The sequence below is a fragment of the Carya illinoinensis genome, chromosome 11, assembly GCF_018687715.1.
Source record: "Carya illinoinensis cultivar Pawnee chromosome 11, C.illinoinensisPawnee_v1, whole genome shotgun sequence".
NCBI lineage: Eukaryota > Viridiplantae > Streptophyta > Magnoliopsida > Fagales > Juglandaceae > Carya > Carya illinoinensis.
Window position 1 is genome coordinate 39392468 of NC_056762.1, and position 130772 is coordinate 39523239.

The following is a 130772-nucleotide window of genomic DNA, read 5'->3' on the forward strand; positions in this document are numbered from 1 at the left end:
TTAAAACTTGTCATGTCAACGACATAGAGACTGTGCTTTACACACCCACTTATATATAGAATTATATATAATGTGGCACGTATATAATAAGCTTTAATAGTGTTTTTTTTCCTTTCCATTGTTCTTCCTAAAATTGTACTATACGGTTGGTAGATCGAATATCAACCACATCTAAACGTTATTTCAATCACCATGATCCAATATTATCGATATCATCGAATCATTATCATCATTGTTGCTTTGATCAATGTAATTATGATATATATATATATATATATATATGTCATAATAATTAATACATGACTCATTGTTAAATAGAATCATCAAAACAATATTAGAAACTCAAATTGATGGGATTGAAATATAAATAAACAAACAAACTATTCACTAAAAACGTCCATATATCATATCCTATTGCATGTACAACCTCGTAGAAGTAAGAAGTTTTAGTTCTAAAGAAAAAAGCAAAAAATGAAATGAGCAGAGTGAGGGAATGAGGAATCAGAAAATCAAATCGTGGGGGACTAATATTTATCTGTGGTTGAGATATCCTTTAATTCCCACCATGCAGGTGAATATCAAGATGGTACATTAAAGCTTTCAGGTCCATCATGATGCATATTGCTTTACCCTCTTATAAGCTATCTATGTGTACCTTTCACTAGACGTAACCCTAACTTCATACCAATTTTTTTTTTTCTTTCTTTTCACATTTGAATAATTAAATGAAAAAAATAGATCATCTAATGATACAAATTTGGTTTATTGCCAAAAACTATTTTAATATTTGGATGGACAGATCAAAGATATATTGATGATCATAGATTATGGCAGAAACATGATAATCTGCATGAGGGTAACATAAATAAAAATGAGCTTCAGCACATGATCACATACATTACAGGTTTTATTATAATGAGACCCCTCTCTATACAAACGACAAATAACCTTTTAAAATTGTTATCATTCAATGTGTTCACCTTAATTTTACGTACCCTAATTAGATATAAAAATGAATTGTCAAATCATGTAACATTGTGACCCTTTTCCTTCATGGAATTAATTTTGGGAATATCATTATTGATGAAATTAATGGAAGAGCTACTTTCAAAATATAATAAAGATTATAATTTCTTCATAAATGGTATAATATTTTTTCATCTTTCAAGTACTCTTATATTAATGGACCCATCAAATGATGAATAATACATTGGTTACATTAATTTTAGAGTTTTTGTTCGATTTTTAGGATTTAATTAGAATGAGAACGATAGGCTCATAAGAAAAATTAATAAATGTTTTGTAACCTATTTTACGTGCAATATCTCTCTCATTCTATGTTTTAAAATTCGTATAAAAATCCTAAGAAATGTTGATCCCATTATATATATTCGATATGAGGTATACAATATTGAACGCATGCACCTACGTATACGAATTAGCTCACCTTAATATTTGCCTTTTGTGATTGACTTATGACATAAGATACAAAAATAATGAAAGATTGGTATTTAAGATACAAAAATAATGAAAGATTGAATTATTATATAGTGCGCGTTTTGAATAAATTCTATTGTAACATCAATTGCGATTTGAGCATTTCATTGACATTGGTGATCATGTATACGTGGAACTAATTAAGATAAATACGATAAAAAGTGCTCCACTGACATACTTAAAAAGTAGAGAAATGCTTTAACTACAAATAGATCGTATAAAAATAAACACACAAACTAATGTGTATCTAAGACAAGACCTTTAGAAGAATCAAGATCATTAATTCAAGGATGGTTGTTTTATACTTTATTATTGGAAGAAAGGATGACATATTTATAGTTATTTTCCTCTGAAAATGATAAATGAGTTGAAGTCAAATGCTAATAGTGCAATCTTCTGAAATTATTATAATCTAGCTAATTCAAAGTCTTGTATTGTTATTTACCTCTCAAAGTCTTGTATTCTACTTATAAATTATTACTCAATAAAAATGACACACTATTCATTTTGTTGAGATGTGTTTAGTTGAGACCTATCTACAAATCTTAAAAATTTATTTTTAATTTTTTAAGGGATGTCAATATCCTTATACCCATATATAAACTTGACTTATCATTGTTATTTATTATGATTTCTTAAATTTATTTGACATGATTATATGATAATGAACAGTGAAAATGTCTTGATTAATTTTTAAAAAATATTTATTCACAAAAACGTTTTCATAATATAAAATTCGACGTGACTTAATGTGGTGTATTATAATGTATAACTATTATTATTATAAAGTAGATCTAACAATTCACTTCAATTTATAAACTTTATTTTGTAAATTATTTTTGTGAACATAGTAAAACTATTAATTTTTAGAATTTGATAAATTAGAATTTCATCAGATCCATTAAATACTCAAAGAGGCTAAAAGATATTGGTTGTGCTTAGGGGTGTTCAACCGGGTACCGGACCGGACACTCGGGCATACCTGGCCCGGAACATGGGTTCCAAATCCGGACCAGGTTCCGATCTAGACATACTTAGGTTATGACCCAGGTCGGAACCTGGAATAATTCGGGTTTTTACAATCCGGAAATCTGGGTTCTAGATTATACTCAATTTTTTTTTTAAGCCCATTTTTCAGTTTAGTCACTTAAATTTTTTTTTTAAATGCCTATATTATATTAAAGACTTTTTAAGAAAAATCCATGTTGAAGAGTATAATTATAACACCCTTTATGTAAAAGTCTTTATTTATTAAAAAAAAAATGTTGAAAATCATGATTTTTTATAAAAGCCTATATTTTATGAAAAAAATTTCTAGGTCAAGTTAAAAAGCATAATACTAACACTGTCCAGAATAATAAAACTATATAAAAATGAAAAACTAAAATGCATGCAACCCACTACATATTACATTATTTGTTATTTATACATTAAATTACAAAATACAATATTACATTACAAAATACAAAATCATTAGTATGGTCTTCCATCAATGATTTAATCTCACATCCAGTAGCAACTTCAAGTAATCTGACTGACTGAAAGAGATTCTACAAAAAAATAAAAATTTTGAATATTTAGAAAAACTATGTAGTCTTTAATCTCACACCAAAATTGTAATGCCAAAATTGTTGATGAGATCAAAACTCACCTTGAGATAAATTTCAATTCTTCTCTTTATGGAATAGCAAGATAAATTACATTTCCAAGCTATGTTCCTCTCATTTCATAACAAAAAGAATGACAAGTGAACAAAACATGTCCCAACACTTCATCAGAAACACTAGGTAACAAACACTAGGTAACAAAAGGAAGACACTCAAATAATAAACTAAAGATGTCAAATCCAAAGCTTTTGGGAAGAAAAATGCTACCACCAAACAATACATTTGATCTCTCACAGCATGCTTAAAAAGGAAATCCATGTTTATGCCAGGTAAACAAAATTTCCCTTCAAGTTCAAGGTGTTGTTGCATTCCATATCATATAAAGAAAACAATAGAAAGTAAGACCCATGATACTGAAGTAAAGAAAACCGAATCATGTTTACCACTAACTAGAACAAGAAGAGGCTAATGTTAGCTGAAAAATAGTGACAATTCACATAAGGGAAAATGTCACAATTCAAACCCATGACACTGAAAAGACTTGTGGGATACAAACCTTCCCACCCAACAAACTGAGCTATGATGAGGCAATGCAAAATTGAACCAAAAAAGAAAATTAATTAGTTACTAAATGTGGCAGCATAATAATGGCTCCTCAATAATGCATATTAGTGAGAAAGGAGGCTCAATGCATCACATAACAGACCAGACTAACTCACTAATAATGTTTCCAATCTTTGTAATCAATAGATGCCTTTATTCACCCTAATAGTCCTCCAAAATTAGTATACATAGATTAGGAGAAAATAAAACAAATAGCAAAATTTTTCAAAAATTGGTACACAATAGTACCAATAGCTCTGCGTGTATTCCTCAATTGATGTCATGTCAAGCCTCTTAAGTCAAAATAATAACCTAGAAAAGTTGGGTTGCCTGACCAAAATGCAACTTGATTATAAGTGTGCTTAGAAAATCAAACTTATAAAAGGAAAAAAAAAAAGAAGAAGAAGAAGAAGAAGAAGTTCTCTTCTATCTAATAACAACTACCAAAGCTTTCCTTTACACTAGATTATTATGATAAGAAAGAAAGAAAAAGAAATCATAATTAAAGAACAAAAATTAACATTTAAAAGAAACTAGAGAAGAACCACAAGTAACTGGGAAATCTACATTTTGATCAAGTTCCCAATTCAAAAAGAATGTGTGATATAGCACTAGTCAGGGTCATGAAGTCACCAGTAGTCAGAAAGCAGAATCCTTGAAACTTTCCACTCAAGCCGCCATTCTCATTACTACCTCTACAATAAAGAATGGAAGGAGTTAAGTTCACCAAATTCAATGAAGTTGATTGAAGAAAGGTAAATGAATTCAAAATCCATCGCTAAATGGAGCCCCTAGACGGTTGAAATTAGCTCAAAAGAGATGAAAACCCATATCATGTGAGAACTGAGAAGAATGGAAACATAGATCCAACTATAATATGAGAAGAATATAAACATAGATCCAACCAAAAATTAAAAACACACACACACACACACACACACACACACACACACATACAGAGACATATTTTTTATGAACAAAATCTTACCCGAAAGCTGAGCTGCGGGAGGCTAGGGTCTCCCCATTCTATATATGGATTCTGCATTTATTTTTCCATAACTCTTATTAAGCTCTATTTGTTTGGATAGAAAAATAAAAGAAAAATGAATGAAAAAGAAAATACATAATATACTGACCATGCCTTGTCGCCCTCTAGCACACTAGCCATTGGGGATCTTCAAAGACTGAACACCATACCACTCTGTAAGACTAGCTTTCTCTAAAATCAAGGCCTTGGCCTTCTCAAGTGGTCAATCACGCCGGTGTCCCCATGACCCCAGGTACTTTGGATCCCAGCAGTGCGTACAACCCAGCCATGCTGTTAAAGGCTGTCGAAGCTTGAACAATAGTTTCTCTTCAAAACTTGAATGGGGCTTGGGGTAGAGAGAGAGAGAGAGAGAGAGAGAGAGTTGTGAAAATGATGGGTATTTCAGAAAGATAGGGTTTCTCAACGTAGGATTTTGTTTTGTCAATCCGGGTATCAGGTTTTAAACCTGGTACCCGGACTGGATAGGTCCGGGTTTTGTAATCCAAATTTCAGTCTGGATTTGATCTGGGCCAGAATCCATAACCAGAATCCTGTTTATCCGGATTCTAGTCAGGGCCAAGTAAAACTAGGCCCCTATGAACAGCCCTAGTTGTGTTACTGTGCCGCCCAATTTTTTTCATTAGAGCTGCTAGGTACAGTCCATATAGGTAGTCCCCACATACACTACTATTTGTCATTTGTCCATATCAGTTTAGGTTGAATGACCAAATTGACTTCCTCCTAAAATGACCAAAATCAATTACTTTCAGCCTTTCACGAAGAGAACTGCGGAATTCAAAAAGAGAAATCGTTTTGCCGCTATCTAGCCCCACATGACCTATAATTTTTTGTCTCCTTCACCACCAGCATCGTGCTCATCTCTTCTACTACCAGCGTCATTCCCAACTCCTCCACCACCAGTCGGTAACGTTGACATAAATCAAACTAGAAAAATCTGGACCTTTGCCACCCCCGATACGAGATCTTTGCGGCTTTGCCTGCCACTTGAAATCATCTCCTCCACCACCATCGTCACGGTCAGCTCCTCCACCACCATCAGCTGGTAATGTTGACCCAAATCAAATGAGAAAAATTTTCGCCTCTGCCACTCCTAATTCTTTGAAGATACAGAAATTGTTGCTTGACACTTAACTTGTAAACATGCTGAAGTGATACACAACAAATTTTAAAGAGGCAAGAGACAAAGTAGTTATAGTTGCATAAGTAAAACTCTTCTAATCGAAAGTAATGCTGGTTCTGATAGAATTCTTATCTCTGTTTTATGCTATTCCTTTTATCCTAGTGGTGGTCTAGATGTTAGTGGTGCACCAGAACATTCAAAAGAATGTTACTAAACCCCAATCCCCCCATACCTAGAAGCCCAAAGCAAAGAATAATAATAAATCTTGATGAGGTTAATTATAAACAAAGCATGATTTCTAATGTATTAAACGAGAAAAATGATTCCTAAGCATCTCCAACATCAAGGCTTTGAAAAATACTTACCTCAAATTTCAATCACCAATAATCTTGGCAAGAGCACAAACCTGTCACTTAGGGCTCAGATGGAAGAGGATTATCAATTAAGGGGATGAAGTTAGGGCTCAGTAGGACCATCCGAAGATTAGGAGGAAGGGAATGAACTCAAGAGGAAGAGATAGGGGATAGGGGATAGGGGATAGGGGACTCAGGAGGAATGGAGGGAGGAAGGGGAAATCGAATTCGAGTTTGAAGGGAAGGAGAGAAGGGGCTCGTGATTTTAGATCCCCTTAGTTCTTGACGACATGATGTAACTTCCCTTAATGAAATGATTCGAAGGGTTAGGGAATGCACGACTCGAGAGAAATGGAGGGAGGAAAGAAAAATCAAAATCAAATTCAATCGAATGGAAGGAGAGAGTTCTCGACGATGTCATGCAGATTCCCATAGTGAAGCGATTCATTTTTGCCACATATGGCATTCGCATACAGTCTCCAATGGAGACTATAAATATAATTTCTCTTTTAATATTGAGTTTGACTGTAAATTCATTTTAATTTTTTATACATTTTAAATATTTAAAAAAAAAACTCAAAGTTATTAATGATAATTTTTTTAAAAATTAAAATAAAATACGATCAAATTCACAGCACAATAGCATTTTCTTTTAAAAATATTAGGTTAAAGTTTGATTATAAAATCTTCCTATAATTTTATAAAGAATTAGAAATACAGCAAAAAGAAAAGAAAGTTTGATTAAATATCAAGTGGATAACAAAGAGAACACGAGACGATACTTGAAAAGTTACTACAAGTTCTCTCTCATTCTCTCTCTCCCTCTCTCTCTCTCTCTCTCGCTCGTTCGTTTATTTAACTTTAAGGTGTGTGCGGCTCTCAAAATCTCCGATTTGTCCCAAAGCAGGGTTTCCAATTCGAAGTTCTCGGTTGAGTTCGAGATAATTTGTTGTTGGTGGGGATGAGGTCTTTTTCTTTATGGTGAATTTGGGGAGGATAGGGTGTCGGATCTGTGATTTGAGTTGTGGGGATCGAGATTTGGATGAGAATTTGGTGTTGTATGCGTGCCACGAAGGGTTTGGAACGAAAACTGACTAGGGATTGTCGTCTCGTGATCCGGAGTAGGTCTCGCTGGGGCAAATGCGGTTAGATTTTCTCTGAATTCTTGGAGTTTCAGTTTGATCTGAAAGAAAAAGGCAAGCAAGCAAGAAGAGTATGCAGCACAATCAGCCGAAAAAGGTCTCTGTCCCTCTCTCTCTATCGCTTGATTTAAGGCTGTGTTCTATTTGGTTGATGAGATACTTAGGGAAAAAGGGAAAGAAAGTGAAATTGTGGGATTTGGGTATTATTTTCTTCGATCTTTTGGTGTTTTGAGGATGAATTTGTCGTTGGAACCTGCAATCTAAGTTCGTGAATAAACGTGGCCAACCCTGCGTCTAAATTGATGAAACCTAAGTTCAAGAAAACTAGAGAAAAACTAGAAGGTTAAATTATTTGCGAAACATAAACTGGGCCGCTATAACTATTCATTTTCTTGCTTTTTATTTTATTTTATTAAGTACTATTCCCTTTGTTGAATCTTTGAATTATTTTTCTTTTTTCGTTTTAGAATTTTGGAAAAACATAGAACCACAGAACGCATGCAATTTTATTTTCCCGCTTTTGTTCGCCTGTTGCTCTTGGGAATTTACCCGTATGGTCTTATAGGCAACTATGAATTATGAATAAACATGTAAGATTTTAATTGATGTGCGTTGGATATAATTTTATAGTTTACCCGTATAGTCTAATAGGGAACTATGAATTACAAATGAGTATGTTCGGTTTTAATTGATGTGCGTTAGATTTAGTTTTATTTGGTTTCGATGTTTTTAAATTGTTTAGCTGATAAACGATTTAGTGGTTACTGATCCTAACAACAAAAAGCTACAAGCATATGCAGATTCTTTCTTTATGTTGATTTATTCGCAGTTTTTTTAAAAGTATGACCCTGCTGTCATTGAATTCCAAGAAAGGAATCTGGGCTCATATATTGTTGCAAATTGTTAGCTTTGTCTCTAGTGCCAGATTCTATTCCCAAATAATGTATTTGTCAGGATAATTTATTGTGAATTTTATTGTAATGTTGTATTTTTTTTTCTTTAATTTAGTGTCTTATGGTTCAGTAAAAGTTGTCCATTTTGGCTTTATAATTGACTGATGAGCTCAGAAACTTGGACCTGTGACAAGGGTCGGGAAACACTGATTGAAACTGTTGTTTAGGACAGTGTTGAGCGTTTTATTGATCTGAGGCTATACTCGTGTGGGTATCTTTTGTTTGGGTATCTGTGGTCTGCCGTTATATTTTGGATACGTTACACTTCTTTTTCGTTATACGGTTAGGCTGAAGAAATTAATTCCAGGCTTATGCATTGTGTACTGTTGATTCTTTGTAGTTATCAGTTGTCTGCCGTGTACTAACCACCTGAATTAGATCTAAATGACAAATTTGAATTTTCTTTTGTCAGGTCATGAAAGAAATGGATTTTTTCACAGATTATGGTGATGCAAATAGGTATAGAATTCTTGAAGTTATAGGTAAGGGAAGCTATGGAGTTGTTTGTGCAGCAATTGACACACATACCGGGGAAAAAGTAGCTATAAAAAAAATACATGATGTTTTTGAGCATATCTCTGATTCTATAAGGATCCTACGTGAAATCAAGTTACTCAGGCTTTTACGGCATCCTGATATTGTTGAAATTAAGCGCATCATGTTGCCACCATCGAAGAGGGAGTTTAAAGACATCTATGTTGTTTTTGAGCTTATGGAATCTGATCTTCACCAAGTGATTAAAGCTAATGATGACTTGACGCATGAACACCATCAGTTTTTTCTTTATCAGATGCTACGGGCATTAAAATTTATGCATACAGGTAATTGTTTGTGTTCATGCTTGTCCGATGTTTATGAAGATTGCTTCTTTTTGTGGTGTTACTTCTGCAATTAGATTTCTTTTTAATAGTGGCAGCAGTTTTTATTGTCTTTGTTTGTGGCACATTCTCATCTTTATTTTAATCTATTTCTTTTATGAGTATTTTAAAATTGGGTATAAGACCCACCATAGAAGGTGGGAAGCTTTAACTGTATACGGTAGCAGGTAAGCCCGAAGGCTTTTCCCTTCCCTACCAGGGGATCCTTATTTTAATCTCTTATAAATGAACTTTTCTTCAGTGAGGAGTTAGGGGTAAGTCTTGGACTAGCTGTAACCATTGACATGATCTAAGTTGATTTGTTGCAGCAAATGTGTATCATCGAGACCTTAAGCCAAAGAATATATTGGCAAATGCAAATTGCAAACTCAAAGTTTGCGACTTTGGACTAGCTAGAGTTGCATTCAGTGATATGCCGACTGCAATATTTTGGACGGTATGTTCTTTTGTTACACTTGCAATTGGCTTTACAGTGTTGACTCAGTTAATGATTCTTTTCCCCCCTGTAGTGAGTGAATCATCATCTTTTAGGGTTTTTTTTTTTTTCCTGATATACCTGGCAGGACTATGTGGCTACAAGATGGTATAGGGCTCCAGAATTGTGTGGATCATTCTTTGCTAAGGTATATGGCTTGCATCTATTTACAACTAGTTGTTATTTTCATCCAGTGACAATATTATAGGAGTATGGCCCACGGCTTCCTAGACTTAAAAAACTGGTCCAAATTGGTGCAGTTATGCTCTTTTGTCTTTGCTCTAGCTGCCTCTATGTTAGCTGGATGGATCCACATGCCATTCCTCCAATTTGTATGACTTAAGTTGATGGATTTAATTTATTATGCGTGCAACTTTGTTTATGTTTTCATACTTCTTTTGTTTCTTCATCTCTTTCCTTCTGTCAGATTCAATACTTCATTGTCGTGTTTTGATTGTTTCTGTTAATTTATTTTGCATACATCTGTCTTTACTACTTAACATTCTTTAATGAAGTATTTTACACGGGCATCTAGAATAGTCTTCTCTCCCTTTTAGCTACTCTAGGTCGTTTGTTCTCTAGCCAGAACAAAGTGGGTACCACATTGAAAATTATGCATTTTTTGGAATATCTCCTGAGCACTTATAGTAAGCAGTAATACCTAGACTATAATAATTCTTGTTCAGGGAGGACTATTGAACTGTCCTGGAAGTTGAAATATCTGTCATTCAGGTAACTGTGTCAGGTTACGTCTGTTTCTCTGAAGCAGTTCAATTGCGCTTGCTTTCTTATGTTGGTAAATATAAGTTGTCTGACTTGTTTTATCAATTTTTTGCAGTATACTCCTGCAATTGATATATGGAGTATTGGCTGCATCTTTGCCGAGGTACTGACAGGAAAACCATTATTTCCTGGCAAAAGTATTATTCATCAATTAGATTTGATCACTGATCTTCTTGGGACACCTTCACCCGAGACCATTTCAGCAGTAAGATACATCTCTCTCTCTCTCTCTCTCTCTCTCTCTCTCTCACACACAATTCTGATTGCGCTAGTGATATTATTGCTTTTTTGAGCTCAAGATATTTTAATGTGATGAACATATTATTACAGATAAAAGAAAAATGTATTGAACATATGCAGGTTCGAAATGAGAGAGCTCGAAAATATCTGACAGAAATGAGAAAAAAACCTCTTGTGCCCTTTCAACAGAAATTTCCAAATGCAGATCCTCTTGCACTCGGTATATTGCAAAGGCTGTTAGCATTTGATCCAAAGGATCGGCCAACTGCTGAAGAGGTTTGTGCTCTTTCATATTCTTGGGATTTTGAATACTATCCTTGAGATTCTTTTAGCCAATAAATCTCTCCAGTATCTTTATGATTTATTTTCCTTTCTCCCCTGATATAATGTCTGAAACAGTTTGTTTTCTCTTCCTGCCCTGCCCCCACCCGTCTCTCCTTTCTTTAGGCACTGGCTGATCCTTACTTTAAGGGACTTTCTAAAGTTGAGAGAGAACCTTCTGCTCAGCCAATCTCAAAGTTGGAGTTTGAGTTTGAGAGGCGAAGGGTGATGAAGGAGGACATCAGAGAACTGATTTATCGAGAGATTCTAGAATACCATCCTCAACTGCTTAAAGACTATGTGAATGGAACTGAAGGCACAAATTTCCTATATCCTAGGTTTTAACGGTGCTTCTTACCGAGCGCAGTTACATAATTTTCCCCTTTTAAGTGCATTATGTTTTATACCTTTTGATCATTTATTGCCTATCACTTCAATGCAGTGGTATAGGCCAGTTCAGAAAGCAATTTGCATATCTTGAGGAAAATGGTGGTAAAAGCTCACCGGTTGTTCCTTTAGAGAGGAAGCATGTCTCTCTCCCCCGGTAAAGATTGTTTGCAAGATCAATAATTCCCAACTTATTGTGTGTGTAATGACTAGACTCCCACTTATTATGGGAAAGTATGGAAGTCAAACCTTCAAAAACTGTAATCATCCACATCCTAGTTGGTGTAGGTGTTGTGCGCACATTTTCTGGGTTTGCACACATTGTGGCAACGTATGCTATCAGAGAGCAGAACTACAAACTACACTAATTGTTAAGTTAATGGTGAAACGGTTTAAATGTTGAATAATTTTACTGCTAGAGAGCATAATGTGGTTTAAGTTGATGATGAAGCTTCACTATGGCTATAGCAAACCGTGACGAGTGTAGTTTACCAATACAAACCCTTTTTTTCCAGGTCTACTGTTCACTCAAATGCAATTCCTCCTAGTACAAGGCAAAATTTGAATTTGTATGAGAACCGGCAAATTGCAGAGCAGACTTCAACAAATTTTAGGGCAGCGGATGCAAGTTCTGGAAATGCTTCTAAGGTTTCACGGCCTCCACCAAGAGTTCCAACAGGCATGGCATTCTGTAGTTTTGTTTAACTCTGCCCCTTTCTTTGTCAAGAATACTTTTTCCTTGGAAAAAATGTAATTGAACTTTTTGGCTTCTGTAAGTATATGCCATATGTGAATTTGCTAGCAAAAATTGGGAATTGTTCACCCTTCCAGTTCCATAAGTTTCATGTTGTTAAATTTGGAAGATTGTAAGATAAATCTGATTGATACCCATATTTGTATTAACATGTAGTTTGGTTCCCATACTACATTTAAAGGAGTTCAAATTTATTATTATATTCTCAGATTCTGTACTCATGGTGATGCTTTTTTCTCTGCACAGCAAAACCAGGGAGAGTTGTGGGACCAGTTCTACCTTATGAGGATAGCAGAAACATCAAAGATGAATATGGTTCGAGGGCCTTTGATAGGAATGCAGTACTTACTCCTCAGGCGGGCACTCCACAATGGTTCTTCAAGAGTCGCACTGTAAATCCAGAGAAATCTGGGTTAGAGGCAGACAGTGATTTGTCACAAGCCAAACCACAAACCCAATGCCACATATCCGGCAACCCAACCTCAGGCATGGTCGTGGATGTAAACACCAATCCACATGCCAAGGCAGATCAATTAATGGACCGAATTACTATCGATGCAAAACTGCTACAGGCACAGTCAAAGTTTGGTGCCGCTGGTGCTGCTGCTGTAGCTGTAGCTGCTCACAGGAACGCTGGAGCTTTTCAGTATGGACTATAAGTGGGGTTCTTTGGATCTGCAAGAGCTGTTCAGGTGACAATCTACGCGTGGGTTTGGAGCTGAAGGTGGTGATAGTTAGGATCTCTTTCTTGAAAGAGGTGTTTCTACGTTTTTCTTTTTCTGTTTCTGATTATGTACATGTTAAATATGTCCCATCATTGAAATTGGTAATAAAAAGTAAGCTGTTCTTTAACACTTTCAGAGATCAGATCTTGGTATTCAGTTGTATGACCTATCTGTGCTTTTGTGTTTGGGAGGGGAGGAATCGTTTGATTATGTTGTGCGCTCAATCAGTTAAGGGATGCAATAATTTGCTCCCATAATTAGGGGACACTATTCCAATCTCTTGATCACCTTGTTTGCTGCTGTTTTTTCCTTTGTTTAAGCCTGCCCTACTCCTACCCCAACAGTCAAATCTATGATCTCGTGTACCGATTCCCGGAAGAAAAAGTAACTTTATTTTTCAATGGACCTCATGATTGGCAGGTGTATTGAAAGAAACTGTCGGGTTATCATGTGGGGGGGAAAATGGGGGAAAGAAAAGATTCCATGAAGACAAAGAAATAGGAAGAAAATTGTATTTTAATATCCATACAGTGAAAAAGCCAACAAGGGCAGTATACACAACTTGTACTTTTATAGAGTACCAGCATATTACGTGCCTTGCTCTGTTCATTATTTCCTTTATTTCCTTTTTCTATGTACTTCATTAATTTATTCGTTACATTAATTGGACAAAGGACTACCCCCTTTTAATTTTATATGGGGACTTTATAAATCTCTAAGCCCTCTCAAATGCAACAGGAAACACTGAACCATCCAAGGCCAACAACCTCTACCCGTTCTCGACCAAACTATCAGCAGTCCCAAAGATGAACTTGCAAAAATTGCAGGCTTCAGTCGGACACCACACGATATTGTAGATATTATCCCTAGCTCCAATCCTTTGAATTTTAAAGAAATTGCCTGTTCTTCTCCAACTTTCGGTTTCGATGATTTCTCCTTAGACAATTAATCTCCTTTCACTCTCTGCGTCTCTCACACACAACTTCCATGTAGTTGATTGTAAATAGGTTGTGGCTGCTAAGAATAGTGTCCCTGCTCTCCCTAATTAAAGTTTCTCCCTCAACAAAAGGTGTAAAGATGACAGGGAAGCCATCCGAACCCAAAACATTTTCCTGACCAACGTATAGAGGGCAAGAGCCATTTCGGTCAATCAAGGTAAAACGACCACCATTATCAGTAATGGGAGGCTTAATGTAGTATTCTATGTCCCGTTTAAGAGCCAGTCCAGTGGTGTCAAGCACTGGAGGAGAAGAGTCATCATTGGACAGTTGGGCTGCCACAGATATGACCATCATGACTAGGAATATGCAGCAGCTCAAGCTTCCAACCAATCGCGTCAACTCCATTTTGATGATTCTGATAAAACAGCATATGAAATTGATCTACATATATTGCAGGGTTATGTAACTTTATATGTATGTTTTCTTAATTTGGCTGTGGCATGCAAGGTTTATATATATAGGCTTTGGAGTAGTAAACAAATTAAGATTGCCTCGTCCTTGACATATTGATGGAAGCCTTACTCTCGCTCACTTGTAATTGTCGTGTTGGGTGATTAGATCTACGGTTATTTTTTTGCTTGTTGGTTGGCTAGATCTAGGGTTACCTCAAGGCAACATAAAGATCCAATTAGGTTTGATGATGAAATTAAGACTAACTCAGGCTAGCATTTAACTCTCAAAGGTATTGAAGAGAAAACTCTTATTCATTGAAAATAATATAACATAATTCTTGAAATAAAAATGCAAAGCAACAAATAAATAGAGGATCTCCCTATAGTTGGTGCCACCTTGCCTTCCCCTCTCTTCCTAATCTTAGATCTAGATCTAGATCTCACTCTTGATCCACTCCTTAGTTCTAGGAATCCTATCTTTAGAAAAGCAACATCAAATAACTAAAATAAAGGAAATTAACTAGGAAATAAACTAGGAATTTAAAATAGGAAATAACAAAATATATTAAAATGAAATAAATATCTAAATATAAGGATCATGATCGTCTACCACCATGATTAGTGCCTCCACCCCTATTTTTTTTTAGATCTTGTCATCTTCTCATGCAACCTTCTTGTGCTCTTGCCATCCAACTCCTAAAATCAAGAAATTAGCCACACATGAAACTCCTCTAGTTGCACTTTCCTTGGACGCCCAACGCCTCACCACCCGAGCCATGCATGCTACCCAATACAACCCTTCTAGCCTCGGCACACTTAACCCTCCTAGTGGCATTGCGAATAGCCCTTCTCAGATCTCCATCAATCCTCCCCCATTCAAGACCAACCTTATCCTTAAGGTCCAAATCTGGAAATTTCTTTAAGAAACCGAACACTCTCCCATGTAGCATCCTCGATTGGAAGCCCCTTCCATTGAACCAAAGCTTTGGTTCTCACTTGACCACCCTTCCTCACCAGCCATGAGATATGAAAAATAGGTTGAATGTGAACCTTGACCGGTAGATCTAGCTTATATGTGAACTGTCCGCACTTCTCCAACACTTGCTCAATGTTGTTTCGGATAGTGCCTTGTCAATGTGCTTCTTCATTTGGTCTTAAGCACATGCCATATTCTTCTTGAGGTCCTTCAAGACTTCATCCTTCTCTCACCTCCATATCCATCAAAGCATTTGGTGAACTCCCCACTTCATAGGCTACAAGCACCCCATCATAACCATTTGAGAGTGGCAACCTCTCCACAATAGTGAGTAGGGATTGGTAAGGGTTGCATCAACCCTTTGGGTTTGCTACTCTCACTCTTCACCCTTTGGCAAATGTCACATCTTCTCACATACTCCCTCAAATCAAGAGGCACTTTGGCCCCTAACTTCCTCTCGAAGCCGCCATCCTCCACTTCATAGTCATCATTCAAGTCCCTCGATTGGGAGGCCAATGTGATAGCAAAACATTGCCCCATTGCCTCAAGATCTTCTCCCTCTCACTAGGACCCACGGCCTTGCATCCTCCTCTTCCACTCATTCTCATGCTCACCCATTTACCCCCCATCATAAACTCCATAGTCATCTTTTTATAACCCGACACTATCTTCCCTAACTCCTCTAACCATTGTACACCCAACACCACATCCAACCCAACAATTGGTAAAGAATATAAATCTACCACAATCTTAAAATCTTGTGTTTTCAAACACACCTTTTTATATACTTCTCTACACATCATCATCTCCCCACTAGCTACATTGACCTCAAATGGAGTAATAGAAGTTAGAGGCAACCCCAAGCCCTCGGCCACCTTTGAATTGATGAAGTTCAAAGATGAAACATTATTAATAAGAACCGTTACCTCCATCTTGTCGATGTGTGCTTGTGTTTTCATCTAGGCCCGACAACACCCACCAAAGCATGAATAGAGATTTGAGGGTCTTCCCCATGGCCTCATGTTGATCTTGCTCATTTTGCCCTTGCTCTTCCTTCACTACACCTTGCTCTTCCTCGGACTCCACCTCTATGAGATAGATTTTTTTGGTTTTGCATTTGTGGCCCATAGTGAATCTCTCATTGCAATTGAAACAAAGGTCATTCTCTCTTCTTCGTTGCATCTCTTCCTAAGATAGCCTCTTCACCCCCGCGGGTAAAGGTTTGGATCTGCTTGATGCACCTCCACTAGGACCTCCCGGTGAGAAGTCCTTGCCAAAAGTCATGTTTGCATCACTCTTGGAAACCATTGGGGGTGGTTTCCTCACTTCAAATTGGCTACACTTCTTTAGATCTTGGAGTTAATCTTCCTTGACTTGTGCAACCTCCAAAGCTTGCATCAAGGTCTTTGATTTCTTAAGCTTCACTTCTGTCGCCAACTCGCCCTTCAATCCGCCCACAAAGGTTTCAATAAGGGCCTTCTCCCATGTGCTCTAGTGGACAAATACTCGAACTCTTTTTGGTAATCTATTAAAGATCCAGTTTGCTTTATCTTTGAGAGAGTCTCATGATAATCCATATACTCAGTTAGCCCGAATCTCCTCAAAAACTCCTTGATGAACTTCCTCCACTTCAAATCTATCCTTTGAGCCCCATACGTCTTCCTCATCCATTGCCACCATTGGTTGGTCTCCCCCTCAAGGAAGTAAATGGCATAGGACATTTTTGCATGGCCATTCATGTGATTGTGCTCAAAGTATTGCTCGGCTCTACTAATCCACGTGCTCAGGTCATCACCATTGAACTTTGAAAAGTCCATCTTTGGCTTGAGAATTTCTCCCCTACGTGCTCCTCTCCTCACTTCTCTTCACGGTTCCCTTCTTCTCCTTCACTTTCCCTGGTTGATTTCTCATGAGTGCTTGAGGAATCTTGAGAAGATGAATATGAATCATCCACCCTCTCACGACGTTGGCTTCTTCTAGATCCAATGGAACCCTCAGGACTATGGGCTCGTCTTCTATGTCATCTTCTCTCTCCATTCCTCATTCGATCTACCAATTGGTGGAGCAGCTCCTCAATCCTTCCAAACTTTTCATTGGTGGCGGTTTGTTGAGCCTCCAAAGCGGCTTCAATATTCTCAATACACTCTATATGAGTTATTTGTCGATTGGCCATGGCTTCCTCTCTTGGGTTGGATCTCTCTCAGTGAAAGCATCAATTGATGGAAGTCTCACTCTCACTTACTTGAAATTGGCGTGTTGGGTGATTAGATCTAGGATTTTTTTTTTCTTATTGGTTGGTTAGATCTAAGGTTATCTCAAGACAACACAAAGATCCAATTAGGTTTGATGGCGAAAATTAAGACTAACTCAAGTTAGCACTGAATTCTCAAAGGTATTGAAGAGAAAACTCTCATTCATTGAAAGTAACATAACATAATTCCTGAAATAACACTGCAAAGCAACATAAAAGTAGAGGATCCCCCTAGGGTTATCCACCTTGCCTTCCCATATTTTCCCTTATATTAGATCTAGATCTAGATCTCACTCTTGATCCACTCCTTAGTTCTAGAAATCCTATCTTTAGAGAAACAACATCAAATAACTAAAATAAATAAAATAAACTAGGGATTTAAAATAGGAAATAAAAAAATATATTAAAATGAAATAAATTCCTAAATATAAGAATCATGATTGGTCACCCCCATGATTGGTGCCTCCACCCCTATTTTTTTGGATCTTGTCATCTTCTCATGCAATCTTCTTGTCTTCTTATTATCCAACTTCTAAAATCAAGAAATTGGCCACACATGAAACTTCTGATCTAGTTGCACTTGCCTTGGACTTCCAATACCTCACTACCCGAGCCATGCATGCTACCTAATGCAACCCTTTTAGTCTCGATGCGCCTAACTCTCCTAGTGACATTGTGAACAGCTCTTCTCATATCTCCATCACATAGTCATGGAAAACTGGCCGGTTCGTAGAGGTCCAAAGATCTTATCTTTTCAGGAATTGCTTGTACCATAAAGGTGTGATACTGCTGGTACAGCAGTATGTTAGGCTTTTACAATCAGTTAAATTCGACATTGATTGCATATATGAACGCGCGCATGCACGCACGGTCGCATACGTACAGCGAAGGATATTGTTGAACAATAAAACATGACATTTCAATGCCCATCCATACAAAGTTCGGAGCTTTAATTTGAATTTTCATGAAGGTCTAAAGCCGCCATGCACATTTATTTGCTAAATCCAACCCCATAAATTGCTGGCAGCCTACACATCTGAGATCGGGAATAGTCGATCTCAGAAGAATCCAATAACTTGCACGGTGGAAATTAATGGAATATTGATGTTTCAAAGAGACCAACTGAATGAATCTGAACGTCGGAATTAGGAAAAGTAAAGCATGTCAAGAAAGATGTACTTTGTCCTTTAGGCTGTCATGATTGGTTATTGAATCAAATTCATGAACTCATCTTAAACAAATGGACCAACTATTTTTTTAATTTCTCTTAAAAAAAATTTAAACTCATCTCAATATATTTCATATATTTCAACTTAAGAAGTTAACTCCAATTCAATCTAAATAGAATCTACAAAATATTACCATTCACAACTCAATTTAACTCATTCTAACATCTAAACGTAATCTAATTAATTAACTTAGCTCGCCTGGTTTGTTTAGTGAAATTATCTCATTTAATTACAACTTTTTAAAATAAAGTATAATAAATAATTTAACTTTTTTAAATTTTAAAACAAAAATTATATTAAAAAAATTATATTTTAATAATATTTTATTCAATTTTTATACCGTCTCAACTCACTAATATCCAGACCAGTTGCTATACGCATGACCGCAGGATATTATATATTTGGATTGAAAAATTTTAATGAAATTATGCAATTTAATAACGCACAATTCTTCATTTAGTACTAGTACTATTACTTGTCTAGCTAGTACGTGAGCATAGTTTGATGCATCTTTTGTTTGGAGTATTCTGGCATGCAGTAACCGTGTGCGCGCATGGCGGTGGCGCTCATGTACAGGTCATCTAATATAAAAAATTACTTTTTATATATATCACTTAAATTATTCGCAAAAAATATAAAATATGTTGCTATTGATGCAAAACTCATCACAAAATACGTCGTTATTGTTGGCAACATGTTTTGAACGTTTTCTGACTAATTTAGGTGGTATAAAAAGTTATTTTTTTTTAAGTACTGTACTGGTGGTAATGTACAGATCATCTAGTACTGTATTGTATTAATATTTCCAAACTGATCATCATGCATGCCCGAGTAAAGTGAGTTGTTTAATGTTATTTATTAAGTATGTAATGATTTTGAAATTTATATTGATAATATAAATATTATAGTATTTATTCCATCTCTCTCTCTAGATCTCTGCTAACTATATAAACTGGAAGGTATCTTTTAAGCGCATGCACTTGTTTCATACAATTAGCGGTCGTTCCATCGGGTAATGCATGCATGACATGATCGATCCATACACGATTATAAATTAACAGAAACTATCGGTGCATGCGGATCATATGAGTTGAATTCGTTTATACAATGATCTAGTTGTATATATACATACATAGATATATATATATATATATATATATATATATATATATATATATATGAAATTCAATACTCACATGCTTGGCACTATCCTAACCACAGGTCCACAAGGACTGAAATGCCGCTCAAACAACTCATCATCTTCGCCCTTAAAACTAAAACATGTATTATATCATGTGTGTATATATATATATGTTCCTCATGATTCCAAGAAATGCAGGCACATCATCCCATTCACGAGGGAGGGAGAGAGAGAGAGAGATTAGAGATGATAACATTTTCGATCTTTCAGTTTCGAAAAATATATATATATGTATTACAACGTCTTTTTCAATTAAAGAAGTTACAAAACATACATGTCTAAGCTTTATTTATTATTGCAAGGAACCAGCTAGCTCCATTTATTGAATATTAATTTCAGTGCTGGTCAATATTACACAAGCGAGAGGGACAGAGCCTCAGCCGGTTGATAAGGAGCAGTACTTAAGCGTTCCTCTCAAACGTAACAGGAAGGACGCTACCATCCAAGGCCAACAACCTCTTCCCATTCTCAACCAAACCACCAGCAGTTCCACAGTTAAACTTACACGTGGGACAAACATCGGTAGGACACCATGAAATCTCGTAGATATTATCTCCGACTGCAGCTTTCACTATCCTGAAGTAATTTCTGGTACTTAACTCACTTTGATCTTGTCCGATTACAATCAATCTCCTTTCAGTCTCGGGGTCTGTTTCGCCCACCATCCATGCATTTGACTGCACACAGATTGTGAATGCAGAAAATGCAATTCTGAAGTCCTTATTCTCCCTGATCACTGTATCTTCCTCAGCGAAAGGTGTGAAGATAACAGGGAAGCCTTCCGGACCTGAAACGTTCTCTTGGCCAACGTAAAACGGGCACGAGTTATTGCGATTAATCAAGGTGAAACGGCCGCCATTGTCAGTAATAGCAGGATTGATGTAGTATTCTACACCACGTTCAAGAGGACGTCCCTCACTGTCAAGCACAGGAGAGGGAGAGGATGATGGTTGGGCTACTACTGCAGAAATGGCCAAGACTAGCCAAATGGAGCCAAGACTGCCAATCAATCCGATCATCTTCATTTTGAGTATTCTCGCACGTACAACAAATGAATTTGCGAAGGAACAATTTCTGGGCTTTTTAAGAATATAACTTGTATTGGTATATATTTGGTGTGTGTCTTGGCCAATGGCCATGGCGCCGTATTTATAGATCGATTTGGTGCGTGTATTTTTGCATGCATGCCAATTATGAGATGAGTCGTGGAAGAGTGGGGAATAAAAGTCTGAGATTCTTATCTTCTTTAATCATAATTACGTGTACCAAGCGATCGAGGTGACAACCAATACTTCTGCAATCTGCACGTGTGAGAGCCAAGGTGGTCGTTTATGTACAATACAGGTCTGAGTAACAAAATTGTCTACGCAGTTTGAGGCCAGACATGACAACAATGGAAGGTTTTACAAGTTTTCATTAAGAGAATATCTTCCCACAGGTGTCTCCGTTATTCTCCAAACAACGGCAACCAACGATAGCCTGCCACGTAGAGCCCACATCTTTCCAATAGTAGACTGCATTGCAAAGAAAAAATAAATTGCCTAGATCAATGCGGAAGCTTCTCTGTTGAAACCCAGTCCCTCTCTCCTTCCCACATTCACGAAGCTCTCTGTGTCTAACCCTAGCCTCTCTCTCTCTCTCTCTCTCTCTCTCTCTCTCTCTCTCTCTCTCTCCCCCCCCCCCCCCCCCCCAAGATCTCGACCCTTTTCTCTCTCTTTTCTCTCTAGCAACTTCAATTAATCAATTTTCTCTGGATTTGAAGACTTTATGTCAACTTAATTTGCTGAGTTGTTTTGTGTTTCAGCTTTTGTTTGGTTGCCTGTGAGACCAATGCAGTTGCAGGGTTAAGTGAGTCCATCGTCATTTCCTGTTTGGTTTCTTTTCCTTCAATTTTCTACACCATTTGGTAATTTCCACCATAATAAATTAAAAATCTTTAATGGTTCATAAAGTGGCTTGAACAACAAATTTCAGCACTACTACTTCTCTGCAAGTTTTCCATTAGTCTTGTTTACAAGAAAACCAAAGGCTTGAAATAAAAATCCCATAAAAAATGCACAGAGCAAGAAAATAGTAACAGTGGTATCTCTGGTTGGTGCTTTGAACGTTGCTTCATGTCTTTGAAGATATAAAGACTGGTGATTAGACAATATAAAAAAAAAAAAAAAAAACAAAGAAAGAAGCAGCAGATGAATACTGAATTAATGAAGCGTGAGAGAGAGAGAGAGAGAGAGAGAGAGAGAGAGAGAGAGAGAGAGAGAGAGAGAGAGAGGCAACAAATGAAGAAGAAGAAGAAGCGGCAACAAATTCTGTTCATTGAAGCAATTCTTTCTTCGTTCGGTAAAAGTGTGATTTGGCCGTTGCTATGGTGCAGCCAGGTTCAGGCTGAGATCATGTGCTCAGCTTAGGTGTCATTTTTCTATTGGTCTCCGATAATTCCTCCTTATAGGACATACCGTTCCAAAGAGGAACTCTTTCATTAAATATACATTAACTGTGAAGATAATATCAATATATATACATAGCTTCGGACTTTGGACAATTAACTCAGCTGAGCTGGGCCACTTATTTTGAAGCTTGGATTGTCCCCATGTTAGCAGCTAGCTAGCCAAATATTCACACAAAATAATAAGATTACACATGAAGCCTATCTATCTCTTTCATGGCTGCAGGGTGCAGGCTGGTGGTGCCTAACGAAAGGCAATCTTGAAAGCAGTGGAAAAAACTGCATCTTTTGCTCCCAATATTTCAAACTTGGTAACTACCGGGCCGGGATGTCTAAGAGCAATATTAATGGAATTGATTTTGTCAAAGCTATATCTAAAATTTGATAAAAAGTTATTCATAAATTTAAACCTTTTTTAGTCATAATTTCACATTGGATTAGTCAAAATAATAATATAATACTATTTTTTTAATAATAATAATTTTTTTTTTATATTTTATAATTATACTAACCATATGTTAATTAATAATTTAAGTAAATAAAATAATGGTAATAGAGATGAACATGGAGTCTTCAAAGTTGGAGATGAACTTTAATATATTGTAGCTCAAAGTTGGAGATTTATGTGTGTGTATATACCAAATACAATACAGTGATTTTAAAGAGTAACCCTTCAAATTTGGATAAAAAGCAGCGTTTGAAGAGGCTGATGCCAGTGCTCCATGAATTCAATTTTCATTTAAGAATCGCATATATATATATATATATATATATATGGTATCCGCAAAACATTGCTGATGATCTATAGCCCGGCCAGCTTCCACATGCGAATACGCATATATAGGAAGTACACATTTTATAATGATCTTTTATGAACCCTAATTTGCAAAAATCCTATCTAGCTAGTTCAGTTGGTGCATGCAATTAAAGGTTACAATCTCATATATGTTTTCAATTTTGTATCTTAATTAAGTAATATCAAAATTAATACAATATTGTAATTAATTAGTTCGTTTTAATTATTTGTAAGATCGATTATATTCTGTCTATATATCTTTAATTATGCTTTTGGTTGATTAATCTAAATGCTGTTCTTTTTATTGAAGATAAGTTTGGTGATCACTTATAATTATTGTTTCGATATATATATAAAGAAAAATGTAATCCGTACATGATAGTAAACCGATTAATTTTTATGACTGTCGTATTACAATATTTGCGCCCTTTAATTAAGGTTAATCTTCCATTAATTATATTCTCTAGTGGCATTTTGGTTACTTAATTTAATATCACCATATGTGTAATATCTTCAAGGCTCAGAAAATCGTAATCTGGTAAAGAATGATTCAACGATCTGAATAATTTGGAGTTAAATCGGTTATTTCAATGTTGATAAAAAGTATAAAAAAAAAAAAGGCAATTTAAACATTTAACATCATATATAAAATAGTATAAAATACAAATTCATTAACTAATTTCAATAAAAATATTATATGAATTTAAATAGTTTTAATAAATACGTAATTCATCATGTATTTAGCCTAAATTGTCTACATATTTTTGCCTCATTTATGAAGAAGATAAAGATCATTAAGTCATAAACACAAGGCAAAGGTATTTTATGCACAGCATGAAATTTAATATAAAATACTCATTTATCTCTCTTTTTTTTCATAAATAAAATAAAGAACTACAGGTTTAGGTTTTGATTTTCTACGATTTTCGTTGGATAAAATGATGAAAAAGTTAATATATGTTTAGTTTTATCATATTTTTGTATAAAAAATTTAGAATAAAATAAACTCAGTTATAACTTATAAGAAAATTTTTAAAATAACTATAGTTTTGGATCAATTTGAATCAATTGGAATCGATTTAAAATCAGCTAGAATTGGCTGATTGAAGTAGTTCGATGAACAATTCAAAAAGTTTACTAAAATCGATTTGATTTCTTATTAATCCAAATTGAATTGGTTGAATCGAACTGTCTTTTGAAATTCTTTCTAATGTTGTATGGTGTAAGCTTTTAGTACGAGTAATATTGGTTTAAAACTTTAACTACTATTTTTTTTTTTTCCTTTTAAGTAGAGTACCGTTCTTTCTTTTTAAAAAAAAAACAAAGAAGAATGTCATATTCTTCTGACCAAGCATTTCTTTTGAGAATTTATTTTGCGTATTTTTTGCACATTCTATTAATATAATTAGTCAAAATAGTTATTTATATTTAAAAAAAGTGATACAATCAATCACATTAATGGAATATACAAAGAATATGTAAAAGTGACCGTATGAAGCATAACTCTTTCAGAAATTTTCCATTTTTATTAGGGTTGGTATCTCAACTCATCTCATCAAAATATATTATAACTTTCTTAAATTTTTAAATAAAATACAATAAATAATTTAACATTTTCAAATCTTAAAATAAAAATAATATTCTAACAATATTTTAATCAACTTTCAACTCATCTCAATTTACTATCCAAACTTCCCCTTAATAAGCACAAGTTCCTTATTAAGTTATAGATAATAATTAGTTCGAGCACGAATCAATTTCGTACCATAAAAAATGAAAACTAAAACATGGGATTAAGATTAATTACAATTACATGTATAATATTATAGCATGCATGGTATGATGTAAAATTTAACAAAAGAAAATCCAATTTTGTTAACAACGTACGTTATGTGGAAAGATAGATAGCCAAATCCAAAAAGAAGATTTATGTTTTGTACTAACGTCGTGTTTCGTATACCTTTGTGCTAGACTCTCACCAATTTATACACAGATAAAATACAGAGATTCAGGGGCTTTGATGAAGTCCAGGGAGTCCCTAATGTTTTAAGTCAGTATCCTCCTTATATTTCGAACAAATGAGTAGAGAGTTCATAGAGACTTCTTCATACTTGGAGATTGGCTTATATACCTACGGGCGAGACTCGAACCATTTAATTGGACTAGAAAAATTGATTGGACCGGACCCAGGACAAGAAAAATCAACCATTTTTGTACCAGACTAGATCAGACCCAATTTGGTTCGGTATGGTCTGGTCCCGGTCCAAGGGTTTTTCACCCCAAACTAGACCGAATAAAAAATAAAAAATATACATTATTTATATAAATAATTGTATAAATTAATTATATAATTATTAACTAATACTAATATTTATAATTATATACTAAGACTAATATTTATACTAATACTAATAGTCTAATATGGTAAAATAATAATAATAATACTAAAAGTCTAATATAGACTATAGTTCTAGTTATACTAATATAGTTATTCTAAATCACTATAAGCAATACTAATATATAGTTATACTAGTAGTCTACTATTAATACTATTATACAGTTATATTAATCACTATAATTAATACTAATATATAACTATACAATATACTTGTGCAATTGTACTGATACTATTAGTCTATTATATAGTCTAAATTTTAATATAGACGATATAGCTATAACTAATAGTAATATTTATATTAATCCTAATACTCTATTTTCTAAAATAGTAATGTAGAATATAGTTATACTAAAACACTAATTCACCATAACTAATATTACTAATATATAGCTATACCAATAGTCTAATACTAATATTATTATATAGTTATACTAATCATAATAACTAAATCTAAGTCTATAACTATATATATTTAATATCAATGTATTATTATATTCTTTAATGTATAACTATAATATATAGTACTTGTATATATTAATATATTAACATATTATAAGAGTTATAATATAAATTATAATATATGTATAAATTTATAATAGTATTAGTATAGTTAACTTAATATGTTAGTATTAAATCACTATAACTATATAGATTATTAGTAATAAGAGTATAATTATTATTTAATATAGTATTTCCAGTTTATCACTAACATATAGTATTTTAGTAATACTACTAATATAGTTATTAGTTAATATAGTTATAGTATTAGTACTAGTGTAATATTGTAGTATTAATTTATTAGTTATAGTAAATAAGTTAATAACTATTACTATATACTAATAGACTAATAGTATTATATTTATACTAATATATAGAGTATACATATTATTAGTATATATATACACTATATATATTATTAATATATATCATAGTATACTATATGTATAGATATTAAATTATTTAATAGATCACAATATAATTATATAAGTATTAAAAAAAATGCTCATTATGCATTAAGTATCATAATACATTGATATACTCTAAGTTAGTAACAAAGTAGCAATTAAATCAATATAATTTTAATAAGTTATTTTTTAATGAGGTAATTAAATAATCCACGTTAAATAGTTTATTTTTCCTTCAACTTCTTTTTTGGTATTTTTGGCTTAAAGTTGGGTAAACTATTAGTGGGCTTTCACTGCTAAAAAATATGGGATATAAAAATTGGCACTACAAAAAAAATCAAATTTGCCGGCGTTGGTTATACGCCGGCAACTATCCAAAAAAATGCCGCTAATTAATTCGCGGCGTTTCTCTACCGGCGTAACCGTCCGCCGTTACTGGAGGGTCGCTATTTCCCATGTTCCGGCGTTTGCGCAACCGCCGGTATTGGTAAATCTCATTAGCGGCGTTTGTATACAATTTAGTGGCATTTCGTAAAACGCCGCCACATTATCTACATTAACAGCGTTTCTCGAAACGCCGCTACTTTATCGTTGCCATTACCTTGCATATAATAGTGGCGTTACCATAAACGCTACTGCTATTACATTGACGACGCATAATATAAATTGGCGGCATTTATTTAAATGCCACTAATGATATATTGGTGGCGGCACCTTGAATTTTTTAACGGCATTTTTCTAACCGTCGCCACTTTTTAAAATAGCAGCGTTACGATAAATGCCGTTACTAATAATTTGCCGACGCATCATATAAATTGGTGGCATTTATTTAAATGCCACTAATAGTACATTGGCGGCAGCACCTTAAATAATTTAATGACGTTTATCTAAACGTCGCTAATAACCTAATTTAATGGCGATTAGATAAACGCCGCCACTAGTACGATGCCGACTCATCATACAATTTGGCGGCATTTATTTAAATGCCACTAATAGTATTTTGGCAAAGTTATTAACGACGTTTATTTAAACGACGGTATTTTTTAAAAAAAAGCGACGTTAACATAAACGCCACCACATTATGTTGCCAGCACATCATACAAATTAGCGGCTTTTATTTAAATGTCACTAATAGTACATTAGCAACACCTTGAATTTATTAATGACGTTTATCTAAACGTCACCATGAGTTTGTTTTTTTCTGCATTGCAGCTAATTGTAAACACTACTACTAATTTGTTGCTAGCATATTTTTTTAAATTAACAATATTAATATAAACACCACAATAAATATATTACTGGCGCATTGTATTAATTAATGGTATTTATTAACGCACCAATAATATGATATCCCACAATAAAATGATATAATATATCAATTAATAATAAATATGATATAATGGGTCATTATTCATATAATAAAAAAAAATTACAAATCAAAACACATAAACGTTCTTCATGATTAATTCTTCGTCTTCACATTGTGTTGGTCATTAGCTTTAAGACCATTTCTTTCATGGGTACTTCTTCTTCACATTTATCCAATAATTTTTTGGAAAATGTTATGCAATCATTGAGCCTGGAAAAGATCAAAAAAATTATACTAAATTAATAGAGAGTAACCATAAATCAATAGCTGAAACTTCTAATCGATAACCAAAAAAGTTATGCAATCGTTGAGCTTGCAAAATGTTTCTTTGGGTCATATTCAATATCATACAATCCTCAAGCTGGAGAGCTTCTAATCTAGTAGCTGAAAGCATAATGGTTCAGATTCAAACAATGGGTAAGATGAAAATGATCTGCTCATTTATATATCCTACTCAAAATACCAAAAAACAGAGTATACCTTGGGCACGACATTTGAAAAATGATCTACACGGCATCTGAAAAATGTAAATCTTGTAAGTACATAGAATTATATCAACTTTTCATATATTTCAGAAACATAGAGATTAAAAATGTAAACTATTTTGTAAATGCAAGAGACCTCTAATGCAAATGCAAAAACATAGAGATTGAAAATCTAGTTAATTACAAGGGACCTCTAATGCAAATGCAAAAACATATATAATCAATGAAATCTAATAATAAATAAAATAATGATAGTCTTACCACTATTCTACCACCACTTTATCACTTTTTTTAATTTTTTAATATTTTTTAAAATTTTCTTTTACTTTACCACTTTACCACTTTTTTCTTTTACTTAAGTAAAATTTTCTTTTACTTAATGATTAAGTATTTTAAAAAAAATACTTAAAAGAAAATAAAGAAAAAATAAATACATTACAAGTGGTAAAGTGGTGGTAGAATAGTCGTAACTCTATCATTACCGTAATAAATATACATAGGATTTGTTTTATGAACTCAAGCTATTCTACAAGGCTCTTCAACCCCCACCCCATCCCCTTCTTCTCCCCCACTTGCATTATTATCCCTCTCAATAAACATATTGTTGGGTTTGTGGCAAGCGCGGCTTCTCTTTTTTTTTTTTTTGGATGATGTGAAACCTCACCAAGGCAGGGCCTTTAATTTGAACTCACCCTTAGGGAGTGAAGCTTGAATACACGCCCCCCCCCCCCCAAAAAAAAATCATGTATTACATAATCTACAGGAATTAAACCCAGGATGTTTCTCACTACCCTGATTTTGGTTCCTCAGGAATGACTCCACAACGCCGTTGGTCCTCATCAGCTACTTTATTTGGGAGGATGACACAAGTAAGTAGAAGTTTTTTTTGTTCTTCTTGGGCAAGAAACTATAATTTTCTTGCTATATCAACTTCTATCCAGGAAAAACTTCATTTTTCAGTTAATTCTTTTCTCAATTATTTTCATTTAGAGTTTCCGTGGTGCTCCACAAGGAGTCAACCTTTCTTTAATCAATGGTAACATAAATGGTGGAGTGGAAACCTTACAGCAAGTTGAAGCCAAGTACGTACCCAACCTTGCTTTTTAAACAACAGCTTACCGCATATGTAGAAAAGATCTATGGAATGATTCGAGATAATCTGAAGAAAGAAATTTCTCCCTTGCTGGGATTGTGCATCCAGGTTTATCAATTTGGCTTTTTAGTAACTTTGTTAACGATACGAGTTCATGTTTTTCACTAAAGTTATCAACCTTTTATTCCTTACAACTAACTTAAACTGAGACTTTGCTATATAATTATGATGTAACAGGCACCAAGAACATCCAGCTAGAGCAAGCTTAGTTAAGGGGTCATCACGTTCGGTTGCAAACAGTGATGCGCAACGAGCTTTGATTGCTCACTTGCAAGGGATAGTAAAAAGCCTTGGAAGCTTCTTAAACACTTTGAAAGCAAATCATGTGAGTGGAATTTCTTTTAGCTCTATTCCTATTTTTTTTTCTACGCTATACGATAGAAACATTTTGTTTTTCAATGATACTATAAGTTCCTCACTACCCTGATTTTAGTCGTTTAAAGGCTCAATACGCATTCACCAATATATCATTAATTTCTTATAATTAACCAATAAGTTTTGAGATTAAAACTTAGAAACAGTTCAAGAAAATAGTGACATTTAGTAGCTTAGAAATCCAAATCACAAAAAAATTGAACTTGAGACAGACACACACACAGACAAAGAGTTGAGATAAGAATATACCACAGCTATGTTATGGGTCAAAGAAGCCTGAGCGGATTCCTCACTTTTAAACACAATGTAAGCATGGACACTGCAATGAAGCTCTTTCATCAGAAAATATGAAACTGATTGAAGAAGGACACGAAAAAAAAGTTTAAAGTAGCATAAACAACACAACATTGCAAGCATAGACCAATTATAAATTAAACAATACAACGTTAAAAGACTTCCACCAAACGGGAAAGATGAAAAATTCATCATAGCAAAGCGAAGTATCAAAAAAAAAAAACTATACAACCGATTAACCAAGCCAAAATAACTAGACAACACAGATGGCCTTGCCTTTCTCGGCTTTTTGGTCTGAAAAAAAAAAAAGATCATTGGCATAAATCACAACTAAGTTAAATTTAACAAAATAAACATCTATTTCTTGTAATTATAAATAGACCGACAACACAGATGAATACCAAACTAGTAAAAAAGCTTACGGATCCTGACAGATTATAGAAAAATAACTGCAAAACAGCGGCCACGGTAAGCATAGCAAAACAGATTTACATTGGACTGGATTGCTCTGTTTTTTGCATAGAAAAACAGAGTTACGTTGCTGGCTTTACGTTGGTTTTGAAATAATTTTCTGCACGTGCTCGTTTTCCCTATTGTTGGGATCATCCTCCTCGTCATCTGCTAACAATATCTCCCATCTGACAAAGTAGATAGCAGGACTCGAGAGTCAACTACTAACCACATCGGCGGATTGGATCCTCCTAGATCAGAATGTTTAACCATTTTGAAAAATTTTTAAAAAACATATAAAAAGAAAAATGAAAAGTTCAGAAAATTGATGATGGAGCTAGCATCGAGAAGGATGCGAAGAAATATAGCATACCAATTTCATATACAACCGGGACCACCGGTGATCCAGAGAACCAGAGGATCATCCTTGGGACTCCTTTCAGACTCGATGAAGTAGTAAAATAGCTGCACTCTCCAACTCCAATGTTCCTTTAAATCGTTGGTTTTACGTTGGTTGGGCTATTTCCATGGTTTTTCTGACTTGAGGAATTAAGCTCCAGCTTGACAGAAACTTATTAAAATGAGAATGAAGAGAGAACGTGAGGAATTGCAACTCCGGCCTGACGTGAGGAATTAAGCTCTGGCTTGACAGAACGCTTAAGTTTATGGGAGGGATGGACGAGTTGCAGCGGGTTAGGGTTAATTAGAAATGAGAGGGAAATTCAAGTTTGGATTGAAAATTTGACAAAAGTTTGAAGTTGGCGCCGCTCAGGACCCGTTTTTGTTGTGGAAAAATTTTGAGGGAACTCAGCTATATACACGTACACATGACACGCGACCCACGTTTATTAGACTTTTCTTTCCTTATTTGGCCTCTTTCCTTCTCTGAAGACTTTCCACTTGAAAGGTACTCCGGTGCTATAGCCTATATGTCCAATTGTGCCATGTATAGCAGTAGTGACATGAGTATCTTTGTAATCCATCAGTTTAGCCAACCCAAATTCTCCAACAACTACTTCAAACTCTCCATCCAAAACTGAAAACGCATTGCATTAGGATCTGGCAAATCTGCAAGGGGGCTTGCTTATTTGCATGATCATTGTGATCCTAAAATCATTCACCGTAATGTAATAGTTGGCCTCTTTCCTTCTAATAAATATTTCATCCAAATATTTCAATTCTTTTTATAATTAAAATATATAATATAATATTTTTTATATTATATATAATTATAATATATAATATATATAATATTATTTTATTATATATATTACATATAAGATAATGTTATTATAATTTTATATCTATATAAAATATATATAATAATGGTATTACACCCCAAACATGATAATAATGTTATCATATTTATTTGATCATATGCTTTAAATATAATATATACATTAATAACATTTTAAAACTCAATAAATTCCCAAAATATTCCTTTTGATAATTATATTAGAAAATTAGTAATACTAATTATTAGTATTAATGTATATTAATTATAATTTATACTTTATGGTCTTATAATAACACTCTAATACTATTAGTAATATACTTTCAGTTTATATATAAATTATTACAGAAATCACTATAGTATTAGTTATACTATACTATATATATATCACAATCGTCGCAGCAACTAACAACCGCCGGAATAGGTCGGTATTCCAAGCAATACACCAAATCGATAAAAAATCATAGGATGTTTTGTAATTAGTGCTATTTGTGCCCAAAATTCAACCCTGGCTAAAAATAAAAATTCATCAAATACTAGTCTTATATATTATAGTGGGCAGCTTGGGTTGATATGACTAAATAAAATGTTCAGAATTAGCTAGCTTGGTTCTATTGTGCATATGTTTAATTAAGTTTTTAGGATAAATGGAAATTGCACATGTTTATATAACTGTGATTCTAAATTTGAACTTTGATTCTACACTTCATCGGTAATTGATCAATGGAATATTTTTCGTGTGGAGCTGGCTTATTGAGAAGGAGTCTGGTGCACTCGTGAGGGGATTAGTATAAAGTGACTCTACACTTTACCATTTTCAATTAAATATGTCACGTGTTGAGGCTGTTAATTGAGGGGGTCTGACGCACAAATTATAATATAATTAAAATTTATACATTTAAAAAAATATAAACTTATTAGAGCTGTATTTTGGATTAACTTGAATTTAACGAAAAAGTTTTTAACAAATTTTATATATCTATATTCAACCCCGCCCCGCGCGCCCCCCTCTCAACCTAATGTCTAAAATCTTTTTAGACTCAAATTATAATATAATTAAAATTTATGCATTTAAAAAAATATAAACTTAGTAGAGTTGTATTTTGGATTAACTTGAATTCAACGGAAAAGTTTTTAACAAATTTTATATATCTATATTCAACTCCACCCCGCGCGCCCCCCTCTCAACCTAATGTCTAAAATCTTTGTAGACCCAAATTATAATATAATTAAAATTTATACATTTAAAAAAATATAAACTTATTAGAGTTGTATTTTGGATTAACTTGAATTCAACGAAAAAGTTTTTAACAAATTTTATATATCTATATTCAACCCCGCCCTGCGCGCCCCCCGCTCAACCCAATGTCTAAAATCTTTTTAGACCCAAATTATAATATAATTAAAATTATAAATTAAAATGTTAATTATAATATAATTAAAATTTGTTAATTATAATATAATTAAAATTTTATATATCTATATATCTATATTTGTTTTCATCACTTTATTTTCACGGTTGCACAAGTTCACACACAACCCCCATAGACTCCACGCACGCTTATATCTCTTTCGTCCCTAGGGTTTTAATTTTTTGCTTCCTACATACACTACGGAAGAAACCTCAAGCCGGCGCAATAGACCTCTACACGGAAGAAACCTTTTACACTATGGGGCAGGATAATAGCTATATAATATATTAGATTATATAATAGTATTAATATTAGACTATTAGTATAGCTATATCTTATTGTATTAGAATATATGTGATTAGAATATTAATATTAGTATATATGTGATTATTTAGTATAGTGATTTATATTCTAATTTATAAATAGATTTAAAGTATAGTACCAATAATAATATAGTATTACACTGTTAGTGTCATTATAAATATTAGTATTTATTATAGACTATAATGACTAGAATAATTATATATTAGTATTTGTTAATTGTTAATTGTTAAAATAAACTTGAATCCGGTTTTGAGACCCTGTTATCCATAACCGGATCCTCTTTTTTTTTTTTTAATCCCAGTTATAATTCTTTTAAAAAATTTTAAAGTCTTTAAAAAAAAACCGAGATTAAATCCGGTTATAATTCGGATATCCAGGTTTTAAGTCAAAATTAAAAAAAAAAAAATCCAAATATCCGGATTGAATCCGGTTATCCATCCGAATTGAAATCCCAATTAATTCAAAGTAGAGAACCGCCCAGTTTTTATAATCTGGATCTGGTTGCACACTCCTATTGCAAACACTCTTTCTCTCTTCCCTCAACTCTGCCTTCTCTCCAACCAATTGGATTTACATATATATGCCAATTTAGACTTTTTTGTTGTTCTTAATTTTTAAAAAATTAAAAATAAAAAATTATCTCTTCCAATTGGATTTACAGCTTTAAAAGATCTTTTGAGACAAAATTTAAATTTCATTTCAAAAAATATTATGATTCAAAATTTCATACAAAAAACTATTTTATTGTGCGAAAAGTAATTTTAAAAGACGAAATTTCCGTCCTTAATAAACTTTGCTGTGGAAAAAATGCGGGAATCATTCCCTCTAAATGCATTTATTTTATTGTATTTCCCCACCCTACCCGTGGCTTCTCTTCTCTCATTCTTTCCCGCGTTCCACTTCTCTCCCGCACGACTCCTTCCCTCTTCTCCTTCTCTTCGTTAAAAGCTTCTTTTCTCCAGTCCCAATCGATAAAAACCCACCCAGCACCGTGGCAGCTTTCACTCCTTCTCCTGGCAAGGTACTTCGGTTTTACTCATTTTCTCGCTCGTGCTCTCTTTTCCTCTGTTTTCAGCTTCATTTCTTATACTTTCTGGTCGACATTAACTGATGAGTTATGGTTTTTTTGTTTCTTTTTCTCGGTGGTTCAGTATAATTTTGAGGGGAGATTTGATTTGGTTCGGTTTATCAAGACGATTCAGAAAGCTGGGCTATACGTGCATCTTCGCATTGGACCTTATGTTTGTGCAGAGTGGAATTTTGGGTAAGAAAAACGTCCTTCTTTGGGTGACGAGGAGTTGCTGTTCTTCAAATTCAATTATTTCATCACCTTTTGTTTTTGTGTTTTATTTTTATTTTTTATTAGGGGGTTTCCTGTTTGGTTGAAGAATGTTCCAGGCATTAACTTTAGAATAGATAATGAGCCTTTCAAGGTCTCTCTCTCTCTCTCTTCTCAGTGTGTGTGTGTCTAAAATAAAAACAGGTGATCGATGAACTGCACATGTTTTCCGTTTGGCTAGATCTGTTTATGGTGAAGGGGTTTCATGTCTTAGAATTACACATTTTTAGATTTGGGTCTGTTTCAGTGAGTTTTTATTGTTGTGAGTTTTTGAGGATTTACATTTTGGTTCTTCTGTTTCTTAAGATCTGTTGTTAACAGCTATATAAATGAATTATCAGAGACCTGATCTTTGTTTGCCCAAAAATAGTAACTGAAATAAAGTCTTTGGCATGTAATGTTCTGCTTAATTTGGCAAAAATGTTTGGGTGAGATCAATGTATGAAAACATGAGATGTTTTGATCTGCATTCTTGCCCATAGAATGTTTTCTGTTGCTCATAAGGTTGAAGCATTTGTAACCTATGCTGTAAAGGCATAGGATAAGCTTGCTCTATAGAGGGTTGCAAATGAAAATCAAGTGCAATCCAACTACTATCATGGTGAGGACTATTTTTGTTTACTTGTTTATGATTTCTTGGGAGTTGTTGTTTTAGGAACAATGTTGAGAAAATCTATTGGTAGGAACTTCAACGTGGCACATTGGTTGAGTTTATTAAGGAGGAAAAATGTGTTTGGGCTTGTCAGCTTCTTCATAATACATGTGTAGATCTTGACAACTTGGTTAATACACTTTGAAGAACTTTGACAATTTATATAGAAACATATAAGGAAATGGGAATCCCTAATTAACGAGGGCTAGGAAAGCAAATCATATAGAATTTTGAACTTGTTGGCCAGTTTCAAGAATCTGTCAACACAGAGGAAGCCCCGATCACACTAGCAAATGTAAAGATATTAGGCCAAAAGCTCTACAGTTGCATTTTCATATAAACCTCAAGCGACCTGCTAGCATATTCAATCGAGTTGCTGTAATTAGAAATCAAAACATGGAAGATAATAAATGGTATTTCTAGGACCAACTGTTATATTTCCTGTAAAAGTAATAGGAAAAAAACAAAGTTTATAACTGAAATTTTTATATTGTCCTGTTGTTCCTGTATGCTAGACTGTTAGTTAAGTTGCCTAAATGGACTTTATCATGGTCTGACTCGTTTGGTGCCTTCCCATTTTCTAACATGTAATCCTAGTGGCATGATGGTGACCATATTCCACAGCCATTCATAAACATATGACCTCAACATGTATAGGAGGGTAGAAGTTGTGATAATTTTTGTGTTTGGGGTAGAAGTTGTAGAATGTGATGAGAACCTTAATTTTATTTCTCTCCATGGCTTCACCACCATTATTTCTTCACCTCCCAAAATTTTCATTTAAAGCAAAAACAGCCATGTCATATGGCTCACGTTGATCGTTGCCTATGATAATGCCCAATGCATCAAAATTTTCAATGAACTTTGCTCGGAAGAGCCTGGCATCAGCATGTGCCTGCAGGAAAAATTTGATTACAAAACAAATATGATTCAAAAAGATTCAGTATTACTCAAATCAAGTGCATAATTATGCATCAGTGCATGAATATATACTCTGATGCAGGAAAAATTTGATTACAAATCAAACACAATTAAAAAAAAAAATCAGTATTACTCTGATCAAGTGCATAATTATGCATCGGAGTGCAAGAAGTTTTTTCTATCAGTATCCATCAGAGTGCATGAATATTCCTTGATATCGTCATTCCAACAGAGTTATCTGCAATAACCATCTTTTGTGTCTCATCCCACCTAAATCCTTTATGAGCAAGGAGCCCCTTTAAAATCCCAAACTGCTTCTTCCATGTTTTTGTTTGGGGTGCACACTTGTTTTTAATTGTATTAAATAAAATAGATTTTCTTTAAATCTTATTCTAAATTAAACTAATTACTAATTTTAACCACATGAAAATTTAGAAAATTAAGTTGATAAATCTAAGATTATAGTAGGTTTTGTGATTCCTATAGGTTTAATTTTGAAGTAAAGAGTAATGTATCTATGCCCTGTGGTTCCCTTGTTATTTGTAGATACAAGGCATTTCATGAAGTTAATGGAATAGAAGTTGCTTGGAACCAGGTGAATATTGATTATGTATTGCAGTCACCAGAACAACTGGAAAGATTATATTCAAAAGTTCTATAATTCTTGGGTTGATGATAAGAGCAAGGCCATTAACCTAATAACAGAGTTGTTCACTTCTGGGAGTTTGAGACAGCGAGTTTTTTTTGTACTGTTAGCCTTTTTTTTTTTTTTTTTGGGTTCAATGATAATTTATAGCATACATGGTTTCATTCTGTTCTAGATATCGAAAGAAGCATAAAAATGTTGATATGAAGGCAATCAAGAATTGGGCTAGGCAGGTTCTTCAAGGTTTAAGCTATTTGCATGGCCACAATCACTGTGTACATTGCAAGACCATCAACCTAATATTTGTGTCACAATGTATGTTGTCGATTTTTCGTTGAATGTTCCCTTTATATTTTTTAATAGCTGATGGTCCATGATATACCATGGAGAGGATAGCATTACAGAAAACCGAGAGCCATTGCCGTTGCAATATAATTTACTAAATTTATTTTTGCCAAGTCGAGCCTAGTTGTTTGTCAAGACCCATAAGAAAAAGGATGGCACACACTACAATGATGAAACGAGAAAGAAAGTGGTATGTTTATTTTCAAATTTATTACTTTTTAATTTTAATGGATTTATAAGATGGAGAATAATGTGTATTTTTAATTGTCTATTACAGGTTGAGATGGAGGAACTTTTAACACAGGATACAAATCCTATAGAAATGGGGTCTGGAGGAACCATGACTTGGAAATCAGATGATGTTTATTCGAAAGTTATGGGCCTAGAACGGCCTGGACGTGTGCGCGGTTTGGGGTTTGGGCCAACCCCTACAAGGCAAACTTCTCAACATTCACTACCAACTTCAAACCAAGAAGATAGAATATCGAAGGAAGAGTTTGATAAAATGCGGAACGAATTAACTGAATTGTGGAACTTAGTAAACACATTCGTGCATGCACAGGTGAGCACCCCACATATGTTTAGTTGATATCAGTTAACCCTATTTTGGAATTTTTGGACCCTAATTTGAATTTATATTCAGGCTTCAGGACAAAATCAAAATGAGAATGAAGAGGAAGAGAAAGATAAAGAAGAGGAAAATGCTGAAGAGGAGGAAGATCAAGAGGAAGATGAAGAACAGGAAGAGGAAGATGAAGACAATGATTGAGGGTCAGGATTACAAGTTAGACTATAATTGAGACTATATTTATGGTATTTGTCATATATCGACGTTTGCTCTGTTTAATGGTATTTGCAACTTTCCTTAATTAAGACTAAATTTATGGTTATGTCATATATCGACGTTTGCTCTATTTTGCTAAGTTGGAATTAGGATGGATTATAAAAGGATAACTGCTAGATTATGCATATGTTTTACTACTCTTTTTGGAAGTTGTGAATCTTAGTATGATGCTTAACATATTTTGTCATAAAGTTTGCAAACGCCACATTCTTTTTTAAAAAATTAGAATAAATACGAGATCCATATTAAAAGATTACATTTTTAATAATAGACTATTTTTTTCAAAAGGAATATTGTACGACACTTGCACAATTTTTAAAATGAATGCACAATACTTACATTACTGTATTATACATTATTTATTAAATATTAAATGAAAGAAATTAAGCGGCATCACATTAAGATCTCGATGCGCGAACTCTCTTCTTTAATTCTATTTAACCTCTCTCCCTCCAGAACTGGAATGCGATATATGGCATTTACAGGTATAGGGCATCCTAGAAATTCAACTAAGATTTTGTAGGTATTTTCGTATCATTTAAATAAGTTTTTTTTATTATTTTTATTATTTATTTTACTATCAATAAATTTATAATAGCCTTCATCGCTGACGCTATATATTATTACCGACGTCACAATAAATACTTCGGTGCATTTATCAATTACCGGCATTTCATTGATCAATTTTCAGCATTTGGTAAATGCCGCCAATGTTATATAATTATTACCTACATAACAATATAAACGCTGAAAAACTACTTATTTACCAGCGTAAAATTAATCAATGGCCGGCATTTGTTCAAACGAAATAAATGCCAAAACACTCAATACTTTATCGGCATAAACTTTATCAATTGTCGGCGTTTTGTGAAACGCCGCTGATGCTATATATTATTACTGGCGTAACAATCTAAATGCCGGGAAACTACTAGTTTCCCGGCGCATAATTGCTATCTTGGCGGCGTTGTTATAAATGAGTAGTTTCCCGGCGCATAATTGCTATCTTGGCGGCGTTGTTATAAATGCCGCTAAACCTATACATTATTACCGGCATAAAAATGTAAACGCCAGGAATCTCAATAATTTACCGGCCGAAATATTAAGCGCCGGTAAAATTTTATATGTACCGGCGCATAAACAAACGCCACGGATATAAACGCCGCCAATTTTGCTTTTTTTTGTAGTGTGGGCCATTGGCCCATTTGGACTAGAGTTGGACTGAATGGACTAGACCCACCCGATCCTTAGGTTGTTCAGTCCAGTTCAGGGTGGAAAAACCCTAGACCAAATAGCTCCAGTCTGGTCCACAAAACCTCTCGGGACCGGACCGAACATGACCGAACTCCCCCTATATACCTGATTTCTAGGGGTCAACTGCCATTTTCCTGTATCAGAGATACATGTTACCTCAGTTATCTCCTTAGCCAGAGCCCTTTAATGTGGTATGACCTCTTAGGGTGATGTAATAAATTCGGTATGGCTTTCTGTCCTTTCTACCTTGCAGCACGTGCGCTCCGTCAAATCCTTCATTACTTGTTGTCAAAAGATCAAGGGTTCCCCACGTTTTTAACTTCCTTGCCTACATAGGTTCTCTGAAACTAGCAGTCATAGGGAGAGGCCAAGCTGACGTGTACTTGCCTTCCCTGCCTCCTACCCGGCTATTACGGCCATAAGCTGGCCTAAATTTTGTCTCCAAGAGTGCCAACCAACGGGTCATATCAACCAAACTGAGCTACCTGTATTTAGGCCTTCACTATGAGCCTTCAACCCGAGGGAAAAAAAAATCCCCATACATTTTGTTTTCGAGCATATCCTTGATAATATATAATTTAGTACTCCACCCCTGCTTCAACTGCTGCATGAAAGCTTAATTACGTATAAATGAGGGGCCATTTCATGAGCTTAATTAAATTCCTGCGTGTGGGTTATGATTTCGATGATTAAAAATATCCAATAATTTTCAGATTCTTTTTTGTTTCCCTCATCCCCAACAGTCAAACTTATGATTTGTGTATGGATTCCGGGAACAAAAAGTAACTTCATTATTTAATGGGCCTCGTGATTGGCAAGTGTATTGAACTGTCGGATTATCATGTGGGGTTAAAATGGGAAAAAGAAAAGATTCAATGAAGAGACAGAAATAGGAAGAAAATCGTATTTCAATATCCATACAATGAAAAAGCCAACAAGGGCAGTATACAGAACTTGTACTTTTATAGAGTACCAGCATATACGTGCCTTGATCTTTTCATTATGCAGCCTGGAAGTCTGAAATTCTTCTCAGCCATGCTAATAGATAGAATCAGGCTCCATTTATTTTACATTTATTTTTCATTTATTTCCCTTTTTCTATGTACTCCATTAATTTATTCGTTACATTATAAATCTCTAAGCCCTCTCAAACACAACAGGAAGCACTGAACCATCCAAGGCCAACAACCTCTTCCCGTTCTCGACCAAACTACCAGCAGTTCCACAGATGAACCTGCAAAAATTGCAGACTTCAGTCGGACACCACACGATATTGTAGATATTATCCCCAGCTTCAGTCCTCTGAATCTTGAAGAAATTGCCTGCTCTTCTCCAGCTTTGATTTTCTTCAGTGACGACAATTTCTCCAGTGACAATTAATCTCCTTCCACTCTCTGCGTCTCTCTCAGCTAACTTCCATGTAGTTGATTGTAAACAGGTTGTGGTTGCTGAGAATACAACCTTAGTGTCCCTGTTCTCCCTAATTAAAGTTTCTCCCTCGACAAAAGGTGTAAAGATGACAGGGAAGCCATCCGGACCCGAAACATTTTCCTGACCAACGTATAGAGGGCAAGAGCCATTTCGGTCGATCAAGGTAAAACGACCACCATTATCAGTAATGGCAGGCTTAATGTAGTATTCTATGCCCCGTTCAAGAGCCCGTCCAGCGGTGTCAAGCACCGGAGGAGAAGAGTCATCATCGGACGGTTGGGCTGCCGCAGATATGGCCATCATGACTAGGAATATGGAGCAGCTCAGGCTTCCAACCAATCGCGTCAACTCCATTTTGATGATTCTGATCAAACAGCAAATGAAACTGATCTGTATATATTGCAGGGTTATGCAACTTTATATGTATGTTTTCTTAATTTGGTCGTGGCATGCAAGGTTTATATATATAGGCTTTGGAGTAAACAAATTAAGATTGCCTCGTCCTTGAGATAGTCGTGGAAAACTGGTTCGTAGAGGTCCAAAGATCTTATCTTTTCAGGAATTGCTTGTACCACAAGGGTGTCATACTGCTGGTACAGCAGTATATATTAGACTTTTACAATCAGTTAAATTTGACATTGACTGCATATATGAACGCATGCACGTACGCACGGTCGCATATGTACAGCGAAGGATATTGTTGAACGATAAAACATGACATTTCAATGCCTTACAAGTTTGGAGCTTTGAATTTTCATGAAGGTCTAAAGCCGCCATGCACATTTATTTGCTAAATCCAACCCCATAAATTGCTGGCAGCCTACACGTCTGAGAGGAATAGTCGATCTCAGAAGAATCCAATAACTTGCACGGTGAAAAGTAATTGCATGCTCTTAAGAAAGATGTACTTCCCTCAAAAAAAAAAAAAGATGTACTTTGTCCTTTATGTTGTGTTTGAACCTTGTGGAATCAAACTCATCTCAAATAAATTATTGATTTGATCTATTATTTTTTAAACTTCTCATCAAAAATTCAAACTCATCTCAACCTATTTCATATATTTTAATCTAAAAAGTTAGCCCCACCTCAACCGAAATGAGATCACAAAATATTACTATTTACAACTCAATTCAACTCATTTTATCATTCAAATGTAGCCTTAATGTTGTTAGCTAACTTGGTCTGTTTAGTGAAATTATCTTATCTAATCATTACAATTTTTCTAAACAAAGTACAATAAACAATTCAAAATTTTTAAATTTCAAAAGGAAAATTTTATTAAAAAATTATATTCTAACGATATTTTTTTTTTTTTTTCACCTCAACTCACTAATTATATCCGGTCCAGCAATTAACTAAGCTATACGCGTGACCGCAGAATATTACATATTTGGACTGAAAAACATTAATGAAATTATGCAATTTAATAATGCACAGTTCTGCATTAATTACTAATATTACTTGTCTAGCTAGTACGTTAGCATAGTTTAATGCATCTTTTGTTTGGAGTATTCTGTCAGTAGCCGTGTGCATGACGGTGGTGGTCATGCAGCGTGTATTAATATGTCCAAACTCATGCTTGCCTGAGCAGTGGAGGAACCACGTTGGTTTGGCCCCTACATTTCTTTTTCTTTTTCTTTTTCTTTTTTAAATATGAGGTTACTACTATTTTTTTTTTTTTCATAATTCTATATATCTATATATCTATATATATACATGAAATGGGACCTCTAAAAAATTTATAATTCTCTTATGCTCTCTAGCTAAGATCTTCTAAAATTTCTATATAAATATACAAATCTCTTTTCAAATTTTCTTTCCTATCGTTCCAATTACATTTTGTACAATTTTTATATATTTTGATCTATTTTAGATGATATGGTCCCTCCAAAATTAAATTAAAGTTAGGTTTATGAGAAATAATAAAGTTATTAGTTAATTTATATCCCAAAGTCTTTTATTATACAATATTAAGCTTTTTAATATGGAACCTGAAGTAAAAGAAATTCAAGAAATTATTTACATTTGATAATCTATAGGAAAAATAATTGAGGATTTTTTAACCCTTAGACTTTTTCGAGCAAGAAAATATTTATTTAAGATCTTTATTGTAGTCTTATATGCTTAATGTGACGCCAAATTAATATATAGATTCTATATTAAAGTTGATAAATTAGCTTTTATACTAAAATGAAAAATACGCGACTTCTAAAAGATCACTTGTTATTTTTTTTAAGAAAATAAATTCTAAATATTTTATTGCAAAAGTAATATTAATAGATAAATATATATATATATATATATATATATATATGAAGCATTGTTGCCAAAAATTTGAAATAGATGTTTAAGTTGTATTTTTAGAATTATTGAGATCTGACTTTATATATATATATATATATATATATATATATATATATATATAGTTCAGTTTTATGTTTTTTTCGTGAAATTAAGATTAAGATTTATCTTTATATATATACACACACAAATGTCATAAGTTAGAAAAATAACTAAACTTTAAAGCATTTTTTACGCGTATGTGTTCAATACTAGTGGTCGTTCCATGGGGTGCTTGACGAATTTAATGCATCACATGATACACGATTAAATTAACAGAAACTAATGATGCGTGCGGATCATATCATGAGTTGAATTCGTTGATATAATGATCTCTCTCTCTCTCTCTCTCTCTCTCTCTCTCTCTCTCTCTCTCTCTCTCTCTCTCTCTCTCTCTCTCTCTCTATATATATATATATAAATGTATATTTCAATACTCACACGCTTGGCACTGTCGGCCTATGACCACAAGGACCGACGTGCCGCTCAAACAACTCATCTTCGCCCTTAAAAACAAAACATGTATTATATATCAAAAATTTTTTGTGCAATCACTTTTGTGGACTCTTTTGTGCCCTTCAGTGATATGATTGGTTGTATATTAAAAAAAAAATTAATCTAACCAATCATATCAGTGGAGTACGCAAGGAGTACACAAAAGTGACTGTATGTAATATTACTCATTATATATGTGTGTGTATGTATGTTCCTCATGATTCCAAGAAATGCAGCGCATTATCCCATTCATGAGGGAGGGAGAGAGAGATGATCAAAGATGATAACATTTTCCTTTCAGTCTCGAAAACTATATGTATTACAACGTCTTTAATTTCCAGTTAAAGAAGTTACAAAACGTACATGCCTAAGCTAGCTTTATTTATTATTGCAAGGAGCCAGCTAGCTCTATTTATTGAATATTAATTCCACTGCTGATCAATATTACACAAGCGAGGTTGTTAAGCAGCGTTCCTCTCAAACGTAACAGGAAGGACGCTACCATCCAAGGCCAACAACCTCTTCCCATTCTCAACCAAACCACCAGCAGTTCCACAGTTAAACTTACACGTGGGACAAACGTCGGTAGGACACCATGAAATCTCGTAGATATTACCTCCGACTGCAGCTTTCACTATCCTGAAGTAATTTCTGGTACTTAACTCACTTTTATCTTGTCGGATTACAATCAATCTCCTTTCAGTCTCGGGGTCTGTTTCGCCCACCATCCATGCATTTGACTGCACACAGATTGTGAATGCAGAGAATGCAATTCTGAAGTCCCTATTCTCCCTGATCAATGTATCTTCCTCAGCGAATGGTGTGAAGATAACAGGGAAGCCTTCCGGACCTGAAACGTTCTCTTGGCCAACGTAAAACGGGCAAGAGTCATTGCGATTAATCAAGGTGAAACGGCCACCATTGTCAGTAATCGCAGGATTGATGTAGTATTCTACACCACGTTCAAGAGGACGTCCCTCACTGTCAAGCACAGGAGAGGGAGAGGATGATGGTTGGGCTACTACTGCAGAAATGGCCAAGACTAGCCAAATGGAGCCAAGACTGCCAATCAATCCGATCATCTTCATTTCGAGTATTCTCGTACAACAAATGAATTTGCGAAGGAACAATTTCTGGGCTTTCTAAGAATATAACTTGTATTTGTATTTGGTGTCTGTCTTGGCCAATGGCCATGGCATGGTATTTATAATTTTATAGATTTGGTGCGTGCATGTTTGGGGAATAAAAGTCCGAGATTCTTATCTTCTTTAATCATAATTACGTATACCAAACCATCGAGGTGACAACCAATACTTCTGCAATCTGAACGTGTGAAAGCCGAGGTGGTCGTTTATGTACAATACAGTTTTGGGTAACAAAATTGTCTACGTATTTTGAGGCCGGACATGACAACAATGGAAGATTTTATAAGTTTTTATTAAAATTACATTAATTGTGAAGATAATATCAATATATACGTAGTCTGGGCCACTTATTTTGAAGCTTGGATTCATGTCCCCATGTTAGCAGCAAGCTAGCCCAATATTCACACAAAATGATAAGCCTACACATGAAGCCTATCCATCTCCTTCATGGCTGCAGGTTGGTGGTGCCTAACTAAAGGAAATCTTGAAAGCAATGGAAAAAAAACTGCATCTTTTGCTCCCAATATTTCAAACTTGGCAACTACGTACTGGGGCCGGGGGATGTCTAAGAATTCAATTTTCATTGAGAACCCCATCTCTATACATGGTATATATCCACAATCAGTCCATCTATATACCCCCGCAGCGGTGAGAAACCGCGGGGAAAATAAATAGATGAAAGGAAATCAAAGAACATGATGAAGAAGACAGGAATCGTTAAAATCCTCAGGCGATCACTTTGCAAATGGGAAAATTTTAGAAGATTTTCTTCCACTTTACCCCGCTTCAGTATAGAAATCAAATCATCAAGACTATTATCAATCAGATATTCCTTAAAGAAATCTGTAATAAATAAAAGAATTCCTTTGTGCCACAAGACTATCCTTAAGCAGTGGCTGGAACACAGTCTCTGGTGGAAGACCAGATAGCTTTTGAGAGAAAGCAAATGCTGTGAAAATTGCCAATTTCCTAGTTTCATTCTCCTTAAAAAGCTCCAAGGACTGCAGGAACCTTCGCATGAAATTTTCAAGGTTTTTTATGAGAAATGGCCTTCACCTTAAAATTTTCTGTGTATAGATTACAGAAAGTAAATAGTTTCACACTTAGCATCACATTTTATTTTAAGAAGAATTTTTCTTTTAGTTTTTTACTCTTTTTATTTGTCTGACGAAAATAAATCTCGACCGCAAAACTAGAAGCTCATTTCACGTTGTTGCCGCTCAGCTCAGCACGTTCCCCTTTCCCTCTTCCTCTCCCTCTGTGTTTTTCAATTTTGGATATGTGAGATTCAAAATTGGAATCAAAGGGGTTCTTGCCAGTTCTTCATAATTGCTTTCTTTTTTAATTCTGAGATATTTCTCAATTTGATTCTTTGAAATTTGTATTTTTTTCAGAGCTTTGGAAGGTAGATTTTTTACAGCGCTTGGGGAAGATGAAGGAACTTCCGTGCTTGGAGAGCATTTTTGTTTGAAAGTTAGAAATGGGAAGAAGATGAAGGAACGTTGAACCGTTTTGAAAAAAAAATGGAACGGTGCCATTTTATTTAGTGCCACATGGGACACGGCTATCCAATGGTTTCTCCAGCCGGTTACAGACAGCATTTTTCATCCACAAAAGTTAAAACATTGCTGATGATCTATAGCCCTACCAACTTCCAATGCGAATACGCATATATAGAAAGTACACATGATTTTATGATCTTTTATGAACCATAGTTTGCAAAAATCCCAGCTAGCTAGTTGGTGCAAATCAGCACAAGTTCCTTATTAAGTTACAGATAATAATTAGTTTGAGCACGAATCAATTTCGTGCCAAAAAAATAAAAAATAAAACGTGGGCTTAAGATTCATTACTTTTGCATGTAATAATATTATAGTATGAAGTAAAATTTAACAAAAGAAAATCCAATTTTTTTTAACAACGTCGTACGTACGTTATGTGGAAAGATAGATGGCCAAATCCAAAAGAGAAAATTTATGTTTTGTTTTCGAGCATATCCTTGATAATACATCACGAGTACTTCACCCCAGCTTTCAAATGCTGCATGCAAACTTACCGCGCGTACAAATGATCGATGCTGATTCCATGTAGAGAGAGAGAGAGAGAGAGAGAGAGAGAGAGAGAGAGAGAGAGTCAGAGTCATAACATGAGATTGAGATCCCTTTTATTTCGAATACATATATAATTGTTACAATATTATTTCAACCAAGTTGAAGTTAAAATTAAAATAGGTATGGCTGAGCATTATTTAGTATCCATTATAAGGAAGCACTAACACATTCAAGCCCTCCTCTCAAATATAACGGGAAGCACGTTTCCATCCAATGCGAACAGAATCTTACCATTCTCATCCAAACCACCACCAGTCCCACAATCAAACCTACAAATGGGGCAAACATCCGTCGGACACCATGAAATCTGGTAGATATTGTCTCCGACAGCAGCTTTCTCTATCCTGAAGTAATTGCCAGTGCTTAGCCTGCTTTCGTCTTCTCCGGTGACAATCAATCTCCTTTGGCTCTCAGGGTCTCTCTCGCCAAGCTTCCATGCAGTTGACTGCACACAGGTTGAGGACGCAGAGAATACAATCCTCAAGTCCCTGTTCTCCCTGATCACCGTCTCTCCCTCGAAGAAAGGCGTAAAGATAACAGGGAGGCCATCCGAAACTGAACTATTTTCTTGACCAACGTACAATGGGCATGGGTCATTGCGCTTAATCAAGGTTAAGCGGCCGCCAACGTCGGTAATAGCGGGATTGATGTAGTATTCTACACCGCTTTGGAGAGGACTTCCCTCACTGTCAAGAACAGGAGCGGGAGAGGATGATGGCTGAGCTACAACCGCTGATATGGCCAAGACCAGCCATATGCTGCTAAGGCTTCCAATCAATCCGAGCAACTTCATTTCGAGTACTAATTCTCGCACAACAGATGAATTTTCTAGATCGAAGGAACAATTTTCTGGGTTTCTGAGCTTGTAATTTGTATTTGGAGTTGGTGTGTGTCTGGGACGAAGGCCAGGGCGTGGTATTTATAGATTTGGTGTGGACGTACGTGTTATGTATAGATGAGTCGTGGAAGAGTGGTGAAGAAAAGTCCACTACTCTTATCCTGTTATGACTTTTTTTTATTATTACACGTGTAATTAATAACTAGTAAATTAATTCTACACCAGAAGATAAGACTTCTAGAACCCGCGTGTCATGAGGTTGTCTTCCAATTGGATACGGTTCCGGGTAGCGAACCTGTCTTGGCAGTTCCAAGATACAACATGGGACGAAACAAATTGAAACAAAAAGACAGTAACGAAATGTGAAACCACGGCTATTCAGAGTTTCTGAACCAATTTATATCATTTCCAATTATTTCATCAAATTGGAGTTTGATGATTTAATACAAAGAGAAATAAATACAACATTAAATGCTTATACAAGATTTATAATGTCCAAAACTTATATTAAAAAAAACAAAAAAGAGTGTTGTTAGGATGCCGCTTACTGCTGAGCGTGTCCTCTAAACAAAATTCATCTTTTCAATTTTTTTGAATTTTCTTATTCATATTTTTTTAAAAAACTATAAAAAAAATCAATACACTAATAATCATTTACTTAATCAATAAATAAAATATAAAAATGGTTAAAATGAGTAGGCAAAATAGAGAGACAAAATAGCATTATTCATAAAAAAATATTAAACATTGTAAAACCCGCATAATCTATCTCTCTTCATACTTAATAACTTATATTCATTTTAATTTCGATTTGATAAGTGAGATGAGAATTTTAAATTTTAAAATTTATTATTGTTTTAAAATTTGGAAAAGTTAAGAAAAAAAATTAAATTATTTATTATATTTTGTATGGAGATTTGGAAAAGTTATAATGATTAAATGAGAATTTTGAATTTAACAACTCTTTGTTACCCTCAAACATATCTGGTAATTTATAGTTAAATGGAACCTCAAAAATCTCATAGCAATGGATTAAACTTTTGCATTGAACATTTCAAACAAGGCAACTGGAGCCTAACTATGGCATTGAATTCCAATTCAGCAAGCTGGATAGCAAATATGCGTTAGCCACAAATCGTAACGTGTGATGTTGGCTGTCGTACTCAAGCTGCTTCATTTGATATTAGACCCTTATTAATGTGCATGAGTTAAATACTTAAGATTTTGATAGATGTTCAAAAACGCAATTGGAATTCAGCTTGCAGACTTCAAATCATCGTCGGCAAACTGTAAATGAACGAGGAACTCTTACACAAAAGAGCTCGTGACAATTATCACGTATCAGCAAAAGTAACTTCAAAGATGTAATTCAGACACAAAGTTAGGAGTTTTGGCGAGAGATCCCCTTAAGAAGATTGGACACCATTCCATAATTATAAAGATGATCCCTAGTTAAGTTACCCAATAGAATGAGGAGCCAAATCTCGAACAAGATCTCGTAGAACGACAATAATTAATCTTTTTTACCAATAAAACCTGAGAATAACAGAACATAGACATTAGATCTACTCTCCCAGTTCCTACAGCCTCGCTAAAGTTTCTAAAGCTCAGTCTTCCCCATGAGTCACCTTTATAAGCAAACCTATGTTTCTTGGATTAGTGAAAATTCATTAACGGTTATTTGATGAACTTCTACATTAGATTCACCCTACGAGTTGGGAACGGTTATTTACCTATGTTCGCGTAACATGTATCAAAAGCATAAAAGATGTCACATTGAAATGTGAATTAAGATAATTAAGTGAAAACTACATGAATCTGTCGGTTCCGACGAAAGCAAAAACCTATTCCTAAATACCAACTAGTAGATCTAACCATAGGTTGACGGAAAAGGATGGAATGTGACCTCAATCAAGCTATTCGCGCTCATCTCTGGCCACGATCTTGAACTTTCCAGTTTGTTGTTGCTGCAAAGTACAAAATCCGATTAAATACTCCATCGTTCAATCACGCTAACATTATAAAAAATGGCATAAGCCAAAATAAAATAAAATAAAACTAACTTTTTTCCATAATTCAGTGTGTTTTTTGCAGAACCCAGCGACAATAGCATCTTTCTTCCTCCCTTCTCTGTACTCAATACAAAGATCCTCCTTCAATCCGCAAGTGACATGGAAGGCCAAAGTACAGTTGGACTCCGAGCACTGAACAGCACATCCACTTGTACTCTTGCAAACATAACACCGGTCTTCCCACCTCTTGTTTGGAACCTTAGAGCAGTCAATACCCTCCCGGCCTTCTGCATCACAGAAGAACACCTCTGGAACCAGAAGAGCACACACAATATGGGCCCAGAGGCCGTCTATTGTGGGCTTCAATGCACCTCCGTTGGTTGGACATAGGCAGCAAGAAGAGGGCTTTCCATATTTCTCGGTTTCAGAGGAAGAAATCTGGCATTGGGCGCAGAACCAATCACCGTCGGGAATACCCTTCACAAGGGGATTGCCATAGCAGGTGGCGTGCACCATTAGATTACAACCGTCACAGAACACAATTGGGTCTGAGGGGTCCCCATCTGTGCTTTGGCAAACAGCACAGAAAATCCCATCATCATCATCACAACTACCATCGACATGAACAACATCAGCAGTAGTAGCATCCCCCTCTTCTCCGGGACTAGTATTTAGAAGAGATTGGTCGACACCCTTTGCGAATGGGATTTCCTCTTTCCTGACTTGGTTTTCTTCCTCGAGATCTGGAGCCTGCTTGTATTCGACATTGAGGTCGAAAGGAGGCGAGACAACCTCGTCGGGAATGAAATTGGGTTGAAGCGCCCATACCCTTTTCTTGGCGGGCAATGAATAGGTGGTGGCACTGTCAGTGGCAGCAATGGGATCAGGGAAAATAAGAGGCGAATCCCGGGATTCCTTTCGCTTCTTAGCAGGAAGTGGTGAAGAAAACACCGCCGTAACTGTATGTTGTTGAAGTTGTTCTTCTTCTTCTTCTTGCATCAGCCTGAATCTTTTGAGAGGAGGCAGGCCGTAGAATTTGGAATCCATGGGTTTCTGGGTTGTGATTGTTGTGAATGATTTGATAGCGCGAAGAAAAAGAAAGGAGGGACTAGATAAAAAATATGAGAGTTGGGAGTGGTGGGAAGCGAACCCCGGGAACAACATACTTAAAAACGAAATTCGAATTATATCAGTTTGAAAATTGGGTTTTCGCTGTTTCAGAGTTTATAAGAATTTGGCGGGAAGGTCGGAAAGAAGCCCTCCCTTTAAAAAACGTTTTATTTTCTTTTTCGGATAATTAATATTGTTATGTAATACAATAACTATAAAAACGTGATATAATTATGATTATGTTTGGATAGTAAAAGTATTTTATTTCATCTTATTATTATAATTTTTTAAAATTTTTACATAAAATATAATAAATAATTTTTTTTTAAATTCTAACAATAATTTATTTAACATTTATTTAAAATCATTTCATTTCATCTTATTATCTAAACCGTACTTATATATATTTCAAATATTTAAAAAAATATATCAATCTTCTCAAATAGAAATATTAATGTTTGATTAGTACTTTTAATACCAATTTATGTGGCCTATTTGAAACTTTTTTACACTAATCACTTTAAATATGAGAGAAGTACCAACTCTCTTCTGGACACATTTTACATATTAATGCTATCCATGATATCATAATCTAGTTATATTTTTATGCTGAAAATTTTATTCTGGTTAGGTTTACAAAAAAATTTCATAAAAGTAAATATATAACTTATGTGATTTAATATAATGTATCAAATCTACTTTATAATCTTGAGGCAAATCCATTATTTGTAAATTTACTTTCATAAATTGATTCTACACTATTTCTCTTTATTCAATCAATCTATGATTCCATTCTATACCTAACCAAACGGAGAATGGGTAGATTTAAGAATCAATAAGTCTTGTTTGGTTTAGATGAAATGAAATGCTTGTTAATAGTTAAATAAAATATTATTATAAAAAACTTATATATTAATTTCATTTTAAAATTTGAAAAAATTAAATTATTTATTATATTTTATGTGAAGATTTAAAAAAATTATAATAATTATATGAAATGAATATAAATAGTTTAATTTTGTATGATCAAACCACAAATAACCGTGTCCATGTAAAAAATATCTGTATACTAAAATGAATCTTTGTATGAGATTTTTATTATTTATTTTTATTTAGTGATTAAGAAAGTAATTTTTAGTGTATTCATATATCAATACATTAAAAAAATACTTTATTTCTTATTAGTGAAACCTACTTATTTACAGAAAAAATAAAATAAATAAAAATAAAAATTATATAAAACTTGTCTATTTCAACTAATCTCACAGTTTTTTAACCACCAAGATCAAGCATTCACCAATAGACTGACACAAACATAATTTTAATAGGACACTTCCAATCAACTTTGCCAACGGTCACTGTCACTATTTTTTTAATAAAATTTATGGTACATCTATATATATATATATATAGATATCTACTCTGAAGTTCCCCAACTCTCGCGTGATGGTCTAAGAAAATACAAAAACGAAAACGAAAAATAGAAAAAGAAAAAGTATAGAATGGAATCGGTATGATAAGAGCTGAATCGGTAATAATGATGATTGTGCTGTTTATGTTCTGGTAATCACAGGAAATGTCCTCTATGCTACCTCAGACCTGGCTGGTGATGCATTGCATCAAATAACATACGGGAACCATAACTAGGCTCTTCAGATGCATTTCATCATCTGCATCCGCTCGACCGCAGAGGCATCAGAACTCTTGCCGTGGTTCATAGTCAGTTTGTTCACTCTTTCCAAAGATCTGAGTGTACTCGTCAAAACCCAAAACCAATAGCTCATACTTAATTTTCATCATCCTCGTCACGATCACCATCAGTAGTTGTAGTTAACCGACAAAGTAGCCTTCACAAACCAGCCCATTATGCCCATAGGTGTTCGAACCAAAGTAACTTTCATATCCCCATTAAAATTTAAAGATGATTTCATTGTTTTGCGCAACCACGGAGGTGAGGCCGAAACTGAAAGAAATACAAGTCAGAATGATGGATCAAGAAGCACGGATCAAAACCCACTGCAGTATAGAAACCATATTGGTGATATACGTCCGTGGACACGATTCTATACACCAGTCTGATCTAGCCAGGCCACTGATCTCGGGCAGCCCCTATAAAGGCTAGGTGGGGTTTGGCACAGGGAATGAAACAGCTCGGGTTTCTAGCTTGTGCCACTTTACAGGATAACAACCTGAAAATAGAATACTAACTTGTATGAATAATGATCAACAAAAATGCATTCGTAAGGAATCATGTAATCAGATTTTGAATCAAACATTCATATACTTTATTTATCCAGCCACAAGAAAATTCATGATTAAAAATAAAAATAAAAAAAAAAGCCCAATGATTTCCTGTCAGCCTGTCAGTGTAATGCAACCAATAATTCTTTGTACAATTGGATTTGAACAGTGTCTAGAAAAATCCCACAGGCAACTACCCAAAATAAAGCTTATTTTGCATTCCACAGCACATTTGATAAGTAGCTTTTTTCCTTAGGATGGGATGTTTGGGTAAAATAAGCAAAAGGGGGGAGAATCACGTTAATAAAAACCACACTTTCTAATCACCTTATGGGGAGGTGTGGAGGAGGACAAGTTGCACCTGGTTAATTGAGATAACTGATAAGGTTTTGTTCCCCATTGTCTCGTGGAGGGTTGGGGGTTCAAAAGTTGAAGACCATCAATAAAGCCCTCTTAGAGAAGTGGTTATGGACGTATCATTAGGAAAGTAAGACATTGTGGAGGGCCATGATCGATTCCAAATATGGGAGTGCTTGGGGTTGTTGTTCTAAAGAGGGGAGAGGTATACATGGTGTGGGATTGTGGAAAAACATTAGGAGTGGTTTGCGAGATTTTGCCATACGTGTTAGTTTTGCAATTGGTGAGGATTCCGGGGTTAATTTTTGACATTAGAGTATGGTGGTATGGCGCCCTAAAGGTTACATTCCCCGCTTTTTCCGGATTGTACATAATCAGGATGCTTCCGTAGCAGATCTTTTGGACAGTTCTAGTGGTTCCCCTCGGTGGAATGTGCATTTTACTAGATCTGTGCATGATTGGGAAACTGATGCAATTTCCGATATGTTTAGATTGTTGTACGCCGCAAGTATTGGTTTGGCTGAGATGGACAGGATGATTTGGATTCATTTGGAACTAAGAAGTTATCTGTTAGATCTATGTACAAGGTGCTGTCATGTCAGAACATTGTACATCTTTTCCTTGGGAGTGTATATGGAGGAACAAGGTGCCATCCAAGGTTGTATTCTTTGGTTGGACTGCATCCCTCGGGAAAATTCTGACTCTGGATAATCTGCTGAGAGAGTGCTGTTTGGATTCAAAAACTTTCTCAACTCATCTCATCATTATAATTTTCCTAAATTTCCACACAAAATATAATAAACAATTCAATTTTTTCAAATCTCAATTCAATAATAACAATATTTTATTCAACTTTTATCTTTCACCTAAAACTCATCTCTGAATCCAATCTAAATGTTATGCATTGGTGTTACATCAGCAAAAAATGTGGCGAAACAGTAGATTATCTATTACTTTATTGTGAGGTGGCAAGGGCGCTATGGTATGAGGGTTTTAATAGGATTGGAAATTTGGAATGATGTGGGTGATGCCTAGAAGGATGGTGGGCTTTTTGCTTGTTGGGGCATTCGGAATAACTCTCAAATCACAGCCATTGGAACATGATCCCTATATGTTTTGAAGGGTGAGGCTTGATAGGGTAAAGCTCCAGCTCTTGAGAAATTTGAAATCTTAGGGGGTGTTTGGAAACAATTTTCATCTCATTCGATCTCATCTCATCTCATTTCCTTCATAAATATCATTCAAACACAAATACTTGTAAACTAATCATTAAAATTTTTTCAAACTAATCATTACAACTTTTCTAAACTTCTTTTTTTATAGGTACAACTTTTCTAAACTTTCACATATCAAAAAAAACTTTTCCAAACTTTCAAACAAAAAACAATTCAACTTTTTTCAAAATTCAAAACAAAAATTATATTCTATCAATATGTTAAGTTTATAATATCTGTGTGTGTGTGTGTGTGTTCTATGACTTTTCGTCTTCCCATTCCCGGCGTTTCTATCCTAGGATGATCCTTTAATCTCTCTTCTTTTAGTTTTAGTTTTTGCTCTTTTCTTCTCTTAAGTTTTTAGCGTAATAGGTCCTATAGAAAGTCCATCTATTCCCAATGGTTGATGGTGTGTAGTGTTTGGATTGAAGCTAAGCTGTTCGTAATCGGGAAAAAGGGGGCGGAGGGGGGGGCGTATCTTTTTTGCATAGTTGAGAACTGTAGAAAGTTCACGAAGGCTCTATACATCAGTAGAGATGTGGTGGTTTGGTTGGCCAAGGCGGTTGAGGATTGCTCGAAGTTCTCGAGTAGTAGGGCTCCGTATCATACTAGAAGGGAGAGAAACAGAGTTTTCCTGTTCCAACTTAGTCAAAACACGTATGGCAGGTTTGTGAAACTGGTTGAGCTGGGCACGGGCAAGGAAAGGGCATAATTGTTAGTCCTGAAGGAAGAAATGATAGTGGTTGGGAAGGTTTTGTGAGGAAGGTGAGAGAAGTTGTCGGTTCAAGTTCCTCTATTTATGTCTCTGAAAACATAGGTGTCTTCTTCAATAGCTCTGATAATAAGGCTTTCAAAGGAAAAGAGGTGAGAAAGGTTAACCCTCACATAGGGGCTTCCTGTCAGCTTTGATGGCACCAGTGAACGATATTCCTGGTTCTAGCAAAGCATCTGGAAAAGTTCATACTAGGCATTACGAGGCAATGATGACTGCGAGTTACAAGCAAGAAAGACCGATGGATTTGATCAATAGGAAGCTTCCTGCTGCTGGGGTCGACGGTTGGCATTCTCAGAAGTTGCAGAAACTAGGAGAAGTCGAAGGGTCACTAAGGCACATTTGGGCAGAGCTCCAGGGGTAGGAGAGGCTAGACTCATTGATGAAAATAGTTGATAATGGGCTGGGCCTAATTTCGGGCTTAGGCTTTATTTCCAAAGACAATAATGAAGCATCTGTCAAGCAAAAGGGGGGATGGGTTGGGCCTACAGTTTCTAATAACAATAAAGGAGATGGGCCTTGCAGAGGCCCAATTAAGAGCAGGTTCTTCAGAAAGATCAAAACAACAGTGGTCTTCAAATCAAAACAAGCCCGAAAAGAGTGAAGTTCCAGCCCACTTCAGCGGCGGCTTCGACAGCTGTTCATCTTCACAGAGAGAGTCAATGGCGATGGACAAACCTTCTGGGGGTGCTTCGGAGGTGAGTTTCCATACGGTTGATTTGGCGAAAGGGCTTTCTCAAATAGCAAGTCCATCTAAGAAACAAGCCACTCATGTGGCAGTGCCGACGAAAGCCCTTTCTATGCAAAAGAGGTTGATTGTTAAAGGCGATCCTCCTGTAGCAATATGACGATAGATTCATCTCAGGCAACTCCTCAAACTGACTCCTATCCTTCTATGGGTCAGTATTGTGGTTCTGCGAGGGTTTGATGGGGATCAAGAAGTCTGTTTCTGAGGTTCCTTGTACTCAGTTCAATTGCTCTGATTTATACTTGGTGATTGGTGGAGGTGAAGGCTCTATTTCTGATGAATCAGGAGAGCTGATTGTTTCAGATGAAGATGAACATCCTGATACTATTCTTCTGTGTTCTATTAATCCTAGCTTAGATTGACCTAATAAATATCTGACTGGGTGTTTAGAAGGCATATGATCATGTCAACTGGGAGTTCCTTCTTGATCTTTTGGGGAAATGCGGGTTCGGAGAGAAATGGTGTTCATGGATCAGGTGGTGTATATCAACGGTAAAATTCTCCGTTTTGATAAACGGAAGCCCAACTGGTTTCTTTTGTAGCACACGAGGCTTAAGACAAGGAGATCCGTTATCCCCTTTACTCTTTGTGATTGTGATGGAGGCACTGAGCCGAATGTCATCAGCCTTGGTTACGAATGGGTTGCTCACTGGTTTTAAGATTGGAACTCCGAATAGGGGACTTGTTAATGTATCTCACTTATTGTTTGCAGATGATACTCTTTTCTTTTGTGAAGCAGTCCCCAACCAGATTCGAATTTTGAAGGCCCTTCTCCTTTGTTTTGAAGTAACTTCCGGATTGAACGTTAATTTGGGAAAATCTGAGATGGTGCCTATTGGACGTGTTCGGCATATTAGACAGTTGGTTAGTATATTGGGATGCACGACTACTTCTTTACCCATGACTCATCTGGGACTTCCACTGGGGGCGACCTCGAGAGCGGCTTCTTTATGGGACCCAGTTATTGAGAAAGTGGAACGTCGGCTAGCTGGATGGAAGAGGTTATATTTGTCAAAAGGTGGGCGGATTACTCTAATTAAGAGTACTCTTTCTAACCTACCCACCTATTTTTTGTCTTTGTTTCCTATTCCAGCAAATGTTGTACTTCGGTTGGAGAAACTTCAAAGGGATTTTTTGTGGGGTGGAATGGGCGCGGAGCAAAAATTTCATCTTGTGAGGTGGGACAAAGTATGTAGCCCTATCTCGAATGGGGGCTTGGGCATTAGAGATATGAGAACTTTCAATCGGGCGTTACTAGGCAAATGGTTGTGGAGATATCACAAGGAACCTGAAGCCTTGTGGAAGACGGTTATAGAGAGCAAATATGGGGGCCTATTGGTGGGGGGGGGGGGGGGGGGGGGGGGTGGTGTACAAAAGAAGTGAGAGGAGCGCATGGAGTGGGTTTGTGGTTACACATAAGAAAAGGGTGGGAGGTCTTTATTCGCTATACCCGAATCCGTTTAGGAGGAGGAACCCGTATTAAGTTTTGGTACGACACTTGGTGTGATCGTGTGGCACTAAAGGAATCTTTTCCTTCACTTTTCAGAGTTGCAAGAGGTATTGATGCCTCAGTAGCAGATGTTCTGGAAAGATCAGGGGAACAAATTCAATGGAATATCATTCAGTAGGGCGGCACAAGATTGGGAGATGAGCAGTATTGAAGCCTTTTATAGCCTTTTGTATGCTACTAAACCGGATAATTCACAGGATAGCTTATGGTGGATACCTATAGTTAAAGGTACTTTTTCAGTGCGCTCTTTTTATAAGTCTCTTTCCCAAGAGACACCTATTCAGTTTCCATGGCGAAAGATATGGAGACATAAGGCGCCACCCAAAGCAGCATTTTTTGTGTGGACTGCAGCATTGGGTAAGATTCTCACAACTGATAATTTGAGGAAGCGCAGGGTAATCATCACAGATTGGTGTTGCATGTGTAGAAAGGGAGGAGAATCGGTGAACCATCTCTTAATACACTGTGAGGTAGCGAGTAGGCTATGGAATGAGGTACTTGGTAGAATGGACTTGGCTTGGGCTATGCCGGAGACGGTGGTCGGGGTATTGGCCAGTTGGAAAAATATGAGAGGAAATCAACAGATAAAAACAGTATGGAAGATGATCCCTATATGCATCATGTGGTGTCTATGGAGAGAGCGCAATGACAGGACGTTCGAGGACAGAGAGAGATCGTTGGAGGAATTGAAAGTTTTTTTCTTTAGAACTCTTTGTACATGGACCTTAGTGGTTGATTTCAATGGTTTGGGGCTACATGAGTTCCTTATATCCATTGTTCATACCTAGATGTGGTCTCTAATCTTTGTATCAGGCTTTTGCCTTCTTTTGATAATATAATTACTTTACTTATCAAAAAAAAAAAAATATCTGACTGGGTGTTGAGGAAGGTGGGAAAAATCAGAAATTGTGTGGGGATTTCTTGTGAGGGCTTTGAGGAACAGTTTAGAGCCCTACTAATCGCCATTGAGGTTGGTCAACCTACACTGTCCAGATCAACTTCCAAACAAGAGAGGGAGTTGAAAAGGTTGGAGTGTACTATCAATTATAACACCACGGAAAGAAATGCCTTTAGTAATAAAGGTATGGAGAGAGTTGCCAATGGTTCCCAATGAAGACCAAGATTGTTTCTTGGAATGTCCGGGGGCTTAATGACTATAGAAAATGCATCCAAGTGAAAAATATGGTTCGTCAGTGGAAGGTAGAAATGATTTGTTTTCAAGAAACTAAATTGAAGAAAGTTAATCATTCAGTGGTTAATAGCCTATGGAGCTGTTGTTGGGTGGATTGGGTCGAGTTAGTCTCTAATGGAGCTTAGGGAGGTTGTTATGTGGGATAGGAGGGCTAAGGAATTAGTAGACCAATGTGGGAATTATTTAGTGGCATGTCATTTTAAGAATGTGGATAATAGAATCGAATGGGCTTTTGCTGGAATATCTGGGCCTAACTAGGACTCTAGAAGGAGTATTTTGTGGGATGAAATGGTGGGACTTTGCAGTTGGTGGGATCTCCCTTGGTGCTTTGGTGGGGATTTCAATATTACTCGGTTCCCTTGTGAGCATGGAGGGGATTCTCAGATTACTAAAGCTATGTCTGAATTTTCAGATCTTATTTCTGAGCTACAGTTGATTGATTTACACATGGTGGGAGGAGAATTCACATGGTCAAATCGGAAAGCATGGTCCCAGTTGGATAGATTTTTTACTTTGACTTCTTGGGAAGCCTTATGTCCAGATGTGAGGCAAAAAAAGTTGCAAAAAATTGTTTCTGATCACTATCCTATCTTATTGGATTGTGGGGGCATTGTCAGCGGGAGAAGATATTTTAAATTTGAAAATATGTGGTTGAAGGATGAGGGCTTTGTTGAAAGGGTTAGGAGGTGGTGGGACTCTTATAATGTTTCTGGTACTCCAAGTTTTGTTCTGACAGGCACAATGTGGAGTCTTTTGGTAATGTAGTAAATAAAAGAAAACAGCTTATGGAGCAGCTGCAAAATATGGAAGATGAGGAAATTGCGGGAGGTCTTTCTTTTGAGGAGGAGAAGAAAAAAGAGGTAAATGCAAAAATTGAGAAGCTCTCTCTTATGGGGGAAATTTCGTGGAGGCAAAAATCTCGGATCCTTTGGTTGAAGGAAGGTGATAACTGTACGAAATTCTTCCATAAAATGGCAAACTCTCATTGTAGATACAATGCTATTGAAGCTCTTCAAGATGGTGAGAATGTTCTTTATGATATTGGGGAGATTGAAGATCACATTGTGAGTTATTATGAGAAGCTTTTTAGGGAAGAACACTCATGGAGACCAAAGCTAGATGGGCTGGTGTTTTAGCCCATTGATCAATTGAGTGCAGATTGGTTGGAGAGGACTTTCGAGGAAGAAGTTCTTGCTGTGGTAAGCGGCATGACTAAGGACAAGGCTCCAGGCCCGAATGGTTTCTCCATAGCTTTCTGCAAAGAATGTTGGGACATCGTGAAGGATGACATTATGAAAGTTTTTGGTGAGTTACACTCGTTCCTGAAATTTGAGAAAAGTATCAATGCTACTTTCATTGCTCTCATTCCTAAAAAAGCAGGTGCAGCGGAGATGAGGGATTTTCTCTCCATTAGCTTGGTAAATGGAGTGTAAAAAATCATTGCCAAGGTGTTAGCCAATTGTATTAGTGTGGTTATGGACAAGATTATATCGAAGTCTTAGAATGCATTTGTGAGGGGAAGACAAATTCTTCACTCAGTTCTAATTGCAAACGAATGCTTGGATAGCAGATTAAGAATGGGTAAATTTAGAATTTTAGTTAAATTGGACATGGAAGAGGCTTTTGATCATGTCAATTAGGAATTTCTTCTTTACATTCTCAGGAGATTTGGTTTTGGCGAGAAATGGTGTTCATGGATTAAACATTGTATTTTGACGGCCAGATTTTCAATATTAGTGAATGGCAATCCGGTTGGCTTTTTTAACAGCTCTTGGGGTTTGAGGCAAGGAGACCCCTTATCTCCTTTTCTTTTTGTATTAGTGATGGATGCACTGAGTCATATGCTTGAAGCGGCTGTTGAAGGAAGATTTCTATCGGGTTTTGTGGTGGGTGATGAGACTCAAGATAGTATTTCAGTATCACATTTGCTTTTTGCAAACAATACTTTGATTCTATGTGATAACAATCGGAATCTCCTTTGTGCTTTGAGAGCCTAATTGTTATGTTTCAAAGCTGCTTCTGGATTAAGAATTGTTCCACTGGGGACTGGGGACAGTCAGAAATATTCTAGATTTGGCCAATATTTTGGATTGGAAGGTAGCTCCGTTACCTATGAGATGCCTTGGACTACCTTTGGGTGCTCCTCACAAATCAGTCTCTATTTTGGATGAAGTAATTGAGAAGATTAGGAGGTCAGCTGGTTGGAAAAAATTATATTTGTCTAAAGGTGGAAGAGTTACCCTGATTGAGAGCACAATGACTAACTTTCCCACTTATTTCCTTTCTCTCTTTCCTTTACCAGTTGGGGTTGTTAAAAGAATTAAGAGTACTTATAGGAATTTCCTGTGGGATGGTAATGGGGAGGGAAAAAAGTTTCATTTGGTGAGTTGAAATAAGGTTTGTCTTCTGGTTTCCTGTGGATGGTTGGGTCTGTGAAACTTTTGACATTTCAATAAAGCTCTCCTTGGGAAATGGCTTTGGAGTTATCTTAATGAGAGTAATGGCATGGGACCGGGGTTTATTTTGCAGAGGTGGGTTCGAAGGGCTCTGCTTTGTAAAGGTTCCCCGACCAAAAAAAAAAAAATGAGAGTAATGCATTTTGGAGAAATATTGTGGATGTTAAACATGGGAGCATGTGGGGGAGTTGGTGTACAAATAAAGTAAAGAGGGATGTTTGGAGTGAGTTAGTGGAAGTCTATTCGGTCGGGATGGGAGGACTTTGTCAAGAATACTATATTCAAGGTGGGGGATTGGTGTTCGGGGGGGTCAATGACACTTAGTGTGGGGATTCACCTCTTAAGGTCGATTTCCCTAATCTCTTCAGAATTGCTAGATATAAAGGAGCAGCTGTGGCTGATTCCTATCATTTTTTTAACAATATGATTTGCTAGAATGTGGAATTTACCAGAGATGTTGAAGATTGAAAAGTATGTGAAGTTTCAGAATTATTATGAAGATTATATGAGATAAAGCTTGATCAAAACAGGGAGGACAGTTTGCTGTGGGGGCATACAATTAATTCCAGATTTTCAGTGAGTTCTTTTTACAAGGCACTAATCAGTCATGGGGTTAAAAATTATCCATGGAAAAGTATTTGGAAGGCCAAGGTGCCTAGTAAGTTGGCTTTCTTCTGCTGGCTGGTGTCTCTTGGGAAAATACTAACCATTGACAATTTGAGGAAGAGAGGTTTACAGGTGGCTGAATGGTGTTGTATGTGTTAGAAGGAGGATGAATCTATTGATCATCTTTTTCTTCATTGTGAGGTGGCGACATCATTGTGGAATGAGATTTTTGTAAAGGTTAGCATTTTCTAGGTGATGCCTATGCATGTGGTGGATTTCTTTGCATGCTGACCAGGTAATGTGGGGCGAAGTAATAACACCACTGTGATGAAGATGATCCCCCTATGCTTACTTTGCTATTTATGGTTAGAAAGGAAAAGGAGGTGCTTCGATAATTGTGAAAGTGGGAAACTTAGGGAGTTCTTCCTTCGTACTTTAAACTTTTGGGTGAAGAATCTTGTAAGGAACGGAACAATTGTAATGTTTTGTTTTAGTTACATTCTGCTTTAGCTTGTAAATAGGTGTTTCTCATTTGTATACATGTTGTGCACTTGGGCTATGCCTATTTGCTTGGAATAAAATTTCTCTTATTAATTATAAAAAAATATATATTTTTTATTCAACTTTTTCTCTCTCATTTCCTAAAACCCAATAAATACTTAACTCAAACTATCTCACTACTATTCACAAATCATTTTTCTACTATTCACAAATTATCATCTCATCTCATTCCCCAAGCATCCCCTTAGATTTTCTAAACTTCCATATAATTTCAGGGGATACTGTAACACACGGGCCCTGTATCCCTCCCCCTTTTTAACTAAATGAAATTTAATTTAATTATAGATAAGAATTAATTGCCAATCAGGGACCCAAACAAAATAAGGGGTTAGACCAACCAATAATTAGTTGGATTACTGGATACAAGAATAATTAGTTGAACCACAACATAACACTACCATATCTCCCAGACAAGCAGAAAAAAATTCTTTATTTTTTTTTAAAAAGGTGTCAAATGTAAATCCATATATGGCCTCATCAACAAAAAGGATAGAATAATCTACCTCATGGATTGACGGATGGCAGAAGCAGAAGAATTTTAGAGACAGCACGTTGAAAACCTGGAAATAAAAATATGTGTGTCAACTGTCAAGCGCACACAAAAATATGTTGCAGACCATGCAAGAAAAATAATCCTACATATGGCAAACAACAAAAGGAAACAGAACTCCAAAAATGAAAGGACATGGTACCAAACTTATTAAAATCACTACTCAAGTATGACTAGACCAAAATACTGAAAATATTCAAAATTTATTACTGCCACTCAACTAAAAGGAGAAATCATGGAATAACTTGTTAATATCTGAGAAACGTACTCCTAAATAAAGCTCACTAAATTTAATTCAATATGTTTACCCACAAAAAAAAAAAAAATCAATTCAATATGGTCAAACAAATATTTTTTATTTTTTGATAAGCAATATGGTCAAACACATATACTTTAAAGTTCCTTTTTTTTATAAGTAAAATATACCTTAAAGTTCACAAGGGGTAAAACAATGTCAAGACAACGCACTGGACTTAAGGATAAGTTTTAGATAAGTAATTAGATCTTCATGCGAGAAAAAGTTAAATTGAGGTCTACATGAAAATAACTGCTTCAAAGATCTTTCACCCAGGGCAGAAAAAGAAGACCCAATTAGGGCTTGTTTGGAAGATGGGATGATTTCATCTCATCTCATCCCACCCCATCTTATCTCATGACAACTCATCTCATCTCATCTCCTTCACAAATATCATTCAAACACAAACACTTTTCAATTTCAAATCTTTAACCTTTTTTGATCTAATCATTACCCAACCTTATAAATTTCCTAAACTTCCAAACAAAAAGCAAAAAACATTTCAACTTTTTCAAATCCCAAAACAAAAATAATATTAAAAACTTATATTCTAACAATATTTTAACTTTATAATATTTTTATTCAACTTTTTCTCTCTTTTTCCAAAATCCCATAAAACATCATAACGCAAACCTTTTCACTACTATTCATAAACCATTTTCACTACTATTCATAGATTTCTCATCTCATCTCATTCCCCAAACATCCCCTAGTTAGCATACTTGCAAAAAATATCCCATAGAAGAGGTCATACATGCCATTGGGCCTATTTGTTAAAACCCCCAACAATTTCTCCATAAACCAGAATGTCTAAACTCAAGATTCCATAGTTGGAAGCACTATTTTCAGCAACAAAACAACTGACAATGCTGTTCACTATAGAAGTTCTTGTCTTAGAAATTTCTGACTCACTGGGAGTCAAGGTTGCTTGTAATTATTTAAATGGGAGTATAACTCAGAACTCAACTTCAACAAGCACCTCACATTCTAACCTCAGAATTAGCATTTTACAAATAATGGTTATTCCTTCTAATAAATAATGCCTAATCTCGCTTTAGAAGATTCATTTCCCTTAAAGACTATATCTATTCTTCACCACTTCATTTCACCTTACTTGTTATTGAAAATATGTTTGCATAGTCCTTGCTCCTAATTTTGATTAAAAAAAAAGGCTAGAGAAACTGGCAGGAAAAAAGAAATAAACATAGCAACAGCTATGTTGTGCAAGGTTATTGGGGAAAAAAAGTACCACAAGAAACAACTCCATCAGTCAAAATTTACCTATCAAAACAGCAAGTAAATTCAAACAATTCAGATTTTAATTCAAATAGATTTTTCTCAAACAATTTATAAGTAATATACAATTCACCCACCCGTACAGAATTAAAGTCATACCCCACTCTCCATCCCCTATGTATAAGAGAGGGAGTTTCCATTTGGTGCAAGGAACATTTTGCAATATCGTTCAAATAGCTTCCGTGCTGCACCATCAAGACAGACTATTTCTTGACATTGCAATGAGAAGCCAACAGATTTTCATGCAATGACACAAAACACTAGCTCAATCATGATTACAAGAAGTTATAAGAGGAATTCGCATCGACCAACCAGTCTGACTGTACAAACACACAAGGCGTGTGCACACAGGTGTTTTCTATGGGCACAACCAACAAAAAGGCCAAAAAGGGAAGAGAAAAAATAATTTGGCATAAATGGTGGATGTTTTCAGAATAATAGTAAATCACTTACTTGACCAGGAAATCTGCACCTCCACTGCTGAACATATCTTGTCAATGAATGAATACCTCACACAATGAATAAACTTCACTAATTCTTGGTTGCCTTCTTTTAAACGATAACATACACAGATAGGGATCTATTTATTAAAAGTAAATTTATCCTCAAAACCCAAACCCACAACCTATGGAGGCAAAAAGAAATTTCCATTGCATGAGTTTTCCTGTATCTTTTTGTTCCCACTCGGGAGGTAAATGCACGTATCTCTTGCAATTTACTGCTGTTGCTTTGCAGATATCTCCTTCCAAGTTCTCATAGTTCCTTATACAATGAGTAAATATGGTGGCATGCGACTCACAAGCCAAAAACTGGAATCTTGCCCTCCAAAGAAAGGAAAAAGCGGGGGAGGGAGAGACGAAGAAGAACTAAGTAGCAATGGACAAAACAAGGGAGAGATAAAGAGTCGGAATAACCAACAAAAGAGCCACAAGAGGAAGAGAACCAGAAATTACATATAAAAGATAGCTTTCCAGAACAAATCACTCGCTTGACAAGAACTCATTTTGTTTCCCCCACTTCTGAATGTCTTAGCAATGAAAGGATACCCCGCACAATGAAAAAGACTCAATCAACTATTGGCTGTCCCTCTATTAATACAAATCTGTTAAGGGAAAATATACTTATCCTCAACCGAACCTCATCTCATATGCAAAACACATGGAGGCAAAACAAAATTTCCATTGGATGAGCAATAGCCTCCATCTCTTGCAATTTACTCCTGTTTCCTTTGAGAGAGAGAGAGAGAGAGAGAGAGAGGCTATAGATTCCATTGAATAAAACTCATAGCCTCACCAACAAACTTACTTACTAAAAACTTCCCTACAGTAAACAGAGATCATATTGGCATTAAATTATGCAACAAAATGAAACATTTTCTTCTCTTAATTGCTCCAAGAAGTCCATAGAGCTGCATAGAATTATCTAAAACTAAAAAGAGCCATAAACAGAACTATACCCAAAATACACATATTTCCACACCCACGGAAATGCTTAATGCCAAGTGATCGGCTTCCAAAAACAATAGTTATAGCAAGCTACTAGTTGATGTCATCAACTCAAACAGCAGCCTGTTTGTAAAACAAGTTTAACCTTTTTCCATTGCATTACCAGCCTGGCTAATCACAAAACCTTTTTCAATTATCTACAACGTATGCGGCTGGCAATTATATAGAAACTAGTGTTTTATCAGTTCTCTTTGTGGGCCATTGCATTAGATTTTAATAGCCTAAGCTTTCGTGATTTTCTTGTTTCTATTTCTAGTTCTTAAATAGGTGTAAGCTCATGTATACTCCCACTGTACCTGGGCTATGCCCATCTTTATTTCAATAAATCTTACTTATTACCTATAAAATAAAAAAATCAGTTCTATCTTCGGTAATAATTTAACTGCGCAACACAACTGTTTCCATCTCACTTTCATGTGCATTCAAAACAAATTTGATTGAGACTACATATCAATATCCCCTGCAGATGGACCAAAAAAAAATTGCATACTTCACTAGTAGTAGTTCTATGAGCATTCCAACAATAAAATGATAGATTACAACATTCAGAATACTACCAGCACACCAAATACCAAACTCTATCAAAGGAGTTAATCACAAGAAAGTATTATGTGAAGGCCAGTATCATACACTTGACCAGACAAATAAAAAAAAAATACAGTTAACCAGAGTACTTAAATCAAGGGTTGGTTCAGAAAGTGAGATTTTTTTGATAGGTAAGGAAGTGAAATTTAAAGGTAGTGCGTTTTAAGATCTACCTGGCATAACCAAATGCTAAAACTCCAAAATGACTATTAAGAGACTTTATCTCCTGACTATAAGCTATCTCCTTCACTTAACTCCATGAGGTTCTCAATCAAGCAATTTATAGCATTTTGGTGTTTTATTTCAATTAGAGTTTTTCATTTCCAAACATGAAAAATGTACATAATAAAAACACAATAGGATTTTCAAATAACTCAAAAACTGCCCTCAAATATAATATATATTGTTTAAACAAAAGTACAACTACCTTGTGGTGGCTGCCCCACGGGGTTAGCCAGAATTTCTGGCAACCAAGGGCAACCCGACCTAGGACTTGGCCACCCATGGCCACCACAAAGGTAGCCCAATTTCGGTCATGCTCTAGCTACCACGGGGTGACTGAATTTTTTGGTTTTTTTAAATAAAACAATTGTTTAAATTATTTATTACATTCTCCATATAACCTCTTTTAGAAAACTTTTACCTCTAAACATATTCTCAATAGGTTCCACAACTTTTACAAAACTCTAATATTAAAACCACATCTAAAAATTTTTCACCACTATTCATTAACATTTATATACTTTTCATGAGAACTCCAAACATCCCCTTAATTTCAGACAGACAAATATACCTAAAAATGCTGAGAATAAATAAATATGTGCAAAAGCTGTTGTATAGACACATGTAAACAGTATGAACAGTCAATAAGTTTTTAGGGGTTAGGACAATAAAAAAAAACATTTTCTAGGGGCAGGTGTATTGGGCAGCATTTTAAGAGCAAGCACATAACAGGCCAAGCCTGATAAACAAAGGGAATCGTAGGCTCCTGATCCCCACTTCTAGGAACTTTACACCACCTTTGCTACAACAGGAAACGAGAAAACCAAGCTACTTTCTTCTATATGTCAGGTGAAATTAGAGTATGCATAACAAGTTTCCCAAAGTCCAATGCTTTTATGGTCACAAACGACCTTAGATTTCTTCCCTATTCAAGGGGAAACAAATAAGAAAGGAGAGACTACTCTTACAAAAATTTTACTTTCACTAGGGTTGAATTTGTGTGTAAGAAATTGACGTAAACTTTGGACACTTTCTTAAGCCAGATAATAAGTAACTACCTTATATCACAGGTGAGCGCATTATATTTCACCCATACAAATAATAAGAGGAAAAGAAATCACATCGAGACTCATAAGAGATAGTGAAGGTTAAAATATTTGCATTAGAAGATATCATATGAAAAGTAACATAGTGCACCATCATGCTAACATGAATTATCAATTTTCTGGTACAACTTCAGCAAAAAACCCAGATATATGAGCAAATCTCAGGGATTTATCATGACCCAAGACTTCCACTCCAAACTTAAATATCTAATAAGTAGCAGGCCAAGATACCAGTTCTAACACAGCTTGGTGTGATAGTGACAAAAGTCTATCTGTGTCCTTGAGCTCGTTGCATTTCATAGGCACTCCAGGAAGCAGGACCAGGTCCATAATGGGGGAAATTTTCTGCACCTGCCTGTACCTGCAAGTTGCAAGGAAATAGCAATACATCCAATCCTTAGCAAGAAGAAATACGAAGAGAAGATGGAGGTTATTCACAGTCAACTAAACATGCGTATATCAACCAAACAGACACTCAAAATGTATATAATAACTCACAGGATTCATGCCATAGTTAGCAGGATAAAGATTTCCTGCATAACCTGCCTCAGGATTGCCATAATTCACGTTGTAGCCTGTCCCTGCACAAAATAGACATAAGAAAAATAAACCTAAATATATGATATAAAGAAAACTCAATGAACACTTCAGAAAAACAAGATCCAAGAGGAATCAATTTTTTTTTATAGGTGCAGGTATTGAAGCTCCAAGAGGAATAATATCAGCATCACGTGATTAACAAATCCATTAAAATATGGAAATAAAATGAAAGGAAGAATTTAATAATTAAACAGCCAGTTGGATCACCACTGGGCTAAATTGATCCATTAATCACTTATAAACACAAACGACTCCTTAAGGCCTTGTTTGGTTACCAAGATCATCTCATATAATCATTATGACTTTCTCATACTCCCACACAAGATATAATAAATAATTCAACTTTTTCAAATATCAAAACAAAAATAATATTAAGAAATTATATTCTAACAATATTTTATTCACATTTCAACTAATATCTCATGTAATTTTTGTAACCAAACGAGGCCATCATTCTGTTGAAAATGTGATCTTTTTTTCTTTTTCTTTTTTTCATTGCATCATCTTACATCATGCGTTGACTCGTTTGTGACCAGATAAACCTCATAGCAGTTGCATACCTGGGTTCCCAACAGCAGCAGCAGCACGAGCTCTCTTCTCTGCATTAGCAATCTCTGCACGAAGCTTCTCCAATTCTCGAGCCATTGAGAGCAGCTTCTTCTCCATCACTTGACCATGCTCATAATTGTCTGCATATCCTTTCTTCTCATACTCAATGGCCGCTCTAAATGCCGACAAAGAAAAATAGAAATTATCAGTAATGAGTAAAACCATAACTAGAACATAGACTCAATATCACACCAAAAAAGTTATAATACTGCAATGTAGCTACTACTTTGCACGTTGCAACTCCTGCTTCATAGACTCAATTTCTGCCCGTAATGCTGGCGCCTGTTGCAAATCTGCTGTAAGTCTAGCCAAATCTTGTGTCATCGCTTGTACCTGACCTGTCAGCTCCTGCCTTGCGACACTCAGCTCTTTAATATCAACACGAACTTGAATAAGCTCAGCACGCATAGCCTCAACCCCACGAAGATCCACCTCCAAATGAACAGACTTCTCATACAATTCTCTCATCTGACCGTCCTTCTCCGCCCGCAAGGAGTCTGCAAAGTGACCCATTCTTTGCAACTCATGCTGGGTGGCTTCCAGTTCCTGCTTAAGGGCAACATGGGTGGCAGCTAGCCTCTGGTTATCGACTAAGAGACCCTGAATTTCTTGATACTGAGCATCAAGACCCTCCTGAATTATTGCAGGATGAGGAGGAAGCGGCCTGGGACCCATTCCGAAATGGGATTCTCTCATCTCCTCAAGTAGAGCTGGATGGGGCATTGGCCCAACCCCCCTGCCAAATGGCACTTCACGAACTGCAGGGGGCAATCCAGCATGAGGAGCTCCTTTCAATGGAAGAGGGGGTCCTCGATTTCTTCCAGACATCTTTTCTTTCTTAAGATATGGTTATTAAAAATATGTTCCTGTGAGGAAACTATCGGATAAACTTTCCAACTGACGACCCTGAATAACCCAAAAATTTCAGTCAACTACGAGCTGTACCATTCGAAAATAAACCAAAAAAAAAAGGCAACAAAAGAATATCAGAGCAAGGTTTGAGATTAAAGCTTGCAACGATAAGATCTTGCTTTTAAGACGCAGAAAAAAGCCCTTGCAATCATCAAGTCCAAAATCTTCAACGTAAACGAGAATTTAGCTGAACGATTAAGTTTTAAAAGCACTGTTGGCTACCAAGAAAATACTGGAAAAGAAACGACAAGAAGAGAAGTCTTTGATTAAAAAAAATAGAATAAAACTTTGGAAAAACCAAAGTCCTAACCGTCCGTCCGGTTGCCAACAAAACAGAGGAGACGAAAAGAAAATGAGAATTCCATTATCGATTTCTGGTATTCTTTATATTTCGACAGCCGGGAAACAAGGGAACAAAATGAAGTGAGTTCCACAAGTCCAAACCAAAAGGCAACACGAAGCACAAAAGTCGAAATCCCATTATCCTTTTTTCTTCTCCGTTTTCTCAGCAGCGATGAAACTCGGTGAATGGATCGATCAAGAAAAACGCTAAAACATGAGAGAGACAAATTAAAAAAAAAAAAATCCGCGTGAGATTACAGACCCTTAAGAAGTGAAGGATTTGAAGTCCGCAGTGGATTGATAGATTCAGAGACACAGATATTTCATACTACAGTATGTTCAAAAACCCTAGGCTCGGGATTTCGATTTCCTCTCCAGCTTTGAGTAGACGAAAAGACGAAAGAAATGCGGATTTAAGAAGACTTTTTATTTTTGGTTTATTTTTCTTATCTTATTTGATGAATTTTGAGTTGTGGGGGTTCGCGACTGGGCCTAGATCTGGGCCTCGCAGAGCCTGCTGCTGTTATTCAGGCTATGTTGGGGAAGTGGGGATTGGTTTTGGAGTCATTTCAGATGATCAGTTAATAGTAATAATAAAATAATAATAAAATATTAAATAATAGTGAATAATAATAATAAAATATATATAAATTAATAATAAAATATTGAATAATAATAATATCAAATTATTCATACTCTTTATTACTTTTCGTTACTTTTTATTATTATTTAATATGTTATTATTACTTTTTTATCACTTTTTTATTATTATTCACATAATTTCATAACACCTCACCATCCAAACATAGTTGTAAGAAAAAACACCAAGCCATTCTCTAGTCTCCGAGTATCAAATTGCGGGGAGTATCAAATTGCATATTGCTACTATCCTCATGTTGCCTCTGCATTTTACAAAAAGAAGTACTATAATCATAAAATAAATTTACAAATTGACATAATTTCATACAATATGTTAGATTTATTTTATAATAAAAATAATTTCACAATCTAATATACCAGATTAAGTCATGTCAATTTATAACTTTACTTTTATAGAATCTCTTTATAGCTAAAACATTTATCTCTTACAAAAGCCTTATATGTCAAGTTTTATTTGGAGTTTGAGGGGAAAATGGTCCTTATCCATCACTATAGCTTTTTATATGAATAGCTTGTTTTCAAGAAAAATAGTTTGGTGCCACCAATGTGATAATTTAATTGGTAAAGGTTATGGGATCGTTCTTTACTTCCTTGCTTGAGGTCACAAGTTTGAAATGACTTGTCTTAATAAAACTTGTGAATCAAAATCTTAGAGACCTTTAAATGCTAACACTTTAGAGGGGTGGCAGTGACAGACTACTCCACCCAGAGTCAGTAGCTATGACTCAATCCCAACATGTTGCAACGAGTGGAGCTTTTATAGTCGTGCCCATAAAGAGAAGCTACACTGGCAGCCCCTCCCACTCTTTAAAAAAAAAAAAAAAGTAGCTTGGTGCAAGAGTACCTACATATTTATTTAATTTTATATTCAAGAACAATTTTAACAACTTCAATCCCATACATACTTACCTCATCTTCCTCACTTTGCTCCTTTTATGAGCAATTTTGAACCAATTTTATTCAGAAATGGGTAGACGCATGATCACCAAAATATCCTGTATCGTATGAAAATATCTAACGTAGTTAACGTGCACGTGTTACATACAAATGAATCTCATATCCTAAGTAAGTATCTTAACACATGGGGCAGGCCATCACAAACACGAACCATTTTTATCTTTTGAGGTTCTGAAAGCCAACAACAAAAGCAATCCTGCAAACAGCTAGAGAGAGAGTGATGGTCAACTAGGAAAAGGAATATGGAGATGTTGGTTTCTAACTTGGAAATATGAAATCCAGTCTATTATTAGTATTACTTATTTTATAAGGATCACAAGAAGATAATAGGCTACATAATGAAGATTTCTAAAATCATCCAATCCTCCCTAACATGTTTCTGGACTTTGGCACTTCCGAGTGGTGTACCTTTCAACAAGCACCAAAGTTCCAATACCCAAGAGAACAATTTGATCTATAAATAATTCTACAAAATTAAATTTATAAACTGATGAGACTTCATATAGTAAGTTATGTTATAAAACTTATTACATTAAAAAGTAGATCCGATATCTTGAATTGAATCACATTAGTTCGTAAGTGTATTTTTATAAAATGACACATCATAACCTAAAGAGTCTAGCCCACTTCAAGATGGTAAAGGTGTCAACCCTTGCAAGGCTTTGACCCTTCACAACTAAATTAACTGCCTCATGAGTCATGACTTCAACCTCCTATAGAAAAGGGGACATTATTTTCCAACCTCATCTTCATGAATATTCTTTCTTACAGTCCTCATGCCATTTGCAGTCAGCAACCAAAATCCAATTTAAACATCATAGTCCTTTAAAATCTCTCTCCATTTTAAACATAATATTCTATATCATTCATTGAGATAGTAAATTTAGTCGCCCTAAAATATTAGACTTTTCACAATATAGCTCAGAAAATATAGCCAACTCATAAAACAAAACTAAAGAAAATAAGTAATTGAATACTGATAAATACGTGAAGCCATCAAAAGGAAAATGACTATCACCAGATCAGTGTTAATAAAGTGGGCCACCATGAAAGTCAGATTTAGAAGCGTGGTGAAATGTTATGATGCTAAGGGTTAAAGGTTTAACCAAATTAATATTTAACTGTTTTAAAACTTTTGGATCAATGGTTGAGTGTTTTACACGCTCAAGATTACTCAGCACATTTTGTGTAGACAAAAAGAATTTGAATCTTTCTATTGTGTTCTTTAGTCCCTTATTGGCAGATCAATCGGTCTCTGAGCCTCGTGTGGATGATTTGGACCCGTGTAAACCTTTAGGTGGTTGAACAGCGCTCTGCCAAGCTGCACAAAGAACTCACATTTCAAGCATAGAAAATAATTAAAAGTGTTTTTCATGAGTGGAAAACAGTCTGAAAATTTCACAAAGGCTTGGGTGCATGGTTGAATAGCGTACTTCTGCGAAAGATTCGTGTGTATAGGCACAAGATTTCCCAGAGTTGGAGGAGATCACTATCCACACAGATGGCTGCTGAAAAAGTCTTTGACCCTTTTGGCAAACATAATGTATCTAATTATCATGGGACTCAAATTTCTGCATATTAACTAATATGCTTATTTTGTATGGATCCAATCAATTTTTGACAAGGCAATGGATGCTATGTTTTAACCTCCATCAAAACTAAATGATTTCCATCTTCATTCTCAAATTTCAAGTATGCAAGGTACTTTTTATTCAATTTCCAGCAAAAATCTCGAAGGCTATCTTTATCACAATCCATCTAATCCTAATAAATACGTACAAGATCCATTTCTGACGTTCTTCAGACAACTATATATCAAAGATAGCAAGGATTATAACCCAACTAGCATAAATAGAGAAAAACACCTCGGCTTTGAATGGACATTGACAGTCAATAGTCATGCACGCGGAGCAAGCAATAGTGGTTACATATTGCTTTTATTTGATCAACAATAATGACTGGATCCAGCCGAATTCAAAGCAAAATTTAGCTTTGGCATATAAGAGTAAAAAAGTAAAAAAGACATGCAGAATAAACTCACCCTTCCTTTGGGAAGCACACCACGAAGAGCATGTTCAATAATTCTTTATGCAATTCTCTGCTGTAGCTGGTCAAATGTTTCCACTTTCATACCACCTGGTCGTCCTGAATGCCTCATTGCTTCCTGTAGAGCTTTTGGGTCCTTTTCTTTCCAGAGACGGCAACTTTTTCTTCATATACCTTTTAAGATCCAGTGTAAACTACATAAGATGCATATTATTATTGAACATGAAGAAAAAAGTATGCGTAGGTATATGAATTACATACCACAATAACAAACGCCCCCATGTCCGCGCTGAGATTATAGGTAGCCATATTTTTCCCACGGGGTGTAAAGTTGATGCCAGTCTACCAAGAATTTTGTCCGTAGCATCAACGATGTGCCATGGTTTTCCGTGTTCACATGATCGGCAGCTTTGGGATAAGTCGTTTTCCAAATGTCCTTAAAAATAAATAAAAAGGTCCATTTATTGATATTCGTACCAAACAAGTAAACAGGAAAGGATAATGCTACCCTGCCGCCTACGTTTGCCCACTCCAAATGACCGCCTGACGTGGTGGCTGACGTAGAGCATGATGTGGCATGCTATCAAGACAAAAAATTTCAACAGCTTTCACGTGCTTAGGCTGTTTGTGTGTGCGCTGTGAAGAGTCGAAGACCGAGCCTTCGCATCCATCTTCTCCCCCCTCTTACGGCGCCAACTACTATTCTCAGCCCCGTTTCCAACGAGTTTTCATCCATAGAAATTCCACCCGCGATTTGGTCCTTCAGCTTCTCTATGTATTGAGATTGCCTAGACTCTCGCTAATAACTTCTTTGTGTATTCACTCCGATGCGATTTAGTGGTGAGCAAAAGGTTAAAAAAACTGAGCTTGGTTGGATTATGTACTCATTGATAGTTTTTCTTTATACACGATTTAGTGTTCTTTTTCTTTATCTAGTTTTTTCACAGATTCAGTGTTCTTTTTCACGGTAGATTATATACAAAAGGTTAAAAAAAAAAAATGAGTTTGGCTGGATTTTGTAAGCGATTCAATGTTCTTTTTCTTTGTTTAGTTTTCTGTTTTTTCATGGTAGATTTTTTACTCACCGACAGTTTTTTCTACATAAACCCACCTGGTATAGTTCATTCTCTATTCTTGAAACCCACCTATTGTTAATAAAAAATTGAACCCTATTGCGTGAAGTCTTTACAAATATATTCTTGACGTTGAATATAAAATTTCCCTTGTAGCTTTAAGGACTCTGTTTTGAAAATATATTCTTTTTATTGGACAAGCTCAAGTAGTCTCCTATTCTTTTGGCTGGTGTTTTTTAATGGAGAAGGAGTGAATAGGAAAGGGGCTGAGAAAGCATCCATTGTTTCTAGTAGAATGAAACTGGTATCCATTTTTTTTTTTTTGCTCAAATCAAACATCAGCTGCCAAACAAAATGTCCTCTATTTCAGTCCAGACACCAAGAACATATGAAGAATAAAGTCACTTGTTCAAAGCTCAATCTATGGCCAGATCTGGGTGGCAAAGCTCTGCCACCACGTGAGTAAATTCACTTATTCAAAGCAGCTCTACGCTGCCATATTTGGAGGAGGGAGACGATGTTCATATTCAGTGATGAGACGGCGACGGCACGGTGATGGCACGACGACAGGAGGGCGATTGTAGAGCAAGGAGAGGGCAAGGGAGTCAAGCGTATATCATGGATGAATCTCAAATTACATCTATATTTCGTTCAATCCTTTTTTGTATTTTTTTTAATATAGCGTGACGTGGCAAGACATGTCAGGCGGTCATCTTCAAGCGGCATATGCGAGCGGCACAGTAGCACCACCCAACAGGAAATTGCACCACAATCGCAGGTTTACATGGAAAGTGGATAGGAAAATTACAAATGCAGTACCAACCTGAACAGGACAAGTACGAGAAAAAACATTTCGATTCTTTAGATCCCAATATTGTTTAATAAGTTCACAATCTTTAAATCAGTAGTCAAAAGAGCAGTTATGCTCGTTACTAAAAACCGCGGTGTTATTGTGACAAGACATTATCGGAGAACATAAAAATTGACAAAATCATATACGAACTGTGGATAAATTGCCTACCTATCAAAAAGAAATTACATGGATTCGGCATAAGTTGTCAGTTGCAGGCATGTCATGTCCCTTTGCGTTTGGGATGAAAATAAAAAATCTTTTCGATGCACACGATTTTCCAAGAAATATGAGAGAGAGAGAGAGAGAGAGAGAGAGAGAGAGAGAGAGAGGCGGGGAGACTGAGGGAGTTTACAGGGACATTGACTTCGCCCTGTAACATGCATCGTTGATCTTTGGGAAGGGTAGTGCTAGGGCACCGCTGGGAGCTCTCGTTAGGCTAAAAAAAATTTTTTTTTTTTCATATCATTTTTTTAATGTTTTTAAATATTTAAAAAAATATAAAAAATTCATAATAATATTAAACAATTTTTACCTAATCACTAAGAAAAAAGAAAAAAAAAAAAACTGGGGATCTAGCATTTTCCCTTTGGGAAAAATCGAGACAGAGGTCCTGGCACCGAACGTGGAAGTTCCGCTTGGAATTAATATTTTTTCTTACTAATTTCTTTAAAAAAATTATATTAATCATTCTTGCATTATATATTATTTTTTAATTAATTATGTAGTGTATAAATAATAAATAGAAGAATTGTTTTAATTTAATAAAAAAAAAATCATCTGTAACATACAATATAAAATTGATAAGTAGAACGGCACCATTGTTTAGCACCTCAAATAATATTATTAGCAAAATAAATATTTATTTCTTCCTCATATAACTGTCACAAACAAATAAAAATTAAAAATATTCATTTGTTATAAAATATATAATAATAAAATTGATAAATAAAATGATTAAAATATTTATATTTTAGATTAATCAATACTACGGATTAAATAAAAAATTTATTTTATATGTCAAATTAATCAAAATAATATCACCTTAATTATCTGCTATGTACTATGTTTGTGACATTATACTGCTGTCAACAGTGTTGCCAATAGAATTATATATTTTATATGAACAAAGTATAGAATACAATCACTTCAATAAATAAATAAATAAAATCTAAAATAAGTAATATTTATATTTAAATGCTCTACATAAAATAAAAACATATGCTCATTTGAATATTTTATTGAATAATGATATATACACAACACATTTTCATAAGACATTTCATAATAATGTTATAAGATGAGGATATTTGTATAAAATAATATTATTTTTATAAGACATTTTACAAAAATATCACTCATTTAAAATATAATTATTTAAAGCGTTGTGAAAAATATTGTGTGTTAATCATTTTCCTATTTTATTTGAAAAAGAGTAAAGAATAAAATCCCTTCAAATAAATAAATAACCTATATAAATAATATTTATATTTTACAGTGGAGTCTTTTATAGTATGTGAGAGTGTTTTTTATAGAATATATGAATGTTTTTCATAAGAGGTTTGCTACACAGCCGCCCTTGTTCACGACACACACCGCACTCTTTGCTAAGCTGGCTTTTTTATATTTTATATTTTTGGTTCTAACTTGAGTGCGTGTTTCTCCTTCCCTCAAAATAGCCTCGATGGGTTGCGGAACCCACAACAACCACCCATTAGAGCTACTTCCATTTTTTTGCAGTTTTCTTTTGACGTGGAATCAGATCGATGCCGTACTACATTTCTTACCCGTCAGTTTGCATTTCAAAATGGGAGGGCTAGATAAGATTGGTAGATCTGTCAACATATTTTGTCATTTTGTGAAAATTGCAATAAGATTACAATAATTTGAACCTTCATTTGAAAAGAAAGAGGAAAAACAATATTGGAATCAAAGTTTTGGAGTCAAACCTGGAAATTCAGGTGACGATGTTGTTGGGGCTATAATCGCTGGTAGCCGGGATTTTCTGTCGTATTATAAAGGGGTCGATCCGCATGGCCAACAATCAAGTAAATTTCTGATTTCCTATTGCAACGAAAAATTTTCAAAAACTATTTGGTGTTATTCGTAATAGCATAACTTTCTGCCATTTTGTCATCTCTGTTTTTGTTGTTCCTATTTTTCCTTGTTATGCGGGGAGAAAGCAAAGATGATGATAGTGTTCAGACTACGGGAGAAGATGCGGGACGCCGTAAGGGGGTTTCTAGAAAGAGTACTTCTATATGCAGGCATGCTGCAGACGAAAATGACATGGCAAGTTTTTTTTTTTTTTTAAAGAAAAAAGAAAAACAGTGTTACGAGGGAAAAAGCTGAAACATGCTTGAGAAGATTTCTCTCTCCCATCCATCTGCGTCCATCCACTGTAGCTCTGCGAGCACGTTTCATGCGACCTAGCCCTCCAAGTTCAGCTCACAGATTTTCTCCACCATTTTCACTGTCATGAGCAACTCTTGTTTCACTTTCTCCATTTTCATTTATGAGTTTCTCTTTTTTTATCTCTCATTTATCTGTTCCAGTCCATTTTCTGCCATTAGAGGACATAGTAGAACTCAGAAGGAGAAATATTCGGCTTTCACACGTAAAGATCATCATCCCAAAAAGGTATTGGCTTCCATATTTTTAGTTTTCTTGTTTATTTGAAAACAAGCATGTAAATTTTTACCATTTTTTTGCTCTTGTATAACGAGACACGAGATGGTGCTTTCCTTTACCTCACAAAGTATTATTTATTTTCGTTCACAACCAAACATAGTGTACATACGTAGGAATGGAGGAAAGGAGTTGAAAAAGGGGTGGTTGAGACTGTGTTGGTTGGTTTCCTGAAAGCAAGGGAAGGCACTGCCAGAGTGAGGTTGTGTTGGTTGGTTTCCTAGAATAGAATGTAATTTTTATCATGATTTAAGAAGTAGTTCGATATTTTTTAATAAGTAGTTGAAAGAGTATATCATGATTTCCCTTGTAAGTAGTTTATAAATTATGAAGTTAAATTATGTCCACAACTTAAAAGAGAAGCATTACAGGAACAGAAGCTACGGTTTGACTAAGCACACTTCGACTGGTAATTTATCTGCAAGTGGGCTGGTAATTTATCTGGAAGTGTAAATAGAGAAGTCAGTTAAGGTCTGTTCACTGATACAAATTGTATGTAGATTTGCAAGAGAGGATGACTTCTAATTCTGTAATGTGCTTTATAGGGAAAGGAAATGTAAATTGTGCTTATGGATATATAGGAACCGTGAGTACTTTGTTGAAATCACCAGAGAAATATACTGATATGTTATGTTTTAGAAGGATATGTCTTTTGGCAAGTCAAGGATTTTCACATTATGTGTATCGTATTAGAAAAATGTTGCTCTTGTCATTTTTTAATCATATTCATTTAATCCTTATTGATGTAGTATCAAAATTAGATTAGTATAGGATACACATAATTTTTTAATAATTTGATGACAAATATGAGATGATCAAAGGAAGATGTTTAAAAATACCATAAATATCATTTTTCATTGGATTAAGTTTCAATCCCTGAAAAGCCAAATAAAACATTATTAGAGCAAATAAAGTCATATTCATTGTATTTTTTTCTTGCATTTGTTAAGTAAAACATTATATTTTGGATAACTAAGCTTGTTAGAGCAAAGACTCAACACTCCAATGCAAGGTGCATTCTAGATTCAATAATCAGATTCTGTTCTAGAATCAACTAGATTCACTTCGCTATGAAGTTTATATCATATTTAAATTTCTATAAGACTTTATTAATTTTGAATAAATTTATATTTATTGAGTTTTAATGTTAAAATATTCTCTAGATGGAGAAAGGAAAGGAGCAGGCATCTTCCTCTACACCTCCTACCATAGAGGAAGCAACAAATCCTCTATCCCAGGTAGGAATTTGAGCTGTAGCAGATATTCAGCTTTTAAACCATTATGTTGACTGGTTTTGTTTCATAATCATTACTATTTTATATGTTAGGCTATACCAATACAATTTTATCCGGATTTTCCCAACTATATGCATGGTTTCCATCCACCAATGCCACATGCGTGGTTACCTATGCCATTTGTGAAGCGTCCTGATGCCAACCCATCTACTAATACTAGTCAGGTGATAAATTCGTTTGTTAAGTACTACTGCACTTATTTTTATCCATGTTTGTACTCAAACAAATTTTTTGTGGGTGTAAACTGTAGGAAAATGCAATGCCCCCATTTCTCTCATCAGTTGCCTCTTTCCACAATATATCACCCGACTCTACTAGAAAGAGTATGTTTACGCCCTATACTGATGATACAGTTGAACCCAAAGATGTTAATCTGTCCGGACTACAAAATACTATGCATATTGAGGGGGACGATATCGTTAAGGAGCCAAAGTACTTGAGAATGATGTTTAAATCTAAAGATGAGTTACTTTCTTATTATAAAATATATGGGCAACAATGTGGTTTTGGGATTATGACATAAATGAGTCATAGGTTTGAGGATGGGAACATTAGATATGTCACATTGGGGTGTGCTCGTGGTAGGAAGGCACGGAACTGTACAACAAATGTCGCGAGGCCACGTCCAACATTAAAGACAGACTGTAAGGCAAGGATAAATGTTATATACGAAAAATGGGTGTTGACAGTGTCGAGTGTTAACAATTCCCATAATCACAGCCTAAGTCTACAAAGTCGAGATTCTTTCGCTGCAATAGAAAAGTGAGCGAGTCTGTTAAGAGAGTCTTAGTTATTAATGATCAGGCTGGGATCAAAATGAACAAGAGTTTTGCCTCTCTTGTGTAAGAAGCGGGTGGGTTTGAGAACTTGCCATTTAATACTGTCAAAATTATATTGACAAGGCATGCCACCTTCAACTTGGGAAAGGTGGTGCTGGAACCCTCCGTGAGTACTTTACTCGAATGCAATACAAGAATGATGGGTTCTTTTCACTAATGGATATGGATGATAACAGACGGTTGAGAAATGTATTTTGGGAGGATGCATGAAGTAGGGCAGCTTACAAATATTTTGGAGATGTCATCACATTCGGCACGACATATTTGACAAATAGATATGGGATGCAGTTTGCACCGTTTGTTGGTGTAAACCACCATGGCCAGTCAATTCTGTTGGGGGCAGGATTAATATCTAATGAGGATACGGAAACATTTACATGGTTATTTCAGACTTGGTTGACCTGTATGGATGGTGAAGCTCCCAAGGCTATTATCACAGATCAAGATAGAGCCATGAAAAATGCAATAAGTCTCGTATTTCCAAACAGCCGACACAGATATTGCTTATGGCACATATTGAAAAAATTGCCAGAGAAGCTAGATTCACATGTTGCATACAAAATTGGGTTGAAAAGTCAGTAGCTAAATGGTGTGTATGACTCTCACACAATAGAAGAGTTTGAGGGCTCTTAGGAACTGTTAATTACGAAGTACAACTTGGAGGAGAATGCTTAGTTGAAGAGTTTATACGCTGAGCGTACGTATTGGGCACATGTGTTCATGAAATAAGTTTTCTGGGCTAGAATGAGTACAACCCAATGAAGCGAGAGCATGAATGCTTTTTTTGACGGGTATATTCATGCTAAGACAAACTTAAAAGAGTTTGTCGATCAGTTCAATAATGCAGTGAGAAAGAAGATTGAGAATGAAAGTGATGCAGACTTCCACTCATTCAACGTCACAATTCCCGTCGTCTCTCCCTCTCCACTTGAAAAGACTTTTCAAGACATATACACTTGCAATAAATTTAGAGAAGTACAGAAAAAGTAATAGGGATGCTTGCAACTCTTCAAACTCTACACCGAAAAGATGGTGTAATTGCAACGTACCATGTAAAAGATGAAGTTAATGTTGATGATTTCATCAAGGAGGTGACCCATATAGTGTACTTTAATGAGGTCGAATGCGAAGTGAAGTGTTCATGTGCCTTGTTTGAGATGAGAGGGATATTGTGTAGACATGTATTAGGCATTATGAGAGTTAACAAAATCCATTCGGTTCCAGAAAAGTACATACTAGATAGATGAAGGAAAGACATAAAAATGAGATATACTCTTATACGAAGCAGTTATGACATAGTTGATCAGAGGCCTGAAGTTAGCAGATATTCATGTATCATCAAGAAATGCTACGAGGTAGCCACGAATGCATCTTCATGTGATGAGCACACTGAAGATATGCTAGCTAAGTTAGATGTAATGAACTTAGGCTACCGCACCAACAACCTGCCCTCGAAGGTTATAATTTATAATGTCAATGCAACGATAGATGCGAGTTCTAAGAAAGTATTGAGTCCACATGTAGTGAGAAGAAAAGGCAGACCGCCATCTCTTAGAAAAAAGTCAATGATTGAGAGAGGAAAACCCATGACGAAGAAGTCTAGCCAAAAAGGAAAACGTAAACAGGTTAACAAAAATATTTTGTGCTTTTATACTCCCTAATTTACCGTTATAAAATACATATATAAAATATATATGTTTATTAATAAATATATATGACTGGATTTTTTTTAACTTTGTAGCCACATAGAATAGAAGGTGAAGTTGTTGGAATGTGCAGAAATTTATTTGGCCAAACAGAAGTTGAGACACAACAAAATGTTCCAGTTTAGGTAACGTTTACAGGTTTTTAATGATAGGAGAATTTATATTGTGGTTTTAATACATATTGAAAATTTAAACACTATATATATAATGGGTTACTATCTTCACTAATATTCTGCTTATTAGATTGTTAGCCCTCACAAAACTCTTGGGAACTGTTGGACTTTAGTGCCACGAGTTAGACTTTACAGTGAATGAGACTTAAGAAAGTGTAAATCGCTGTGAATGAGACTCAAGAAAGTGTAAATCGTCTTCTTTATGTTTGACCAATTCCGTGTAAATGTTCCACAATAAATTTACATGGTTTAATTTTTAACTAATTCTTTATGTTCACAGATGCAAATGAGGTTGGATGGCACCCAGCCGGAATGGTTGCGTGAGTCACAACCATCGCAATAAAACACTTTATAGGGTTTGTATCTTGAATGCTTATGCACTAATATTCTACCTAAATTTGCTTTCAGAGATGAAAACCACCATATCTGACTTGATGGGAAAGGTTGTAAATCTACGTTGCTTATGCCCAGATTTAGCTGACAAAAATATTCTGTAATTATAAAGGTTGCTTATACCCAGATTTAGCTAATCCAAAGAATGTATATTCATGTTAAGGTTGTAAATGTATATTCATGTTAAGGTTGTAAATCTAGTTTGATCTTCATTTATGGGAGTTTGAAATGTGCAAAATGTTCAGATTTGGTGTGCTGTGCAGTTTTATAATGATAGATTCATGGAAGTTTTGTACAAAAAAAGGAAGAGTAAGAGGAAGATTGATGGGGAGTCAAGAAGCTTGGTGTAAGCCACCATATCGTGACAGCAAAGTTGCCTAGACTAGTGGAACCAAACTAGCAAAATCCAAAGATGCCGTTGTAAATATTTTTTGAAGGGCAACTTGAGCTATTATGGATGAGTGGTTGTTATTATTTTTTGTTGAAAAACAACCAGCATGGATGAAAAATTAGCTCAAATACTATAGCTATATGTGTAAATGTTTCATAATTATATCTGATGGGTAACTTGAGTGGTTGTTATTGTTTTTTGATAAAAAACAACCACATGTTCATGAATAACTTGAGGAATGGTTTGTTGCAATGAACTACAGGGTTATTATTTGTCTTTTTGTTGAAATGGTATTTTAGGATGTTGATGGCCACATTATGTTTTTTTTTTTTTTTTTTTTTTTTTTTTTAATGTTAACTCAGGCTTTGTAGCTTTTATTTCATAATGAGTCCTAATGTATTAGGCATTTTTTGGCCAAAGATGCCAATTCCTAAGAATAGCAAATATTAGGCATTTATTTCATATATGTTCACATGGTTTGTCTTTTTATTTATTGGCCTGAATTTTTTATTTTATATGTTAACTTATAATATATATGCCCATATTTTTTATAATGGTTTGTTGTGTATAGATTCAACTTAATTGGCCAAATATGCCAATAAGTACGTGTGCATGAGTTGTGCAAAATTGCCCAGATATGCATTAACCGTAATTGATAGTTAATTCGGTGTATATGTCTTGGAGTTGCTTTTCAACTTTAATGAGCTTGATTGACCAATTCCAATTTTTCGAATTGACAGTTAAAAAAGAGCAATTTAGTGGTTGTTATTATATAACAGGGCAATTTCGGCTTGATAGTGGAAACAGAGCAATCGGTTCCAGAATAAGAAGCACATTTCAACTTCAGGATATGCTTTGGTTAATTAAGAGATCTGAGTACCTAAATTTGTCAATAGCCTTTTCAAGCACCTGATCATTGCCAAAATAGGACTATCTTCACAATACAACACAAGCATACTTTTCAAATGTTTCATAATAAATTAGCTGCAATGAACTAATGCTAAAAAAACAAAACAAGCATATTTTCCAAATGTTCCATAATAAATTAGCTGCAATGAACTATAGCTAAAAAACACAATCTGCAGTTTCCAAGATCAGTTGTAAGTCAGTTGCCTACTTTTTCAAAAGAACTGACCCAACTCTTCCAAAATACAGAATATATATTTGTTCAACAAATCTTGTAGACATTTCCACTACAGCTACTCTAAAGCACATATTATCACAAGTGAGCAGCTTTATACACGAAGTTGCCCAGATTAGTGAGTATTCACTATGATCGTGAGAAGTACAAATAAAGTAGGATACAAATTATACAATAGAGCCAAACATTTGTGCATTGACGCTAGACTCCCGAGTCATTTTTGACAAGTTCGCCCTCTCTTTTTCGAATCTCTTCCATCCAACTTCGAACCTCTTCCTCTCTTCTTCGAACTTCTTTGGCTATTTGTTGAACCTCTAACTGTGTTTTCTAAAGCTTTTCCTCCTTCCTTAATATCTCAATTTCTTTTTCTTTTTCATGGCCTATATCGCTATCTGCCCATTTGAAATAGTTGCAGTGTGGTAACTCCTGTATAAAACAACAAATAAAAGGCATAGTAAAATATTAAAATTTTGACTCAAACCCAAATATTGCAAGTTAAAGCACGGAAAATACTTTTTACCTGAGAATTGTACTTTGAACACCCAAAGAATGATCGACTTGGATTTCTTGGCGTATTCAATGTTCTAAGTGAAGCGGGTGACCCACAAGTGCACATTGGATTGTTTTTCAAAGTATGAGTAACAAGTGAAGAAGAAGAATATTCACTTGATACCTTTTTTCCAAACAACATTTTGCCAAAATAGGCAATGGAGTATACTGTTGCTAAGAAAAAAAGTGTCTTCATTTTTAGTTTATGTATAAGAGTTTAGAAGTATTTTTTTCGAGAAGAGAGGTGGACCAACTTAGTTACCGTTAGGGGAGTGTTAGTGGAAAACAGATAAATCATGTTAGTGTTAGGACAATAAGAGAGGTAATGTCAGGAACACAGATAGAAACACAAATTTATTATTATCCATAAATAATAGACCCACCCCAATCAATGAACAAAACTGCACAACACAAAGTGACCTAAATGTTTATGTACTGTAAAACAAAATATAAAAGCAAAACAGCCCCATTTTATAAAGAAAAATGGGGCACATCATCTAACTATAATATGAAAGCATGCATATTTATTGGTAAGATCTTCAATTTTGTTAGACATATATGTTTATGCAGTGTTAAACAAATTATAAAAGCAGTACAAAATATTTATGTCTTATAGTTATGCAGTGTGAATTTATATCTTATAGTTATGCAGTGTGAATTTCACTATAGTTATATCCTACCACATGATGCAAATTCCAGACCCCCCTCCCCATATCTCTCTTCTGTGATTGAATACAGCTTTGGTCCTCATTGACCCCCAAGATGTGCACATTCATGGGTTGCCACCTCTACTTTTGGTCCATTGTTGTAGAATATAACTAGTGGGTTGCTCATTTTAGAGTTCCATTTTTTGTTTTACTACTTAATCATGTGTTTTGTTATTTAAGGTGGATGATTTGGAAGAGGTAAGTGAGTATTACCAAAACCGGGGATGCTTTAATGAGCTCATTTCTCTCATGGAGAGTGGACTTGGGTTGGAACGTGCACATATGAGTATCTTTACTGAATTGGGAGTTCTATATGCAAGATATCGTCACAAAAAACTTATGGAGCACATCAAATTGTTCTCAACCCGTCTGAATAGTCCAAAGCTCATACGAGCTTGTGATGAACAACAGCATTGGAAGGAGTTAACTTATTTGTACATCCAGTATGATGAGTTATGCTTTGCTGCAACCAACATAATGAATCACTCCCCAGAAGCATGGGACCATATGCAATTCAAGGATGTGACTGTCAAACTTGCAAGTGTTAAGCTCTACTATAGGACTGTGCATTTCTTTGTGCAAGAATATCCTGATATTATCAATGACCTTCTCCATGTGCATACTAGTCGTGTGGACCACACCCGCATAGTAGATATAATGCGGAATGTATGAATATTGCTTATGATGAGTTTAACTTACATGTTAAGACAATTCATGAATTTGACAAAGAACTCTGTTTTTTTTTTTTTAAATAAATGTCTGAATTGAACATCGAAAGTTCCAACCATATTTTGTTTTTCTGCTTTTTGAAGGGGTACTCTAACTTTATCTATGTTTGGCTGCTTGTTTCTCTACGTTTGTTTGTTTGAAACTCTGCCATCCTTTGATATAAAATGAGTGGTGGAAGTTTAAGATTGGATTTTTATTATAATATGGGGCACACTTGATAAATGGCTTCTTAGATTTTGATGGTTTCGGATTAGGAGACCTTCAATTAAAATGTCTTCAACAAATTAATCTAAACACACAACTTGGTTTAATAAAAGAAAAACTCTATTTTTACAAATAAAAAAAGTTCAAATTTTCGAACCTATTCTCTTCCACTTTCTCGGCAGCCAAACTGGACATCAAAATCCAAAACTATACATTAATTTCCGAACAGAAACCCTACCAAAAGATGTTCGTATAGAAACCAAAACTATACATTTTCAAACAAAAACCCTAAAAAAAATTCTTCATACAGATTTAGGGCTTCTAGTTTATTCATCATATTAAATAATAGATCAAATAACCAAAAGCACGATTGAGAGAGAGAGAGAGAGCTGTTGGCTCAATTTAGGGTTTCCAAACTGGGATCTACGTCGATTTAACTTGTTGAAAACAAAAAATCGCAATATATCATAGATAATAGATCAAATAATTAAAAGCAGGAGAGAGAGAGAGAGAGAGAGAGAGAGAGAGAGAGAGAGAGAGAGAGAGAGAGAGAGAGAGAGAGAGAGAGAGAGAGAGAGAGAGAGAGAGAGAGAGAGAGAGCTTTCAATCTCGATTTAGGTTTTCTCAAACTCTATAAATCTACGCCACAAAGTCCACGAAATACAATCATTTTCAGTGAAGAATAAGCCGCGAAGTTATAGCGTCAAAACTCTAGTGGGAGAGAGATTGATAGAGGAGAATAGATAAGAGTTTTATACGGGGTGAGGGGAAAGTAAATGAAAGAAGGGAAACTCAAACGAAAATGGCTAGTGAAATCGCAGGTGAAAATTTCTTTTTCCCGCTTAACTCGAAACGCACCGTTTCATTTATTAACTGACGTCAACGATTGGTGCGCGATTCATCCCCTCCGCGCTTGTAAGTAGAGTTTTTTTTTTGGAAAGACAGATTTCAAATGAAAGAAAAGAAAGTTAAAAAATAAAAATAAAAAAAGCGCCACGTAAGCTGGAGTGCAAAGGTTATAAAATTGTGGCGGTTGAGCAACTTTTTACTTTTAATAAAATATAGAGTATAAAAGATGAATAGTAATTAATGAGAATAATTATTTTTCAATGTGTGGGATTTTGATTTTCTTTTGGTATAATAAAAAAAAAACTGTTAACTTAAAATACACGCAAGCGTACTTATAAATAAAAACAAAAAATAAAAATAAAAATAAGAAAGGATGAGAATTTTAAATTTTAAAATATTAAATTTTAATATTAATATTATTTTAAAATTAAAAAAATTAAATAAAAATTAAATTATTTATTATATTTTATAATTTAAAAAAATTATAGTCGAAATATAAGAATTTTGATTTTGATACGAAAAATTTTAATAGCCGAACCGAACCAGCTGTCACCTATTATTTCAGTCCCTCCGCTCCCCACTCTCCGAAACCCTCTTCAAAGGGACCATAATTATCTTCCAAAACCCTAATTCAAACGCTAACTCCTGTAGAACTCCAAAGATGATGGTGACCCATGCAGGCAGCGCGCAGAGCGCGCTATCGGAGGCAATCAAGCTGATCCGGTCCTCCCCTCCCACGTGGCAGTCCGCCCTCCTCAACAACGTCTTCATTTTTGTTTTGGGTTTGCCAATTCTGGTCTCTGGGCTATCTCTTTCAGGCATTGGTGCTGCTTTCCTTTTGGGCACTCTCACTTGGCGTGCCTTTGGTCCCCCGGGTTTCCTTCTCGTTGCCACTTACTTCATCATTGTAAGCCAACAACAAAAAAATAAAAATAAAAAATCTATCTTTCTCACTCACTGTGTCTATTTATTTGATTTATTTGTACATTTTTCTGAGAGTTAGTATGTTCTTGGTTAGGATATTTTTGTACATTTAATAGGATTTTATTGGAAAGTCAATGCTTTTTTTTTTCTCAGTTTATTTTTTTCATGAACATTTTTTTGGTAGTATGTTCTTGGTTAGTGAGAAAAGAAATCTGTTACACGATCCGGCAGTGTGATCCATTTTTTTTTCTTTTTAAACTTTTTGGGGTGAAATTAAACTGCTAATTTTTCTTATACGTTTTTCACTTCCGTTTTACAGAATCTGAAGTGAGGGATCGCCCTCCTAATTGTTTTACAGAATTCAAGTGAGAGATCAACCTCCTAATACAGGCTTACAGTAGCTTCTTCTGACCCCTTTTTAAAGCAAAGTCTGTATAACCTACTACTACAAAGATCCACTGCTGAAGGTACTTGGACCCATCATCCAAGGATACTGACAGTTGAGAGCTTGACTTTCCGCTTTATTTGAACCTGAAATTGTATTAGTCTCATTTCCTCTTATATAATCATTACAACTTTTTCAAACTATTACACAAAATATAATAAAGAATTCAAAATTTTCAATCACAAAATAAAAATTATATTCTAACAAAATTTTATTCAATTTTTAACTTTTATCTCATTTAATTTCATCTCATCTGTAGAGCCAAATGAGACCTTACTACCTTATTCTTCCCTACACTCCCCTAGCAGCTTTTTGATTCGTTTAATTCTTTTGCAACTTAACTAAACTATAAAATACTTGTTAAAAAACTTAGTTAAAGAATAATGTTAAAAAATAAGGTCCGAGGTAGGGTATAAATAATACTACTAAGCAAGCTATTCTTGAATACAATCTGAGTTGTGCAGTACCCACTATTTTTTTTATTTTTTTTTAATTCACTCTGCTCAAAGAAGTTTATTTCCTCATTGCTCATTGATGGCCTAGTGTTTGCATTGTTCATGTGTTTGTCTATTATTGGTGGGCTTTGTTGGTGTATTCGTTGATATCTAGTTATTCTATGATGTGATTTTACCAAAGCATAAAAATGATTTTTGAAGTTTATTTTCTGACTATTTCTAAGTGATATGTATATATTTTAAAATCTGGTAGGGCACAGCGGTGACAAAAGTGAGAATGGCACAAAAGGAGGCACAAGGGGTTGCTGAGAAGAGAAAAGGAAGGAGAGGACCAGCTAGTGTTATTGGTTCCAGTGCTGCTGGTTGCTTCTGTGCTTTTCTTTCAATCTTTGGAGTAGGGGGAGAGGCATCTTCTCAGGTTTTGAAACTCGGATTTGTTGCCAGCTTTTGTACAAAGTTGAGTGATACCGTCTCAAGTGAGATAGGGAAGGCATATGGCAAAACAACGTAAGTAATGCATCTTGTGGTTTGGTTTGGGCAATTTAGTTTTATGTTATTAATGCTCATCTTAGCCCCTAGGATTGGCTCAAGTGGTAAAGGCCTTGGGCTTCGCGGTATGGTCTCCCCCAAGTCTAAGGTTCAAATCCTCTTTGGTGTAAATAATATCTAGGGGCCATTGGACTGGGGGATTTTCTCTTTGAATTACCCGAGGTGCTCGTGGGAAACTCCTTGCCAAGGGCCTGTGTACCCCCGGGAGTAGTCGGGATGTTGTTTCTTGACACCTATTGCTAATCAAAATAGTTATTAATGCTCGTCTTAGTTCACTCATAAATAAATTCAAAAGTAGATTTTGGTGGGATTCTAAACCCTGTTATAGAGCCAGTATCATTACTCAATCTTTTGAAGATTTTTATAAAGCTATTAAGGTTAGTCTACTATGAACCAAATTTCAGCAGCAAGGTTTTAGAATCATAATTTGTGATGTGCTATCTGTTAAATCACCATATTGTTTTCTTTTCTTGCTCTCTCTCATTGTTTCTAGGATTCTACATATGGTTAAGATTGCTGTACTATTGATAATTTTGTCTAATTAGCCTTTGGTTCTAATATATGTAATTGTAATGCATCGTATCATTGGCTGACTCAAAACTTTGGAATGACATCACTTTGATCTGTCATGGACAAAAGTTCGATGGGTGGACTATAGTTGTGGTAGGAATGTTCCAATATTGTGGCCAACCGTATGAAAAATAGAAAAATAAATGCATAGCTAATCTTGGATTAACTTTTGAATACATAATATAATGCAGCTTATTAGCATAAGCCAATTGACTAAAGTTTGTTTAGGCTTTTGAAGCAATTTTATAGTTCCTGCAGTTATTAAAAATAGGCTCAGCAAAGTAGTTATGGTAGTGGACTAGATAGGTGGCTGATTAAGTAATGCATGCTGATATCACATCAAGTTTTTAGTTTTTGCAGTGTATCTGGTGAAAAAGGTTTGTTGTTTGTCATATGTGGGCCTTGCTCAAAGCAGCACATGCCTTCTCCAAAATAAAACTTGCTTGGATACTTTTTACTTGTGTGTATTTTGATCTTTGCTTCTAGCAGCTCACTATTTGTTATCAATCATTGAAATTTGTGCTTCTGATCAGGTATTTAGTTACCACGCTTAAGGTAGTCCCAAGGGGAACAGAAGGGGCTGTGAGTGTCGAGGGAACCATTGCTGGATTTTTGGCATCATTTCTTCTTGCCTTTGGTAGTTGTGTCATGGGTGAGGTACCCTTTACTATCTTGTCACTCTATTATTAGTACATTTTATTGGAAACTTGCTTTCATTTTTCAAGTCTTGACCACACGACTGTATTGATATTAATGAAGTTTACAACTAAAACACTTATGTTTCTTAAGGATTAATGCCATCCTTTTTGTTATCACTGTTTATTCATGAAGTTTTTTTAATGAAACAATATTTTTTATGCAACTAAGCAAAAATTTGATCTTTTATTTTTTATTAATTTAGTTTAATATCTACCATATGATGTGTTATAGCTTTGTGAATATTCAGGCTTATGAATAATCAAGTTTCTTTGAATGAACCTAAGGATGCATTTGATTTACATTTAATATCATAACTAATTGTTAAATGTCCTACTTTATTATAAATATAATTAAACAAAATAAAAAGGGAAAGAAAAGAGAAGTCTTTGTTCATTGAAAGTCTCTCCTAGAATATGAGACTGTTAAAACATAAGAATTATCAAATTTATTAAACTTTTTGGCATCAATTTAAGGAATCATTATTCTAATTTTTTGGATAAGAATTAATAGGTTAACTTTTATGACTTCTTGGACATGGGTGATATTTCATTCCTGTATCCAGCTTGCTTGTAACTACTATTTCAGATTAATGTCTCAGCTTAAAATTAAAACTTTCATTGTCATGAGAGATGCTGAATGTTTTTTGGGGGGTTATTTGTTGAAACAGCTAGGTGCAGCTGAAGCTATAATATGCCTAATTGCTTCCCAGATTGCTAATGTTGGGGAAAGCATAATAGGTGCTGCGCTTCAGGAGAAGGAAGGATTTCAATGGGTAGGCAGCCATTCCAATTATTACCTGGTTTCTTTGTATTCCCAATTGTTCTGCAAACCTTTCCAGTCCTATTCTTTGTATATTCTGATCAGTGTGTGGTGGAGGTGTTCTATTTGTTAGAATATGAGATTCTGGGTTTTGTATGACATAGTAAATATACCATTAGTCAGCCTGAACTTTGAATTAATTAAGAATATAGGCAAGTTCGTGTAGAAGTTTTGAAGGTGTGGCTTTTTTCTGGGTTTTGCTGTGGCATGGTTGACTAACAGGATTCATATATTTGAAGTTATGAGCCCATTCCAGCCAGAGTCCTAACAAACTTGGTTAATGGTGGTTGGGATCATATATAAGTCATCAACATTGTAAATTCGTCATATCAGTTCATTTCTATTTTTTTTTTTTTTTTTTTGGTCTTGGGGCAACAAAGTTCTAATGTTCATTCTGCCACTTTGTATAATTGGATTATGAAGAATTTCATTGGGTCCATTTTTTCTTATATTATTGTTGCTTAACTGAATTAACTCTACAATCGAGCCTCTCTCTTTCTCTCTTTCAGCCTGACATGCTGGTCTGCTTCTGTCTTTCACTTTCATGAACTCTGGTTCCTAAGGTCATCTTTCCGCTCTGTTTTGCAGCTCAACAATGATGTTGTCAATATTATCAATATATCCATGGGCAGCATTATAGCCGTCCTCATGCAGCAGGTTGTTTTCCGAAACTGACATGTAAATTCACCTGGCATCAGTGAATTGATTAAGCTTAAGAATTAATGACCTCCAGAAATGTAGCAGACAGGATGCCATTAACTTTCCTCATTCTTATTGTTTCCATCTTCATTTGATTGAAAAAAAACAACTTAAAGAATATGTATACATGATTCCTACTGTGGATGTGATGTTAATATTGCTTCCAATTTTTTGTAGACCTTGGTGCAACATACATTGGATCTTTCACCCCCCAAGCTGTAACAGAACGTTTTTTTTTTTAAATATCAATCCTCTTATAGTTGTAAGATTGCAAACCATCTTATATTTTTCTTCTCATTTCCTCTTCATTTCACCTTTTTGTTTGTTATTGACAACAATTTCATTGTTAGGGACTCGGGGTACTCTAATGGGATATTAGCTCGAATATATTTTTATGAAAAATGTTATTCATTATTCTTTTAGTAATCGTTTTCTTTTTAATCTCCTAACGTTTATTAGACAAAGGCTAGCTTCTAGATGTTCTTTGCCTGCACATATAGAGGTAGACCTTCTTCCCGGTTAAGGAATGGGAGACCTTTATCTTGTTACATGAATCTAATTTTCTGTCTCTTTTTCAACAATATCTTTGTCATTTGATCCAATAGCATTCCGTTAGATGGGAACAGATTTTGCCCTAGCTCCTTCGGAACAAAGCCAGGCCACACAAAAGAAGGAAAGGTTGGCAGTCTCAAGGATAAGCGGTTGAGCAACTGAGAAGAGCTACTAGAGTAAAAGACGAGAGGAAGCGAGTGAAAAGTAAGGATAGGGAGAGGAAGATGACTATCTAAAGCCAATAGTACAGTAGGTCCTTGTAAGGCGAGTGGAAGGAAGTGACTCGATCGATAGGTTGTGGGAGTCGTGGAAACATCTTTTTCTTCCATATTTTGGACCTTGATTGATAGATAAGTGAAAATTAATTAAAATATTTTTCAATAGAGAACTGCTTTAACCACAAAATGATCTTATAAAAATAAATTTATAAATTGACGTGGCTTGCTTGATGTGGTACGTTAAATTATAAAATTATTTTTATTATAAAGTAGATTTAACATATTATATGAAACTATATCAATTTATATATTTATTTTTATAAAATCTACTTGTAATTATAGCACTTTTCCTTCAATTATCCTCTATTAAGTTCATCCCGGTGTTAAACAAACAGAGTCGATGTTGAAAGGCAAACATGTGATAAACCCACGTTCTTCTTGCGTGGTTGAAAGGAAGGAAATATAATACTAAATCCATACAGTTAATTAGACCTCAGTTTCTACCTTTTGATCAGTAGAAAAGATGACTTTCCTCTTCTTCTTTTTCCTTCCTTTCTGTTATCTTCTATAAAATAATAAGGGAAAAAGTTGCTATCTAAAAGTGAATATCATCGTTTCTCTTTTTGAAAGTTCATGATAAAGACAACTCGTTTGAAAAATGTTTTACAAAATAATGTATTTAATTAATTAGGTACCTTTTACAAGAAATGTTTTTAAAAAATAATGGATTGGTCCAATTCAAAGAAAGTAAACTAAATTTATTAGGGTAGGACCCACTTCTACATATAATTAATTTCTTACCGTTGAAAGATCTGAGAAAATTGTGATTCTGTTGCAATAATAATTATAATATTTATTAAAGGCTAAAAAAACACAGATCCATATATCAGCAAGTTTTACCCTTAAAACCATTAATTAAATGAAGATAAAGAGGCAAATTCATGTAAGCAACTCAAAACAGATGACTCCCCAGCACCTATTGCCAGAAGATGCCAAAGTTGATGATAAGCACCTAGTTTTCAACGCCCCAGAACCACCTGAAAGCCCTCCTTAAACATGCCCTTCTTGTTTTCCCCCCTCAACAAACCTTCTAATCTACGTCACATTGTCTCTAGCCTGCCCAAAAATGTCATCTTCCTCGCATGAAATTATCCTCACTAGTTCTCCTGATGGCCCCATTATCGCCTATGATGCCTCCTCGGGTGCCATACTAGCCAGCTTTATTGGCAGCCGATCGCCTCGTCAAGGGCTTGTTCTTGTCGGGAACACTTTCGTTGCTGCCTCTCATATCTCCTCCGCCACAGCCTCTGCTTCCATCCACCTCTATAATTGGTGGTCTTCAAGTGCCTTCCACCACCTTCCTCTCCCCGAACCTGTTGCTCCTATCACTGCCACTTCCGATGGTTTGTATCTCTTTGCAGGTGGCCTTTCAGGCAGTATCCATGCCCTGTCAGTCCCCTCAGGGAACCTACTCAAATCACTCACCGCTCATGAAAAACCTGTCTCTTGCCTCAAAATCAGTAATGATAGATCGCTCCTGATTTCGGGGGGCGATGATGGTGCGGTTGTTGTTGTCCCAATCTTTCGACTTGTAGAGGCCTCAACAAATGAGAATGGAGGCAATATCATACTGCATCGATTTCCAGCACATGCTGATTCAGTTACTGACATTACTCTTGGAGTGGGGTTCTGCAACTCTACAATAATCTCTTGCTCATTGGATTGTACATGTAAGTTCTGGAATCTTTCTCGCGGGACACATCTTAGGACAGTGGCATTCCCATGCGCAATTTTTGGAGTTGCACTAGACCCAATAGAGTATGAGTTTCATGCAGCAGGGTCAGATGGTTCTCTATACAAGGGAACATTGAAGGTTGGAAGCAAAAAACTTGTTAGCCAAGGGGGAGAACTGGTGAAATGGACCCAAGAACATGATGGGGCAGTCATATCTTTGGGGCTAACAAATAAGGGGCGGAATTTGGTATCTGCAGCAGAAGATGGAAGTGTATGGATTCGGGTAATCACGACGGGAGAGATCATTATGGCTCTTAAAAATGAGATGGGGAGCATTAGTGATATGGTGGTGAGCACAGGGATTAGTTATGGCAAGGGGCATGGTGTTGGAGGGACTTCTGCAACTGCTGAATCAGGGAATTGGAGTCTTGCTGGTAGAGAGTTAAGTTTTCCCATGAAGCAGACACTAGAAATGGAAGAGATATTGACATCGGTGGCAAAGGACAGGAGCAGAACCATTGACATGCTTGAATCTGCCATCGATATGTACGAGAAGCTCTTGGAACTCATTCTCAAAGAAGCCAAGGAAGGCACCGGCACGGGTTGAGGTAGCGAGTAAGAGAAAGATGTCATGTAAACTTTAAGTAGCTAAGTTTGTTATCCAAACAAATAAGGAAGGAGTAAACATTTGAAGTCGTGCAGCATCAGCACAGCTGATTTGATGGTTCCTTTTTTTTTTTTTTTCATTTAAAAGCACAAACAAACAAAGAAATAAGCCAAATTCATTGACTTCACTTGAATTATAACCTAATACGGTACATATTGGTGTCTTTTAAAAAGACCCATTACCTTGAACAATTCACTATATTAATAATGATTCTGCTTTTTTCTGGCCCTACACTTTACGCCAATATTGGTACAGTGGAAACAACGGACGTTTAAGGCTGTATAATATATATTTTATGCCATATTACATGTAGTTGACCAGACGATCGATAACAATTAACACACAGTTCAAGAAGGGAAAGACGCAGTGAAATCCTCGAGAATTTGAGAAGCCCTCCTCCTATACTTGCAACAAATAAATAAATAAAAAATACAAAACAGAAAGCTTTGTATTTAAATTGGCCCAAAATATGCTTGAAATTACCACTACATACTAATTGGTAATATATATTAAAAATCAGGGTCAAATTCACATTCCCATTGTATTGTGAAGCGAAGGGCCTAAAATCAAATTGGGAAGCTAAGAAAAATGGAGAATAACTTCAATTTCTAACGCAGTAACGACAGGCCATGGATTATAGTAAAAACAGAAACGTAAACAATGCACATGACGAAACTTTTGAAGTAGATGGACAAAGGACAAAATCCACATTTGTTTGAATTGGAAAGTGGTCTCATCTCATCTCATCTCATCATTATAACTCTTTCAATTTTCCACACAAAATATAATAAACAATTCAATTTTTTCAAATTCCAATTTAACTTTTTCAAATCTCAAAATAATAATAACAATATTTTATTTAATTTTTATTTTTTAGCTAAAACCATCCCATCTCAATTATAAATCCAAACCATCTCAGAAGAAGGTATTGGCAAGGCCATTGTGGCTAGCAAATCTTATTGAGCAGAAGAAGGTATTGGCACCGCCATTGTGGCGAGCAAATTCGTAAAGGAGAGGTAATCTTTTATTAACATGATGGCGGAGAGTCATTTTCCATGACAATGGTTGGGGGCATGGCAACATCAATAGTGGTAACCGCTCAATATCTTCGTCTAGTAAGGACCAACACGTCGTTTATTGCAAGATCTCACAAACCCCAAAATGCAAGTGGAAAATAAGAAATATCTACTTACAGAGGGAAGTGACAGTTCAAATAACAAACATCTAGTTGGAATTACAAAGAAAGTTCAAAGTTTAAACTACTTACTAGGCTCTGAAGGAGGACAATACCTAACAATTCTATTAGCACTGCCCAAACCAGGTGCAGTCAAAACTCTGAGACATCTGAGTTATGGAACTTAGCAACAAGGGATTAGAGTCGTCTCCTCCGGTTCGAGATTGTACCATTATGCTGACAATGCATGGGATTCTGAACATGTGAGTGGCATATATCAGGAACAAAAAGGGTACCCTCCGATGCATTCTGACAGTTTTTCGGCCAGTATAGCCCTGAGGCAGTAGGTGGAGAAGGGACCTGCGGCACAGCCCATGAGGCCTCTGGCACCTGACCCAAGCACTCATCATCATCCAGTTCTTCCTCAAAAGCTCTTAAAATTGGGGAATCGGATTCCCCAAGCTTGCCGCTATCAGCCTGTGCAATTAATCATCAATCAAAAAAGGCTAAAATGTCGACCGTGACTGATGTATGCACAGGTGAAACAACAAGATCATGCAAGACCAAATCTATGACAAAGCTTCAAGCTGCGTAACAATTTGCATATATCCATATACAACCAGGAGCTAGCAAAATCAACTAGCATAGATACTTCTAAAGAGAAGTGAGGCAGACACGTGAAATTCCACAAACACACCTCAGACTTAATATTGAACAGAGTATCACAGATACTAACACGATACATGATAGCTGTTCCAAGTTAAACATGTCTTCCAATTCAAACATGTCATTGACTTTATAAGATATGTCTATTATTTTAGGTAAACAATTTCCTCATCAATAAAATCCTCTATTAATCATAAAAAAAATAGGGGAAAAAATTTGTTGCAGACGGATTACAATAGGAGAGTATAAGAAAGATATACTACCATAATAAGTGCATATTTTACAATAAATTATATACTCGTTAATATGAAACTTCTGTAATTTAAGAGCAAGTTCTCCTAGATCCACATCCTTCCTAGTTATAGAGAATAATTTATGTTGAAATGTCCATCAGCAATTCATGCAACCCACTCTGATCAGCTAATGCAAAGTGCAACTCAAAAAAACTTAAGACAGAACTACGTCACTAAAGGTGGTTTGAATGTTTGATCGACAATCAATTTCATGACCAGCGAGATTCACCACACTATTGCAATCCATATATAACATCCAAACTGACACCTCAGACTATAATCCATTGTCTTACAAATTACAAGCGATGTCCAAATGCCTGTCAACCAGTCTGATATAGAAATCATCAATGGCCATCCTAGTAGAAAGAAATTCACACTCCCAGCACAACAGAGACAAAACTCAACACTCCCAAAGCAACAAGCTAATGTGCAAAGGAAAGATTCTTGCTAATACATGACTTCCAAATTCTGGCAGCACCTCCACAAGTCTAGTTCAATTTTTTAGCTAGGGCTCACGGGCTCATGGGGCTCCTAGGACTTTGTTTACGAGTCAAAGGTCAAGTTCAGATTCTGTTAGGAAAAGTTAGGATTGGACGGCTCCTAGGAAAAGTGGTGGCACTATTACCGACGGCTCCTTTGGCTGCACCATCAACACAGAAAGAGTCACTGGCATCTGGCAACTATGCTGGGAGTACTCCGGCATCAATATCTGTTTGTCTCGTGAGCCCTACGTGCGTGGTGTCGCAACCCAAACACCTGACCGCCCAGTTGGCAACGCCGTCGATACAGAAAGAGTTGATGGCATCTGGTGACTCTTGTGGGAGTACTCCGGCGTTGAGATCTTTTCCGGTGACAGGAGCTATCTCTCGTCAGGCCTTTTGTGGAGGTAAATCACAGATCTGGGAGTTCAGATCCACAGCTATCTCTCTCGTCGCTAGGAGTTCAATTCTCTCTCTCTCTCTCTCTCTCTCTCTCTCTCTCTCTCTCTCTCTCTCTCTCTCTCTCTCTCTCTCTCTCGGCAACGAAGAGGAAGTGCTTCTGGGTGGAATTGAAGGCTTTTGAGCTTTCACCAGAAACATGGCGGTCCTCAATAAATATTGTGGAGAAGAGCAAAAGGGTTTGGAGGTTTGTAGTTATGGGTCATAGTGGTATAGGGTGGCTAGTGGCTACGGTGGAAGCAGTGTTTGTAACATACGAACCTAGAATAGGACTAAAGATGAATTTAGTTAGAAATTATTTATTTATAATTATTATGTTTATTATTTTATTTATTCATTTTATTATTTGCTTCTATTTTTTATCAGATGCTTATTATTATTTTTTTCAAATGGGCTAACAGACCGGATTAATTAGAGTTTTTAAGGTAGTTCCCCTTGTCTTGATTCCTCTGTTGTTATCGGATGAGTTTCAAATTTTTTTAAAAGATTCTTAGATCAGAACCAACACTCAAACTAGATCCTATCTAATCTCCTGAAGACCCACGTAAATAAGAAACCCTTCCTCCATAAAATCCCACATTACACTCTGGTTCATCACACAAAAAGATATGCAGAAAAATTGACTCACATAGGCTTCAAATTTTCCCAGCCACCTTCATCGACAACAAAGGACGCAGGACCACCTCCCCGCGGCAATAGAAATCGCCGACCAGCCCTACCCCATCAAACCCACTCCTTTCAGGCAAGCCCACTGCCGTCCGCCATCCTCCCCTCCCTCTAGTTCTGTTGGCTTGACAGATTCTCTCTCCAGCTCTCCCACTCCTTCTCTTGGATCGCACCACCATTCCAAGAGGCCCAGTGGTGTCGCCAACCACTCCCAGTCACCCCTGAGTCGCCGTCGAACTCAACCCAACCTCACACTGTAAGTCTCCTTCCTTTCTCGGTGTGCATCGCACCCTTCCCCCGTAAGCTATGCTCTTCCATTCATTTGTTTTGTTTCAGATTTCCCAAAATACTTAGGCTCATTAGGATATTTTTCCCTTAGAGCCGTTGAAACCCCTTGTTATACTTGTTCTGTTAAATTCCCTTGTTTGGGCCTTCGGACTTCCTATTTTTCTTTAAGGGTTCTAAAGTATTTTTAAAAGTATACTTTTAGTCTATTACTTTAATTAATATTCTAATTGTCTATTTAACTATATTTTTAACAAAACATTATTATGCTATACTGTAAATATAAAACCAAGGAATATCTTATGGGTTTCAAATAATATTATATATATATATATATTAATTTTTGTATAGCTGAATAATTGTTGAATTGATTTATGGCATGATTCTAGTACTTAGAATGCTATGATATATTTTCCTAGAAATATTCATGACGATTAGCATCTTGTATAAGTAACGCGCTACAAGTTGAAAATCACGATACAGCGCTAAAAGGTAAATAGTATGATCATATAAATGCATGTGTACTGTAAATATTATTATGTATGAAAATATAATGTGCTTATGATGCCTATTTACGCTACGCCAAGAGCCAAGTCAATGTTAGATTCATTTCACGATCTTGGATAAATTATAGCATGATACTTGTATATATATACAGATTTATTGCTTGATGGAATGAATATAACATGCCACGTACGCGGTATGCAATGTAATGTTCATGTAGTATTCAAGTTGCGTATGCCATGAAATGTCCATGTAGTAATTTAAGTCAAGTATGCCATGTAATAAAATAATCAGATCATGTATGCCATGAAATGTCATAAAGTGTTTAGATCATGTCATGCTATGCTACGCCATGTACAAGAAATGCCATGTATAAGAATATATCATATTATGCCATGCCATGTATAAGAATATGCTATGTACAAGAATGTGCCATGCTAGAAAAGTCCATAAAGTCCAAAAAGAGTTCTCATGCATTAAGAAAGATAAATATTCTATGGTAACATGGACCCAAGCATGTTTACCACAACTTATGCTAAGATGGTACCACGGACTCAAGCGTGGTTACCACAAGTTAAGTGAAACACGGACTAAAGCATGTCTCACTCTATGTCATGCAAGCTAAGTAAAACACGAACTCAAGTGTGTTTTATCCCATGTTATGCAAGTTAAGTGAAACACGGGCCCAAGCGTGTTTCACTCCATGTTATACAAGATAAGTATAACACAGACTCAAGCGTGTTTTACTCCATACCATGCAAGCATGTTTCACTACATGAAAAGTTATAGGGTGTCACGAACTCAAGCGTGATTCACCATATGATTTATTCAAACAAGATAAACAAGTTATTCATGCATTCACGTTACATGTTTGCCATGATTATATATTTTTCTGCTCATGTTAATGGTGTATAGACATGCTATAAGAATCTATGACGATATATGCATGTACTAAATTAAGTTATGATTATAAATCTGTGATGATATATGTTTGTTTGAAGGGTCTTTCAAAAATTAAGTCTATGCTAAGCTTAATAATATTTTATGGTATGATGTACTATTTACTGAATATTCGAGTCATTTTTGTCGTCGTTTGTCTTTCTGTTTTCGTCTATGTTGATTACCACAGATGGTGATTATGATGATGCAGAGATGGATGGCTAGGAGTAGTTCTAGTATAAAGACTTAGAGAGGAATAAGTGTCATTTACACAATGATTAAGTTTTCTTTCACATCATTTCAATAACTAGTCTTGTTTAAAACTAGCTTATGTTTTACTTTATTTTCAATTTCAAGTTTCAAAGACTATTTATGTTTTTTCAATTAAGTTTTTCAATAAATGAGCTATTTCAAAATATTGATTCTCTTTATCGGACATTATATCATGTATGTCAGTAACATTTCTATCCTACGGGAATGAGGTGTTACAGTGTTACAGGTGGAGAGACTTGGAATTCACAAAACACTTGCTCGAAGGTAACAGAGCCTTTATGGCTAAACAAGGCTCCAATGTACATGGTAGATATCTGAGTGTTATCGAATATGATGGAGGAGGCAGGCGGAGTGATCTAGTCATTCTGGAAGGGTATGAAGGGCTAGGTTGGGAGAAATTTTCTGTCAAGTTACGTAGAGTCGCTACTATGTATTTATCCATTCCTCATGATGGGTCACGGCGGAAAAGCTAAGAGAAGACATTTGGTCATCAGAACATTAATTTGGAGGTGAAACAAGCTGACCCAAGCACAACCATGGTGGCAAGACGATCATATGTGGCAGCTCTGAAGAAGGGTCACACTTTGGCTACTCAATTTGATTCCAGGGGCAAGAAGGGGAACTGTGAAAGTGGCCTGGAGACTATGCAGAACATTCAAGGTGAAAACCAGCAGAAGGAGTCTGACTATGGCAATATGGCTGAAAGAGAGATGCTTAGTACATTAAAGGAGACGAAAAACCAACTTGTTGAATTGGAGGCAGCAGTTGCTTTTTTATCTACGAAAATAGACTTGCTTTTAGCTAAAGATAACAAGGTTGTAAGGCCCAATAAGAGGGAATCAAGATAGGCTCGGATTTGTTAAAATCATATAAAAGAAAACAAAAAGTCGGGTTCGGCCAAATCCCTATAACCAGATCTAGAAGAGTGTGGAGAGTCAAAAGGAAAACAAGGTCATTCAAAGTGGGTTCTATGTCGGGTATCAGCGTTGAGACAGCCAAAATGGAATGCCCTCTACCACGTGTCAGCATTCTCCTTGAAGAAACGATGGCACCCTCACTGGAGCTGAGTGTAACGCCGAGGCTTGAGGGAGATGTAGGGTCTGCCAAAGTGGCACAGAATGGATCGTCGGGGGGTGATGCATCTCCAGTTCTCGCCCAAAGAAACGACAACACCCACGTCGGAGGTGGAAACTTGTGGGTTTGCTGCCAACCCAGAACCTCCAATGGTGACCATGGCCTCACCACTCATGACAAAGAGAACCAATTTGTCGGTTATCTCTTCAGGCATCTTGTGATAGTAACAAGGGTGCTATTGAGGAGGCATGGCATTTGAATGTAGGGGATGGTGTGGAGGAAATTTTGGGCTTGTCATTGGTGCCTTGTGAGGAGGAATGTTTAGGGCCTAGTGTACAGTTGGGAATTGAGTCTGGGGAAGATGTTGTCCCCTTGATATCTCTTCCTTCGTTAGTTAGTTCATCATTGGATTGGGTTCTGCAAAATGGTTTAGGTTTTCCGTTTTCTCTCATCTTTGAGGCAACAAATGAGTTGCCTTTCTATGCACATTGACCAAAAACACCAAAAATTGATCAGGCCTCATTTTCCTTTGTGTAACCGAGCCTCACTTTCCTACTAGCAGCAGCTGTGTCCAAGAAAGGAAAAAAAATGCTCTGCTGCAGTAGTGAAACATTTGGCTCGGAATGAATCTTGCAAGGGTCCGCATGAAATGTATCTGGTGCGTCTACATGTGGAGGATTTGATGACCAATTCACAGCACTACTCACTGCTATTGAGGCGGGTCACCTACTTGAAACGAAATCAAAATTTAAGAAAAGCAAGGAGTTAAAGTGTTTTACTTGGGCAATCAACTACGACACTAAGGGAGCTAGTTTAAGTTGAGGGAGGGCATGAAGCCTTCCTCTATCCTTGTAGGAAGGGGTGCAGTTTTAGTTTCGGGTGTAGTATGTAGAATGTAGCTTCTAAGGGAGTTTTGGGTGGTGTCTTAGTTTTGTGGAAACAAGGGGTTGGGGTAGTTACAGTTGCTTTGCTACGGGGAGGAGTGTTTTGTCCCAATCGGGCTTGGTGTATATTGGATGGACTTACTGGTCATTAGGGGTACTCTATTATGGGCTAGGTGTTCTCTCTTGTATACACCTAGTGTACTTGGTTATGCCTATTGATATTAATAAATTTTTACGTATAAAAAAAAAATACATGGCCTCTAATCTAATGTGTAACAGATAGCTACAAGCATACCCATACCTTAGATGATCCATTGTCTATGTAGCCATAGTTCTGATTGTATTCAGGAAGTCCAAGATATTCATCTATAGGCCATTGGGGGATGATTCCAGCCATAGAGCCCCCAGTATACAACACCTTTGATGATGCAAAGTCCCCAACTCCACCAACAGGGTTGGGTAATACTTCATTGTATTGCCCAGCCAATGGCAACGAGTCCCTTCTAGAAAAAGAGTGAGCTTCAGTTTCTGGGATTTTTTCTTTAGAGACCGACTTCCCTGAGGAAGAGGAAGCAACAGGTTCAGTAGGTTCAAGACCAACTTTTACCCCAGTTAGCAAAAACCTCTGGTGCGCATACACATAAGCATTCGCTGTATGTATGGCAACATCACATTTTCTGCAGAGTAAAGCTCGATCCTCTAGACAAAAGAAGTAGCCAACTGTCTCCTGTAATGGGGTTCACATATCAGCAAAAGTTTATCAAATATTAGTAGATTTTTTAAAAAGACAAAGAAACAGGAAAAAGATATCATAAGGGGTGGCAACTTTCCCTATTATCTTTTAGTAACATATTCATTGAGGAAGCATATACATCAAAAAGGATATTGTCAAAGGCCAAAACTCTTAACATTTTTTTATAAGTAATATAAATATCATTAAAAAGTGCAAACAGCGGAATCCACATGCACAGGATGTATACAAGATAGGAAACTATCTAGAATTAGAAAATGACACAAGAAAATTATGGAGATTAAGCCCATTCAAGTCAATAGAAGCTGTCCAAAGGAAAATAGAATTAAACATGTGCTCTTGTCTCATACAGACTTCTCAAAAGGTGAAGTACTACATAATCTTGAAAAATATCCTATGAAGTAAAATTAACATTTTTTTTTTTTTTTTGATAGGTAATAAGTAAAATTTATTGAAATAAAGATGGGCATAACCCAGGTACACTGGAAGTATATATGAGCATACACATATTTAAGAGCTAGAAATAGAAACAAGAAAATCATGGAAGCTTAGGCCATTAAAATCTAAAGCAATGGCCCACAAATACAAAGTCTTCCAGAATAAACTCTGAAACTCTTCCAAGGAACATTCATGATCCTTGAAGAGGCTCGCATTTATTTCACTATAAATACACCAAAAAATACAGATTGAAGCCATCTTCCATACCGCTACAATTTGTGAAGTCCCAGTGATCCCTCTCCAGGTTGCTAGAAGATCCACCACCCAACCTGGCATTACCCATGCTATTCCCATTCTACTAAAAAAGTAGTTCCATATCTCACAAGTAAACTCACAATGTAGGAGTATGTGATCCCCCATTTCACCATTATTTCTACACAAACAGCACCAGTCCACAATTATAAGGCCATGTCTTCTAAGATTATCAATGGTCAAAATCTTCCATAATGCTGCTGTCCATACAAAGAATGCAGCCTTGGTGGGTGCTTTACTTCTCCATATGTTCTTCCACGGAAAATTGGGCCTTTGTTGCATGGTATTAACTTCGTAAAAAGAATGTACCGAGAATTTCCCTTACTAGTAGGACTCCATACCATCAGATCTTCAGTTGTGGCAGCAATAGGCACATTATACAGTTGGTTCAAGAATTCCATCAAAGCATTCACTTCCCAATCGTGTGCATCCTTGATAAGGCTAAGATTCCACTCCTGTGAGCCTTGATTGATCACCCACAAATCAGCCACCGTAGCTTCTTTTTCCCGTGCAATAATAAAGATTGTGGGATAAGCATCTTTTAGAACCGTATCTCCCACCCACCTATCCGTCCAAAAACTGATCCTACAACCATCCCCCAAACACAGCTGGGTATTACAACAGAAGGAGCCCCACCCCTTATAAACTTCCATAGCCCCACTCCATAAGTCCCCCTACCCTCTTTTGAGCACCCACCCCCACGTTCGCTGCCATACTTCATGTCAATCGCCCATTTCCATAAGGCTTCCCTCTCATATTTATACTGCCACAACCATTTACCCAATAGAGCCTTATTAAAAGCCCTCACATCCCGAACCCCCAACCCACCATCTCTCAACGTAGTACATACCTTATCCCATCCCACCAAGTGAAACTTAAACTCATCTCCTATACCACTCCATAGGAAATCATGCTGGAGTTCTCCAACCTCTATGCAATGCTAACAGGGACTGGAAATAGAGATAGGTAGTATGTAGGAAGATTGCATAAAGTACTTTTGATCAGTGTAATCCGCCCCCCTTTTGATAAGTATACCCTTTTCCACCCAGCCAGCCTACACTCGAATTTTTCTAGCACCCCATCCCAAATAGACTTAGCTTTGAATGAAGCCCCCAGTGGAAGACCTAGGTACTTCAAAGGCAAAAGAGAAACCATACAACCCAAAATATTAGCTAACCCACTAATATTACTTACTTCACCCACCGCAACCATCTCCATTTTAGCAAGATTGATCTTCAGCCCGGACACTACTTCAAAACAAAGCAAGATAGCCTTCAAAGATTGGATATGACCTGCATCTGCCTCGCAAAAAAGTAAAGTATCATCTGCAAACAAAAGATGGGAGATAATGATGGAGCCACGATTGCCCCCCATGGGAAACCCTGAGAAAAATCCTCCCCCTACTGCCGCCGAAACCATTCTACTTAAGGCCTCTATTACCAGAACAAATAAGAGAGGGGATAATGGATCTCCTTGCTGCAATCCCCACGAGCTATTAAAGAATCCCACTGGGTCCCCATTTACCAAAATCGAGAAGTGCACCGTTGACACACAATGCCTTATCCACATCCTCCATCTTTCCCCAAAAATGCATCTACTTAACATATAAATCAAGAATTCCCAGTTCACATGGTCATACGCCTTCTCCATATCAAGTTTGCACAAAATACCTGGGGTTCCTGACCTGGTTCTACTGTCCAGACATTCATTGGCTATAAGAACCGAGTCTAAAATTTGTCTCCCCTTCACAAAGGCATTTTGAGATTTAGAGATGATCTTCTCCATCACCGTACTCATCCTATTGGCAAGAACGTTTGAGTGCAGCTTATACACACTGCCCACAAGATTAATTGGTCTGAAATCAAGGACCTCCATTGCCCCAGGCTTTTTAGGGACTAGAACAATAAAAGTTGCATTTAAACATTTTTCAAATTTGCCATGCGTAAAAAGTTCATGGAAAACCAGCATTACATCCTCTCTCACCACCTTCCAACAAGACTGAAAAAAAGCCATAGTGAAACCATCTGGACCGGGAGCTTTATCTTTGTTCATTTTCTTGATCACTTGGTGTACCTCTTCCTATTCAAACGGTCTCTCCAACCAAGCCCTACTAGTTTGATCTATGGCCTCAAAAGCTAGGCCATCTAGAATAGGCCTCCATTCATGCGGTTCCGATAGCAAATGTTGGAAATGGCCAACCACATGTCACTTTATCACCACTTGGTTTGAAGTATTTTTACCATCAATGTTCATGGACTCAATGGCATTGAACCTCCTATGTGCATTAGCCACTCGGTGGAAAAATTGTGTACACTTATCCACCTCCCTTAGCCACAAAGCCCTTGACTTTTGCCTCTACGATATTTCCTCCATTAAAGTCAATCTTTCTAATTCAGAAATTACTTGATCTTTACGTTTGTTCACCTCCCCTACACCCTCTAAGGTTTGTAACTCTTGAAACAAATTCTTTTTCTGTAAGGTTACATCACCAAATACCTGTTCATTCCATATCTTCAAGTCCTTCTTCAAGGCTTTCAACTTTCCCACCAATGCATTGTTCGGATTGCCGTTGAAGGAATATGAACTCCACCATTGCCTAATCAAATCCACAAACCCCTCTACTTTTAGCCACATATTCTCAAACTTAAATGGCCTTCTACCTCATTGAATGCCACCACCGTCTAACATTATAGGAAAATGATCCGAACATATCCTCGGAAGTCTTTTCTGACTTAAGTCAGGGTATTGTAACTCCCTCGTGGTATAAATCTGTCCAATCTTGACCACGCATGATTATTGGACCAAATAAATTCCCCTCCCATTAACGGTATATCCATAAGACTCATCTCGGAAATGAAATCCGAGAAATCCACCATGGCTTGGTTTTGTTGAACCCCCCCCCCCGGGGAACTCTCGTTGGGGAATCTTGTCACATTAAAGTCCCCTCCAATACACCATGGAGCTTCCCACCAGAAGCATAAACCAGCTAGCTCATCCCAAAGCAACCGCTTCTCACTATCTACATTAGGACCATATACCCCAGCAAAGGCCCAAAGAAAACCGTCATCAATATTTTTTAAGAGACACCCCACTGAGTATTCCCCCACAAACTCATCTATGATCTCCACCACCCTCTTATCCTACATAACCAAGATTCCACCCGAAGCCCCTTTCGAAGGTAAGAAATTCCAACCTACATAAAGGCAACTCCAAATGCTCCTAAAAAAAAATTTGATGAAACACAAAAAAAATTGGTGTGAAACAAGAAAATAACAAAATTTGATGAAAAACATAAAAAAAAAATTGGTGTGAAACAAGAAAATAAAAGTAGAATGTGTTTGACCATCACAAGTTTGAAAATCAAATAGCTTCAACATTCATTTTTTTCTTTAAAAAGAAATTTTGGATAAATTAAAATTTCACTCCTTATTATGATACTTTATTCCAAGATCCCTCTTTATAAGTAAGATACCTCCTCGATATTCAAGAAATTACACTCTAATTCCTTTATGTCTGGATTAAGTTGAAATACACTAGAATTTATGCTACATTAACATCTATTTTGCACTTTAGTTGCAAGCAATCCCTTCTCCTTTTCCGCACCACAATAATGTTGTTGCATCCTTGTGGATTGTACATATTGGTAAAACCACACTCAAACTCTTCCACCTTCTAACATCCATACTCCATATAAACAAATAAATGATGATGTCATATCACTAGATCAGTTCACCAAAATGCATCAAAATAATCCAAACTGTAAGATGCAGAGCCGCTTTACAAAGTCAAGAAGGTCAAACAAAGTTAAGCTTAGCCACATATATACAGCCACAAGTAAAAGATTCCACATTGGCTCCCACTCAGCTGTGTGGATGAAGTCTTGCATTTCTTCAGCTAGATTTTCAGTTTTGACTGCAGAAGGTAAAGTCAAGTAACACTGGACAATTATTACCTGGCATTTATTCTCTCTTCTGTACAACGAGGTATAATGGTCTAGCTCCACAGACTAGCTAATCCACAAAAGTACAGCTATTTTTAACATCTGCAATAGAAATTTCTGACAGAAGAATGGCATTAATCTCATCCACCTTCCTTTATCTATGTTGCTAAATGGAAAGAAAGTTTTATAGAATTGAATCCTCTTCAATCCCCATAGATGCCCATTCCAAGTGATCCCATACCCGACATCTTCCCTAATTCAGCTGATTAGACCTCATGATCGAAGCACTCCACCTCTCTTGACCCAATCCAAGAAGTTCCAACCCTGCTTGTATTTATGCCAACCGAATTCTACCCTCTTCACAGAAATCACCTCATATAAAACGTGCATCCCTTCTCTTTATATAGATGGTCTTCCACTAAAAAGGTGGTTGCATCTTCTTTACAAGATCAACTTTTTTTTTCTTCACTTCTAACTTCCTAGTTCTTACCTTCCACCTCATTTTCTATAACCAAAACTTTCTCTAACACTTAGAATTCATTGCCTACCTTCTCGAATGCTCATACCACAATTTTCATGCCTGACATACACAGGCATGCTCAACCCCGTATACCATAAATTTTTCCAAGCCAATATAGCAAGTAAACCCTCTTTTCAGTGTGTTTACACATTCACTATGCGTTTGAGAGGAATTCCATCACCGAGAAATGTCAGATTCTGATTTCCTTTTCTATTCATTTCCATTCTACAGCTACTTGATTTATTTGAGGCAAACTCTCCGTCGCCTGTGACGTAAACCCCAATACTCATTATAAAACATACAATGAAGGCATGAAGACATGGATTTAACTTCCATGTCTGCAAGCAACAAAAACTGAAGACATGAAGTTCAGAAACAGACCAAATCAGTCTTTTCGCAGCAACCAACCGCAGTGGAAAAAAAAAAAAAAAACAAAATCTAAAACCACACATGAGAGAGAGAGAGAGAGAGAGAGAGAGAGAGAGAGAGAGAGAGAGAGAGAGAGAGAGAGCCACGTTGGCCCTTCTCTAAAAATTATTTTGGCCCCTCCATAAAATTTAATTTGATATAAAAATGAAATAAATAAAACACATCTCATATAAAATAAAATACATATTTTTATTATAAATAAAATTAAAAAAAAAATTCTAATCATAACTGGTAGTATTTCTAACCTCTTTCAATTTTTCAAGTGCAAAAGCTTGACAATAGGTTTAGTGAATGAACGCCAAAAGTTTTAACCCTTAGCTCAGTTTTGGATCCAAAAGATGGATACAAATCTTTTAATATTGATGATATATGTTATCTTGCGGAAAAATATTATCCTCTTGATTTTTTTGAGAATGATAAAATCAAGTTAAGGTTTCAATTGAAGTATTTTGAAATTGATGTGCTTAGCAATCCTAAATTTCAAGATTTGAGATCCATTGCAGATTTATGTCGAAGATTGATAGATATAGAGAAATAAAAAACATACTATCTTATTGATTCGTCTAATTTTGACTCTTCCAGTGTCTACAGCAACCAGTGAACGAGCATTTTCAATTATGAAAATTGTTAAAACAAGGTTTCACAACAAGATTGAAGATGAATTCTAAGCAAATAATTTAGTTGTCTATATTGAAAAAGAAATAGCTAAGAATTTTGATTTAAATTCAATATTTGATGATTTTGTTCGTTTAAAATAATGCAAGTTATAATTTTAGACATTCTATATTTCTTTTGTTTAATATATTTATATGAATGTCTTTATATTCTTTTTGATGACGAGGTATCCGAGAACTTTCATTGCCTTAGATAAGGCTCTAGTTTTCGACTACTCCTTGAGATAAAAGACATCTCCGCAAGCAAATTTGTCACTTTCACCATGGTGCCTTGTTCGCAAGGATCATAAATCAGCCAGGAGCAACGCACCTATAGGATCTCCTTTCGATGCTTTCCTAGCCAAGATTGGAGTCTCTGGAGAGTCTTTTTGTTCTTGACATATTAAATACATTTTTAATAAATAAGTTACATTAAATGTATTTTATTTTTATTGTAAATTTTCACATCAGATTATTATATGTCATAAAAAAAATTGTATAAAAATAGAATAAAAAATATTTTATGCATATTATTCTAATTTTGTTTAGCCGCAAGAGTAAATTCCTAGCTCCGCCACTGGAGAGAGAGAAAAAAGAGAGAGAGAGATGAGAATTATACATGAAGCGGTCTAGAATGACTCAGAAACCAGGCTCAGATATTCTAAGTGTTAATCTACAGATGTAGGTAGAAGTATACCTGGCAGATATCACACTTCGGCATCTGAGAGGATGAGCTCGAGAGAGGGACTCTCTGGTGCATGCTAGCGAGCTTGTTGGCCGTGTGAATCTTCTCGTCGCAGGCCCAACACAGTGCCGCCTCGTCCGCGCAGCACAGCACCGTCGCCTCCGCCACCTCGCACACGTTGCACTGTATCTTCATCCCTACCCCCTATCCAACTCTCCAGCTAAAATCCTGTTCCTGTGAAAAGAATTCAGGATAACTGAGTGCGATGGAGGAATCGAAATCCTAGAAATTGGGATTGGGAAATCGTATTGGTGTAGCCACTTGCGGGAGGGTTTAAGAAAGGGGACCGACAGACGCCGTCGATATTTTTTTTTTTTGGGGTTGCGTAGTGACTCTGTACACGTGGCGTGCTCTGGATCGTGTCGTGGCCTGGGAGACCAACCTTGCTGTCTCTTGGCTGTAAGACTTTACTCTCCCTAAATTTCGTACAACGCGTTATTCCACGCGCTAGTTGGAGGACATAAAACTGGCTCCAAAACGACCCGAACCGGCCCCCGTTTTTTTTTATCGCAACTCCCCCATAGCTGTTCTTAACTTCTATATAAATACAACCGTTGCCTTCAGAGCAACCGAACCGAGCAAGAACTTTTCGCGCCAAATCTTCGACCCTAGGTCTCGAATCTCACGCACTCACGCTTAATGCGTTTTATCTACGCCCTCTCTTCGATCCGAAAGAAAGAAAGGAGAAAAAGGAAAAGTCTCAAAAAGATTCAAGCTCCCTTCTATTTTCGTGCGCAATAGATCTTAGCGAGTGAGTTTCAAGGTAAAACTGCTCAAAGATTTCTTCTCAATATTCTGGATCCGTTTCATTCTTGACTCTTGAGCTTCTATTCCACCACACTCTGAGAATTCCGAAGCTTCGTCGGAGTTTCCCGCCTTTTTCTTCTTGATGTTTTTGGGTATTTGTTAGACCTTGAAGTAGGAGATTAGTTGAGAATCATATTATCCTCTTTTTGCTGGTATTTTTCTGCGACTTTACGTATCTCTTGATTTCGGCTTTGCAAATTGCAGGAATTTTTGTGAGCGTTTGATCGACAAGCAATGATTATTCATGATTTTTTGGTATGGCTCTAATTACAAGCATTAAAAGTCCTAATGAACTCTGTTTGGTTTCCGAGAAAATGCAGTATAATAAAATAATTTGAGCTTCTGAAGCATAGGTTATTTACCGTTTAGGACCTGAGAAAATGATAAATTCCTGATTAAACAAAATGCAGCTCTACGACTTAGTTTAGCTGAGTCGATAATTCAAGGTTTGAAGGTGATTTGTGTCAAGTATTATGTATATTCCTGCATATTTCGGCCCCAGATATATTGATTTGAAATGACAATGGATTATTCTCTGAGAAAGCAGGTGGTACTACTTTTCATACGATGTTTAGTGCGGGGAAATGGAGTGGTGATAAGTTATTCAATTAAATTTCTGTACGGCTAGAGCTGCATTAATAGTTCAAATTCTATTTTATCAGAACTCATCTTCGTTGAAGTTCTTTCCTAGCCCACCTCAATAGATCCTGTAATCTACATGGAGCATGATTTAAGATTTCTGGTTTTCTGGAGGGTCTTTTTTAATCCAAATCCATTTTCATCCCGATTGCCGAAGCTATTTCTGACTTTCAGAAGGTACATCTGAACGTTGTCACATTGGGCATCTTTAAGAAAAATTGCAATGACATGCTTTTTGGCCAAAAACAGGTCCTTTATCAATCAAATTTCAATTGTTATGGTTGGAATTTCCCGCCCAATGATTTTCAACAATTTGACAAAAAACTTTCGTGCATAATTCAATTTAAGTGTGCGGCTGGCTAGCGGCAAAGATTAAGGATTTCAAAACCGCTGATGCATGTACTTCTATTATGAACACTCAGTACATTCTTTTTTTTCTTTTTTTTTTCTTTTCTTCTTCTTTTTTTTTTAATTTTTTTTTTTTTTAATAAATTTCCGTAATCCAGAAGGGCTGTTTTATGCTGTTTCCTAGTTTGCAATCGAAGTCAGAGATTACATAAGTTCGCCTCTATCGGGATAAAGCTTTTGCTTTTATTTGCTCGTCATTGCTTATTTTGCGGAACTTGTCGCACCCTTTTAAAGGACTAGGAAGAAATTGATTCTTATTTTAAAAAATTCTGAATGGGGAGGCCTAAACTTTATTTGAATATCTCTTTCCAGTTGTATAGTGATTAACAGGTCCTATGAGCCCAATATATGCCATGAAGTCAAAGATTATTACTAACAGCTGAAATGAGATGCAATGCGTGTTGGCGAGAGCTGGAAGGGCGAGCGATTTCCACCACATGTGGTCACCTTCTGTGTATCCAAGCTTAAAGAAAATTTTCCTTTTGGCTTTTCTTCTTTTTAGTTCAGTAAACTGTAAACTGCGTCAGTTGGTGCTTTTGCATAAATTTTCCTTTAACAGCGAAAAAGGCACGGATGATGCTAGCAAGATCCTCGGTAACGATGGAGCATGTCCCATTTGTGACCAAGTGCTCTCTAAGAGGTAATAGGTTTTTTACGTGGTTTGAATATTTATTTTCTTGAGTCAATTGCCTACATGTGCTGGAGCGTACACGTAGAATCGAACATAAGAAAATGTGATTCTAGATTTTTTTCCCCTTTCTCACTCTTTTGAGGAATTCTATGGAAACCGAGACAAGATGCCGCAATATCATTATACCTGCAATATCTTTTAGGGTGTCTTCCGCTCATTGTTAATTTTGTTCTTTCATTCCGACTTAAATACAACAATCTTAAATCTCACTTCCTCTTGTTCTGATTTTCAACTTGTCAGTCTTATGAAACCTGTGGATATCAATCCAAATGATGAATGGATAAATGTAAGCAAGCATATCTTTGAAGTGCTATCTATGTTCAGCTATTCGATACTTTTTAGTTCTTTATTCAATGAATTCCACCCATGCTCCCTACTATTGCCTTTCTTTTCCTACCACATGCTTATTGCTAATGTTTGCAACATATTCTGTTGCAGATGGCCATGGCTGGAATTTCTCCACAGATATGTATCCTTTGATCAGATTCCCCCCTGAATTAGACAGGGTAGTAACATAAATGTCAAAACATTTTGCATGTCACTCTTGCTGCATCACATTCAATTAAATGAGTCGTATATCTTGTAAATGTTGTTGGGGGCTTTCCCAAAAAAGAAGGAAATTTTGCTACTCATCATCCCCACACACTACACACCAATATCCTTTTAAAAAAAATTGTTTTTAGTTTTATTCTTCTTAAACTAATTGAATTCTTCTACTCATCAACCATATACCACACATTTGGTAAGAGAAAAAAATAAAAAAAGTGTAGTGTATGGGAACGATGAATAGAATTTTTCAAAAAAAGAAATAGATGTTGTAAGAGGATATGTTGGCTACGCATCTTTCCTTGAACAAACTCAGTGATGAAGAGTGCATACAGAAGTGTGATGTTCTACATCGGGCAAAAGGAATTGGAAATGCAGTTCAAGATGAACAGAATAGTTGCTCAATGCCGGCAGAAATGTGAAGCAATGCAAGAAAAGTTCACAGAAAAACTGGAGCAGGTGCATACCGCATACCAAAAAATGGCCAAGAGGTGCCAAATGATGGAGCAAGAGATTGAAAGTTTGTCAAAGGATAAGCAGGAGCTCCAGGAAAAGTTCTCAGAGAAATCCAGGTCAGCCTATATTATTGTCATATCTTTCGCCACTGATACCAACTACTGATACTAAGGGGTTGTTTGGAAATAAAGATGTTTCATCTCCTTTTATTTTTATTTTTTAAGAGTTGGTTTTATCTCATTTCATTTTTTCTCAAAATGTTTCATTTCATTTCCTTCCCAAACATTACTTAAATACAAATACTTTTCAATTTTAAATATTCAACTTTTTTATCTAATTATTACCTAATCATTACAACTTTCTTAAATTCCAAAATAAAATACAAAAAATATTCAACTTTTTCAAATCTCAAAACAAAAATTATCTTTTAATATTATTTTAACTTTATTATATTTTTATTCAACTTTTTATCTCTCATTTCCCAAAATCTAATATAACATTTTAACTCAAATCATTTTATTATTATTTACTAACTATTTGACTACTATTCACATATTCTTCATCTCATCTTATCTCATCCTCTAAGTATCCCCTAAATTTAACTGGTTTTCTTGGGCCTTTATACAATATGCTATTTCAATACCAGGCAGAAGAGAAAGCTAGATGAAATGTATGATCAATTGAGAAGTGAGTATGAGTCAACGAAACGATCGGCCATCCAGCCTGCTGGCAACTTTTATCCAAGAAATGAACCGGATTTGTTCGCTAGCCCTGCTAACATATTGGATAACAGAGACGCCGTCAGAAAAGGTAATCTTTTGTTTTTTTTCTCTGGGTTTTTTTTTTATTTTTTTTTATTTTTCAACATTAGCAGGAGACAGTTTAGGGCATCTATTGTCACCAAAAAAACAAATTTTCATTTCCCAAGCTTGCTTGAAATAGTTGGAATGTATTGCTTTCCAATGCCATCATGAGACAGAACTTTAGTTTTTGTTTTTTTGGATGAGGCAGAACTTTAGTTGGTAACCCATTTTTGCTATATCTCTCCAAAAACTAGTTGACTTATTTCTAGCAGGTGGGCCGCTTTTCACTCCTGACACTCCAGGGCCTAGAGAGGATGTGTGGCCAGCGAGACAGAATAGCTCAAACTCTGGTCCCTTCGATATCTCTGTTGGCTCACCAGCAAAACAACCAGCCATCCCAACTGATGCCGGTAACAGAAGGGTTAGTTCTCAAGCTGTTTTTGGAGCTGGAGCAAGTAACCCCTCAACGACTTTGAGGAACTTGATACTCTCCCCAATTAAGAGGCCTCAGCTCTCTCGTAACCGCCCTCACATGTTTACGTAAGTCCCTAACTTAATTCTGCCAAAGTTCCGCTCTGCTACTTACTGGAATTTCATGAATTCTTTGTCTTTTCAGGTTTTAGGCCTGAAGTTAAGGGTTTTCCATTTGACAGATTTGGGGATGTTTGATACATTGTCCTCACTTCAACCCAAAAAGGAAAAAACACAAAAGGTTGATGTGAATCTCTGAAGGACCATGAACCAGAAGTCCTGTTGAAGTTCTGATCAGCCGAGTTTACATTTTTTGGGCGAATCAGCTGCCAATTAAGAATTACAAAGACAGAGAGTAGAAATACATGGAAATATTATTGTAATTACCCATTGTTGGATGGTAGGAATCTGAAAGTTTACTGAGCCATCTTCTTACCAAGCCCTGCTAAAAGATAATATAAGATCACGTGTGTAAATAACTGATAATTACAATTCGCTTAGACTTCAAATATTTGGGAGAGTCTGCGCGCCAAATGGCAATGAGCCAATCTTAAGAAATCTACATTGCTGGGTTCCACTCGAGTGTTTTACAGGTTGTCAAAATCTTTGATCTCGATATTGAAATGACACATCCAAAGACACAAGTTTCTTCAACAGCATAAATGTATTCGATGTATTCGATTATTTCCCATATAGCCCAATCAGTAACAGGTGGCTCATGAACGCACAGAACTAAAAACTGAATGGGGCAACACCAAACGAAGAAGAAGAAGAAGAAGAAGAAGTAATGCTGTACACACGGCCTTGATATTTCTTGGAATTTCCATTGTGAATATGGAAACTTAACACCAGTAAACGCTATACATTTGCAGAAGAAAAATAAGATATATATATATATATATTTGTTTCTAAGCAAGCATGCATATATATATATATATATATATTAAAAATTGAATTACAAATATATTAAGGAGGATCCTTTCCACCGTCAATAAACAAAATATTAGAAGGAATAATATATACTAGAATGCTACCAAACAAAGAGTTTGTAGCTGCCCATTGCACAACTGAGTGTGCAAGTCGATTTTGTGATTGATTAATTTTGTTATAGCTCCATTCAGGGTGAAAGTGCAAAGAATATGCAATATCATCTGAGATGGTGGAAATTTGCCAAACCACTTCCAATTTGGAGATAGAAGAGATAACCGACTGGGAGTCCCCAACTATAGTGGTTGAAGGAGAGTTGATAGATTCTGCTATTTTGAAAGCCACTTTTGCCGCAAGATCTTCTGCCAACACTGAGATAGTAGTGGGGTTTTCCTCTATCCAGATTAGAATGACTTCCCCTTTCGAATTTCTGCTTACTGCCGAGGCCAGAGAGAAAGAGTTTCTAACCGCTGCATCAAAAGATATACAGATTTGGTTTGGAGTGGGATTCTTCCATTTCTCCTCCAATTTGATGCTTTTCTTTTTTCCCTAGGCCTATAGATTTTCTTGATAAGAGAAATTTAGCTGTTGTGATAACTTTTGGGGAGATAAATATCTATGGTTGTGAACCAATTCATTTCAAAGCCTCCAAATAAAATCTAAAAACAAGCCTGCAAAAACTTGGAAAGTATGTTCTTCTTGTGAGGTTAGACCCATTTTTGCATTGGGTTTAAGATGAAATCTAGCCAATCCTTCATTGAAGTTAAACCAAAGGAAGTGAGATTCAGTGGCTGTGACGACCCGCTTTTGAGTGTATTTTCGCTGAAATGGTTGTTTTTATTTTAATTAATATATTAGTTTATTATTTTAATTTACATGCGTTTTAAAATTGGTTTTTAATTTACTTGATGTTGTGTTTTATTTCTTTTAATTGTTTTGTGGTTTTTAATCTCTTTTCGGCGGTTTGTTTTGTTTTCCCGGAGTGAGGATTGAACCTCATTTTTTTTCACATCTTTTTCCTTTTTCCTTTTTCTCTTTCCTTTTTCTTCTTCTTTCTTTTTTTTTCTTTTTTCTTTTTCTTCTCCTGCTTTTCTTCCCGTGCGTCGACCCCTCCCCCCTGTGCGTTTTTCTCTCATTTATCCATCCCGTCGCTGCCCCTTTGACCGGCCGGTTCTCCGCCGTCCGGCCACCGTTTGATGCACCGTCACCACCATTCTCTTCCCCTTCCACCATAGATCATCCTCACCAATTTTCAGAGCCATTGGACCAGCCGTTAGCTTTCGAGAGCCGCCGGAAGTCGTTGCACCTGCTCTGTTTTTGCCCCTGTCGCCGGAATCTTCTTCAGCCCAGACCGCCGCCGTCCGGCCACCGTTTGGCTCGCCGCCAGTCTCGTTCGAACCCCCTCCCTCCGGCACACCTTCCCACCAAATATCTCCCACATCCGGCCGACCGTTTGGCCGGAAAAGCCCTTTGAAGCCACACGGTTTTTCACCGATTCCGGCGCCGTCGCACCACCTCCGACCACCATCTCTTCACAGCTTCTTCCCCTACCTCTTGCCGACCTAACCCACCTAATTTCGGCCCCGATCCGTTGCCGGAGTAGCTCCCACGAGCTCATCTCCGTTCAGCCCCTTTTTGGCCTTCGACCGCCGTTTCCACCACCAACCACGGCCAAAACTCGTTTCCTTTAGCTTCATAAATATCTCAAGACCCTTCCCTATCAATCCCGAGCTTTGGTTTGTCCTCGTTCGAAAGTGGGTAATTTATTACCCACGGCAACAGTGTAAATTACACTGTTACGTTGCTTTTCCTCCGCCGTTTGCAACGCCGCTTGTTTTCTAAAATTGCCATATAGCGCTGTAAGTATTTTCCAAACCCTATTTTCAGATTTAAATATATATTGCTCATTCAATTATTTACTGTTGTTGGTTGTTGATTCCGGACTGAGTCCGAGGAGTTTCGGGGGTCGGATGGATGGAGGACGGAGTTGCCTGTTTATTTGATTTATGATTGTTGGATTATTTTATTATGCATTGTTATGGCATTACATGGTGCATGCACGTGTGTTTGTGGATTTATGTGAAAAGCCTGTGTATTGGCGTAAGTGTATTGCGGGTGCGTGTGTATCACGAGCCCAAGCCGGGATGGGTTATTATCTCGGTGGAGCTCCTCTGGTCACTCGGGAGCGGAATAAACTAAGTGATGTCCCCTGAGTTGTCGAGAGCGATGACGGGAGCGGGGCTAGGGGATGCTTGGCTACGAACGCGCCAGGCGCGGAACCGGGCATCGCCCTACTCACCGACTTCGTGGCCCTTCGCTGGCGAGGGCTAGAGGATGCTTGGCTACGAACGCGCGGGGCGCGGAACTGGGCATCGCTCGTTAGGTGTCACATGCGTGGTGGTACTCTACGGTGTGACACTGGAGCCAGGGTGTGCGGATGACCCCTAGGGGAGGTCATGGTGTATACGGTTAAAATTGGATAATGGTTTGTGAGGCCAAATGGGACTTTTGGCGTGGGCCAGATGGACTTCTGGCGAGATATTGGGCCGGATGGACTTCTGGCGAGATATTGGGCCAAATGGACTTTTGGCGGCCAAATGTGATTTTTGGCGTGTTTTTCGGAAATGATATGTTTTTGGGCCAAATGGGATTTTTGACGTGTGTGGACAAAAAATTATGTTTTATGGGCTTTGTGCATTGGGCATGTTTCATGCATATTGTTTGAGTCCTATGTGTTTTTATCTGGTAGCGTTTGAGTTTACTTACCTGCGGAACCATTTGTGGTTCCGTAGCTTTTGGTGCAGGTGATGAGGATGAGGAGGAGGAGGCTGAGCCAGAGTTTGCGGCTCCGCCGGGTTGCTGATGATATGTTTTATATTTGTTTAAAACTGTATTTGGATTTTTGTAATATTTTATTTACGTATGTTTTAAACAGCTTGTATTACATTAAGAAAAAAATTCTGGTACTTAGTTATATGACTTTCGTTATCTGCTGCGTTTCCTTTTGCACATTTGTTGCCTTTGCACACACTTGGCACCCGTCGATGGGATGGTGACCCGGGTTGTCACCATCCGGACGTCTCGATTTCCCCGTGTTCGGGCGTGGGGATTTGGGGGCGTCACAGATGGTATCAGAGCGGTTCGGCTCTGGGTAAAACCATGCGTCCCATAGGTGGAGTACCAGAAAGTTTTAAAAGCTGGTGTTAAAATTATTTTAATTTATTTAAGTTGAATTGTTTTTCTTTATTTGATTCGATTTTATCTGATTTGAATTTATTTTATTTAATTCCATTTGATTTGGTTTGGTTTGATTTGATTTTATTTGAATTGCAAGGATGTTGTTTATTTGTTTTATTTATTTTGTTTTAAGTTGTTTTGTTTTGTTTTGTCCGGAGTTAAAGTGGGATTGAGGATTGTGCTATGGCAGGAGGACGGTACTATTGAGAATGTCGTTGATAAACTTAGTGAAGTAGGGTTGAATTTTATAAAGGTGGGTTACTTTCATAATATTGTGGCTAGAAGGGAACGAAATGGATCAGGCAATTTCTTGGGAGTAGGAATGTAAGTTGCAACTAAGGAGGGGAGTTAGCTTTAAGTCGCTTAAGATGGTTGAGGTCTTAGGTTTTGTAGAATTTATGTAATGAAGCTATAGAATAGGAGAGTGTAGGTTCAACGAACTTTAAGGATTGGTTTAAGATAATTTTATCTAAGGTTTGAGGCCTTGTAGATTTTAGGAAATAAGATTTTGGTAATTAAGGTTTTAGGTTCGACAAGCTTTGGGGGAAATAATTAAATTTCAAGTTTTGAATTTCGCTGATTCGGATGAGCAATTTGGTGGCAATTGGGGCTTTAGATTTTACAAGCTTTTAAGGTGAATGATTTGGATTAAAATCACCAATCTTGAGAATTTTAGAAAATGATTTATTATCTATTAATGTTTTAGAATTTGAAAGATTTGGGAGTCGATTGTTCTATTATGGGATGTAAGTTCCTTGATCTTAGAAGTTCCGGAAGATGATTCTTATTTGATTAAAGGTTTTAGAATTGCAGAGTTGAAGGACCAATTTATAATAAGAGTTGAGTTCTTAATTTTACAGACTTGGGGTGCTAGCTTGATCCACTCTGGAGAGTGATTAGTTTGCAACCATTAAAATGGGGTTGATCAGAGTTTAGTTAATAATATGAAATTTTTCTGGGGTACATTTCTTTGAGAATGGAAGGTAATGATTTAGCTCATATACTTCTTTGAGGATTGTAGATATTGACTTAGTTCAGAAAATGACTATTGTTAACTCGAGGTTGTAGTAATCGATTTTAGGAAATGATTTTTGTCGGTTCGGAAGATATAGATCCATTGAGGTTTTGGAAGCAATAGTTTAATTGTTGGCATTGAATTCGATTGAAGTTGAGACCTTATGTTCTTGAGACTTTTGGGAACGGATTATTAGCAGGTTTAAGGTCATTTTCAGTACAAAGTTTTGAGCGATAACTATTTGCTGATGTTAAGGGTATAAGTTAAGCAGATATAGGAATGATTCATGTTGATTTGCGGATATAAGTCCAGATGATGGAAATAGTAGTAATGGATTACTTGTACGTTGGAATGACTATTGGTTTCGGCTAAGGACGTATGAGATTGACACGTGATAGTGGTGAATCGATTGGAGCGTTCAGTCGAAGCGTGTTACTCAATGGAATGTGGGTTGGCAATAATTGTTATAGCTCGAGGTTATAGTGACAAGTTTTAAGATTGATTCATACCGAGTTGAGGATAATAGATGATGCAGGTTTTGAGAAATGAAATTTTGTTTATTTTGGAGGATAAGGTACGGATGTTGGAAATGGAAGTGATGGATCACTTATACGTTAGAATGATTATTGATCTTAGCTAAGGGTACATGAGATCCATTTATAGTGGTGGTGAGGGTTTATGGATTTCGGAGAGTACAAATCCTAGTTTTTTGGCTTGAGAGAAGTGGCTTTGGTGAGTACTGAAGTGGGTTAGATGTGATAGTATTAAATTCAATAGATTTTAACTTCGAGTTCTTGGTGAGTTGATCGGAGTGTACAGTTGAAGTGGGTTACCAATTGGAGTAATGGTTGGCATTTATTGTTGAGACTATCTTCAAGAATTAATTGTGACTTGAGGTCACACAGGAATTTAAATTTGAGGCTATACTTTCCTTTGGAGTTTTGAGTGTCCAGTTGGGAGAATTATAGATTTTTTTATTTAACTTGAGAGATTGTTGGGTCGCAATGTGTAGTGGATAATAAAATCTTGAAAGTGGAAGCTTGGGGATCAACGATGATTAGCCTAAACAGGTACGTGAGGTAATAAGCAGTAGGAGTTAGGAGGGTAGTGCAATAGTTTTGATGGATTGGAGATATGTACAGCATGGCCTATCTTGAGATTTAATTTTGTATGCAATTGAAGGAAATAGTCGTGCTACTACTAGGATTATGGGAATGGAAGTAGGTAAGTGAGTTTTCAAGAAGAGTTCATTAAGGTTATGGTGAATTCAATCGTGGTTCGTAGTGTGTTTAGTCATCTCTAAATTTAGACGATATTCAGAATTTATGGGATGATTTTGATTTGATTAAGGTAGCTAGAGATAATTGAGGGATAAGAGTGATGATTCATGATTTTGGGAGATTTTATTTTCTATCAAAGTGTGGTAAAGGATTTTCTTGCTTCCAGGTGTTAGAGTTAGCTTGTACTCAAGGGTGTTAATTTATGAGGATATAGTCTTTTTACATTTTGGCGAGTTATCAGAGTGCGCACGGAAGCGTGATATTTTGGAGATAATTAGGTGTTTAAATCTTGTGCTGATTTTGAAAAATTAGTGATGACTTGAAGTTTTAGTAAGAAGTTAATCATTTGGTTGTACAAATTATGTTGATTGATGGTTTATTTTGGAAGTGATTATTAGGTCACCAAGAGATAGTGTATAATGAAGGTTTGGAGGTTATAACACAGGAGCTGATTGAGGTTAACACAATTTATTGTGGAAAGATACTAATTGTTGGAATTTACTTGGGTGCGGTTTTGAAATTCTTGTGGATGTAGTGATTTCTATTTATGTGGCCACTTTAAGAGTTCTAGACGTGATGCGTCTCTGGGAGATTAGTGCAAATGTGATGGAATTGCTTATAGGAGTATATTTGGGGAGAGCTTTATTCATACTTATGTGGAATTGGTTGATGGTATCATTTTCTCAAAGTATAATCTGAGTTGTATATTGTATTCTGCTTGGCGCTGATGGTTGATCTTGCAAATTTCGAGGACGAAATTTGTTTTTAAGGAGGGGAGGATGTGACGACCCGCTTTTGAGTGTATTTTCGCTGAAATGGTTGTTTTTATTTTAATTAATATATTAGTTTATTATTTTAATTTACATGCGTTTTAAAATTGGTTTTTAATTTACTTGATGTTGTGTTTTATTTCTTTTAATTGTTTTGTGGTTTTTAATCTCTTTTCGGCGGTTTGTTTTGTTTTCCCGGAGTGAGGATTGGACCTCATTTCTTTTCACATCTTTTTCCTTTTTCCTTTTTCTCTTTCCTTTTTCTTCTTCTTTCTTTTTTTTCTTTTTTCTTTTTCTTCTCCTGCTTTTCTTCCCGTGCGTCGACCCCTCCCCCCTGTGCGTTTTTCTCTCATTTATCCATCCCGTCGCTGCCCCTTTGACCGGCCGGTTCTCCGCCGTCCGGCCACCGTTTGATGCACCGTCACCACCATTCTCTTCCCCTTCCACCATAGATCATCCTCACCAATTTTCAGAGCCATTGGACCAGCCGTTAGCTTTCGAGAGCCGCCGGAAGTCGCTGCACCTGCTCTGTTTTTGCCCCTGTCGCCGGAATCTTCTTCAGCCCAGACCGCCGCCGTCCGGCCACTGTTTGGCTCGCCGCCAGTCTCGTTCGAACCCTCTCCCTCCGCCGCACCTTCCCACCAAATATCTCCCCCATCCGGCCGGCCGTTTGGCCGGAAAAGCCCTTTGAAGCCACACGGTTTTTCACCGATTCCGGCGCCGTCGCACCACCTCCGACCACCATCTCTTCACAGCTTCTTCCCCTACCTCTTGCCGACCTAACCCACCTAATTTCGGCCCCAATCCGTTGCCGGAGTAGCTCCCACGAGCTCATCTCCGTTCAGCCCCTTTTTGGCCTTCGACCGCCGTTTCCACCACCAACCACGGCCAAAACTCGTTTTCTTTAACTTCATAAATATCTCAAGACCCTTCCCTATCAATCCCGAGTTTTGGTTTGTCCTCGTTCGAAAGTGGGTAATTTATTACCCACGGCAACAGTGTAAATTACACTGTTACGTTGCTTTTCCTCCGCCGTTTGCAACGCCGGTTGTTTTCTAAAATTGCCATATAGCGCTGTAAGTATTTTCCAAATCCTATTTTCAGATTTCAATATATATTGCTCATTCAATTATTTACTGTTGTTGGTTGTTGATTCCGGACTGAGTCCGAGGAGTTTCGGGGGTCGGATGGATGGATGACGGAGTTGCCTGTTTATTTGATTTATGATTGTTGGATTATTTTATTATGCATTGTTATGGCATTACATGGTGCATGCACGTGTGTTTGTGGATTTATGTGAAAAGCCTGTGTATTGGCGTAAGTGTATTGCGGGTGCGTGTGTATCACGAGCCCAAGCCGGGATGGGTTATTATCTCGGTGGAGCTCCTCTGGTCACTCAGGAGCGGAATAAACTGAGTGATGTCCCCTGAGTTGTCGAGAGCGATGACGGGAGCGGGGCTAGGGGATGCTTGGCTACGAACGCGCCGGGCGCGGAACCGGGCATCGCCCTACTCACCGACTCCGTGGCCCTTCGCTGGCGAGGGCTAGAGGATGCTTGGCTACGAACGCGCGGGGCGCGGAACTGGGCATCGCTCGTTAGGTGTCACATGCGTGGTGGTACTCTACGGTGTGACACTGGAGCCAGGGTGTGCGGATGACCCCTAGGGGAGGTCATGGTGTATACGGTTAAAATTGGATAATGGTTTGTGAGGCCAAATGGGACTTTTGGCGTGGGCCAGATGGACTTCTGGCGAGATATTGGGCCGGATGGACTTCTGGCGAGATATTGGGCCAAATGGACTTTTGGCGGCCAAATGTGACTTTTGGCGTGTTTTTCGGAAAGGATATGTTTTTGGGCCAAATGGGATTTTTGGCGTGTGTGGAAAAAAAATTATGTTTTATGGGCTTTGTGCATTGGGCATGTTTCATGCATATTGTTTGAGTCCTATGTGTTTTTATCTGGTAGCGTTTGGGTTTACTTACCTGCGGAACCATTTGTGGTTCCGTAGCTTTTGGTGCAGGTGATGAGGATGAGGAGGAGGAGGCTGAGCCCGAGGATGCGGCTCCGCCGGGTTGCTGATGATATGTTTTATATTTGTTTAAAATTGTATTTGGGTTTTTGTAATATTTTATTTACGTATGTTTTAAACAGCTTGTATTACATTAAGAAAAAAATTCTGGTACTTAGTTATATGACTTTCGTTATCTGCTGCGTTTCCTTTTGCACATTTGTTGCCTTTGCACACACTTGACACCCGTCGATGGGATGGTGACCCAGGTTGTCACCATCCGGACGTCTCGATTTCCCCGTGTTCGGGCGTGGGGATTTGGGGGCGTCACAGTGGCCATTTAATGACTCCAAAGAATTGTAGATATGGGACATTCTACAAAAAGGTGAAGTAGGGTCCTCAGTTTCATTACAAAGGAGGCAATTTATGGAAGTTAAGTTTCGAATAAATCGTTTGATGCGCTCTCTTGTAGGTAAAATATCCCAAATAATTTTCCATTGGAGGAGTTTATACCGATTATGGATTCAGGAGTTCCAAATTTTCTTCCATTGGATATCAGGGGCTACTTCCGCTGAATGACTAGCCAAATTGGAGGCTAGGTGGTGAGCAGTTTTAACAGTGAAAATCTCATTTTGAACTTTTGTCCAAATGAGGCTATCTGACCCTTGATTGGAAAGTGGTGAATGGATGTTTAGGATTTCATTAATGCTATCCTGTTGAAAAAGAGATGTTAAGATAGGAATATTCCATGATCTAGTGGCCTGACTAATCAACTCTGAGACTTTGAGGGTAGTCGATAATTCCAATGAAAGGTCAAGGGAGTAGGCTTGAAATCTTCTAAAGTTGGGATCCAGGGGTCAAGCCAAACTCTAACAGACAGACTATTTGTAATTTTGAAACACATACATTTTTTCAGTAACGGTTTTGTCTTGAGTAAACCTTTCCAGAAAGGCGAATCTGTGACTTTTGGGGCCGCTTTTTCAAATACACATGATTTCAGATATTTTTTTGATAAGAGCTTTTGCCAAATATTGGTATTTGTTTTGCACATTTTCCATTTTGTCTTTGCTAGCAAAGCTTCTGTTACCCAGATGACTAACACAAGAGAAATGGTGAATTGAATTGTATTAAAAAAAATAACAATTATAAATCAAATATACAATATAAAATATAAACAAAATACGAAATAGCAATAAATATAAAAAGTAAGGGTAAAAGAGAAGCAAACTCAGTATGTTAACGAGGTTCGGCCCCACTGCCTACGTCCTCGCCTCAAGCTACCCCTTGAGGATTTCCAAATTCACTATTCAACCTCTTTCAAGTGAAGATAGAAACCTATTACACCTTTGAACAACATCGCTACAAAGGATCCGTGTAGAATACTCTCTACACTTACAATCACCTTACACGTGGTGATTCAACTATTCCCTGTGTAAAACACTTTCTACACGCACAAGGGTTATACACACTTTTTTACTGATACAAGAGCTGATAGTGGGAAGGTTATCAGAAAATACTCCTCAATGAGTAGAATAAGAACAATACAATACAAACTATATCTCTCAAAATGAACAAGAATTAAGACTCAATGCTTAGAGAAGAGAGAATGAAAACTTTGAATGAATGCTGTATGCTCTGGATGTTGTGAATGTGAAGCTCTCAAATGATCTATTTATAGGTATATGAGACTTCATATTCAAATTAAAAAAGATTCACATGTCAAAGACAACGTCATTCACTTTTTCAAACAATTCAAATAAAAGGTTCTTTTTTTTCAATTGTCAAAGACAACATCATTCATTTTTCAAAAACTTCAAACCTAATCTTTTACTTTTTACATATGATAAAAGGAGCACACTTTACTTTTCAAATATTTCAAACAAAATCATCTACCTTTTGCATAAGTCAAAAAAAGTATCAATCACTTTTGAAAATATTCAAATAAAACATGCACATGTGAAAGATGACAATCAATCATCTTTAATATTTTCAAAATTCAACCCTTTAATCAAGGCATGCACATGTAAAAGATGACAATCAATCATCTTTCAAAATTTTCAAATTTAATTTTCAAAAATATTCATGCACATGTGGAAAATATATTTTAATGTTTTATGATAAAATATTAATTTTGAACATTAATCCTAATTTCGAATTTTGAAGAGATTTACAACATTACTCTATAACTTTAATGTGAACATGTTCCCTTCTTGCTCATGCTTGTTTCCTTGATATACTTGACTCTATTGTGTAGACAACTTGAGTTTGAAATTTCTTTATTTTTTGAATTCATTTGTTATCATCAAAATTCATGTGTAGATATATAATTATACAAAACTTGAAACCTTGGCTTCAACAATCTCCCCCTTTTGATGATGACAAATACTTGATAGAACCTAAAGCCTGTATTGATACTTAAGCTCCCCCTGAGAATGTGCGTTAGTTTTTCAAACAAAAATATAAATATAATTCCAAGCATATATAATAAGTTTAGCAATTCAAACAATGTTAATGTTCTAATCTAACACTTCTCCCCTTTTGGCATCATTAAAAAGGATATACAACAAGTAAATGGACCTGAAGAAAACGGTGCGTTAGTAGATACTGTAACAGCCCGCTAGAAATTCAATTGTAGAATTTCTATTGATTTTAGGAACCTCGTGAAGACTCTATAAGCTTTCACGAATCCACTAATCGCATAGGTTTTAGCCTGTCAACATAGTTAGTGTTATCACTCACTATAGTGCCAGAAATGCGATTTTAATTATTTGAGATAGTTAGAAGTGTCAGAATACATTATAGTCTACACCACTAGGCTTAATTGAATATTTAGGATTTTTCAGTACTAAGTTTATTACGTTTATTTTTGGAGTGAATAGTAACCTCGGTAAACAACTAAGCACAGTGTTTTCAAAATCACAATGTAAAATGTCCAAATTAGGTTAGCGAAATTTTATTTGGACACTTAGCAAGATCTTAACTACACATAATGAATAGTATTAGATACTTGACACAAAGAGAAACCATTAGATGGAATTGTGAATGAAATCAATGTGTGAGATCATGACACCTAAGCAAAATACACATTTGGAAAATATCTTAAGAATAGAGATTTAAAATACACATGGAAAAATTTTAGCCACCTTACTCTTCCAAGTCTACTCCACATTTGGAAAATATCTTAAACTGATTTTTGTAGATATTATTGGATAGAATATTTTGAGATAATCTTTTATAGATATTTTAGGTAGGAGAAAACTACACTCAACTCTCAACTCCAGCCTTATCATCTTCCTTATCTCGTCCATAAGCATCTTCAGCCATCACCCACGAACTTATCTTCATTTACACGTTCCTTTAAAAGAATATCAAACACTTTCTCTCGGACAGTTTTTAGGAGTTCTTTTGCACGCCCATTTCGAAGCTTTTGTAAGTGTTTTATCATAAAGTCTCCTTCATATAAGTTGTTCCTTTTTGAGCCTAGTTTACATGGATATCTTATTTGTCTCATTTGAAGATCATTTGGTCAGTCAAATATTATGTAAACTATAGAAAGGTCATTCTGGGAGATAAACTGGAGAATATGTTATAGTTTGGAGTTTTTGACCAAGCTAATGGATAGATATTGGTCCGAAATTTTTATGGAGTATTTTTAACATGTATATATGACTATTGGTTGAGGATTTTTGCATGATTAAATGTTTTGATGAAATATTTTTTTAGATTTAGAAACTTAGAAACTGGAAGAGGAAAAACAGTTTCTGTTTTGAGAAAGTTTAACTCTTTGGTGGTCTAAACCTATTCCAATGACTTTGATAATTTTATTGGAGGATTCTAAGCATCTTATATACATTTTATATTATTATTTTGAATCTATTTGATATTAGTTTCAAAAATATGAAATTTTATGTAAAGAGATATTTAAACAAGCCAAAGTGTGGATGTTCTTGGCTAAATTTATGTTTTGGTTAATTTTTAACCATATGATCTTGGATTAGAAGCTTATATATGTTTTAGGACATCTTTTTAAACCATGTGATGGTTTGGTTTGAAGATCACATATTTATAAGTCATAGATCAAAAGGTTGATCAAAACAAGTTGGAAACAAAAATCAATAGAAATAGCATATGAGAATTTCAGCCCTATGGAGTTTTAATAGTTGTGATTAGTTTTAAATTTTTCTAAATTGATATATGAATTGAGGATAAAATTTACATGAGGCATGTAAATTTTGGTGACTTTTGGAGTTAGTATGCAAAATCCTTAAGTTATGGGTAAAACGGTCGTTTCCTACATGCAGAGAGTAAAATAGAAATTTTACTCTTTAAGTTAGTATTTTTCATATTTCAATTTATTAGTAATTTAGTGCTAATTTTTAGAATCACTAATTACAGTTCCTCGTGATTGCGCTTAAGGTTTTATAAGAAACGCAGAGATCGAGGTAAGTTAGCTTTTAAATTACTAGCAGTCTATTGTGTATGTGTGCTAAATAAAGGAACTACAATGTATGTATGTGTGTTATCATATATGTCATGTCATACCAAGTTATCACGTAATTGTCTATTATACAGAATTTATTCTGTCATCAATTTTTATCTGTTATATAATATATTCTGTTATGTATTACTGTACATTACAAGTACGTCATGCTAAGTATGCCATCTATTACATGTATGTCAAGTCATGTAATATTCACTGTTGCAAGTATGTCATGTTAAATATGTTGTCTATTATATGTTATGTCATGTTATGAAATGTTTCTATCTCAAGTTGCTCATGTATTTCAAGTTATGTTCAAGTCACGTTATGTTACGTCAGGGCTTCAGTCCTTTCGTATTCCAGTCACGTTTCATCTTGATTACTTATGTATAGGGTCACAACAATTGTGACGCATACACTACGTGAGACACA

At 36.1% G+C, this 130772-nt stretch overlaps 11 protein-coding genes, 1 long non-coding RNA gene, 1 other non-coding gene and 2 pseudogenes across 29 annotated transcripts; 5 read left to right on the forward strand and 10 right to left on the reverse strand.

Annotated features, from left to right (window-relative positions):
- Positions 1-6993: 6993 nt before the first annotated feature.
- LOC122281477 (mitogen-activated protein kinase 19-like) lies at positions 6994-13028 on the forward strand. 2 transcript variants are annotated; one of them, XM_043092982.1, is made up of 10 exons: positions 6994-7467; positions 8736-9144; positions 9510-9637; positions 9765-9824; positions 10515-10664; positions 10820-10944; positions 11155-11358; positions 11463-11564; positions 11923-12086; positions 12408-13028. In XM_043092982.1, exons 1-10 carry the CDS (start codon positions 7444-7446, stop codon positions 12818-12820), a joined length of 1779 nt encoding a protein of 592 aa, XP_042948916.1. In that variant the 5' UTR covers positions 6994-7443; the 3' UTR covers positions 12821-13028. The 2 variants fall into 2 exon arrangements, with proteins under 2 accessions (XP_042948916.1, XP_042948915.1); XM_043092981.1 differs by having other exon boundaries at positions 6995-7467; positions 10820-10975; positions 11147-11358.
- LOC122283610 lies at positions 9309-9434 on the reverse strand. Its single transcript, XR_006231007.1, has one exon. It is a non-coding gene; the product is annotated as a U6atac minor spliceosomal RNA (small nuclear RNA).
- Positions 13029-13601: 573 nt separating the features above from the next.
- Positions 13602-14232, reverse strand: LOC122280856 (annotated as a pseudogene).
- A 5884-nt stretch (positions 14233-20116) lies between these two features.
- Positions 20117-21069, reverse strand: LOC122281835 (kunitz type trypsin inhibitor 104-like). Its single transcript, XM_043093640.1, has one exon. It carries the CDS (start codon positions 20959-20961, stop codon positions 20338-20340), a length of 624 nt encoding a protein of 207 aa, XP_042949574.1. The 5' UTR covers positions 20962-21069; the 3' UTR covers positions 20117-20337.
- Positions 21070-34448: 13379 nt separating this feature from the next.
- On the forward strand, positions 34449-35174 carry LOC122280954. Its single transcript, XR_006230099.1, has 3 exons — positions 34449-34598; positions 34729-34841; positions 34944-35174. It is a non-coding gene; the product is annotated as an uncharacterized LOC122280954 (long non-coding RNA).
- Positions 35175-40465: 5291 nt separating this feature from the next.
- On the reverse strand, positions 40466-41454 carry LOC122280750 (kunitz type trypsin inhibitor 104-like). The gene has a single exon (XM_043091760.1). The coding sequence runs from the start codon at positions 41358-41360 to the stop codon at positions 40713-40715; it is 648 nt and encodes a 215-aa protein (XP_042947694.1). The 5' UTR covers positions 41361-41454; the 3' UTR covers positions 40466-40712.
- A 2658-nt stretch (positions 41455-44112) lies between these two features.
- Positions 44113-47093, reverse strand: LOC122280402 (kunitz type trypsin inhibitor 104-like). The gene has a single exon (XM_043091289.1). The coding sequence runs from the start codon at positions 44927-44929 to the stop codon at positions 44303-44305; it is 627 nt and encodes a 208-aa protein (XP_042947223.1). The 5' UTR covers positions 44930-47093; the 3' UTR covers positions 44113-44302.
- Positions 47094-47122: 29 nt separating this feature from the next.
- LOC122280403 (kunitz type trypsin inhibitor 106-like) lies at positions 47123-48003 on the reverse strand. Its single transcript, XM_043091291.1, has one exon. The coding sequence runs from the start codon at positions 47888-47890 to the stop codon at positions 47267-47269; it is 624 nt and encodes a 207-aa protein (XP_042947225.1). The 5' UTR covers positions 47891-48003; the 3' UTR covers positions 47123-47266.
- A 1433-nt stretch (positions 48004-49436) lies between these two features.
- Positions 49437-51122, reverse strand: LOC122280765 (bromodomain and PHD finger-containing protein 3-like). Its single transcript, XM_043091782.1, has 2 exons — positions 49999-51122; positions 49437-49902 (listed from the first exon to the last, which is right to left on the reverse strand). Exons 1-2 carry the CDS (start codon positions 51109-51111, stop codon positions 49852-49854), a joined length of 1164 nt encoding a protein of 387 aa, XP_042947716.1. The 5' UTR covers positions 51112-51122; the 3' UTR covers positions 49437-49851.
- Positions 51123-52555: 1433 nt separating this feature from the next.
- LOC122280587 (protein FLX-like 1) lies at positions 52556-71159 on the reverse strand. 6 transcript variants are annotated; one of them, XR_006229952.1, is made up of 8 exons: positions 70999-71159; positions 69709-70388; positions 69434-69597; positions 68772-68854; positions 68505-68634; positions 64933-65040; positions 63218-63274; positions 52556-53246 (listed from the first exon to the last, which is right to left on the reverse strand). XR_006229952.1 is itself a non-coding variant. In XM_043091547.1 (5 exons), the coding sequence occupies exons 2-5, from the start codon at positions 70308-70310 to the stop codon at positions 68542-68544; spliced, it is 942 nt and encodes a 313-aa protein (XP_042947481.1). In that variant the 5' UTR covers positions 70311-70388; positions 70999-71159; the 3' UTR covers positions 68307-68541. The 6 variants fall into 6 exon arrangements, 2 of the variants coding, with proteins under 2 accessions (XP_042947481.1, XP_042947483.1); XR_006229950.1 differs by having other exon boundaries at positions 63218-64840; XR_006229951.1 differs by lacking the exon at positions 64933-65040.
- Positions 71160-73578: 2419 nt separating this feature from the next.
- On the reverse strand, positions 73579-78459 carry LOC122282482 (annotated as a pseudogene).
- A 10069-nt stretch (positions 78460-88528) lies between these two features.
- Positions 88529-93867, forward strand: LOC122280339 (protein VTE6, chloroplastic). 4 transcript variants are annotated; one of them, XM_043091191.1, is made up of 7 exons: positions 88751-88893; positions 89230-89377; positions 90064-90317; positions 91463-91586; positions 92296-92400; positions 93036-93104; positions 93763-93867. In XM_043091191.1, exons 3-7 carry the CDS (start codon positions 90088-90090, stop codon positions 93850-93852), a joined length of 618 nt encoding a protein of 205 aa, XP_042947125.1. In that variant the 5' UTR covers positions 88751-88893; positions 89230-89377; positions 90064-90087; the 3' UTR covers positions 93853-93867. The 4 variants fall into 4 exon arrangements, with proteins under 4 accessions (XP_042947122.1, XP_042947123.1, XP_042947124.1 ...); XM_043091188.1 differs by lacking the exon at positions 89230-89377 and having other exon boundaries at positions 88529-88893; XM_043091189.1 differs by lacking the exons at positions 89230-89377; positions 93763-93867 and adding an exon at positions 93324-93424 and having other exon boundaries at positions 88530-88893.
- A 987-nt stretch (positions 93868-94854) lies between these two features.
- On the forward strand, positions 94855-96354 carry LOC122280832 (protein ROOT INITIATION DEFECTIVE 3-like). Its single transcript, XM_043091884.1, has one exon. It carries the CDS (start codon positions 95043-95045, stop codon positions 96255-96257), a length of 1215 nt encoding a protein of 404 aa, XP_042947818.1. The 5' UTR covers positions 94855-95042; the 3' UTR covers positions 96258-96354.
- Positions 96355-97424: 1070 nt separating this feature from the next.
- On the reverse strand, positions 97425-112091 carry LOC122280833 (B-box zinc finger protein 22). 2 transcript variants are annotated; one of them, XM_043091886.1, is made up of 3 exons: positions 111754-112091; positions 104315-104740; positions 97425-97968 (listed from the first exon to the last, which is right to left on the reverse strand). In XM_043091886.1, the coding sequence occupies exons 1-3, from the start codon at positions 111934-111936 to the stop codon at positions 97690-97692; spliced, it is 888 nt and encodes a 295-aa protein (XP_042947820.1). In that variant the 5' UTR covers positions 111937-112091; the 3' UTR covers positions 97425-97689. The 2 variants fall into 2 exon arrangements, with proteins under 2 accessions (XP_042947820.1, XP_042947819.1); XM_043091885.1 differs by lacking the exon at positions 111754-112091 and adding an exon at positions 105470-105934.
- A 129-nt stretch (positions 112092-112220) lies between these two features.
- LOC122280834 (E3 ubiquitin-protein ligase CCNB1IP1 homolog) lies at positions 112221-117199 on the forward strand. Of its 7 annotated transcripts, none has more exons than XM_043091890.1 (10): positions 112221-112564; positions 112813-112863; positions 113968-114109; positions 114223-114295; positions 114587-114632; positions 114785-114815; positions 115209-115464; positions 115995-116158; positions 116424-116691; positions 116768-117199. In XM_043091890.1, the coding sequence occupies exons 3-10, from the start codon at positions 114040-114042 to the stop codon at positions 116772-116774; spliced, it is 915 nt and encodes a 304-aa protein (XP_042947824.1). In that variant the 5' UTR covers positions 112221-112564; positions 112813-112863; positions 113968-114039; the 3' UTR covers positions 116775-117199. The 7 variants fall into 7 exon arrangements, with proteins under 7 accessions (XP_042947824.1, XP_042947821.1, XP_042947826.1 ...); XM_043091887.1 differs by having other exon boundaries at positions 116805-117199; XM_043091892.1 differs by having other exon boundaries at positions 116454-116691; positions 116805-117199.
- Positions 117200-130772: the final 13573 nt, after the last annotated feature.

Bases quoted from the DNA above. Each gene is read 5' to 3' on its own strand.
- LOC122281477 (XM_043092981.1), top strand. From the start codon at position 7,444: ATGCAGCACAATCAGCCGAAAAAG. The intron at 9,145-9,509 runs GTAATTGTTTGT...GATTTGTTGCAG, and splicing joins ATTAAAATTTATGCATACAG to CAAATGTGTATCATCGAGAC. The intron at 10,665-10,819 runs GTAAGATACATC...GAACATATGCAG, and splicing joins CACCCGAGACCATTTCAGCA to GTTCGAAATGAGAGAGCTCG.
- LOC122281835 (XM_043093640.1), bottom strand. From the start codon at position 20,961: ATGAAGATGATCGGATTGATTGGCAGTCTTGGCTCCATTTGGCTAGTC.
- LOC122280750 (XM_043091760.1), bottom strand. From the start codon at position 41,360: ATGGAGTTGACGCGATTGGTTGGAAGCCTGAGCTGCTCCATATTCCTA.
- LOC122280402 (XM_043091289.1), bottom strand. From the start codon at position 44,929: ATGAAGATGATCGGATTGATTGGCAGTCTTGGCTCCATTTGGCTAGTC.
- LOC122280403 (XM_043091291.1), bottom strand. From the start codon at position 47,890: ATGAAGTTGCTCGGATTGATTGGAAGCCTTAGCAGCATATGGCTGGTC.
- LOC122280765 (XM_043091782.1), bottom strand. From the start codon at position 51,111: ATGTTGTTCCCGGGGTTCGCTTCCCACCACTCCCAACTCTCATATTTT. The intron at 49,903-49,998 runs GTTAGTTTTATT...TGTACTTTGCAG, and splicing joins ACACTGAATTATGGAAAAAA to CAACAACAAACTGGAAAGTT.
- LOC122280587 (XM_043091547.1), bottom strand. From the start codon at position 70,310: ATGTCTGGAAGAAATCGAGGACCCCCTCTTCCATTGAAAGGAGCTCCT. The intron at 69,598-69,708 runs GTAGTAGCTACA...GTCGGCATTTAG, and splicing joins CAGGAGTTGCAACGTGCAAA to AGCGGCCATTGAGTATGAGA. The intron at 68,855-69,433 runs GTATGCAACTGC...TATTTTGTGCAG, and splicing joins TGCTGCTGTTGGGAACCCAG to GGACAGGCTACAACGTGAAT.
- LOC122280339 (XM_043091188.1), top strand. From the start codon at position 88,648: ATGATGGTGACCCATGCAGGCAGCGCGCAGAGCGCGCTATCGGAGGCA. The intron at 88,894-90,063 runs GTAAGCCAACAA...AAAATCTGGTAG, and splicing joins TTGCCACTTACTTCATCATT to GGCACAGCGGTGACAAAAGT. The intron at 93,105-93,762 runs GTTGTTTTCCGA...GCATTCCGTTAG, and splicing joins TAGCCGTCCTCATGCAGCAG to ATGGGAACAGATTTTGCCCT.
- LOC122280832 (XM_043091884.1), top strand. From the start codon at position 95,043: ATGTCATCTTCCTCGCATGAAATTATCCTCACTAGTTCTCCTGATGGC.
- LOC122280833 (XM_043091885.1), bottom strand. From the start codon at position 105,796: ATGCAACAAAGGCCCAATTTTCCGTGGAAGAACATATGGAGAAGTAAA. The intron at 104,741-105,469 runs GTATGGAAGATG...ACCCCATTACAG, and splicing joins GGACTTCACAAATTGTAGCG to GAGACAGTTGGCTACTTCTT. The intron at 97,969-104,314 runs GTATGGGTATGC...TTAATTGCACAG, and splicing joins TAGACAATGGATCATCTAAG to GCTGATAGCGGCAAGCTTGG.
- LOC122280834 (XM_043091887.1), top strand. From the start codon at position 114,040: ATGAGATGCAATGCGTGTTGGCGAGAGCTGGAAGGGCGAGCGATTTCC. The intron at 114,296-114,586 runs GTAATAGGTTTT...TCAACTTGTCAG, and splicing joins GACCAAGTGCTCTCTAAGAG to TCTTATGAAACCTGTGGATA. The intron at 114,633-114,784 runs GTAAGCAAGCAT...ATTCTGTTGCAG, and splicing joins CAAATGATGAATGGATAAAT to ATGGCCATGGCTGGAATTTC.